Source organism: Pollachius pollachius (genome assembly GCF_949987615.1).
Source record: "Pollachius pollachius genome assembly, chromosome: 18".
NCBI classification, from domain to species: domain Eukaryota; kingdom Metazoa; phylum Chordata; class Actinopteri; order Gadiformes; family Gadidae; genus Pollachius; species Pollachius pollachius.
The window spans coordinates 4,121,337-4,249,696 of record NC_136951.1 but is presented as its reverse complement, the minus strand read 5'-3'; the positions used below and the strand labels follow the sequence as shown (position 1 = coordinate 4,249,696).

General features: G+C 48.1%; 3 protein-coding genes across 5 annotated transcripts in view; 1 reads left to right on the top strand and 2 right to left on the bottom strand.

Annotated features, from left to right (window-relative positions):
* Positions 1–6,904: 6,904 nt before the first annotated feature.
* Positions 6,905–78,428, bottom strand: wdr7 (WD repeat domain 7). Of its 2 annotated transcripts, XM_079756006.1 has the most exons (31): positions 78,287–78,428; positions 75,947–76,118; positions 75,531–75,637; positions 75,202–75,280; positions 74,801–74,975; positions 74,130–74,206; positions 72,748–72,867; positions 72,425–72,570; positions 66,784–66,886; positions 65,267–65,365; positions 62,707–62,848; positions 62,353–62,468; positions 61,740–61,872; positions 61,257–61,477; positions 57,730–57,925; positions 55,389–55,603; positions 51,448–51,681; positions 50,913–51,206; positions 49,311–49,507; positions 46,834–46,928; positions 41,674–41,786; positions 41,198–41,321; positions 33,827–33,940; positions 20,922–21,149; positions 15,443–15,629; positions 14,025–14,142; positions 13,282–13,431; positions 12,979–13,061; positions 12,748–12,847; positions 11,600–11,704; positions 6,905–8,789 (listed from the first exon to the last, which is right to left on the bottom strand). In XM_079756006.1, the coding sequence occupies exons 2-31, from the start codon at positions 76,103–76,105 to the stop codon at positions 8,586–8,588; spliced, it is 4,434 nt and encodes a 1,477-aa protein (XP_079612132.1). In that variant the 5' UTR covers positions 76,106–76,118; positions 78,287–78,428; the 3' UTR covers positions 6,905–8,585. The 2 variants fall into 2 exon arrangements, with proteins under 2 accessions (XP_079612132.1, XP_079612133.1); XM_079756007.1 differs by lacking the exon at positions 65,267–65,365.
* Positions 78,429–78,854: 426 nt separating this feature from the next.
* Positions 78,855–105,857, bottom strand: atp8b1 (ATPase phospholipid transporting 8B1). Of its 2 annotated transcripts, none has more exons than XM_079756031.1 (30): positions 105,591–105,857; positions 100,862–101,044; positions 99,876–99,973; positions 98,139–98,252; positions 97,392–97,490; positions 95,880–95,941; positions 95,605–95,677; positions 95,094–95,164; positions 94,181–94,263; positions 93,248–93,406; positions 91,434–91,522; positions 89,844–90,034; positions 89,632–89,716; positions 89,211–89,334; positions 88,804–88,847; positions 88,419–88,575; positions 88,016–88,204; positions 87,765–87,877; positions 87,057–87,221; positions 85,928–86,039; positions 84,943–85,018; positions 84,635–84,764; positions 84,268–84,396; positions 83,554–83,710; positions 82,887–83,110; positions 82,286–82,369; positions 81,699–81,944; positions 80,945–81,083; positions 80,268–80,398; positions 78,855–80,140 (listed from the first exon to the last, which is right to left on the bottom strand). In XM_079756031.1, the coding sequence occupies exons 2-30, from the start codon at positions 101,022–101,024 to the stop codon at positions 79,916–79,918; spliced, it is 3,732 nt and encodes a 1,243-aa protein (XP_079612157.1). In that variant the 5' UTR covers positions 101,025–101,044; positions 105,591–105,857; the 3' UTR covers positions 78,855–79,915. The 2 variants fall into 2 exon arrangements, with proteins under 2 accessions (XP_079612157.1, XP_079612158.1); XM_079756032.1 differs by having other exon boundaries at positions 100,862–101,041.
* Positions 105,858–128,354: 22,497 nt separating this feature from the next.
* txnl1 (thioredoxin-like 1) overlaps positions 128,355–128,360 on the top strand; it is a 9,202-nt gene continuing 9,196 nt past the window's right edge. Inside the window, exon 1 of the mRNA XM_079755807.1 lies at positions 128,355–128,360. This exon is cut by the window's right edge and continues 246 nt beyond it. The gene's annotated coding sequence lies outside the window, so the exon portion shown is untranslated.

Genomic DNA, 128,360 nt, shown 5'->3' with positions numbered 1-128,360 from the left:
GTGAGTGAGAGGTTGTGGGCGCACAGCTCAGGCTGTCGGACGGCGCTGCAAGAAACTTTTATAAACGCAATATTGTTATCCCGCAGTAATCAGCCCCATAGCCCCGAAACGTTAACGGCCCACCCCAGCTCTCCCGATTACCACTCCGCCGTGTGTGTGTGTGTAGGTGTTATTCGATAGCCTGGTAATGTGTATAGGCCTTCGTACGGTAGGAATATTCATGCTGGTTTAAATAATAAATGTTATAGTATTTCCCACCTTTAATGAGCAAGAGTTTTGTTCGAAAGTTCAGTGATTGAAACAAATAAAAGCCTGGGCTATTGAAGTTTTACGGTAGGCCTACCACTGTCATGCACCTCCCTGATGTCGCGTGGACCGGGTTGAATTCACTGCGGGTCTCTTCTTATATCCATCTTACCAAATATATTTTATTACTGTCCTTCTCAACACTCTGATCTCATTAAAAGGCTAGCAGCACGAAATCAAGGGATATTTAGTATATAAAGAAATGTGCAATTAATCGCGATTAATCGCGAGTTAACTATGACATTGATGCGATTAATCGCGATTAAATATTTTAATCGCTTGACAGCACTAATATATATATATATATATATATATATATATATATATATATATATATATGTGTGTGTGTGTGTGTGTGTGTGTGTGTGTGTGTGTGAGCAGGCCTCCCATCCCTGCTGTATTATTGATCCATCAGCCTCACCAATCTCAGCCTTAACTGGCCCATACACCAACAGGTCACACCTCCGCCTACAGCCACCATATAGCCACTCTCAAGGCCCCATCCCACCACCACCCCACCGTCCATCCACCATATCACCCCACCATTTACCCACCCTCCGCCCACCATCCGCCTGACATCCAGTCACCATCACCCAACTCCACCCCACCACGCCACCCCCCAAGCCCATGCCTGCAGACCATTTCCTTCCTCCAGATAGAGACATCGTATTTCTCCACGGCGAGCCCAGGTGAGCTGTGCGGCCGATTGTTTGTTGTCTTTGGAGGTGAGTGTGGCGAGGGCGGATTGGTTCCTGGATGAGCTGGACGGCCGCAGCATTTCATTCTCTCCTTAGTGGTCATTACCACCGCTGGAAATGGGACCGCCGGGCCCCGCCACGCAATCAGGACTGAGCCCAGGACGGGGCCTCTCAGACTGGACGGACAGACAGGGGGAGATTGAATACTGGGGTGGGGGGGGGGGGAGTGGTGGGCAGGGTGATCCACTCCTGGACAACAAGATACTTAGTTTGATCCCCAATGTCCCCATGTCCACCTGTAGGCAGCAGAGAGGGGGGGGGGGGGTCTCTGTGGCCAATCAGCCCCTCTCCTCCAGCAGGCCTCCCAACACACCACGGCCTGCGACCGGTCATGAGCACCGTCTGAACGCCGATGCCAGTGTCTGCTGTGTGTCAGTCTGTGGTATCTGTCTAATAATGAGTTTATTTCATGACGAACGGCTCCCGGGCAAACTTGATGAGGCTGTGAGGGTTCAACATTTGGACAGCCGCTCAAGCAGAGGAAACAAAGATTCTGAATCAGAATCAGAATTACTTTTATTACATCTTATTGTACAAGTACACAAGAGCACTCTTAGTATTCTTAGGCTTGGATCCTCAACAGCCACACACCTCAAAATAGCAGCAACAATACAAAATAAAGTCAATAAGATATACAGGGTGTTGCTAGGAAACTCCTGGCACACCAAACAAAGAGCACACACATTGCAGTTACTGTGGCTCCCTGTAGAAATCGCCGTATTTCACGGCAGTTTGACCGCATTTTCCGTATATTTCAGTGGTATACGGGGGCCCCTGGTTCGAAGCACCAGGGAACACGGCCGGCCTGCTCTCACATCAATCAGGGGCACGGTGAGGGCCAATCAGCAGCAACATGATTTAAAGGAACACGGCGCACACACAGACAGGATGTTTTGATGTCCAATTCATCTCCCATCACCGTTTCATAAGCAGACCATCGATATCCGCGCGGACACGCATCCACGCAGATCTGTGAGTAAAGTGTGTTCTCCTTTGTTGCTGTATCTGATTTAGTTCAACGACGTATTAAGGAGTTATTTATTGACGTGTGCAGATGTAAAATATTTATCAAGTAGCTCTTTATTTTGAAATGTAATCAATCGTTCTGCCCTCCGGTGTACGAAACGGAGCGGTTAAGTGTGAGATGATGAAACCCAAGCAGTGTGAGACTCTGGTGTTACGGTTCCTCTAATGTATTGATCTCTTCAAATGGACCGTGAGGCTACAGCTGACTTAAAGGCTGCACCCGCCTTCCTGCTCCAGTGGGCTGCCAGCATGGAGCTACCTGATAGCATATAGCTACCTGATAGCATATAGCTAACGATAGCATCAGAGAACCTATAGCTTTTAATTAGCTGATGGCATTTAGCTAGCTAATAGAATTCAGCTAAAAGGCATGCACATAGTTGTATGGACAGATATATATCTATAATGCAGCTAGATAGATGGAAAGATAGGTAAGTATGCAGGGGGAGCTGCATTAGTATTCAACTGACATGGCTAACATCTAAATGCACTCTGCATGTACTTTTACTTTAGTGAACAAGAGAAAGTAAAACAGCACACAGGGAATAGAGATTTGATCCCGCTTTCTCTCCAACTTTAGCGTGGCCTACTTTAGACGCCTTTATCCTGACAAACTGTTTTAAATGCTCCACTTAACTTGAGCTTTCCAACAGAACATACCATAACTAAATTCTCCTAATCCCGCACCAGTTTCCACGCATACTTAAACGTGGGACAAAAGCTCCCAGCGTCTCCGTCTAAAGAGACGGTCGATGCAGATGACAAGAGCAGGCAGATGAAGAGGAGATCAGAACACTACGGCGATGTGTGCTTAAAGCCCCCCGGACCCCTTCTTAAAGATAGATGGAGAGGGAGGGGGGTTAGGGTAGAGAGAGGTAGAATTAGAGAGGTGGAGATATGTTCGGGAGATGGAGAGAGAGGGGGGAGAAAGGGGTATTTTGATTGGTTAAGAACACAGAGCCTGTGATTCAGCACAGCTGGAGTCAGAGAGAATATCGATGTGGGGAGAAGCTTCTCTATATCTCCTCTTTCTCCCTCTCTATTGCCCTTCTCAACTCTCCATCTCTCCTCCTGTTTTCCTCTTCTCTCCTCCTCTCCTCCTCTCTCTCCTCTCTTCTGTTTTCCCCTCTCCTCTCTTCTGTTTTCCCCTCTCCTCTCCTCTTCCCTCTCAGGTAGAACCAGAGCCCCAGACTGAGACAGGATCCCTCTGGATGAAAACGTCTGCTAAATGACTCAATTGTATTTTTAGTTTGACGGTAATGAATGAACATTGTAGTACATTCTCTAATGTTCATCACAGTCTTGGCAATCGTTATAATATCAATAACTAATATACTTTATAATTAACATCCTGTTTGACTCTGTCAACAGAAAAAAGACGCCCCTGCCTGCCCCTAAACACGGACCTCAGTTCACCACGAGTCACTGTGATGACAGCGTCTCCATAATGACTCATGTTCTACTGAACTGAGACCGACTGAATCACACCTCTGCCCCCTCGTCCCAGGCCCTCGGGAGTCGGGACTAGCACGTTTTCATACTTGTAGCACCCTCTCATACTTTTCAACAGCTTCCCTTGGGATTAAAGTGCCACTTTGGAATGGCCCCTGAAAGTGAGGACGCCAGAGGCAGGCGTTCTGTAGCGGGCCGCGGTGGATCATGGAGGGCCCCTCATGGAGAGCGTTTCACCTCCACCTCCCACCGCCTGGTGGAACGAGAGGCAGAGGTTCAGACTGCATATGGATAATAATGAGTTTGTTAACTACAGATAACTCTGTGGGAGCCGAGAGGGAGAGGAGAGGTTCACGCTAAGTCGGTCCCTCCTGGGACACCACACTCTGCTAATCCCCGCCGGCGGTATTAAAGCACAGGGCTGTCAGAAGGAACGGCGGCGATCTCCTTAATGATCCAGCGTGTTCCAGCGTCGGGGCTTAGCAAGGCTTAAGGTTACTAACGGCTGTAAACGCGCTGATCTGGGGCTCACACTCAATGTGTTGGTGTTTTAACGGGTTAAGAGATAACCACAGATGGTAAATACACATAAATACTCCATGGTGTCATTTTGGTGACTCTCTGAAACCAAAGTGTGAGTTTTGTTGCAGAGTTTCATACTTATTGGATCAAATCAACAAACTGCACATACCCCAGCCTCATTAGTGGTGGGCTGGTCGTGTTCAATCAATCCAGAATGTAAATGTTTGAATTATGAATGATTAATTAAAAGAGCGAGCGGCCCAGCAGCCTGGGTTCTGCAGTTCTTTCCAGTGTTTTGAGGAACTCCTCTCCCTAACGTTACGTATTGATCGCTCATCACTTATGCAGCAAATCCACCCTAGGATCTGCTTCTCTTAACTCCTTTCATCATCGGCTTGGAGAGACTTTGGAATCGAACAGAGAGCCCCCTGCAACCCCTAATGACCCCCACCCAGACCCAAAGACCCCCACCCAGACCCGAAGACCCCCACCCAGACCCAAAGACCACCACCACCCCTGTGGGGGAAAAGACCCGTACATTACAACGTTGGCAGCTTCAAACTTACAAATCGAAGTTAAAGAAGTACCACTTCATGTTTATATAACTTTGTATAGACCACATGAGAGAGGGCGAGGGAGAGGGAGAGAGACCACCAACAAATGAAAAAAATCTTTCATAATTTAAAATCTGACCTCTGAGGTGTGATCATTGAACACACATCTGATTAAAAACACAACACAAGAACTGAGAAATACAGAGAGGAGTTCGGTGTGAACAGTGTTTCTGTTCCCAGAGGTAACACTGGAGGTGGGGTGGGTGGGGGTGTAGGGAGGGAGAGGTGGGGATGTAGGGAGGTCGAGGTGTAGGGAGGTGGTGTAGGGAGGTGGTGGTGTAGCAGATGTTTAACGTCAAGGCAGACATTGGAACACAGGCAGGGGGTCTCTCCACATTCCACATCTGGATCAATACGATCAATATGTTGACCAACAAAAACCAGTGTATTAAAGACACACACAGGGAGGGGGAGAGGGGGGGGGGCAGAGCGACCAGGAGGGGAGGAGAGATGGAGGGGGGGAGAGGAGGAACACAGTGAACAGGAGGGGAGGAGAGAGACAGAGACAGAGGGGAGAGGGGGGAACACAGCGAACAGGAGGGGAGGAGAGAGACAGAGGGGGGAGGAGAGGAGGAGAGAGACAGAGAGGAGAGGGGAGAGGGGGGAACACAGCGAACAGGAGGGGAGGAGAGGGGGGGAGACAGAGGGGGGAGGAGGAGAGGAGGAACACAGCGAACAGGAGGGGAGGAGAGAGACAGAGGGGGGAGGAGGAGAGGAGGAACACAGCGAACAGGAGGGGAGGAGAGAGACAGAGACAGAGGGGAGAGGGGGGAACACAGCGAACAGGAGGGGAGGAGAGAGACAGAGGGGGGAGGAGGAGAGGAGGAACACAGCGAACAGGAGGGGAGGAGAGAGACAGAGGGGGGAGGAGAGGAGGAACACAGCGAACAGGAGGGGAGGAGAGACAGAGAGGAGAGGGGAGAGGGGGGAACACAGCGAACAGGAGGGGAGGAGAGGGGGGGGGAGACAGAGGGGGGAGGAGGAGAGGAGGAACACAGTGAACAGGAGGGGAGGAGAGAGACAGAGGGGGGAGGAGAGGAGGAACACAGCGAACAGGAGGGGAGGAGAGAGAGAGAGGAGAGGGGAGAGGGGGGAACACAGCGAACAGGAGGGGAGGAGGGGGGGGAGACAGAGAGGGGAGGAGAGGAGGAACACAGCGAACAGGAGGGGAGGAGAGAGACAGAGGGGGAGGAGGAGAGGAGGAACACAGCGAACAGGAGGGGAGGAGAGAGACAGAGACAGAGGGGAGAGGGGGGAACAGAGCGAACAGGAGGGGAGGAGAGAGACAGAGGGGAGAGGAGGAGAGGAGGAACACAGCGAACAGGAGGGGAGGAGAGAGACAGAGGGGGGAGGAGGAGAGGAGGAACACAGCGAACAGGAGGGGAGGAGAGACAGAGACAGAGGGGAGAGGGGGGAACACAGCGAACAGGAGGGGAGGAGAGAGACAGGGGGGAGGAGGAGAGGAGGAACACAGCGAACAGGAGGGGAGGAGAGAGACAGAGGGGGGAGGAGAGGAGGAACACAGCGAACAGGAGGGGAGGATAGAGACAAGAGAGGAGAGGGGAGAGGGGGGAACACAGCGAACAGGAGGAGAGGAGAGGGGGGGGAGACAGAGGGGGAGGAGGAGAGGAGGAACACAGTGAACAGGAGGGGAGGAGAGAGACAGAGGGGGGAGAGGAGGAACACAGCGAACAGGAGGGGAGGAGAGAGACAGAGGGGGGAGGAGAGGAGGAACACAGCGAACAGGAGGGGAGGAGAGAGACAGAGAGGAGAGGGGAGAGGGGGGAACACAGCGAACAGGAGGGGAGGGGGGGGAGACAGAGGGGGGAGGAGAGGAGGAACACAGCGAACAGGAGGGGAGGAGAGAGACAGGGGGGAGGGGATCAGGGAGAAGTCAAAGGGAGGTAATAACAGAAGGAAGGACGAGAAGGAAGAGAGAACGAGGGAGAGGTGAAGTGGGAGAGACAGCTTTAATAAAGAGGCAACACAACAATTGCATGAAGAACTAATGAAAATAAATGCTGTGGTCTGGGAGACAGAGGGGGAGGGGGCCGGTCATTAGGACAAAGACTGCTTCTAGCCTCACCACAGCTCATGTCATACAGGGTTGATAAGGCCTGTACACACACTGTTTAATATATGTACATTTTCATACAACAAGCCACAGCAGAAGGAAAGGACATAAATCATGTTTGTTTTCACATTTCTTTATTGACAGTCAACAAGTTTCAACACGAGAGAATTAATCACAGCACATGATCTATATAGTATAGTTCTATATATTCTTCATAGTATATATATATATCTTTTTTGGTCACAGGGTCATATTTACATGCAACAAATCATTCTGTGGATAAACACATAATCACACACACACTCTTCTTCCTGTCTGTCTGTCTGGCTGCCCAATCTCTGATCCTTTCATCTCCCTCTCTTTAGTTGAGAAGGTAAACAAGATGTTATGATCTCCACTCTCATCCATTCAGACCGGTTTGTGTGTGTGTGTGTGTGTGTGTGTCTGCACAAGTCTAAATCCCAGCTGTCAACCTGGTAAATAAAATGGAGGTGTGAAAAGCTTCGACACGCTTGAGTTTTACAGGTGTGTAGCGTGTGAGAGGCTCAGAGGAGAGGAGACAGGAAGGAGGAGATAGGGGAGGAGATAGAGTGAGGAGGAGACAGGAGAGATTGGGGAGGAGGAGCAGGAGAGATGAGAGCAGGGAGGCAGCGAAGGACAAGAGGCAGGAGGAGAATTGAAGGTCGGAAACAGAAAAGAGTGAAGAGAATAGAGGAAGAGGCCGATTGATAGCCATCTTCATTAGCAGGCTAAGGTATGTACCCCTCCTGGTTCCCATAACGACGGACCAGCGCCTGAATCTCCCGTCAAGGCATCACACGATGTTGTGAAGTTTACACCACACATTAGCCTACCATTATGTGTGTATATACAAACACACACACAGACACATACATCTTATTATACGTTTTATATAAGGGAAATGTGTAATATACAAGAGAATTGGAAAGTAGGGCACATTAACTTTTGGGATTTGCAAACACACACTCACACACACATACACTGTTGCACAAACGCTGGGGAAACCCTAGGAAGGGGAACGTTGATACCATCAACCACAACAGCAATACACAACGACAACACACATCACACAGCGCCCCACCAGGGCTGGGCCCAGGTGGGGCCGCGCCCTATTGGTGGGTTCAGATCACATGACCTCCTGGCTCCACCTCCGCGGGCTGAGGCCAGGGCGGTGAAACCAACCACCCTTAAACAGGAAAGCATGAAACAACACAACAACAACAACAATGTAAACAGGTGTGTTTGGGTCCACCGCCACGGTAACAGAGCAACAAGAAACATATCTACAGCCAATCCAGAAGCACGAAGAACAAACTATCAGATTCAAACAGTAGAAGAGGCCTAACCAGCTCAGTGTAGCGGGTTGTTGGTTCAAATCCAGACTGCCTTGGAGCAAATATTTTCCAAAATGATCTAATATTGGTGATAATAAAGTAAACTAAATGTTTAGTCGTCAAACATAACCCTTCAAAGGTTTACATTTTACGACTAAACGTTTGAGAGTTGAAAGGTTTGTATAGTTCACAACTATCTGGTGTTTCTACTAAATAATACATACATTTTATCTTGATCTTTATCTTACCACTAAAGCGTAGCATTCTAGTATGTACATACATTATATCTTCAGATTCACTTTAACACTAAACTCTTCAGACTAAAGACCCTTCACGGCCCCCCAGTACGTTAGAACCCCAATAGACCTCCCTCAAACCCCGCCAGCTCAGGGCCAGACGGGGAGCGGCCAGAGCAGGAAGTTGCGCGGGCAGGAAGTTGTGCGGGCAGGAAGTGGCGCGGGCAGGACGCGGGAGGCGGTCAGACCATGAAGCGGTGCTCCTTGCCGTCGTGGGCCATGAGGATGACGTTGCGGTTGGAGGTCCAGATGAGGCGGGCCAGCTTGAGGTGGTTCTGGGAGCCGGGCGAGGCGGGCTGCACAGGGGGAACCTGGTAGGTCTTGATGCAGCGCAGCTGGGGGGCCGAGTTCAGCATGCCAATGCTGCCCAGCAGACTGGTGTTCATCTGGAGCAGGGGGGATACTGGTTAGACTGGGTGTACTGGTGTTCATCTGGAGCAGGGGGGATACTGGTTAGACTGGGTGTACTGGTGTTCATCTGGAGCAGGGGGGATACTGGTTAGACTGGGTGTACTGGTGTTCATCTGGAGCAGGGGGGATACTGGTTAGACTGGGTGTACTGGTGTTCATCTGGAGCAGGGGGGATACTGGTTAGACTGGGTGTACTGGTGTTCATCTGGAGCAGGGGGGATACTGGTTAGACTGGGTGTACTGGTGTTCATCTGGAGCAGGGGGGATACTGGTTAGACTGGGTGTACTGGTGTTCATCTGGAGCAGGGGGGATACTGGTTAGACTGGGTGTACTGGTGTTCATCTGGAGCAGGGGGCATACTGGTTAGACTGGGTGTACTGGTGTTCATCTGGAGCAGGGGGGATACTGGTTAGACTGGGTGTACTGGTGTTCATGTGGAGCAGGTGGGATACTGGTTAGACTGGGTGTACTGGTGTTCATCTGGAGCAGGGGGGATACTGGTTAGACTGGGTGTACTGGTGTTCATCTGGAGCAGGTGGGATACTGGTTAGACTGGGTGTACTGGTGTTCATCTGGAGCAGGGGGCATACTGGTTAGACTGGGTGTACTGGTGTTCATCTGGAGCAGGGGGGATACTGGTTAGACTGGGTGTACTGGTGTTCATCTGGAGCAGGGGGGATACTGGTTAGACTGGGTGTACTGGTGTTCATCTGGAGCAAGGGGGATACTGGTTAGACTGGGTGTACTGGTGTTCATGTGGAGCAGGTGGGATACTGGTTAGACTGGGTGTACTGGTGTTCATCTGGAGCAGGGGGGATACTGGTTAGACTGGGTGTACTGGTGTTCATCTGGAGCAGGGGGGATACTGGTTAGACTGGGTGTACTGGTGTTCATCTGGAGCAGGGGGGATACTGGTTAGACTGGGTGTACTGGTGTTCATCTGGAGCAGGGGGGATACTGGTTAGACTGGGTGTCCTGGTGTTCATCTGGAGCAGGGGGGATACTGGTTAGACTGGGTGTACTGGTGTTCATCTGGAGCAGGGGGGATACTGGTTAGACTGGGTGTACTGGTGTTCATCTGGAGCAGGGGGGATACTGGTTAGACTGGGTGTACTGGTGTTCATCTGGAGCAGGGGGGATACTGGTTAGACTGGGTGTACTGGTGTTCATCTGGAGCAGGGGGGATACTGGTTAGACTGGGTGTACTGGTGTTCATCTGGAGCAAGGGGGATACTGGTTAGACTGGGTGTACTGGTGTTCATCTGGAGCAAGGGGGATACTGGTTAGACTGGGTGTACTGGTGTTCATCTGGAGCAGGGGGGATACTGGTTAGACTGGGTGTACTGGTGTTCATCTGGAGCAGGGGGCATACTGGTTAGACTGGGTGTACTGGTGTTCATCTGGAGCAGGGGGGATACTGGTTAGACTGGGTGTACTGGTGTTCATCTGGAGCAAGGGGGATACTGGTTAGACTGGGTGTACTGGTGTTCATCTGGAGCAGGGGGGATACTGGTTAGACTGGGTGTACTGGTGTTCATCTGGAGCAGGGGGCATACTGGTTAGACTGGGTGTACTGGTGTTCATCTGGAGCAGGGGGGATACTGGTTAGACTGGGGATACTGGTGTTCATCGGGACCAGGGAGTATACTGGTTATACTGGGTGTAACGGTGTTCATCTGGAGCATGGGGGATACTGGTTGTACTGGGTGTACTGGTGTTCGTCTGAGGGGGGTATACTGGTTAGACTGGCTATACTGGTGTTCATCTGGAGATCAGGGATTATACTGGGTAATAATGTGGATTGATGTTCATTTTGAGATTAAATATTATACTGGGATAACCTTTATTAATACTGGACTAAAACCTTTATTATAAGTACTGATTTAGAAGTTCGGAATACTACATTGGAAAATGACTTGTTGTTTTATTTTTGTTCTTTTTTAAATGATTTATATTACTATACCACTGATCCAGCCTATGAAGCAGTGTGTGTGTGTGAGTGAAGATAGACACTGACTGACTGCGTGTGTGCATGCGTGTGTGTGTACATGAGTGTGTGCGACAGACTCAGTGTCTGCCAGCTTGTTACCACTGCAGCCGTCCAGCCGGCGGTGGTTTATGCTTACAGTAAATACCATTAGTGTGTGTGTGTGTCTGTGTGTGGGTGTGTGTGTGTATCTATGCGTGTGTGTGTTTCTTTTCGGTCTGTGTGAGTGATGGATGTAACAGGGATAGACAGAGATAAACTGATTGAGGAAGTGTGAGTGCGTGTCTATGTGGGTGTGAGTGTGTGTCTGTGTGTGTGTGTGTGTGTGTTTACCATTAACCAGTTTACCAGTAGGTAGACCATTATTAAATCTAGTCTCCTGACAGAGTGGTTCACTAGCCTTATTATTGACATATCAGCCTGTGATTGGTGGAGTGTTCTGACGTCCTACAGTAGGCTCCCCTGCTCAGTGGGAGGAGTTACTGTACGTTCACACCAAAAGCTATAAAGTGCTTCGAGCGATAAACGCCCATTCTCTTTCTATTAGACATGCGCCATAAAGCGATAGGAGCGATAGCTTTAAAGCTGTAAAGCTGTAAATAAGAGTTGCAAACCGCTCAACTCTATGCAAATGAGCTAGTAGCCATTGGCTGTAAATGACCGCCAGCCAATCGGAATGTAGATATCTCTCGTGTGTGTATGTGTCTACATTACGTGTTTGTGTGTGTGTGTTTGTCTACATTATGTGTGTGTGCGTGTGTTTGTGTGTCTACATTGTGTTTGTGTGCGTTGGTTACCTGCCAGAAGGAGATATGGCTTTCTAGGTTGGAGTAGGTTGCTAGGTAACGGCCGTCAGGAGCGAATGACACTGCAGTGATTGGACCCTTATGAGCATGGATGTTCTAGAAAGAGGAGACACACACACACACACACACAGTTAGGCATCATATTTATCAAGGCTTTTATGTGCTGGTATGGGTGGAAACACACCTACCAACCTACACACACACCAGCACACACACACACACACACACAGTGAGGGTAATTCCATCAGACGTGGTCCTGACAGATGTTTCTGCACCTTGCTCCGTGTGTAACGCAATAACACCTCGCACAAGATGGGGAATAGAGGACCCCCCTCACCACACACATCCTCTCCTCTGGATGATGTAAGAATGACGTTCCTGGATGATTTAAGAATGTTTATGTACGTACAACCTCATAACAACATTTATAAAACATAGAATAGAATTAATCAGACTTTCTATTTCACTGACTGACTGTCTGTGTCTGTCTGTCTGTCTGTCTGTCTGTCTGTCTGCGTCTCTGTCTGTGTGTGTGTGTGTGTGTGTGTGTGTGTGTGTGTGTGTGTGTGTGCGTGTGTTGGTGCGTGCGTGCGCGTGTCTCCTGGTGATAGACTAGTGATCATCAGCCCGTTGTAGCTCTCATTACATGTTCTAACAGCGGGAATGAGATCACGGCTCCGGCCTGTTTGGCCCTCGGTCCACTCTGACTGGATGGCCCTCAGAGTCCTTGAGCAGGGTGACCCCCAGACAGACCTGCCTGCTCCCCTCGACCCCACCCCTCCACACTAGCCTGGGTTATACCCTCCTGGTCACTAGGGCGACCAGCGGGGCTGGAGTTCTGCAGCAGACAGCAGAGAGGGGCGGCAGGTTGGCTCGGGAGTTTGACTCCCAGCTGATGGGTTCTGGGTTCAATCCCCGGGGTCGGCAGTCTAGCTTTAGGCATGCTAGAGCCCCCCTGCTCCCTAATGGCTCCTTCCTGATTCAGAAGTCCCTGAGAGTCCCTTTGGATGAAGGTTCGGCTAATGTCTACAGAAATATTAAACGGATAGATGTTAAAAGGTGTTTGAAGAGGCTTTATAAGTGCCTCATCATCCCAGGGCCCTCACTGGACCCCGGGGCCTCAGGTGTGGGGAGGGTACCTGGCACTTCCCGGTCCTGACGTCGTAGAGAGCAACGGAGCCCTGGCGTGCCCCCACTGCGATGCGGTGGCTTCGGTCACAGTAGCCCACCATGTAGAACCTACGAACACACACACACTCTTTTGAATACATCATATATATATACACAACATCATCATGAATAGAACACAACCAGAGGAGACAGACAGAGATAGAGCGACAGTAAGACAGAGAGAGAGGCAGATATCTTACTTGCAGATAGCAGGGAAGCATTCCTGCAGTCCTTTCTTCTTGACCAGCGAACCCTCAATGCAATACATGATGATGTCCATCACCTAGAGAGGAGAGGGGGAGGAAGAGGGGAGGAGGAGGAGGAGGAGGAGGAGAGAAGGAGGAGAGATGGGGAGAGAGGACAGCAGGAGAGGATAGAGGAGGAGAAGGAGGCGGAGGAGAGAAGGAGGGAGGAGACGACAGAACTTGGTATGATATCAGATATGAGTCTATAAGTATACAATACAGAATGATATATCATATAGAATAACATATACTCTTTACCTCCACCAGTAGATCCACTACGTCTCCAGGCATCTTCTCTATGAGTATGTCTATCACCCTGAGGATCTCGGTCTTGGCCCGGGCCAGGGTGCTGGTGTGGACGTTCTGCTGGGACTGGGAGTTGGCCTGGGCAGCATTGAACCTGTGGACCTGAGACACACAGCGGTTAGAGTGAACCACACACCACCGGACAGCGCCAGAAGGACCTCATCACCTCACAGCCGTCTGGCTGCTAAACGCTGGAGGAGTGTGGGGGGAACGAGGGGGAATTCTGCCTTCAGCTCCCCCACACTCCTCTAGGGTTTAGTACCAAGGTGGCTCATAGTTAATACACAACATACACACAAGATCAGAACACATAGAAACACTGTGGGTTCTTCATATGCAGTGTGTTGGTATGAGTGAAGCAGGGGCTGGTGGAGACAGGTGACGTAGATAGAGACAGGTGATGGAGATAGACAGGTGATGAGGTAGAGACAGGTGATGAGCTAGAGACAGGTGATGTAGATAGACAGGGGATGGAGATAGAGACAGGGGATGTAGATAGACAGGGGATGGAGATAGAGACAGGTGATGGAGATAGACAGGGGATGGAGATAGACAGGGGATGGAGATAGAGACAGATGATGGAGATAGACAGGGGATGGAGATAGAGACAGGTGATGGAGGTAGAGACAGGTGATGGAGGTAGAGACAGGGGATGGAGATAGACAGGTGATGAGGTAGAGACAGGTGGTTCTTACCTCTCTAGCGATGGTGGTGATGAAGGCAGGTGGCCGAGCCGTAGCGATGAGAGAGAGAGCGTGGCGGGACGAGCGAGCAGAGTCCGCTGGAGGGTTGAGAGGAAGACCCATGGTGACGCTGGAGAGAGAGAGAGAGAGAGAGAGAGAGAGAGAGAGAGAGAGAGAGAGAGAGAGAGAGAGAGAGAGAGAGAGAGAGAGAGAGAGGGTTCATCCACCACTAGCCACCATGCATGGATGCTGTCATTATTGTAAATGTGTATATAACACACGGCAGTCTGGCGGGGAGAGCTCAGCGGCAGTCCGGCAGCTCAGCTCCTGGAGTACAATCCCTTTCTCCTCCATGTCTCCTCCTCCGGCGGTGCCGCCGGCAGAGAAAGGGATTGTTCTCCTGGAGCTTAGCTGCAGGGCTGGCGCCGAGTCCCCCCCGCCGGAGCTGCTGAGTGGAGGGGAGTGGAAAAGTGGCAGGTAATATTCAACTGTGCCCCCTTCCTACTTAGGAGGGGGCGAAGAAACTGACTTGCTCGTTCGGTAACTGTAGGCGGGGTACTTTCAGAAATTAATATCTCACTCAAAAAATCATGTACGGACTTCTTTCAAAGTTTGCATGCGTGTGGGAGCACCAGAGACCCAAAACAACGCCCCAAATCCCAGGGAAAGTGTTGTTTTCATAATATGTCCCCTTTAAGAAGAACAATAGTTGAGCACCGCATGCAGCACTCACCTAACTAACTACACAGAAAGACAGACAGATGTGCAGACAAACAGCCAACCTCTCTCTGTCTGTCTTTTAGCTTCCATGCAGCACACTGTGGCTGAATCGGGCAGCACGACTGCATTCACAACATCACACACGCACGCACACACACACACGCAGACACACCCACAACCGCACACAGACACACAGGATTTGGAGTATTGATTTTGGTGGGAGTCAAGGCTAGAAAATCTATTAGTTCATTCACATGGTGAGACGCAACAACATATAGTATTATTTAGTGTGGTGTGTGTGTGTGTGTGTGTGTGTGTGTGTGTGTGTGGTGGGGGAGGACATCAGGGTTTAGATGATGTTCAATGGGTGAGCAACAGTGAAGAGCTAAACACACGCATGCAGACACACACACACACACACACACACACACACACACACACACACACACACACACACACACACACACACACACACACACACACACACACACACACACACACACACACCATAACACCACTACTACAAACACAGTGATCATGACTTGTGATTATCAAACCCTTTTATAAGCTAAACCTAAGTCCTTGGTTGTAGCAGGACACAGCGTCTGTGCCTGTCGGCGTGAGCCGCACATGGTGACATCACTGTGATACCGTCCAATCAGATCAGAGAAGGGCTCAGTATAACCCCACGTGTGTGCACTGTTTCCTACTTGGCCAGTTGCTTCTCAGCATCGGCGCACAGCTCCAGCAGGCCCATGAGCACCGCCGACACGTCCATATATGGCTCCCACACGGTGAAGCCTCGGCCAATCAGATCGATGGCTGTGCGGCGGATGGTGCTGTGGGGAGGCAGCTTGGGGCTGGGGGGCTGGAGCAGGAGGAAGGTCAACGCCTTACCTGGTGGACAGGAGAACCACAGTAGAACCTTATCCATTACTGGTATTGTACTGGAATATAGAACCACAGTAGAACATTATCTATTACTGGTATTGTACTGGACTATAGAACCACAGTAGAACATTATCTATTACTGGTATTGTACTGGACTATAGAACCACAGTAGAACATTATCTATTACTGGTATTGTACTGGACTATAGAACCACAGTAGAACATTATCTATTACTGGTATTGTACTGGACTATAGAACCACAGTAGAACATTATCTATTACTGGTATTGTACTGGACTATCTGACCTGGTGGACAATAGAATCACAGTAGAAACATGATCTATTACTGGTATTATTATTCTCGTGGACTATCTTAGCTGGGATAACACTAGGAATTCAATATAAACAATATCTATAATTGCTCTTCTGATATTTATGTTCCACTGGCTGATAGTCTCAACATCTGACCATCCATGATTAATATTCTACTTCTAGGGACGAGTCACTTGGATACCAAAGACGATTATGGGATGCTTTCTATTAAACACGGGTTTTACACACGTAGAATCTCCCTTCAAATGGTGAATTGAAAATGGTTGAGAGAGAGAGATACAGTAAGAGAGAGGGGCAGAGAGAGGTGGAGAGAGAGATGCATTTGTCATAGACCGTTTCAGTCCCCAACGCTAACCATGTAACATACTAATCTAGGATAAGCCTGCCATAACGCTACGATAACAACATCTTTTATCAACAACTCTCATTGTCTGGCTCTTTAGCGACGGCCCTAATGCAGCAGCTAATGACATTAGCACTGATGTCCATCTCTCAGTCTTGATCGCCTACAACGACCTAGCATGACAATGCTAACGTGGTTAGCTCTCTATCTGTCACAGCCTGTACATTACAACGGTCTGACCCCATGATGCTAACGCAGTTAGCATTCCTGCTGTAGCCATATCTCTCTCCCTTCGTAGTCCCTTCTTTAGGTAGTGTGTGTATATGTCTGTGTGTGTGTGTGTGTGTGTGTGTGTGTGTGTGTGTGTGTGTGTGTGTGTAAACCAATAAGAGATGATGTTTTGCCATTTAAGGCGGGCTGATGATAAAATGCCGGCAGACTCTGCTGATGAGATTAGCGCAGTGTGTCTGGAGCTGGCGGGACCTTGCGGAGGACCTAAAGGAGGACTACATGACCACAGATGAACTATGAATAGGAGAACTAGCTGGGATTAGGAGTCTGGGACAGAAACAACATTACAGACCATCGGGCCATTAGCGATCTCCCTACAGGAAGAAGAAAGGTCACCACTGACCAATGCACTGAGCACCTAAACAAAGGTTTACCAGACGATGATAACGCCAGGCTGGGAGAGACTCAGGCTACGGCTGCTATTCCCATTACACCACATCCACGTCACATTACTACATTGTTATTGTGACTATATGTTTGGATATAGATAGATTGATTAATAAGGCTGAGATGGTGAGGTGTGTGTGCGTGTTTGGTTAGTCATGTTTCTAAATGGCATAAGTCAGGATCATTTAGTTTCCCAGGGTTTTGCCAATATCCTTTATTGAACACACATTGGATACGTGTGTGTGCGCGCACGTGCATGTGTGAGGCTGTCAGGTTGATGAATGCCGGAGGGCTCTAGCTCATCGCTCATAAATTCCTGGTACATGTTCACACTCGCTACGCTCTCTTGTTTGTTTGGTGTGTTTAATGTGACACAATCTAACAGGTTGACCCCTGAGCCCAGAGGGTATTATACTACAACAGAGCCACGTCTCAGACTATAATATATATATATAAAATTACATATCTCTATAGGAGAGAGACAGAGAGTGAGAGAGCGAGAGAGAGCAGAGAGAGAGCGAGAGAGAGCGTGAGAGAGAGAGGAGTGATAGAGTGAGAGGCAGATCAATACAAATTCCTATCTGACCACACTCGCTAAGGGTTAGGGGCGTCAGAGGGTTTGAGTCCTATCACCCCCAGCGACCATAAGGGTTCCATTGTCAAACTTCCAAGCATCAAACACTGCACTAGCCACGCTGAGGACGATGTTAGTATAGCCAGCTGAAGATTGACAGTCTCTTCTCTTGCTGTTTTTCCCAGACTGGCCCGTGATTGGCTGGGTCTAGCCGTTCCTCCTGCAGGAAGCTCTATATCTCAGTGCTGACATGTTTGTTTAAAGGCCGGTTCCTAATGAACACATTACTATTGACTAGGCATCAGTCGCCCCTAATGACTCTGTAGTTAAGGCACTGAACACTCAACACACTCACCCAGAGAGACACTGGGGCAGCTGAGACCGGGAGGAAGGAGGGAAGGAGGGAAGGGGGGAAGACAGGAAGGAAGGAAGAGAGGAAGGAAGGAAGGAAGGGAGGAAGGAAGGAAGGAAGGAAGGAAGGAGGGAAGGAAGGAAGGAAGGAGGAAAGGAGGGGAGGGAGGGAGGGAGGGAGGGAGGAAGAAAGGAAGCAAGGAAGGAAGGACATACGGAAGGGCGGACGGAAGGAAGAAAGAAAGGATAAAAGAAGGAAAGGAGGAAGCTGAGGAGGAGGTGGATGTAGGTGTGTCATTGATGTGTGATGTGTTTTTGTGTATGTTGTGTGTTTTGTGGGTGGCGTGTATAGTGTGCAAAGTGCGACATAGTGTTTTCTGTGCATTTGAAATGTGTGCTTGCTTTGTGTAAGTTGTGTGCATAGTGAGTGCATTGTGTGCACTAAGTTGAATGCCTCCCATCACTGAAGCCACCACTTCTCCACCTTCCAGTTCGTCATCAGTCCATCACTCCCTCTTTCTTTCAGCAATCTGCCATGAAAACAATTATATTATACACTACAATACTCTCTCGCTCTTGGTCTCTCTCTCTTGCTCTCTCTCTCTAGGTCTATCTCTCTCTCTCTCTCTCTCTCTCAGTCTGGGTCTATCTCTCTCTCTGTCTCTCTCTCTTTTTCTCTCTCTCTCAGTCTGGGTCTATCTCTCTCTCTCAGTCTGGGTCTATCTCTCTCTCTCTCTCTCTCTCTCTCAGTCTGGGTCTATCTCTCTCTCTCTCTAGGTCTATCTCTCTCTCTCAGTCTGGGTCTATCTCTCTCTCTCAGTCTGGGTCTATCTCTCTCTCTCTGTCTGGGTCTATCTCTCTCTCTCTCTCTCAGTCTGGGTCTATCTCTCTCTCTCAGTCTGGGTCTATATCTCTCTGTCTCTCTCTCTCTCTCTCTCTCTCTCTCTCTCTCTCTCTCTCTCTCAGTCTGGGTCTATCTCTCTCTCTCTCTCTCTCTCTCAGTCTGGGTCTATCTCTCTCTCAGTCTGGGTCGACCCCGCTCTCTCTGATATGGTACTGACAGCTCTCATTTATCACACACACATGCTCACACACTCATGAAAGCACACACACAATAGCTATCCATCTCTCAATATCATAACAGGAGAGAGCGAGAGAAATAAATTGAGAAACAGAAAACCCCCAGAGTGTGTGTGAACGTGCACGGCTAGAAGAAGCACCTCAACGGTTTTCCCGCCATTATTACTTAGAAAGCATTGTCACTGCCACCAGGAGCTGACGTGGTTGTGTTACATGGTGTGTTGTGCGTCCCATTAGGAGCGGACGTGGTTGTGTTACAGGGTGACACGTGTGTTGTGCGTTCCATTAGGAGCGGACGTGGTTGTGTTACAGGGTGACACGTGTGTTGTGCGTCCCACCAGGAGCGGACGTGGTTGTGTTACATGGTGACGCGTGTGTTGTGCGTCCCACTAGGAGCTGACCTGGTTGTGTTAACGCCTCTGACTCCATAACACATAATGCTGTGTCTCTCACACCTCGCCGCAATATGGAGGGTGTCGTGTGTGCGTGTGTGTGTGTGTGTGTGTGTAAAACAAAATCTAGATACATTAATAATGATATTACATTTTTTATTCCTTTGTTTTAAGATGAGGCAGCAGGCTGACCCAGTGATGCTAACCCAGTGATGCTAACCCCGTCATGCTAACCCAGTGATGCTAACCCCCGTGATGCTAACCCAGTGATGCTAACCCCGTGATGCTAACCCAGTGATGCTAACCCCGTGACGCTAACCCAGTGACGCTAACCCTGTGACGCTAACACCGTGACGCTAACCCAGTGACGCTAACCCAGTGACGCTAACCCAGTGACGCTAACCCAGTGACGCTAACCCAGTGATGCTAACCCAGTGACGCTAACCCAGTGATGCTACTGGTCCTCATCAGAAGACAGCCAACCGTCTTGTAATGTTAACAAAAGTTTCATAGTTTTACATAAGGTATTGGCTAATATGTAATTATTTAAAGTCTTATGCAAACAAAAAGTTACTAATGACAGTGCAGATACGGTGCACCTGACAACAGAGGTAGGAGCCAATCACGCTCCACAGCCGTCGCTGTATCCACAGGCCTTGTCGCCGGGCGGATTCCCCCAGACCCGGCCAATCAGGAGAGAGGGGTGGTGGGCCGGAAGAAAGGCTTTGCTTAGTGCAGGTCTGATGCCCTTTGATCTCACCGTGTGTGTGTGCATGTACGTGTGTGTGTAGGTGTGTGTGTGCCTGTCTCTCAGGTAGAAATCAATGCAATCCCTGGCAAAAGCTGAAATCCATGACAAAAGTTTGTAGTGTTAGAGAGTTCAGTAGTTCTGCTGCTGGCTCTGGACCCCTGCTGTGACCACACAGGGCTTAGTGAGGGTCCAACGTGTGTTTAAACCAATCACACCAGAGGAGCTATTGCTTCTACGTATTTATAAAATATGAATATGTATTTTAGTTTCCGTAGTAACTCTAGCCACAAGGTGTGTTTAGCAGTAATTACAGGTGTGTTTTTAAAGGGGGCTTCACTTACCAGTTTTTAGAGGTGTATTTAGTGGTTCCTACATGTGTATGCTACAGGTGTATCAGTAGGTGTTCTGGTACTTACAGGTGTGTGTAACAGGTGTATCAGTAGGTGTTCTGGTACTTACAGGTGTGTGTGTTACAGGTGTATCAGTAGGTACTCTGGTACCTACAGGTGTGTGTGTTAAAGGTGTATCAGTAGGTGGTCCTTACAGGTGTGTGTTACAGGTGTATTACCAGGTGTGCTAGTACTTACAGGTGTGTGTTACAGGTGTATCAGTAGGTGGTCCTTACAGGTGTGTATTACAGGTGTATTACCGGGTGTTCTGGTCCTTACAGGTGTGTGTAACAGGTGTATTACCAGGTGTTCCGGTACTTACAGGTGTGTGTTACAGGTGTATTACCAGGTGCTCTGGTACTTACAGGTGTGTGTTACAGGTGTATTACCAGGTGTTGTGGTACTTACAGGTGTGTCTGGCCAGAGAGTAGTTGGAGGAGCCTCCGCTGGCCGGTCCAAAGCCCTCGGGTGCTTGTCCTCCCATCCTCGCCCTGCCGGCGCCCTTCGGTGGCTCAATCTCCGCGCCAAACTCTGCCCCTATCACCCCTAGCAACACGATGGCGGTGGCCTGCTTCCGCCGCTCCTCGTAGGAGTTGGAGATCTTCTTGGCGTTGGGAGGCAGGTTTGACAGACAGCCTGCAACATGCACACAAGGCTTTGGCTTAGTGGGGCGGGATCATGAGCATTTACCAGGCGTGTTCAGAGAAACAATGGCTGATCAGGAAACATGGTCGGCTCAAGCATTCAGAGGCATTCAGGGGTGAGATGCAGTCAATTAGCAGTACAGCAGTTCATTAGAAAATGAGAAAGGGGGTAGTGATGTCTGGAGAAGGCCAGTTGTTTACACTGTAAAGTAATGAGGGGGCGGATTCACGTTGGAAAGGAAAGGCATATGGCATCACTACCGAACAGATGTACGTGGGGCAGCAATGATGCTAAACGACATAACCTCCTTCTGTGAGGGAGAGAAGAGAGACGGCTTTGGGTTCAAACATGACTTACACAAAGCATGTTCAGTTAACTAACAATAAAGAGTAGATCATTTTTGTTACTGTTTTCATTCAATCCATGACAGACTGATGGGAGACACCACTGTGAAAACAGCCAATCCCTGTCCTTGTACTGCACGTGCCGTGCGTCCTGTCGAGGGGGGGGCGGGGAACAGGTTTATTTGGAGCTGTGTGTTTCCAGGGTTGCTTTATTGGCGGGGGGGTAAGCCGTGCTCCTAAGGAGGGCGAAGGACGGCCCGCCTCTCCTTTCTTCCCTGGTTTTCAAGGCTGCAGAACAGCAGGCTGCCTCACTTTACTCTCTTCAACAGCCTGGAGAGAATACACACGCGCCTATTGTACCAGCATTAACCATTAGTTACACCGCCAGCACAAACACACACACGCGCACACACAGACACACACAGGCACACACGCACAATGTCACAGTCAACAAAATCGTATAGGCGCACGCGTGAATAGGCACACTTCATATTGTGCAGGTGAAAGCCATTAGTCACAGTACACACACACACACACACACACACACACACACACACACACACGGTCAGGGTCATGTTCATGGACCTTTTGAAGCGGTCAGCTATTTGCAACTAGGCTGTGTGTGTGTGTGTGTGTGTGTGTGTGTGTGTGTGTGTGTGTGTGTGTGTGTGTGTGTGTGTGTGTGTGTGTGTCTGTGTCTGTGTGTGTGTGTGTGTGTGTCTTAAGTGATGGGAGTGCTTGTCTATTGTCCAACAGGGGAACCCCGAAACGCCCCTTTGTGTGTGTGCGTGCGTGTATGAGAGCAGGACAAAAAACGGCATTAGTGAACTACACATGATGCACAGTTGGGAACGGTTCCTCTGTAAAAGTGTGTGTGTGTGTGTGTGTGTGTCACAGTAGGGGACAAGGGGTCCTTACACACCTTGGATAAAGAACCATTGAAAACATCACGTGTGTGTGTGTGCCGGACTACCTCTCCCCATCTAATTCCCTCTCTTTACCTTCTGTGTCTGCCTTTCCTTCGGTCATTCTTGGTGCAATTCGCTATTTTGAGTGTGAAGCATTTAGCCAAAGTGTTGGTGGTTAACCAGCATTGCAGCAGGGGGATGTATGCATGTAGCTAGGCTATATCCAGTGTGATGGACCCAACCCTACAACAGGGTGTGCAGCATGTAGCTAGTGCGTGTATGTTCCAGCCCAGTGCAGCTCCAGGTGAATAATGGGATTGCTAAGGGCCAGCTGTCATGTGGGAGAAGGCCTGAAGGCGAAGGCTGATAAATGGATTACAGATGGCATCCATCCCTCAGGCTGGACTGGCCCAGTAGATAACAGAATTACAGATGGACTCCACCAGCAGAATCCCTAAAAAGTTCACATTTACACAAGTAAGAGAGGCGGAGGGATGGAAGGGGAATATATATAAATCAGTGTATGTGTGTGTGTGTGTGTGTGTCTCTCTCTCTCTCTTCAGGTGTCTTTCGGTGAAAGACCAGAGGACACAAAAGCTCTTTCTGTAACTGACCACAGCAGAGCGTGTGTGTGTGTGTGTGTGTGTGTGTTAACTAACCGGGTCACAGCACAGAACCTTGAACCAATAACAACACAATAAATTCCCCTTCAGACCACATCCACCTGAAGTTCATCCAATGACATCTTTCCCAGCGTTGGTCCCGCCCACACCAGGGGTTGTGTATGGAGACAGGTGTATTGCCAACCACAACCTCCTGAGCTGCCCACCACATATACTGATCAATCACCTATTTAATACAATTTTCATAAAAAGCTATGACCATTGGATGACGTTTGTTCAATGAAGCTCAGTCCACCATGTCTCCCCCCTGTAGGACGTAGAGACCCATGATATAGGAGGTTATCCGTTTCCTACGCCCAGCATTGGACAGGATACTGGTCTACTGGTTTCTACTGGTATCCATGTTTCTATTGATAATCAGGTGTCTACTGTATCCCCGTTCCTGTTGGTGTCTGGCTTCCCACTACAGGCGAGCCGACTTCCCAGTAGGCTCGACCGCAAGTCCACCATCTTCCTTTCCTCCTGTCCTGCTACCCTCCCCCTCCTCCCCCTCTCCTCTTCCTCCTCTTCTCCTCTCCTGCTCCCCTCCTAGCCTCCCCCTCCTCCCCTCTCCTCTCTCTCCTCTTCTCCTCTCCTGCTCCCCTCCTAGCCTCCCCCTCCTCCCCTCTCTCTCCTCTTCTCCTCTCCTGTTTCCCTCCTAGCCTCCTCTCCTCCCTCTCCTCTTGGGGACCGTATGGGTTCTGAAGCCCATCGATCTGCCAGCCTCATCACTAGCGGATCCATTTTAATGCCATTGTAACTAAATCGTGTTTAGTCCCAGCCCCCTTCCAAACTTAATCCAATCAGGTTAGGACGAGACAAAGGGCCCGCCTGCCTCACATACATTTTTATTTTAAAAGAAAAGGATGGATAGAGGGAAAAAATGTGAAATGTGATTATCTAGGAAGGAAAGACTAAATTAAAAGGGCACAGTGCCTTAATGCAACCTGTAGAGTCGCTGTAATCCCAGTAAAACATCACTGGACAACATCCCAGTAAACACTGGGGACACAAACTAAAGCTGTATTATTCAGCAGATGGAGGAATGGTTGGTTTTTTAAATAAAACTTAAAGGCAGATGTAGCATCAGATATGTTATTCAGACCCCCCTCTATAGTATAGAGGATTATTGAGATCTGTGGTACTTGTACAGATTGTATAGAGTCTATGCTATCCGTCATTGGTCAGGCGACAATGTAAGTTGACAACAAGAAAGAGATCGACAAATAGAAGAAAATAGACATAAATAGTTGGACAGTGGCCTAGTGTTTTGCGTGAAATGTCTATCGATACTCCACTCCTTTTACTAACACACACACACACACACACACACACACACACACACACACACAATTTAATTAGACAGACTTTGGATTCAACACATTTAGAGGTGAACTGACTCTGATTTGGACCAATTAGAGAATATAAGGTGATGAAGAGGAGAACAAACTGCATGGACATCGTTGAAGAATTCTTCATTAACCCCTTCAGACTTTGGGTAGATCTTCACTAAGCCCTAGAGCCATTGGCTAGATCTTCAATAAACCCTTCAGACATTGGGTAGATCTTCACTAAGCCCTACAGCCATTGGCTAGATCTTCAATAAACCCTTCAGACATTGGGTAGATCTTCACCAAGCCTTACAGCCATTGCCTAGATCTTCAATAAACCCTTCAGACATTGGGTAGATCTTCAATAATCCCTACAGTTAATGGTAGATCTTCAATACGTCCTAAAGTCATTGGGTAGATCTTCACTATACCCTACAGTCATTGGTAGATCTTCAATAAGCCCTACATACATTGGTAGATCTTCACCTCAGCCCTAAAGTCATTCGGTAGATCTTCAATAAGTCCTACATTGGGTAGATCTGTATTTCCCAGCATACACCTCTTTCCCACTATGAGCTCTGCCCCCATTGTTAATCACTATACTAGAAACTGATCACCAGGGAGGGAGGGGTAGGGATCAATAACAGAAAGATGGAAGAGAGACAAATAAAATAAGAAAGGAAAGAAGGTAAGCATAAAAACATGAAAGAAAGACAACTGTAAATGGACTCCTCCGAAAAACTCCAAGAACAGACAAAGACATTCTGAAACCATGACTAATGAAATAAGAAATAAAACTGATTAAAGTTTCATGAAACAAAGTACTAGGATTGGTGCTGTGTGTGTGTGTGTGTGTGTGTGTGTGTGTGTGTGTGTTTGTGGTGGAGGTGGTGGTGGGGGGGGTCAGTTAAACGGATCAGGAACAGGTTTGGAGGGACTGCTGGAGTCCATGAAGGTTAAACATATTTCACCTACTGTATGCACACACACACAGACACACACACACACACACACACACACACACGCCCGCAAGTCACATCCATTATTAATTCTGTTGCTGCTGCTGCTGCTAATGTAGGATAAATATTGATAGTGATTTCACTGATGTGAATTCGCCAGGGCTGAGACTGGGTTTATTAAATGTGTGTGTGTGTGTTTTAAACGCTCTGGGATGCTGATATTATAGGGTGGTGTGGCTCACTGAGATATAGGACTAGGAGCCAATGTTCTTAACTCTAACACGCGACAGCCCATCACACACTTCTTAATAAAGCACATATTAGTTTGTTTTTTATTACCGCGGTGTGCGCCGTGTCACAATGACCCAACTCCTCCGGCCAAATATTAGCCAATCCCACAGGAGGGTGAGGTGGAGACTAACACATCGACCCGCGGACTAAATGTCCACACACAGAGACGTTGTTCTTCAACACTGCAGGGTGCTCACATTGAACGCTAGAGTTTAAAAGGTAAAGGAAGAGGAGTAGAAGTTTGAGTGTTTTTTGTGCACTCAGAATGAACAAATCAGTGATCTGATTGTGAATGAATGGAAAAAAACGAGTGAGGAAGGTGAGACGGAGAATAAGGAAATAAAGAGATGGACGTCTGTCTGTCTGTTTTTCTGTCTGTCTGAGTGAGGGAAAGTGGAAGTGAGTGGAAAACTTTGTAGAAACCGGACCGGTAGACTGGATTCTGAAACCCACCCCTTCCTCCAGGTTTCCCTCCAAAGCCTGTCCCCCCAAACATATGCCGATCTCTCTGGCTTTAGCATCAGGTCTGCCTTGTGGACACTGCGGTCATGTGCAGTGAGAGCATGGGCAGAGTGAGCACAGGTAGACAGGTAGGTAGGCAGGCAGACAGGTAGGTAGGCAGGCAGACAGGTAGGCTGACCACTCATTTCATTCAGGCCGAATAAAACAGACTGGACAGGCTAATGACAGGCCTGCAAAAGCCACTGATACCGGATTTATTTCGGATTTTTGTCAGAGCATTTGACATATTGATTCCTGCTGTCGGGACGTCAAGAGAATTTCAACAAATATGAAAAAGAAAAGCTTCTAAAAATAGACCCTACCCTAGCTCTAATAGAGGAGTGAGGATGAGCCATGCAGAGAACCACCCCCTTCAGGCCCCCATCACCCACCCATGTATAATATTAGTAATATATGCACTGATACATTATCTACACATTACTGTGCATCTTTATTTCCATGTCTTTGCAACACTTTTTTCATTTAAATTTCATATCAATGAAGCCTTATTGCATTTATTTTAAGCCTTATTATTTATTTGCATTGAGTGAGAGTGAGATATAGTGAGAGAGGTAGAGAGACCCTTTCGAGATCAACTGTTTGCACATGGCTTGCGCGCGTGCACACACACACACACACACACACACACACACACACACACACACACACACACACACACACACAAACAAATAAGTGAGCTGATTGTGAATGAATGGAAGAAAGGAATGTGAAAGAAGAAAGAGTTACGAAGGTGAGACAGAGAATAAGGAGAAAAGAGACGGACAATAATCTGTGTGTGCATGTGTGTGTGTACTTAGTGGCTACTAGTTACACAAGTTCAATAATGCAACCATCCACCCTACATTAGTGCTAATAGTAAAATACTTTGTTATTCATAATCTCTATTGTTGACCCTCCAAAGTCCCTGAAACCATCTTCACATTCAGCATGTTTACTCTCTCTCTCTCTCTCTCTTCCTTCATTGCTCCAAAAATTCATTTTCAATGTCCCTTTCTTCAGATGGATTTTAAATTCAGTTCCTGCTTCCTGGCCAAGCATGTCAGGGTGTGTGTGTGCGTTAGGGTATGTGTGCGTGTTACTGTGTGTGTTACTGTGTGTGTGACTGCGTGTGTGACTGCGTGTGTGTGTGCGTTACTGCATGTGCGTGCGTGTGTTTGTGTGTGTGTGTGTGTGTGTGTGACTGCACGTGCCTGCATGCGTGCGTGCGTGCGTGTGTGCATGTGGCAGGTGCAGACCCATTGGTGTTGTCCTTCTCAGCTCTGTGTGAAAGACACCTGGAGAGGAGCCTGCCTTTGTTTCACTTTCTTTCTCTCTTTCTTAGACTTTCATTCTCTCCGTCTTTCTCACCGTGCTTTCCTTTCCTTCTGTCAGTCACCTCATGTTACTCTGACGTTATCAACAGTAAACACAGGATTCATCTTTAAGTCCAGCCGGCACACAGACAATGCATGCTTTCCATAATGCGTCAGATAGAGGGTGATGGCTTAGTCTCAGGTCAGTGAGACAATGGTGCAGCCTCCTGGGGGAGACCGCCCAGCGCCCGGCTCCCTCCACTAAGCACCAGGCCCCCATTCTGGCTCCCTTTTGGTTACGGCTGTATTCTTCTGAAGATAAAACTCATTTGCGAGTGCAAGACGGAGGTTCCAGAAGACGATGTCAACCGATGTGTTTCTAAAGTGGCCAGCCCGCTACACAGGTCTGATTAAACCTTCACAGACACTGTGTCTGAGGACGGTGGCTGAAACTGCTCTTCCCACCTGCCGGGAAAGGTTTGAGTTTAGCGTTGCTGGCCGATGGTTCCCTGTTGGCCGAGGACGGAGAGCCGTGATGCTTCAGACATCGGCCCTCTACTTATCCAGGATTTACGGTCAGCCTTATCCCGTCGGCTGTGGTTCCTCCGGTGGTTTCCATTAGAGAGGCAGCCCATGGAGCGTCTACAGACGCCGGCCCCAGCAACATGATCCGGAAACACATCTAAAGAAAGACAACGTAGCGCCCCACTCACCCAGATACCAGCTAGCCTTCAGACCTTAATATAAAGTCTGATGAATGATGGCTGGAAGGGAAGAGCCAAATCAGTACACTAGTGGTCTGTCTATAGGGCTCTATAGTGGTCTGTCTATAGGGCTCTATAGTGGTCTGTCTATAGGCCTCTATAGTGGTCTGTCTATAGGGCTCTATAGTGGTCTGTCTATAGGGTTCTAGTGGTCTGTCTATAGGGCTCTATAGTGGTCTGTCTATAGGGCTCTAGTGGTCTGTCTATATGGCTCTATAGTGGTCTGTCTATAGGGCTCTATAGTGGTCTGTCTATAGGGTTCTAGTGGTCTGTCTATAGGGCTCTATAGTGGTCTAGCTGTATGGCTCTATAGTGGTCTGTCTATAGGGCTCTATAGTGGTCTGTCTATAGGGCTCTATAGTGGTCTGTCTATAGGGCTCTAGTGGTCTGTCTATAGGGCTCTATAGTGGTCTAGCTGTATGGCTCTATAGTGGTCTGTCTATAGGGCTCCAGTGGTCTGTCTATATGGCTCTATAGTGGTCTGTCTATAGGGCTCTATAGTGGTCTGTCTATAGGGCTCTATAGTGGTCTGTCTATAGGGCTCTAGTGGTCTGTCTATAGGGCTCTATAGTGGTCTAGCTGTATGGCTCTATAGTGGTCTGTCTATAGGGCTCTATAGTGGTCTGTCTATAGGGCTCTAGTGGTCTGTCTATAGGGCTCTATAGTGGTCTGTCTATAGGGCTCTAGTGGTCTAGCTGTATGGCTCTATAGTGGTCTGTCTATAGGGCTCTAGTGGTCTGTCTATAGGGCTCTATAGTGGTCTAGCTGTATGGCTCTATAGTGGTCTGTCTATAGGGCTCTAGTGGTCTGTCTATATGGCTCTATAGTGGTCTGTCTATAGGGCTCTATAGTGGTCTGTCTATAGGGCTCTAGCGGTCTGTCTATAGGGCTCTATAGTGGTCTGTCTATAGGGCTCTATAGTGGTCTGTCTATAGGGCTCTATAGTGGTCTGTCTATAGGGCTCTATAGTGGTCTGTCTATAGGGCTCTAGTGGTCTGTCTATAGGGCTCTAGTGGTCTGTCTATAGGGCTCTATAGTGGTCTAGCTGTATGGCTCTATAGTGGTCTGTCTATAGGGCTCTAGTGGTCTGTCTATATGGCTCTATAGTGGAGTAGTGGTCTGTCTATATGACTTTATAGTGGTTTGTCTATATGGCTCTATAGTTTTCTGTCTATATGGCCCTATAGTTGTATAGAGTTTTGACTATGTGGCTCTATAGTTTTCTGTCAATATGGCTCTATAGTTGTATAGAGGTTTGACTATGTGGCTCTATGGGTAGGACTATTATTTAACAGCAATGTGAGCCTGTCATAAGCTACTCTATGAAGCATCTCCTGGGCTGCTGAATAAACACATTCACATCTCAGTGGACCTGCACAACAATAGGCAGCCTGCACGTACACACACACATGATCACAAACATGCACATACACACACAGACACAATAAAAAAAACACACACATGCATATACACACACATGTATGCCCAAGGCCAGTGCTTTGTCTTTGTGACACATTCATAAATCCTGACACAAGCGTGCGTACAAAAAACACATGTGTGCGTAAAAAAAACACACACAAACACACACACCCACAATATCAATGCCCCCAGAATTCCTACATGTGTGTGATTGTATGCATGCGGGTGTGTGTGCGTATGCAGGTGTAGTGCTGTCAGGTCCACTGAGAGGAGGAGGACAGGAGGGGAGCAGGGAGTAGAGAGAAGATAAAATATGATATCAAACCTCTTGACCACGTAAAGGCCTTGATTTAAATATCAACCACTAGTCCTGAGAGCAAAGTACAGTGTGCCGAGTAGTTCCCACTCTGAGCTGAGGCTCTATGTTATTACTCTGGTACTTGTGTGTCTGTCTATAGGTATGATAATCGTCTTGATACTCTCCAATGTCTCCAATAATCATTTCTCTAAACTAATTATACTTACCATTCAAAGAAAACATAATTGTATATTATAAGAATATAAATATATGTCAATCAATTACCAATAAAGCAGAAATACCAGGAGAAGCAATCAGGCAATATTGCTAAAGGCAATATTGTAATATTGCCCCACGCGAGGGAAGTCTGTTCTAAAGAGAAACGTGATCCAAGCCGAATGTGATCCAAGCAGCGGCCTCATGCCCAATGACCTCTCCAGGCTTCTATATTCGATTAGCACAAGAGGCTAGCATTTCAGCTAACCCAATCAGGACAGGCTAATGACACTGAGAGGTGAGGGTCAGCTTGACCTGTGACCTTTGACCTCTATCTCTGCGGCTCCTGGACAGGGGCCAGTGGGGAGAGAAAGGGCCGGAGAGAAGAAAACAGAGAAGGAGATAACTCCTCTCACCCCTCCATCATTACAACCATTCCAATCCAAATGAACACAGGACCAGTATTTTATGTGATGCAATGCTATTTTGGTCAGTTTGATTGATTCATATAATATCTACCATTTACATAACAATAATAGTCTAACATTAGAATGAATAGCATGGCATCAGCAAACTACCTGTGAGGCGTCACCCCCACCCTTAAGAGGACGACCTCAGATCCAGTACCCCACTCCCTAGTACAAATGCCACTCGGCCCCTCCCTCAGCCCATCACATGTTGATAACCACAGTGAGAAGGCATGTCTTAAGCTCTAGATCTGAGTCCCCCGCCGGAGGAGGGAGAGCACGCCTCCTACGTGAGGATTCCTCTTCACACACTCTCCTGGAGTGAGGAGCATCATGACCTCTGACCGTCCCACTAACGCCAGATGCACTTCCACCTGACACTGCACAGAAAGGCCTTGCAGAACCGACAGAATCACATCAACTACAGAGGGCGGTGGGGGGCACCCCGCTGGCTCACGGGGTAGAGCGCATACCGTGAAGGCTTAGTCCTGATCTCAGCGACCCGGGTTTGATTCCCGCCCGCGGCCCTTTGCTGCATGTCCTCCCCTATCTCATCCATACCTTCCTGTCTATCGCACTCTAATAACGCATAAAGATAATAATGTAAATCTAATAAAAACAACAACAACAGCTACAAAGCATCAGGCCAATCAGGGGCATTCAGAACAACCTTCACATTTTAAATGGCCCGAGTGGCAGAAGGGATACGAGTTATCCATCCCTCCTCTGGTTATGTCTGGTTAACTTCTTCTAGCTAATACACCTGGTCACAAACCCGGTGATGTAAAACAGAAATATTAATAACAAGTTATTAAGGAGACATCCCCCCTCCTGCTGTGATGTAACAAACTAAAAGATGAAGACAACACCGCTCCAGAGAGAAGACGGAGAGCAGGAAGATAGATGGGGAGCTGTGTGTGTGTGTGTGTGTGTGTGTGTGTGTGTGTGTGTGTGTGTGTGTGTGTGTGTGTGTGTGTGTGTGTGTGTGTGTGTGTGTGTGTGTGTGTGTGTGTGTGTGTGTGTGTGTGTGTGTGTGTGCAAGAGAACAAGGCTTCTGGAAGAAAAGGCCTAATGACCTCCCCTGACACCACTATGGACATCATTACGCCATCACACACACACACACGCACACATACACACACACACTCAGAGTAGTTTCCTGTGGCAAAAGTGTGTGACTGGGAGATGGTTCTGAGACGAGGTGATAGGTCTATCACCGTGGCAACAAAACAACTGGCAGTAAAGTGTTCACCTTGACTACTGACTGATAAGACTGTCAACATCCTCCCCCCTCCCCCATCCTCTCTTACCCTCCGCCCACTCTAACCCCCATTCTCCTCTATGAGTCTGTACCTTTCTCTATAGCTAGTAGTCAGTACCTTTCTCTATAAATAGGAGTCTGTACCATTCTCTATAGATAGGAGTCTGAACCGTTCTCTACAGCTATGAGTCTGTAGCTTTATCTATAGATAGGAGTCTGCACTGTTCTCTATAGCTAGAAGTCTGTACCTTTCTCTATAGCTAGAAGTCTGTACCTTTCTCTATAAATAGGAGTCTGTACCATTCTCTATAGATAGGAGTCTGTACCGTTCTCTACAGCTATGAGTCTGTAGCTTTATCTATAGATAGGAGTCTGCACTGTTCTCTATAGCTAGAAGTCTGTACCTTTCTCTATAGCTAGTAGTCTGTACCTTTCTCTATAAATAGGAGTCTGTACCATTCTCTATAGATAGGAGTCTGTACCGTTCTCTACAGCTATGAGTCTGTAGCTTTATCTATAGATAGGAGTCTGCACTGTTCTCTATAGCTAGAAGTCTGTACCTTTCTCTATAGCTAGAAGTCTGTACCTTTCTCTATAAATAGGAGTCTGTACCATTCTCTATAGATAGGAGTCTGTACCGTTCTCTACAGCTATGAGTCTGTAGCTTTATCTATAGATAGGAGCCTGCACTGTTCTCTATAGCTAGAAGTCTGTACCTTTCTCTATAGCTATAAATCTGTACCATTCTCGATAGCCAGGCTATGAATATATGCATGGATAATGGTTATCTTATTAACTATTCAATATTGGCCTAAGATTAGAGATATAAGATGGTATTGTATTAGTCCCAGACAGCAACTTCTGTTATAATTCTGCTCTGTGAAATGTTATGGGAAGAAAGCAAAAAAAAACAAAAGAACGAAAAAGACAGACAAGAACAAAGGAAGGAAAGAATGAGAACAGAAACCAACTTTGTCAATATTTGAAGAATGAGTAGAGAGGAATGATGGACTGCCATGACAGAGAAACAGGGAGGGAGGGGGTAGAGTGAGGGAGAGAAATAGAGTCTACATAGAGAACCATGAGGCTGTCTGTGAACATCAGCCAGGGAGATATGACACAATAGATAAATGGAGTGGAAGAGAGAGTGTGTGTGTGTGTGTGTGTGTGTGTGTGTGTGTGTGTGTGTGTGTGTGTGTGTGTGTGTGTGTGTGTGTGTGTGTGTGTGTGTGTGTGTGTGTGTGTGTGTGTGTGTGTGATCTGCTTTTAACACCATGCAGGCTACAGTTCACACACGGCAGATATGTGCTAGGTCTCACAACACACACACACACACACACACACACACACACCCACACACACACACACTCTCTCTAGAGGTGGCTTTCTCTGTGCAGAGGTTAAGAGGCTCTTGAGCCAGACATTAGACCCTGTACTGTTGGAGTGGAACTTGTCTGAATTGTCTCTGACCAGAACCTGCCTTTCAACCTAGCACCATTGATCATAGCGACAGTGAGAGACGAAATGGGCATCCAGCCCGACAACATGATTACATAATACATGGTTCAACGCAATCACCAACGCAAACAATTAGACAATGAAATATTTTTATCCAAATACATGCCTGAAAAAAATAAGGACTTATACTTATTATATGTCAGGCTTTATAATATCTTAAAATGACTTCTATTTCATATTTGTCAATGGCATCATCTAAAACATTAAAAGGGACACCCTTTTATCACCAAGTGTTATGTTGATTATCCATGATGAAACAGTTACAATCTACCAGTTAGTGACATCACAAGTAGGAGGTGGTAATCCCCCTCGTACCTGGTGGTGAAACGGGGGCCCTTTGAAATCCATCAGTTATTACCGTTCGTCACATTGAGAGAACCATCCAACCAATCACAAACAATGAACCATCCACCCACCTGCTGTGATGTCATCGTCAGTCACATCCAGCTCCTCCTCGGAAGCCTTGGTTTCGATTGGCTGAGAGTCGACTGGGGGCGGGGCCGGAGGGGGGGGCTCGGTGGTTGTTCCAGCTGAGGGAAGGAGCGAGAGAGACGATGAATAATAGTTTTAATATGACACATGTGGGGGAGTGGTTACATGAAGAGGGAGAGAGAGAGAGTAAATGGAGTTCAATAAAGATTGCATTCAAATTTGGGTGTGGTTATATCAAGAACAGCAATATTAGCAACATGGAAATTGAAACTTCAGTAAAGAGCCAATAATATAAAAAATATAGACTTCAGACTATCCAATTAGTTTAAAGCTAAAATTGGTCATTTATTGTGTGTGTCTGTGTGTGCGCATGTGCACGCGTGTGTGTGTGTCTCTGTGTGTTTGTGTATACTATATGAGACAACTTTAACTAGCTAATCAAGGTTTGTTGAATATCCCCCTCTGTTATCTAGAGAATTAAAATATACACACACACACATCAATCTTTATTCAGTGTTTTCATTTAGTTCTTATCCATCCATTGGCTATTAACTGTGGCTTTTCATTAGTGGTGGCTGTAATGAATGGCGCTAGGCTAATGCTCTGCCTAATGAGAGCACCGCTAACCTAGCAGGGCTGGGCTAATGAATTAAGCACCAAAATGTGAGAGCGTACGCTTGGCTAATCTCTTCAAACACATCCTAATGAATGAATTACACACACATGCCCCCCCCTATACATTTCTCCTCTTCCTTCCCATCTTCACTTGCACACGCGTACACAGGCTTGCAGACTTACCCACAACACAAAGACACACGCTACACAAAAGGTACACATAACCTCTCACACACAGTACACAACCACACAAACGTGTCTGTATCATGTATGAGTGTGTTTAATGTACGTGTGTGTGTGTATAATATATATGGGTGTGTGTAATTACACGTGTGTGTTATGTATGTGCGGAAAATGTAGGAAATGGGGATGAAATGAGGGGTAGGGACATGCGCTAGTTGGGGGTTTGGGGGAGAAGTAATTAAATTGATGAATCCCAGCTAACACTGAGCTGCATGTTCCAATTAACCTGCTCACCCGGCACTGGCAGTTACACCTAATACCAAACACACACACACACACGATAATCAAGGGAAATAAATAAAGATAGAATTATCACATCGACACACACACACACACACAGACAGACAGATCATCATCACACACACCCACCCACCCAATATCATTGCAGGTTAGGGATTGCATGGCTTAATCATTACCTTGATGAAAAGAAGGTGATTAAAGTTAATTAAAACAGAATTGATACAGGGCTGTAATTGCAGTGAAGGCCTGGCGTTATATTTCACCATAACTGTCCCACCAACGGCCTAGAGTCCAGGGTTAAGACCCATGTCTCCTAGCAACATGGGGTGCCATGTTCAGGTCAAAGCCTGGGATGTTAGGGATTAGAATTGAGAATGGAAGACACATAGAGACCTCTACCCGAGACATTGGCCGAGGAGATAAATCCACAAGTTGCATTAGGCTCGGTGGTAAAGGTCTGGAGACGATTGCCATTCATTATCTTTTAATATCTCCACCTTCACTTCCCCCCTGATAGGGGCCGCTTCGCTCTTCATGCCTTCCACACTGTTTCAACGTCAATGCATCCTTAGATAAGCAACTTATCCTCATACTCACTACAAGTTAGGCACCTAATTGTGTTTGTATTGAAATATATTGTCATGTAAAGGTTTTTTCCAAGTAAAAATAGTTTAATGCTATTTCAAAAAAAAATGTCAGACAAGGATGGTTTCATGAATGGAAAATAGATTGTACTCATAACTTCATACTAAAAACAATTTAATTACATGGTATTTCCACAAATAATTATAATAACACAATTACTGCTACTGCTACTACTATTGTACATATAATTATACTGCTCACACTTCTAATACTAAATTAAATCAATCGTTTCCCAAACGGAAACGATTGATAAAACTAAAAAGGATGGGCAGAAGGAGATACGTAGACACAAAAAGACAGAAAAGGAGATTGTGGGCAATAGATGGGAAACACTGGTACATAGTGTGATGAGAATAGAATGATGGGGAACTCAGAGAGAGAGTTAAGGAGAGACTGAAGAGATGGAGAGAAAAGAGGAGAAGGAGCATACAGAGGGAGTTAAGGGAATGAAAGAAGGGCCGATGGAGAGAGAGAGAGAGATGAGAGTGAGAAAGATGGGGAGAAAGAGTCAAAATCAAGGAAGGGTGACAGGGAGGTGGGTGAGAAGAGCAGGAGGGAAGAGAGGAGGGAGGAGAGGGGGGATGAGAGGCGGGAGGAGGTGCTGGCCCCTCTGGAGGCTCAAGGTCAACCCTGTCATATAAGTGATGACACATGGCTGACTCCCTGTCTAGTTAAGACCCCTGGACATGCTGCTGCTCCTGCTGCCGGCTCCTCCACCCCTCTCCTTCTCTTCCATCCCTCCCTGTGCCTGATCCTCCTTCTCCTCCAACCCCCCTCCTCCCGCCTGCACCTCCCCCTCCTCCTCCTGCCTGCTCCTCCCCCCTCCTCCTCCTGCCTGCTCCTCCTCCCCCTCCTCCTCCTGCCTGCTCCTCCTCCCCCTCCTCCCCCTCCTCCTGCCTGCTCCTCCTCCCCCCTCCTCCTCCTCCCGCCTGCTCCTCCTCCCCCCTCCTCCACCCCCCTCCTCCTCCTCCTGCCTGCTCCTCCTCCCCCTCCTCCTGCCTGCTCCTCCTCCCCCTCCTCCTGCCTGCTCCTCCTCCCCCCTCCTCCTCCTGCCTGCTCCTCCTCCCCCTCCTCCTGCCTGCTCCTCCTCCCCCCTCCTCCTCCTGCCTGCTCCTCCTCCCCCTCCTCCTCCTGCCTGCTCCTCCTCCCCCTCCTCCTGCCTGCTCCTCCTCCCCCTCCTCCTGCCTGCTCCTCCTCCCCCTCCTCCTCCTGCCTGCTCCTCCCCCCCCCCCCCCCCCCCCGAGGAAGAGACAGGGGATGTTATGAATGGGACCAGGGTTGAAGGTGAGATACCACCCCCTCCCCCACCACCGTCCCAAGGCTAATTCTGATAACATGACCATTCAGCTAGAGATGGAGTATTATTATACACATCAATCACACCACTCATATCAATGTTAATGTCCGTGTTCAGTTCACTGCGAGCCTCTAAGTGAGTACCGGTGTGCGTGTGTGCGTGCGTGCGTGTGTGTGTGTGTGTGTATGACGACCTCTTTCATGTTTAAAACACACCAGCACGGTCTAAAAAGAAAAAAAGAATTTGGAAAATGCTCATGCACGCAAACACTATGTCGTATGAAAACACAGGGTAACAAAGTAACAACATAAACTGCGTGAACAACATTTGAATCCATCATTTGTTATTAGTTTCCGTTAAATAACCAATAGACCACGGCTGAACCAAACAGAGTAGTGACCTCTACCCATCGATCCATATATCTCTTCCTTCATCCACCCCGGTATATATCTATCCCTGCAACCACCTCTTCCTCCATCCACCCAGCCCAGCTTGTCCCCGTGCCTCCCTCCACCCAGCCAGCCGTCCCTGCCTGCTGCCGGCGGGCTCCCAGCCGTGGTGCAGTCCTGGGGCGGACAGCTCCCTCTAATCCCCTGCTGATAGCCCCGCGCCGGAGGACAGGCTCACACAGCAACAGGGGGGGGGAGACGTGAAGAGGGGGGAGGGAGGGAAAGATTGATAGAAAGAAAGAAAGAAAAAATGAAAGAAACAAAGAAGAAATTATAAAAGAAAGAAGAAAAGAAAGAAAGAAAGAAAGAAAGAAAGAAAGAAGAAAAGAAAGAAAGAAAGAAAGAAAGAAAGAAAGAAAGAAAGAGGAAAAAAGGTGAGATGGAGTACCTGCTCTGAGACAGTTAGACAGAGAAACAATAAGTGAACAGAAAAAAAAAAGGATGTGAGGAAAAGAAGAGAGAGAGACAGACAGTCATACAGTCAGACAGACAGACAGACAGACAGACAGACAGACAGAGAGAGGTGATGAGTGGGTGACAGAAAGGTAAACCTGTTCTGTGTTTTGTCATTCAACACCAATACACTGCTGTGGTGAATCCCCCAGGATAAGACAATACATCACAAGGTGTCACACACACATCAACACACACACAGACCAGGTAATATGTTGTCTGCGTGCCTGAGGAGAGCTCTTCAACCCCACCAGAGAGAGAAGGTGACGTGTGTGACAATGTATTCATAGATAATAACAACGATCAACGCTAAAATAACCCCGATCACCACCAACGGACCACGGGCCAGTACTGAAAAACACACACACACACACACACACAGACACACACACACACACACAGACACACACACACACACACACACACACACACCATAACAAACACCTCTCATGTCCACAGCTGGCTTCCTGTAGTCAAGATAACAAGCACACACACACCTCTCTCTCTCCATCCCCTCTCTCTCTCCTCCTCTCTTTTTAATCCCCTTCAACCCCACCCCCCCACCCCCTCTTTCTCTCCTGGTTTCTCTCTCTCTCTGATAGACAGAGCGCGGGTCGGCCATTAAATCACCCTGGCCCATGCTCATCGATCCACACACAGCTACCCATACAATTACATCACACACACACACACACACACACACACAAACACACACACACACACACACACTTCCCTGCGGTGTGTTGTGAGGGAGACCGGCACAGAATGTGAAAGAAAAAAATAAAGAGAAAAGAAAACAGAAGGAGAAGAGGGGAAAAAGAAAAAAGAAAAATAGGAAATGAAATAACAAAAGTTAAATGAAAGAAGGAAAGAAATAAGAAAAAGGAGAGCAGGACTAATCATATGGGCGGGGCGTCCGGGGCAGAGAGAGAATTGAGAAGTCGTGGAGAGAGAGGAAATAGTTACTGCTGATGACTTGCTGTGATCAAAGAGCCAACAGCTGCTACATATGGTTACAAACACACAGCTGGGAGTGTGTGAGGGCGTGCACGCGTCTTAATGAACTCCCTCTGTAGGCGTGTGTGTGTGTGTGTGTGTGTGTGTGTGTGTGTGTGTGTGTGTGCACGAGTTCACGTGTGCGTGTGTGTGTGTGTGAATGAAGAGTGTGTTTGAATAGAAGCTGTGAAGCATGTGAGGACCACCAGTAGGAGGAACCCTGGCCTGGCTTTCTCCCTGCCCACTCACGCATGCTGCTGATGGAGGGTCTCTTTACAGCGCCTCCACCACAGAGCTCCCTGCACCACCCCACCCCACCACACAGCTCTAAGCTCCACCTTACAGCTCACAGCTCCACCACACAGCTCGAAGCTCCACCACACAGCTCACAGCTCCACCACAGGGCTCACAGCTCCACAACACAGCTCACAGCTCCACCACACAGCTCCACCACAGAGCTCACAGCTCCACCACACAGCTCTAAGCTCCACCACAGGGCTCACTGCTCCACCACAGTGCTCTAAGCTCCACCACAGAGCTCACAGCTCCATCACAGAGCTCACAGCTCCACCACAGAGCTCACAGCTACTGTAGTTCTTTAAAAGCAGACCTGGTGCAGAAGGGTGTAGGATGTAGGTGCTGTTGAAATGTCACCAACTCACTATCTAAGTGTAACTCTCTCGCTCACACACAACAGGGTGACCTTTAAGAAGCTCAGTAGAAGTGCTGGAGAAGGCAGAGTGACAGGTATCCTGACACCCCTGCTCAAGTTCAACCACACACACACACACACACACACATACACCCCCCCCCCCCCCCCCCCCCCCCCCCCCCCTCACACACACACACACACACACACAAAGGGAGAGGAGAGGGAGTAACATGTTAAACAGTCAGACAGATCGAGGCACAACAGTCATAAACCGACAGACTGACAGTCAGTCATAAAAACATGGACAGATAGAGGTAGCACCAGACAGACAGACAGATAGAGGTAGCACCAGACAGACAGATAGAGGTAGCACCAGACAGACAGACAGATAGAGGTAGGACCAGACAAACAGACAGACAGAGGTAGCACCAGACAGACAGATAGAGGTAGCACCAGACAGACAGATAGAGGTAGCACCAGACAGACAGACAGACAGAGGTAGCACCAGACAGACAGATAGAGGTAGCACCAGACAGACAGATAGAGGTAGCACCAGACAGACAGATAGAGGTAGCACCAAACAGACAGATAGAGGTAGCACCAGACAGACAGATAGAGGTAGCTACAGACAGACAGATAGAGGTAGCTACAGACAGACAGATAGAGGTAGCTACAGACAGACAGACAGAGGTAGTAACAGACAGACAGACAGATATAGGTAACTACAGACAGACAGACAGACAGACAGAGTTAGCTACAGACAGACAGAGTTAGCTACAGACAGTGTGTTCCATGCTGTGCTATTTTCTGCTGCCGCTGCACAGACAAAGAGAAGATCAGATTCAGTGACCCCTCTCACCTTCCTTCCTGCCCCCCTCCCTCCCCCCTCCCCTGAGGTCACAGCCATCCCCTCCCCCTCCCATTCCCCATCCCCCCAACCGTCCCTGCCCGCAGCGATACCGTGGTAACACTACACTGACCAGCACCCGTTGCCATGACAACCGCTCCCCAGAGGGGCCGACTCCGCCAGCATCCACAGGGCAACCACTGCAGATGTGACAGGAGGCAAGCACACGAGCGCTACAGCACACACACGCACAAACAACCGTCTGCACAGACCAAAACAAAGTCCAGAAATGCCGCCAAGACAGGAGACGCTCGCACACACAGTCCCTGGAAGAGCTCACGGTCACAAGTGTCCTCTCAAAAACATTGCTTATTCATCTACCTTTTTACTGCAGTTATTTAACAGTCTCTCGTCTTTCTCACTTTCACCCGTCTCTAGACTGAGAGCATCCCTTCCATCTCTCCATCCCTTGACACCCCTCTCTTTGTCCCTCGTTCTCTGCATCCTTCTTTCCCTCAGTGTCTCTCCCTCTTTTACCTCACATCCTTCTTTCCATCTCCCTCCTTCTCCCATTTCAAATATATCCCTCTCTCTGTCCCTTTCCCTCTCAGTCTCTCCCTACCTCTGTCTCTCTCCATCTCGCTGTCTCTCTCATCCATTTTCCCCTCCCCATCCCTCTTTCCTTCTCCGTTTCTCCTCCTCCATCCTTTCCTCTCTCTGTCTGTCCCAGTCCCTCTTTCTCTCTCTGTTCCTGTACCCATCCCTCTCCCTACGAATTTTATGTTAATATTCTCTTCTGTCTACCACCTCCCACCAACTAAGTGTCAGTATTTGCACTCCATCAGTACTTACATATCTAGTACCAGTACTTGTACAGAGTGATTCACAGTACGTCAATAACTGGTCTGCAGTACTTACGGGAGCTGACGCTGTCCACATACTGAGGCAGGTAGGGGGCCCACAGGTCAATGGTATCCTTGCGTCCTGATTGACCGATCCTCCTGAGCTCAGCCAATAGCAGTGCTTGGGCTGCTTCTCGGACCTGAAACCAGAAGGTGTCAGAGAGTGAAGCCAACCTGGCACAGAGCAGGAACACATCATCAGGTAACTACACATGTCACTGATGACAGACTATGATTTTGTGGAAGTTACCGATTTAGACTCATGCATACAGTATACACATTAGGGGGTGGGAAAATATATGTTATGCAAGAATAATGCAAGAACCGGGTTCTTGGCTTCCACAGTACTTTTACAGAATAGCAATGTGAACAGAATTGCAATACATGGGCACACCAAACTTTTTGTAATATGGTATGCTGAGGCCTCAGTCGAGTCCCATCCATCATACACAGGGCATGTACAGAGGTGTGTGTGTGTCTGTGTGTGTGTACCTCCAGACAGCGGTCCTGCCACCGCCGAGCCAACATCTCCAGGAGAGGAGGTCTGAACTTCCCTAACAGGTCAGGGAGCATCACACAGTGCATCGCAGCCAGCTGGCTCCACCCTGCACACACACACACACACACACACACACACACACACACACACACACACACACACACACACACACACACACACACACACACACACACACACACACACACACAAATAGGGAGAATATCAGAGAATTTATAATATATACCAAGAGATATCAACATACACACACGTGCATATACAAACTAAAAAGACATACCTTTGAAGTGAGGATGCAGCTAGGGGCTAAACTAAGGGGTTGTGGTTAATTATCTAAAGCTATTCAGCTCTCAGCGTAAGTACATATGTGTTTGTAGGGTTAAGAAATAGCACTGTAAGATAATACAGTCTGGTGTAATGTGTGCAATGTTTAAATTACAATATCTTTAATTTCGGCTCTACTGTAGGGCACATATTACGAGACTCGTTGTTTAATGAGAGTCCCCTGGAAGGGGATTAAAACATGTCAGAATTAGTATCAAGCATCTCTACAGTCTGGCATTAGCTTGAGGACAGCCACCGTTAACCAGCCCCCCGTTACCTCAGTCAGGTGATGCTCCAGATAACTGAGGCTTCTTATTTTAAATACATATGCATTTACACACATCCATCACTCAAACACACAAGAAAAACAAAATTACGTACATCCAGAATATTCAGAGGGATTTTTAAAATCAACCAGCTCTGTGGTGGATCAATGAAACAATATTTTGTCTGAAGGATTCATTTAAATGAAATCCTCCGGGCCGACAGAAGACAAGACTCAAAAAGAAGACGGCTTGATCCACAATATCCTGGCAACAATATTGTCAACAATATCATGACGTTCACTCTTTTCAGGTCCACGCACCATCACACTGACATGGAATGCTCCCCACACTAGTAAGTACAATAATAGCTAATAGTAGCTAAAATGATTAGCATTGATAGCATTACTCAGCGAGCAAACCGAAGTTTGGCCATCATTCTGTGGTAGCAGCTAGGCTAACTCAACCACTAGTCTTAGGTAGCTGGTTTGTTCATTCTCAAGCTTAGCATTAACTTAGCATTGGTCGAATGGAGCTTCCACATTAACATGACATGTGCTATGTAGAAAAACAACAAAACACTGAAATGTCACAATATTGTGTTGAGTTTCACCTCCTATTTAATTCCTGAGAGTTAAATACATTTGAAACACTGATATTGTCGACCAAACAGACAGGAGAACAACCACCTCTTACATTTGAGAGAAACACATTCTGAAATGTTGATGTATGGAGATTAAAAAATAAACCAGATGTTGGAAGAACATATATCAGATCAATATATGTAAACTGGGATAACCGCACTGGGTCTATGTAATGGACCATGAATGGTTAAATAGTAGGCAGGAAGAGAAATCATGAAATTTCTTTGCCAGACCGCAATAAACTTACCTCCATCTTTGAAATACAAGAAGACAGGAATTTGTTACAGAATTTTAAAAACATTCATTATCAAGTTATAATACACAACTAGAAGTCGAGCAATCCTTCAAGCCAATTATTCGAAATCGGCATACATTGGATTAAAACCAATCAAATTCATCAATCAGTGGCGTGCAGTAATAGATGGTTGATCATTCTCTTAAAAGCCGCACTCCGGTGTTAGAAGGTTGAAAGTTGATGGACCTCTAGTTCCACAGCACCCGACAGTGGACAGTTCTTCTACCGAGGACTAGCCTCTAGCTTAAGTTCTGGACAGGCTGGGGGTTTGCGAGCAGGCTTGCTTTTTCAACAGATGTAAATAAAGATTGCAGTGATCAAAACAAGTGATTCAGTCATTCACCAAAAGATGAACATCCTGTTGAACAAAGAGATATATTTCGAGAATATCATGTCAAACCTACAAATAATTAAAAAAATGACAGAAATATTGCATTTCTAAATTCAAATTTCTTACGCCGTCTAACTTGAAATTTGAACATCAAAAATATAAGATTTCCCCTGTGATCATTTGATGGATCTCTGAAAAGGTTGAGAGGAATATGAGGTTAATGAATCTAGAACAAGGACTCATGGAGTCAACCAGCTCAATGAGGACTTGTAGGGGTTCAGCCAATCAGGAGTTAGTATTGTAATATAACAGCCTTTCCTCATGTGAAAAGAGCAAGCATGCACACACCGAGAACGCGATGGACAGACAAAAACGGCACACAACACGAGGGCAGACAGACAGACGGAGCTGGAGACAAAACCAGGATAAAGACACTGCGAGGGACACCTGAGATGAGGACCTGGCTGGACCAGAGAGAGGTCGATAGTGACAGAGACATGGAGCGAGGGGTGGAGGAACTACACACAAAGACACTCATCAAAGGAGGAACAGCGGAGAGAGAAGAGGAACAGGATGGAGAGGCAGGAAGCAGCATGAAGGCGTGTGTGTGGTCCCTAGCGCTACCCGTCCCTACTGTGTACCTTCGTTGACTGAGGGGATGCTATGAGAGGCAGGGCCTTGGCTAGGGGCACCAGAGGGGCCCCGAGGTGGCCGTACTGGGGCCCCTAGAGAAGCAGGAGTGGTGGCAGCTTGCAAAGGAAGAGAGGAGACACGGTCACAATGTTAGGACGAGGAGCAAAGGAGCGCAAGACACCAAAAGAAAAAGGACAACAGACAATGTCAGGAGCGATTAGAGAGAGTCTATGTAGAACATACTTTACAGGCAGGGAAGAAATGGTTAGCAGAAGATCATAAACAACATGAAAGTTTCAAGAGGACATTGGAAAAGGAATTTGATGAGGAAAGAGCAGAGAAAAGCGTAAGAAGCACAAATAAATGATACAAGTATTTATCAAAGTAAACAGTTTGGTCTCCAATCTACCTCATGTAAATTTATACTAGGAGGATTCCTATAATGCAAAAACAAAAGTGTTGCAGTTCCTTAATAGTAAAATATCTATGTCGTTCAAAAGAAAGTTTGAAGCAACTAATACCGATGTAATAAGCTTACAAGCATAATTATATAACATATAAACACAGGTACACACATCAGACCAGAGACAGAGAGAGAGAGAGACCGATAGAGAGACAGACAGAGAGAGACAGACAGAGAGAGAAAGATAGACGCGAGAGCGCGAGAGAGAGCGAGATCGAGAGAGAGCGAGAGCGAGAGAGAGAGAGTGCGAGATCAAGAGGCAGGTGTTAACAGATAAACCGTGAATGAAAGGAAGAAAGACAGAAAGAAAGAAGGATGGCTAGGAAGAAAGAAAAGAAGACAAAGGAACAGAACAGACAGGAAGACAGAAAGAATAGACAGGAAGGATGAAAGAAAAGAGAAAGAAAAAGAAAGAAAGGAAGATGAGAGCAATGTGGAAGATAGATTGATGCGACCAGCAGTGGATTGCTACCAGCTAGCCTCCAACATGGTGGTCTTAGGGTGGGCTCCATATGGTGGGGCTCCACCAAGAGGTCTCATCATACTGTCATCCAATACCACTAAAACGTTGTTCATGTTGTAAACTGGATTGACACCGTGCATTGCAGACTATATAAAATAGGGTTATTTTATGACTGGAATAGTCCGAACTAATTAGACACATTTCATTTCAAACACACACGCAGGAACACCATGCAGTGATGGTGTGTGTGCAACAGAGAAGAGTATAGAACTGTTGTTTAAGGAACTATTATCATTCAGCATATCCCCCAAGCTGGCTCTAGCGTTGGGGTTGGGTGGACAACAGAAACACCGTTCTTTGGACGTTCCTTCGTTAAATTAAAAGACAAAGTAAGCTACCTACTAACTTACTAAGTATGTAAGTAAGGAAGTACGTACATGAGCAAATCGATAAGCTACTTACCTACCTAGTAAGCAAGTGAATTAGTAAATAAGTAAGTTCTGTTACTTGCCTAATAAGAAGCAAAGTAGGTTAGTAGGTAGGCAAGTTTAGTAAATAAGTCAAATACTAGGTAAGTAGGTTAGTAAATAGGTGGTTTAGTAGGCAAGTAGGTTAGTAAGTAGGTAAGTAAGTAAATGAGTCAATTACTAGGTAAGTAGGTTAGTAACTAGGTGGTTTAGTAGGTAAGTAGGTAGAGTAGGGGAGTAGCTTAGTAAGTAGGCCAGTGTGCTGGTAAGTTTGATGTTAAAAGAGCTCCAGCCCTTTGTTCTGTCACACTTAACCCTCTCTCCCAGCAGCCCGGCAGAGCTCGCTCAGGCTGGGCTTCTGCAGCCACGGGCCCCTCTCCTCATTTCCATGACAATGGTCCCGGGGCCCGCTCTGCCCCCCTGGCCTCCCGACACACTGGGCTAATGCTAACTGCTCTGTCCAACCGACCTATCAGAGCGCCGCAGGGGGGTGGCGGGGACGCGTGCTGCTAGTGTGTCAGGTCGTGAGGGGCGGTGAATGGGCGTGTGGTGTGAATGAGAGGGCACGCTTGGCCCCCATTATGGCGTGACAAAAGCCTGGGGCCCCTAACACGCGTGGAGCGCTGCCTCCCTCTGGCACATGTGGCTGTGTGTGTGTGTTTACCTAAATGTGTGTGTGTGTGTGTGCGCACGCGTGTGTACGTGTGCAGGCGCGTGTGTGAGCGTGCGTGCCTGTGTGTGTGTGTGTGTGTGTGTGTGTGTGTGTGTGTGTGTGTGTGTGTGTGTGTGTGTGTGTCGGAGGGTTTGTCTGATGGTGTGGAACACAGCCCATCAGGTTTGAGAGGGAAGTGATTGTGATATTTATGCCTCGGTGCTCACGCTGGTGTCACAGTTTGTCCCCGTGTACCAATGGGTGGGAGCTCCGCCGTACCCGTTTGACAACAGCTGTGTGTGTGTGTGTGTGTGTGTGTGTGTGTGTGTGTGTGTGTGTGTGTGTGTGTGTGTGTGTGTGTGTGTGTGTATGTGTGTCCTTTTCTCCACACACTACCATTGAGAGAAAGAGGCAGTCTTTGGTACTTCCTTTCCACTAAAGGAAACAGTAATAATACATAATCAATAATAACCCCTACTTTAGGTTCTTGCACGCCGCCCCAACAAACCCGGACACCCAACCTCCCCCGGGCCCCGACAGGTCTGGCCGGCCGGCCCCCGGGTTGTGTCGGGGGCCCTCCGAGCTGTGTTATGGGGCCCTTACCTTGTTTGATCTGGGCCTGCATGGCGGGGCTGGAGGGCGGGGGTCCGCTGGAGGCGGTCCTGCGGGGGCTCTCAGGGGTCCCGGGTCTGGGAGGTCTGGACAGGAACACAGAGAGGACGACGTGAGGAGGAGGAGCAGGGAGGAGAAGGAGGAGGGAGGAGGACGTGAGGAGGAGGAGGGAGGAGGAGGAGGAGGAGGTAGGAGGACGTGAGGAGGCGCAGGGAGGAGGAGCAGGGAGGAGGAGGAGGAGGCGGGAGGAGGACGTGAGAAGGAGCAGGGAGGAGGAGGAAGGAGGAGGAGCAGGGAGGAGGAGGTGAGGAGGTGCAGGGAGGAGGAGGTGGAGGAGGATGTGAGGAGGAGCAGGGAGGAGGAGCAGGGAGGAGGAGGAGGGAGGAGGAGGACGTGAGGAGGAGGAGGGAGAAGGAGGAGCAGGGAGGAGGGAGGAGGAGGAGGGAGGAGGAGGAGCAGGGAGGAGGAGGAGGGAGGAGGAGCAGGAGGGAGGAGGACGGGAGGAGGAGCAGGGAGGAGGAGGAGGAGGGGGAGGAGCGAGGAGGAGGAGGAGGAGCAAAATGAGAAGGAGGGAGGAGGAGGAGGAAGGAGGAGGAGGGGGAGGAGGGAGGAGGAGGGGCAGGGAGGAGGGAGGAGGAGGAGCAGGGAGGAGGCCATGAGAGGAGCAGGGAGGGAGGAGGAGGAGCAGGGAGGAGGAGGAGGGAGGAGCAGGGAGGAGGAGCAGGAGGGGGGGAGGAGGAGGAGCAGGGAGGAGGAGGAGAGAGGAGGAGGAGGACGTGAGGAGAAGCAGGGAGGAGGAGGACGTGAGGAGGAGGAGGGAGGAGCCGGAGGGAGGAAGAGGAGCAGGGAGGAGGGAGGAGAGAGGAGGAGGAGGAGCAGGGAGGAGGAGGAGGGAGGAGGAGGATGTGAGGAGGAGGAGGGAGAAGGAGGAGCAGGGAGGAGGGAGGAGGAGGAGCAGGGAGGAGGAGGAGGAGCAAAAGGAGAAGGAGGGAGGGGGAAGGAGGGAGGAGGAGGAGCAGGGAGGAGTCCATGAGAGGAGCAGGGAGGGAGGAGGGAGGAGGAGGAGGAGGGAGGAGCAGGGAGGAGGAGGAGGAGGGGGGGAGGAGGAGGAACAGGGAGGAGGAGGAGAGAGGAGGAGGATGTGAGGAGGAGCAGGGAGGAGGAGGAGGGAGGAGGAGGAGCAGGGAGGAGGCCATGAGAGGAGCAGGGAGGGAGGAGGAGGAGGGAGGAGGAGGAGCAGGGAGGAGGAGGAGGAGGGAGGAGCAGGGAGGAGGAGCAGGGAGGAGGCCATGAGAGGAGCAGGGAGGAGGAGGAGCAGGGAGGAGGCGAAGGAGCAGGGAGGAGGAGAGGACAGAGAAGGATCGCAGTGGAGAGGAAGGGGAGCAGAGAGGAGGAGCAGGCACAGGGAAACGACAGTAGAGTTAAAGCCATAACCTCGCACTCTTCAACTCGCACAACTACTTCCATTCTGTACAATCTGCCACTCAGAAGACAAAGGCAGAGAGTAAAGAGAGCACTGTGTGTGTTTTACTCCAGAGACAGAAACACAGGATTTCGGAAGAACATTGATACACTGAGATTTGGTAGTCTCTAAACCACACACACACACACACACACACACACACACACACACACACACACACACACACACACACACACACCTCTTAAATATAATATAAGGACATTAAAAAGCAAAAGAGGCAGCAGTGAAATATTCACCAGTCCAGAGCCGACAGCAGAGGCGGAAGGAAAGTTTCAGTGTTTTTCTTTCACACAGAATAGAAACAAGCCACGTCCTTTTTCCTGTACATCAAACACAGAGCCCCAGCTCCCGTCTCTCCCTCTCTATTAAAAATACACCCCTCCAGTGTTTCCCCTCACATTATTCCAGCCGCGTCGCTGAGATGTGTGTTTATTGATGTGTGCGTGCACGGGGCTGATGCGCGTGGGACCCTTAATGGCAGAAAGGTATTATTGTGATCAGTGATTTCAGGAGGGCATTCCCACATCAATGGAGTAATATCATAATAAAAAGCTCGCTGTGGGTGCCAGCCCCATTAGCTTGGCGTGAATGTGCAAATCCAGTTTCCAGGCTGCAGTACGATGAGCCGCGCTACAGCCTGGGGTCCTGTCACTCCGTCAAACTTCGACTGTCGGTCGGTTCCACAGTCAGACGTTGACGTTCTATTATTGGGCCTCACTTATTATCTGTCTTTACTGTTTATCTTTATGCTTCGTATATTTCATCCGAAGCCATCGTTCAGCCGAAGCCTCCTCCAGCCTCATCCTACCTTTAACCCTTCGATAGCACAACCTTATTCTGCTTACTTTCCACATTAGTTTTCTAATGACAAGAACGACCATGCGACAGTGGGGGGGGGGCGATGGCGGATTACAGTGGACCTCACAGGTGATCTCCTATGAAGGAGGCGTGGCTCTACATGTAGACATATCTATATGATGTGTACCTGACGGGAGCCTTCTTCATGTGCTCCCCTATGAAGGAGGCGTGGGTCATGCCCATCAGGGTGTTGGCCAGGGAGATGACCGACAGCAGGTGCTGGGTGCTGACGGCCCGGGACACCCCGTACGTCCCGTTACCCACGATGTCCGCCGGGGCCAGAGTCCGGCCGGCAGCCTGGGACAGCTGACGGAGCAAGGCCTCCTGGGAAGGGAGAGGGAGAGAGAGAGAGAGACGTGGAGGGGGAGGGAGAGAGAGAGAGAAGGCGAGAGAGAGAGAGAGAGAGAGAGTGAGAGAAAGAGAGAGAGAGAAAGAGAAAGAGAAAGAGAGAGCGAAAGAGAAAGAGAGAGAGAGGGAGAGGGAGAGGGAGAGAGAAAGAGAGAGAGAGGGGGAGACAGACAGACAGACAGACAGAAAGAGAAAGAGAGAGGGAGACAGACAGAGAGAGACAGAGCGAGACAGAGGGAGAGACAGGGGTTCATTTATTGATTCACGATCAATATTTTAAGGTACAGGCGGTAAGAAAAGATGTAGTTTGCATGCTACAAGGTTGTATTACAGTAACGTAAAACTGTTTTGTTTTATTGTCATATTAGATGAGACTGCAGTTTCTTTGGTATTTTATACCTAAGAGTGCAGTCATGTTTATGTCTAATAACAGACTGTACCAAAATAAAAGCCCTGAAGAAAAGCTGATAAAAGGGGCAGTGTGTAGAACTGAACGGCATCTAGCGGGACGGTTTTAGCGGGAATATAATATTCATAAGTATGTTTTAGTTAGTGTATTATCCCATAAAAATAAGAATCCTGTTTCCTCTACTTTACAATGAGGCCTTTAAATCAACATAGTGGGCGGGTCCTCTCCCAGCGGGGCCGCCATGTTGCACCGCCATGTTCCAACATTAGCCCAGAACGGACAAACAGCGCTGGAGACAACACGCTTTTAGTTCAATCCAAAATATGGGCTTCAAGTTGTAGGCAGGAGGGGGTTATGATATCCCCATGGACAGACCCATTTGTGATTCCTATGTTGTATCTTTACCCTCAAAGAGAACCTTGCCGTCAACACCAAGCGCTGGTGAGGGGTCATGATAGCTATGATAAGTGGGTCTAAATTATTGAATGCATCCACGATTTGGAGAGGTTCATTTTGAGGTAGTTTCCCTGTTCTACTAAAAGAGAGTGAGTTGGTATCCAATACAAAACAGTTGATAACATGACCGCAAACCGCACTGCCAGTATTCACAAACCGCACTGCCAGTAAACACTGGCTTGTAGCACTGACTGCTATCCAGATGAATGATCAATACATGTAACAGAAAGCAGTAATTATAGGTCTATCAATGCAGTTCACCGCTATGAATTCAATAAGAGGACTGTGCGTGCGATAGACCGTTACCTCCGCCCCGTCCTACGACATATACAAGGGGGTGGGGAGGGATGGGACATGCAGTTGGTTCGCAATCTGCAACCTCACCACGCGGTGCCACAGAGTCATACCCACTGGGGCTTAAACAAAGCCTGCCCAGAAAGGGCCAATGCCTTCAGCCCAACAGACGGCTGTGAGGAAGCGGCAGGCCTGTTGAACCACGGCGAAAGGCCTGGTTACCTTGAAGGTGGGCAGCATGAGGGACATGTGTCCTCCCCTGGAGATAAGGCCGAAGGAGATGGGGCAGTGGGGCTTCAGCATGCCCAGGCGCTCCAGGCAGACGGCGTCCAGGCCGCAGTCCAGGCCCCAGGCGTGGAGGCAGGACATGAACAGCTTGGCCGTGTCCATGGTCAGGTTGTACTCCAGCAGGCTCAGGGACTTGGACTTCTCCTCGCGCCTCCTCATCTCCTCCTCCTCCTCCTCGTCTTCATCCATGAGGTGCTCCTTGATGGTCTCCTTCATGGTCTCTTTGACCTGGTGGTGGGGAAGTGTTTAGTTGGTTTGTTATTCAGAGAGCCCCCATTTGACCTACAGGGTTTACTGGGCCGACCTGGTGGGGTGACCCACCATCCCACATCTGGGTGGACACGCCCCCTAATGAGATCAGCAATGGGTGGATTGGGAGGCGTTTGGACATGACATCTGAAGTGGCTCTCTGGACCGCGACACAGAGTCCCTCTGAGCCAGTGGGCTCAGCCAGCCCCCACACCGGTACCTGTTTGAAGATCTTGTTGGCCAGGAAGGAGCCTCCCTTGTCGGGGCCGGCCTGGCTCTTCTGCAGGCTCTCCGGGGACACCATGGTGGGGCTGGGCCGCTGCGCCTCCTCCGTCAGGAGCTGGATGATCACCGCCTCCACGTCGAAGAACAGCACATGCATGTCCGGGTCCGTCACGTTGGTCTTCATGGACTGTACCACCAGGGAGTTGTGGGAGTACTTTGGTAGGTTGCCCTGGTAACGAGGGTGGAAGGGACACACGCGAAGCAGCTATGAGGCCGGTCAGACGTTGAATACGTAGCGCATACTTCAGTATGTGACATAGGCCCTCGTAGTCTCAGGTTATTGTGATGTTGTATTGGACCCCGTATGTATTGTGGAGCCCGAACCACTATCAATGCTGGGACGAATGGGAAACAGAGTTACTATAATGGTTAAATCAATAGATATAAAGACATTCTGCGGTGGGTTTGACTCTTTCCTGTCTGAAATACGCTCACTCAAACCCCAGCTACTCCATTCTGCTTTGTTTATAATAAGCTGCCATCATTCATGACACGATATCTCTAGGATAACATTCATCTGACCTGACCAATATATATCACAGGTTTAACATCTGAAATACAATGGTATATATCGCGGAAAAGTGCATGTTTATGTAAACACACTTTAAATAGACTACCACTACACATCACACACACACATCCCCACCAACCCACCCACTTACTGGTTAGCATGTAAACAAACAGCCTGCTGTACACACTGGCCCATTCAGGTGTCTGCTAATACAATTAACATTGACTCTCATATTAGCACGTTGACCATTGGCAGTCGTGTGTGTGTGTGTGTGTGTGTGTGTGTGTGTGTGTGTGTGTGTGTGTGTGTGTGTGTGTGTGTGTGTGTGTGTGTGTGTGTGTGTGTGTGTAGACAAGAGGAACAGACAGACGGAGACAGACACAGACGGACACAGTGTCTGTTAGATACAGTTTCTAGTCATAGGGGAAAAAAATCCATGGCGACAGAACGAGGGAGAGAGACACAGAGACGGACTGGAAGAGAGAGAGGGTGAAAGATGGAGGCAGACTGGAGACTGGGAGGGAGAGGAGAGGGAGAGAGAAAGAGGAGAGGGAGAGAGACGGACGACTAGAAGAGAGAGAGGGGTGAAGGAGAGATACAGACTAAAAGAGACAGAAGAAAGGGAGGGTGAGAAGAAAGGAGAAGGGTGGGAGCTGGGAAGGACAGGAGAGAATAAAGGAAGGGAACAGAGGAGGAGAGATGCCAGCACAATCATTAGACCTACACACGCAGACACACACACACAGACACACACACACACACACACACACACACACACACACACACACACACACACACACACACACACACACACACACGCACACACACACACACACGCACACAAGCGCACACACACACCTCTTCTGGCTGTTCCCGAGGTCTAATATAAAGGCTGTTAGAGTGGGGGCTGTTGTGAGTGAAAACATGTTGACATGATCATGTGAAGATCATGTGGGGGAGACGAAGGCCAAGATTAAAAACCATTCTGTGATCGTCGAGTGGTGAGGGCGTTTGTCTCCCAGCTGAAAGGTTCTGGGTTCAATCCCCAATCTCCTCAGTCACCTGTAGACAAGCTAGTGCAGGATGTCCTAACCCCTACCACAATGTTACTCTATAATATTAAAGCGTCTGCTAATTGAATATGATTATTTCAGAATATGCTGCTTTTCAATGGTTTAGGATTTAATTTTAGGACGTTGGCGTGCGTTTACGTTAGAATACACACGCAGAGGGGATACGTTGTTATTTAATGTCTAGGAACCAAGGTGTTTCCCCAGCCATGATCCTTTGTGTGTTTCTGAGGATCGTTTGTGTTGGCCTACTGATGGTTGAACACTTCCACCTAGAGATAGAGGAGAGCAACTACAGGAGCGAATGCCCTGCTGCAAATGGTATTATTATTTGCTTTATTTGGCACTATGGGATTTCCACTGTAAAGAAAATCAATTAGTCAGTTAATGTACATGAGGGAATTTTATGAGTAAATATTAAATGTAAACTAAATGTGTCTTTTCGCAGTTTTGGTATTAATGACCACTCAGAACGCTGTCCTCTCCTTCTTTTGATTTTCACACTACCAAAATGAAGAAAACAACAGTTTGAAAACCATTTGATGGAGACCACTCCCCTGCTCCCATTTAGCCCATTTTATCTATCTCCCGCTCTCGCTCTCTCTATCTCTCTCTGCCTCTCTCTACCTCTCTCTGCCTCTAGCTCCTTCGCTCTGCCTTTCAGTAGCCCTCTCTCGCTGCAATCAAACAAAGCAACAGCCATCACGACAGATACTGACACCACAACAAGAGCAAGTTGCAAAACACACACACACACACACACACAAAGTGGTTTGGGACAATAGCCAGGTCGTTTTGAGGACATTTCGCCATCATTATCTGCAATCACACACAGCATGGTGCACACACACACACACACACACACACACACACACACACACACACACACACACACACACAAGCTAAGTGACTTGTAGGTGTCAGTGGGGGTGTGTGGAATCATTATGTGAGTTTATATCGGAGAGGAATGATGGAGAGAAATATATATATATATATATATAGAGATATATATATATATAGAGAGAGAGAGAGATAGCAATAGACAAAGACTCAGGGGGGGATGGCAGTGTGTGTGTGAGTCTTTTGACGACCAAATAACGGTGATTACACAGCTTTATGACGGCCAATCCACACAGATACTAGATCGTATAAATCTTTTGCCTTTACTATCCAACACCCACACCTGAATCAGAAGCAGCTCAATAAAACTACTCACCACTACACCACTGGTTATTCCACAATAAAAGCCCTATTTCATTATGAATGACCGGTTACATATTATAATACCTATGATGAAAGACTGAATAGCAGCCTGCTGGTCCTGGCAGGGCAGACGAGGATGGGGTCGGACCTCAGTCCTTTGGAAGGCCTTCCCAGTGACAGAGAATGTGGAGGTGTGACTGAGACGGACTATGATGACAGCATGATGTGACTCCCCCCCCACCTGTCCAACCTGGGGACGTATCAAGTCAGACTTCCACTACATGTAAACACAGGTCTGTGTTTATATATAGGGTACGGTATGTATATATGCCAAGCTGATGGGTTGACCCCTGACCTTTGAGCCATAGGACAGGGTCATGGTGGGGTCTAGTCACGTGCTCTCTATGGAGCCCCGGAGAGGACAATCCTCACACTGGCTTTCATTATTGCACACTCTCATGTTGACATTTAAGATGACCACCAACCCTGAGAGACAAGACCACTCTGCTCCATACACACACACACACACACACACACACACACACACACACACACACACACACACACACACACACAAAAAGAGACAGAATAGCAGGAGCTTTGACCTTTGCTTCAACCCCAGGAAGTTTTAATTGGTCTGAGACTGTGGCCAACTGGCTGACCCAGATGACCAGCATGTGCGTGTCTATCCATCTGTATATCGGGGGCACCCGAACATTTGTAATACCGCCAGCGCCAACACATCTCTTTCCTCAAGAGCCATCTCCTCCTGCTCCTCCTCCTCTATCCAAAGCTCTGCTTTCTAACAAGACCGGGCCGCTAAGTAGGTTACATACTCCAGTCACCATTACAGCATGGTGCTCGTCTGGTGTACGATCCGCATTGAAGCCCTGTGTAACCCAGTCAGACTCAGACCTATATATATATATATATATATATATATAAGGTGGATGCGGTGTATGATGTGTGTGTATATAAGGTGTAGGAGGTGTGTATGATGCATGTGTGTATAACGTGTATGATGTGTGTGTGTATAGAGTGTAGGAGGTGTGTGTCCGGTGGTATATAAGGGGTATAAGGTGTCGGAGGTACCTTGTCCTGGCTGTCGGCAGCCAGCAGGTTGGAGGCCAGCGTGTGCAGCTTGTGCGTGGCCATGTTCTTGAGCGCGGCCAGGCTGCGGCGGCTCATGGCCTGCTTCAGGTTGACGGCCGGGTGGCTGAGGGCGTCCACCGTGGCTGGAGCCAGCTCGTCACACGCATTCAGGATCTCCACCGCCGTGATGCCCATCACACAGCGGTCCAGAGCCCCTAATGTAGCACAACACAACGTTAGGGTCTCTACCGCCTGATGCCCATCACACAGCGGTCTAGAGCCCCTAGAGACACAACGTAACACAACGTCACTCAATGGTCCAGAGCCCCTAGAGACACAACACAACGTAACACAACATTACAAAGCAGTCCAGAGACCCTAGAGACACAACATTAGACAGCAGTCCAGAGCCCCTAATGTTACACAACACAATGTAACACAACGTCACAAAGCAGTCCAGAGCTCCTAGAGACACAACACAACGTAACACAACATTACAAAGCAGTCCAGAGCCCCTAGAGACAGAACATCACACTTAAGATACCTTAACAATACAACTATCAAAACATCGCAATACAACCATCATAACAATAACACTATCATAACATAACAATACAACCATCATAACAATACAACTATCATAACATAACAATACAACCATCATAAGATACCATAACAATACAACTATCATAACAATACAACAATCATAACATAACAATACAACTATCAAAACAATACAACTATCATAACATAACAATACAACTATCATAACAATACAACTATCATAAGATACCCTAACAATACAACTATCATAACAATACAACTATCATAACATAACAATACAACTATCATAACAAAACAACTACCATAAGATACCATAACAATTCAACTATCATAACAATGATACTAGCCCTGAGCTCGCTCTACCTGCTCCTTATTTTATAGAATATTTGCGGGTGTTTCTTACTTTTGGCTAAAAACACAGAGACAAAGAGAAAGAGGCGGTGAGAGAGAGAAGAAATGGAGAGGGGTAGGAAGTAAGGTAAGGGGCGGTAAGAAAGACAGCACTTTGAACTGAGCTGAGGACTATAGAGAGCCGAGCTAGGCAGAGACTCCCAGTACACCACCAAGGACACCTCTCACAGCGCACGTCTGTGTGTACCAGAGATGGAGGACTGTGAGAAATCGCCCAATTACATGTCCAACGCCTGAGCACACACACACTCTTCTTAATTTCACACTTAGCTACCCTGCAATCTCCGAGCTCTGCAGTGCGCACGCACGCTCCGACGCACACTCACACACCATTCCCAGCGGCCCCACACAGCCATACATTATTATTATTATTAGAGATTAGCAAAAGGCTTTAGTGGCTTTAGACGCCACACTAGTGTGCAAGCTGCAGTACATAATTCCAGGGCATCAGCTAACAGATGCTAGTTGGCTCAACCGCGGACAAGCCATAATACATTACACCAGCACTGGCAGACATTAATTAGCCACACTGCTATGAAGCATCACTACCTTACACCAGGGTATGTGCTAACAGATTCTAATTGGCCAAAGGAATCTCTCCTACAACGTCCTGCTGCAGCAATAGAAGGGTTTCTGGTCCAATTCCCTGCCTCATCCTGACAGCTGAGATGCCCTTGAGCTGAGCACGGCACTTCAACCTTAACTAGCCCCTTGGTGGGACGCTTGTAGCCAGGGGGGGAGGGGAGAGAGGAGAGGTGGTGTGTAGAGGAGAGGAGAGGGGAGAGGAGGTGAGTAGAGGAGAGGGGAGGGGAGAGGAGAGGTGGTGTGTAGAGGAGAGGAGCGGGGAGAGGAGGTGAGTAGAGGAGAGGGGAGGGGAGAGGAGAGGTGGTGTGTAGAGGAGAGGAGAGGGGAGAGGAGGTGAGTAGAGGAGAGGGGAGGGGAGAGGAGAGGTGGTGTGTAGAGGAGAGGAGAGGGGAGAGGAGGTGAGTAGAGGAGAGGGGAGGGGAGAGGAGGTGAGTAGAGGAGAGGGGAGGGGAGAGAGGAGAGGAGAGGTGGTGTGAAGAGGAGAGGAGAGGGGAGAGGAGGTGAGTAGAGGAGAGGGGAGAGAGGAGAGAGGAGAGAGGAGAGAGGAGAGGAGAGGTGGTGTGTAGAGGAGAGGAGAGGGGAGAGGAGGTGAGTAGAGGAGAGGGGAGAGAGGAGAGGAGAGGTGGTGTGTAGAGGAGAGGAGAGGGGAGAGGAGGTGAGTAGAGGATAGGGGAGAGAAGAGGCGAGAGGAGAGGAGAGAGGGGAGAAGAGTCAGTATGAACCCAGGGCCTTGCGGCTGGGGGTCCGACACCCTAACCCCTGGACCGCCCTGCGCCCTCACCCGTGTCCATCTGCCAGACGTAGACGGAGCCGTCTGAGCAGCCCACCACCAGGTAGTCGTCGGCGGGCCGCCACTTGATGACCTGGATGGGGAAGAGGTGTCTGGACGCCAGCATGATGCACTTCCTCTCCCTCAGACTGAGCAGCCCCACTGAGTGGTCGCTGGCCACCGAACACACGCAGTGCTGCACCCGCGTCTGTAGGGGGCGACGGAGAGGGGGGAGGAAGAGGTTAAAGACCCAAGATCATGCTTTCTTAGGGTCCATAATATCACTTTGGGGTACTACTAGAATATGGTTACAGGACTGTGTGTTAATTAACAAATACCTTATTATTGTGACACTGTTCATTTCTGTAAAACTGTCAGCGTCTTTCAACGTTAGATTTGTATCATGTTGCTTTTCCCGAGTAGCCCAGTCTGCTGTGATTGGTCAGCACACCCACTTTGCGATTGGTAAAATGCTTTTTGCATGTTTCCGCAAATCGTCACCCCCCAAAAGTTGTGAACATTGCGGGTAGCCAACTGCACAGTCTGACGTCAGATTGTTACGTAAGTAAAGTTCGACCTGCCTCCTACCAGTATAGCAGACGTAAAAACATGTATACAAACGTCGTATAACAGTCTAAAGCAAAGGGCAAAGTCGAGAAAGCTTTATATCCCCCCTTTAAGGGATGGGAATAAGGAGCCAACGGGGGGGGGGGATAGAAATATACAGTGTGTTGACGGCTGTAAGACAGCTTCCATAATGAAGTCTGACTTTGGTAGGTCAATCTTTGTTCTCTTTACCTGACGACGTCACAAATTATAGATTCCTGCTTCAATGGTATCAACAATGGAATCACAAAGAAAACAAAAGTCCTACCAATGCTTGCATTTAATGAATAGGACTGTGGTGTGTGTGTGTGTGTGTGTGTGTGTGTGTGTGTCTGTTTGTTTGTAAACAACTGACTTTAATGATATCGTTATTAATGCCATCTCCATAGATACAAGAAGACATAACCTTTGATGATTGTTTCCCGCACAAAGACCATCAGCAGACTTCTGCCAAACTGGGAGTGCTCCTAGATGATGTCATCGTCTATGACAGCATCCAGTACAAAAGTGTCCAGAGATGAGGTTTCTTATAGATTTATGAATTGTATTTATATAGAAAGTCTGCATGTGTAAAACTATATCCTGTTACATTGAAAGTGCCCCCCCCCCGTCAACAACAAAAGTACAAACCATGGCACTCAATTGGACTTTACACATATGCTATGATTTCTATTTAGCGAAAAAGCAGAAAAAATTGTAATCACACAAAGGTCAGTGTTGGTGAAAAAACTGGTTAAGCCGTCACCATCAGGTATCTTTGTCCTGTGTGTGTGTGTGTGTGTGTGTGTGTGTGTGTGTGTGTGTGTGTCTGTGTCTGTGTGTGTGTGTGTCACCATGGACATTTGACATGTTGCAGGACAAGGCGGAGCTTACAGCCTATTCATGTTCCTCAACACAGTGTTCTTACTGCAGCCACAGTGGTAAACTACAATCATAGCCCTATACTTAGTTCAATCTGTTATATGTATTGATCATCCACAGTGGTAAATTACAATCATAGCCCTATACTTATCTCAATCTGTTATATGTATTGATCATCCACAGTGGTAAACTACAATCATAGCCCTATACTTATCTCAATCTGTTATATGTAATGATCATCCACAGTGGTAAACTACAATCATAGCCCTATACTTATCTCAATCTGTTATATGTATTGATCATCCACAGTGGTAAACTACAATCATAGCCCTATACTTATCTCAATCTGTTATATGTATTGGTCATCCACAATGGTAAACTACAATCATAGCCCTATATTTATCTCAATCGGTTATATGTATTGATCTTCCACAGTGATAAACTACAATCATAGCCCTATACTTATCTCAATCTGTTATATGTATTGATCATCCACAGTGGTAAACTAAAATCATAGCCCTATACTTATCTCAATCTGTTATATGTATTGATCATCCACAGTGGTAAACTACAATCATAGCCCTATACTTATCTCAATCTGTTATATGTATTGATCATCCACAGTGGTAAACTACAATCATAGCCCTATACTTATCTCAATCTGTTATATGTATTGATCATCCACAGTGGTAAACTACAATCATAGCCCTATACTTATCTCGAAGTCTGATACTGAGACCAATCGAGTGACTTCTATTCTGTGTAGATTATTTAAACTGTCTTGCAGCCTTGCTTACAGACATATCCACTTCACCAATAGTGTATTGCAGTTTAAAGGTGACATATTATACCACCAGGTGTGAGTGTGATTAGCCGTCACAAGCCGTTTAGAGAATCTGCCTCTTCTGACATCACAAGTGGGCGTGTGCACCTAGATGTGTGCTGGATAGATCAGTCTACCAGCCCACCTAGTGGACTGTAGCAAACGTTGCTCATCAATCCGTCATACATCTCGGTGGACACCCCCACTTGTGATGTCAGAAGAGGCCGATTTTCAAAACGGCTGGTAACGGCACCTTAACTTGGCCTCTACCACCAATCCTAAACTCTCTGGTCACTCCAACTCATCTTTGTTTCCTTTGTATAACTACCCACAATGCAATGTCAATTTCATTTTCAATTTGGCAGTTTCCCAATAAGAATCTTGGTCGCCCATTCTCATTGTATGTATGCTTTAGGGCTGTCCCCTGAAAGTCGATGATTCGAATCATCAGTCGGGAAACCCTGCAGTCGACTCAGAGAATCTGAGTCGACTGCAGGGTTTCCCGCCGTCTTCCTTAATTTTTTTATTTATTTTTTATTTTATTTAGTTTTTTCGTCAGTGAGTGGTGTGCATTAATAAAACTAAAAATAGAAAACATTTAAATGCACAGGAATAAGGCCATATGGCGATTGATTCATTGTAACTTTGTTTGCTAGACAGAATCCCACAGAGGGAAGCGGCTATCTCCCCTTACATTATTGCTACATTATCTCTAGGAGCGCAGTCAGTATGGCGACACAGCGCTGTGTATTCTTTCGGCCTCAATAAATGCAATCAGATCGTGAACACGGGGCTCATATAGTGGATTATCCACTAGCCTATACATGAGCCCCGTGTTCATTATCGGACCGCATCATGGGCATAACGCGTAATTAAAGCCTAATTAAGCCTAATTAAAACCCGACAGGAATAAGTTGGCTACAATTCCGACGAGTTTGATTGACAGAAAACTGTTCAGGTGAGAACGTAATGAGCGCAACGCCTAAGCATATATGAGTGTTAATAGAAAGAAAACTCGTTTTTTAAACCTCCAAAAGACCTGCACCGCACGCCCGCCGAATAGTCGAATCTCTGGACTGAAAAGGCAGATCTGATTCGACTCAGAAAATTCCGAGTCGGGGACAGCCCTAGTATGCTTGGCAACTTTGCTGCCTGTACATTCCCATGCTCATGCTCTAAAACTAAGTCTAATATTTAGCTGGGCGACGTGCTCTAAAAAGACGAACTTCCTCATGGGCGTGGCTCTTACGCTGCAGTTCTCCGGGGGGACGATGAGCTGGCTGATCTCGCCGCCGTGGACACAGAAGATGTGCTTCATCTCCCCGGTGAAGATGTCCCACACGATGACGGAGAAGTCCACGCCGCCCGAGACCAGGGCGCGCTGGTCGTAGCGGGGCGACACCTGGTGGGGGTACAGCACGCATGTCACCTTGTTGCCGTGGCCACGCAGGGTGCGATGGGGGGGCCAGCCTGGAGCGGGGAGAGGCAGAGAGGGGGGGGGGGTCAACCTTGAGGAAGGTGGGCCGTGGTGGAGTGTCTTTATAGATAGATAGATAGATAACTACTTTATTAATCCTTTGATACCAAGTACCAATGAAAACAAAAAAAATAATAACAGAACAAACAGGGCAAACGAGACAGATGGTATAAACATCCTAAATAAGTGTAAAGGGTAAACTATTTAGTGGCTAAGTACCAGTACTTCACAGTATATTAAAGTGTGCATACACACCCCTCCTGAGCATGTGCTCCCCCTGTAGCAGCTGCACGATGGCCGTCTGCGTTGCGGGGACCAGGATGATGGCGCCGTCCTCCCGCCCGCAGACCAGACGGCCCTGGGACGGGATGTACACGCTGGCCGTCACCTGCAGGGCGCGCCCCGGGGGAGGGGTTATTAAGGTCTGTTACAGCAAGGAGCAGGGTTTGTTAGGGTCTACTGTGGGAAAGAACAGGGCTCCTCGGGTTCTATTAAAGAACAGGGCTCCTCGGGTTCTATTAAAGAACAGGGCTCCTCAGGTTCTATTAAAGAGCAGGGCTCCTCAGGTTCTATTAGAGAACAGGGTTCCTCAGGTTCTATAAAAGAACAGGGTTCCTCAGGTTCTATTAAAGAACAGGGTTCCTCAGGTTCTATGGGTTCTATTAAAGAACAGGGTTCCTCAGGTTCTATTAAAGAACAGGGTTCCTCAGGTTCTATTAAAGAACAGGGTTCCTCGGGTTCTATTAAAGAACAGGGTTCCTCGGGTTCTATTAAAGAACAGGGTTCCTCAGGTTCTATTAAAGAACTTGGTTCCTCAGGTTCTATGGGTTCTATTAAAGAACAGGGCTCCTAGGGTTATAGGGTGGACCTTGATGGGTTCCTCTCCCCCCGGCGGGACGCTGAGCTGGTCGATGATGCCGGCAGACAGAGGAGTCAGCTTATCAAAGGCCTCCTGCAGGCTGACGGTGGAGGACACCTGCAGCTCTGGTCACAGGGGACAGGATAGTTGAGGTACAGGTCAGTTACCAGTTGCGGATGTGGATAATCAGTAAGTACAGGGTTATAACTCATGGTGGCGGTGGGTTGAGTTATGGTTGAGGTAGGAGGTTATAACTTGTAGTGAAAGGTGGTTTAGGGAAAGTAACTGTTCGATTATATGGATAAAGGAACAGGTATAGTTACCTACCCCTAGAATAGGACTGCCTGGGGCAGGTGTAGTTACCTGTAGCAGAGGACCCCGGGGGGCAGGTATCAGGGACGCTCCACAGGGACAGGCGTCCAGCAGAGTCTCCCTGGACCAGCAGCTTGTGGAAGGGCTCTCTCCTCCCGTAGAAGAAACGAGTGACCGGGGGGCAGATGAGGAGCTGAGAGGAGGAGGGGACTTACATCAGCACCAAGGCACAACGGATCAGTTCACTAACTAAAGCGAACCTTTACACCCCAGCTGGTGGAAATCACAACCCAAAGCCAGCTAGAGAACCATCGCTAATGTTGGCGGTACTATTGTGTTCCTGCAACTCTTTAAACTACCCAGACCTGATTCAATTATGTGGCCTAATCCCCCGTCCCTTATAGCACAGGGCATTACTGTGAATGTGTGAATTATGAGGATTAAAAAGATCTATTCTCTGTCGTATCCATAAGGATGATCAGATGTTTAGTTTGGCTGTGTGGTAGTAGTCGGCCATTTGACAGCCTGTAATGTTATTCCTCTGCCAGGGGGAAATTGGCAGTAAACTATGATATGATCATTGAACAGATATGACTCATGTTTAATGTCAGTGCTCCCCTCTGAGTTTCAGAAGGGCAACCCTATACATGCACCCAGGGTGATGCTAACTGCTAGCAGCTGTTAGCAGCAGGAAGTTGCGAGCATAGGGTTCACGTTCCCTTCCTTTCCTCAACTGCCGTTCACTTATTCTAGCTTGTGGCTCCCTTGGCTGATTATGTAGTGATATAAATGTAAGATGGAATAGTAACTAGTGGGCTATGGTGCTTATTATGGTCTGTGTGATGGTCTGGAAGGAAGTTGAAGAGATGTGGTGAAGCAGAGAATGGCTGGAGTCCTCGCTGTGTAGAAATCACCTGGACGTTACCTGGTGATCCATAGGACAGCCAGGGGAGTAATGCAAAGTTCCACCAGAAAACAAACCACCCGCCACACACACCAACAACTTAAACACGCCGTCCAGAGGTGGGAGTACCCATGAAGCATTGAATCGTTTTTGAAGCTAGAACACCCCTAGGTTTCGAAAAGGTACCAACAAGCACACCGCCGTACAGAGCTGGACCATATGTCCGGGGATCCAGATGGGTGGGGTTAGAGATATAATGAAGCTTGACACGGCACCCTCAGCACAGCAAACCACCCCAGGCAGAGCTCCACCCAGCTGGTTCCCCCTGGAGCATACACTAACCTACACCATAGTACTCCACATGGAAGAAATTAACTCTACATTGTTTTACACGCCTAAGAATGTCTTATCTGCACAAAGGTGTTTTAGACTGTAGCAAATCATTAGACCAAGGTATCATAATAAACCAAACTGCGTCCAGAGGGCCCATCTATCTCTTGCCTTGCTGTTGTTTCGCAACCTGAGCGTACGTCTCCCACTCTGGGGAGATCCACCACAATGGTTTTGGGTTAAGTTAAATGATAGAGAAGCAGTTAGGGGACTTTGCATGCATCTTCATCTCGTTATGAAGATAGATGAGGAGGGTGATGGCAGAGTTGTCTTTAGTGGGGATAGAGCATGGAGCCAGGCAGGCCAGTGAGGTTCAGGGGCAAGGTCTGGCAGGTCACTCAGTCAGTCAACAAGCCAGTCAGTCTGTCTGTCTGTGTCTGCCTGTCAATCTGTCATTGGTCTTCTAGCCAGCCAGTGAGGCTGTCAGTCAGTTATAGAGCAGTCAGTCAGTCAGTCAGTCAGCCAGCCAGTCATGGGCGGTCAGACAGTCCGTCAGGAAGAGGGGAAGGAAGCACAAGGACCACTCCCAGCAGGCTGACAGCTATCAGGGTCAAGAACTGGACTAGAAGGTCAATATACATTACTGGAATCTAGGATCAACTGCTCTGTTCTAGGATAATGTCAACCTACTTATTACTGTTCTAGGATAATCTCAACCTACTCAAGGCTGTTCTAGGATAATGTAAACCTACTAAATGCATTTCCAAGATAATGCAAACTGAATTAACGACACTGTTCTAGGGTAAATTAAACCAAATAATAGTGTTCTAGGATATTGTAAACCTCCTTGTTGCTTTACTGTGATAACTTAAACCTAGAATTAACCCTGTAGAATAAATACACCTACTCAATACTGTTCTATTATAATCTGACTTTATTTAATACTGTTTTATGATAACGTATAACTACTTAATACTGCAGGATAATGTAAGCCTGCATGCTTGCTGTTCTATTTAATGTAACATTTCTGATTAATTTTCACGTATATCGTTGTCTGATATCAAGAAAGTATTACCTTATCTTATTCTATGAAAGCACATCTATATAGTGGTACTGCTGAACTGAAACTATCTGTTCATGATAAAGAGCTCCCCCTGCTGAGAGAGAATGATCCTCATTGGGCTCCACTTTCTGAGCAAACTGTAGAACCAGAAAGCCTTATTTTACAATTCTAAAAATGTTTACCCGCCAGACCTCCATTTTGAACCCTTTTTGTCCTTTCCAAAAATGGCTGCTGTTGGTTTTACAGTTTGGCTCAGAAACTTCCCTTCTTCCTGCTTTGGTTCCAATAGTTTTTCTTTTTCTTTTGGGGCTTACTGGCGCCTCTAGAGGCCGGTGGTAGAATAGCTGCACTGGGGTGTAGAGCTCCATGTTGCACCCATGGGCCTCTTCCTCCTCGCCTCCTCCCTCCTCTCTCTGAGAGGAGCCGGGAGGGAGGGAGGGAGGGAGCGACAGCCGGAACAACAAAAACCATAAGTCAAAAGAATTGTAAAGAAATAACATAAACAAAAAGGGCACAGACAAATTTACAAACACATAATGTCAGCAACCACAAGGATTCTAAATCAAATCGGAGGAACAACAAAGAGACAAAGAGATTGAGGCTCAGAAGCATGGATTAGGCCTGGTCCTAACCCGATTAACTCAATACCAGCGTTTGGCCCCTGGGGATTAATAAAGGAATATAAGATATCTTATCATACTAAAACCTAACATTAGCCAGAAACGTTACTGATGCTCTTCATTGTTGAAGGACTGAGCCTATGTGTGTCCACGGTAATGGTCGACATCCGCTTGAGAACTACCATATGTTCAATCCACTCATGTCTCCAATAACCGTGGAAAACCAAGCCTTATATCATCGTTGTTTTTGCCCTGGAATTTTTTTAGGAATAAGTCAAAACATGTTTGGTCGAAGTTGTCGATATAAATCATGGATTTGTACTTGAGGAATGGTGACTTTATCTCAAGCATGACCCTTACACGGTAAAACAGAACGTGAACAACCCTATGTATTCAATTAAAAAACATCACCACAATAATAATCTATGTAGTGTCATTCTTTCTTATGTCAACTGCAAAAACATCTGAGAATATATACATATAGATGGAACTAGAACTAGATGTTAAGATGCCTTTAGTAAGTTTAAGTGGTGAAAGGTTTAAATGCACAAAAATGTGTTACATTTTTTTTTTACTTTTAATTTTTAGAAGAAGCAGGCCTAATCCATGTATGTGAGCATCCTAACTTAAATCTAGAACACAACACAAATAAAGTTAGAACATAAAGTAGGCATAAGTTATACACATGAAAAGCTTATGAGGCCAATTAAACACATATTTCTACAAGAAGAGTCATTTTAAAACCGCTCTAGCCTCCCAGGAAGATGTTTGTGGAGTTAATTTAGTATTGCACCATTTTTTTATAACTTTTTCTTGTAGAATTGAGCATACAGTTTTCCATCTGGAAAATGTCCTGAAATACCGGCACCATGTTACAAAATAACAAACATTATATAACTGACATAATCCTTCTCTGGAAAACAATTCAGTCATTTCAGTTCGAAGAATATAACAATTGGAAAATATGTATTTTCTTATTTTCAAAAAGAAGAGAACAAAAATTAGTGTAGCCCAGAACAAAAATATTGTGATCGAAGCAAGAAATAGTTAAATATATTATTTTGTGTGTCACGTTGGGATTGTGTGTGTGTGTCACGTTGGGATTGTGTGTGTATGTCATGTTGGGATTGCGTGTGTGTCATGTTGGGATTGTGTGTGTGTGTGTGTGTGTGTGTGTGTGTGTGTGTGTGTGTGTGTGTGTGTGTTTGTACCTGTTTGTCGGTGCGCTCTGTGATGCTGTAGATAAGGGGAGGGATGGACGCCTCCTTGGTTTTCCCCACATCGCTGCGGAAATGTTCACTAGCAGGAAGGCAGCTGGAACACACACAGTATACACAAACAATAACACCAACACATTTATATACACACACACACACACGCATACAGTATATTGTGGCATCCCGACCCCCACCGGGAGGGTCCGGGGGTTCGTGGTGGAGGGCGTATACCACCGCCATCCACCAGCCGACGACAGAGAGCAGCACAACCCCCCACCCAATCAGCCGGATGAGGGACACCTGGCCAGTGGGAGGACACGTGGACAGAGACCCCAAAAAGGGGAGCGGGGGACCGACACGAGGAGAACGGAGACAAGGACGACACGAGTACGCCAGAGACTACGAGGCTCGCGGAGACCCTAGCTCAGCCATATTTGCTCTTAGAGTGTCGCACGTCCTCAGAATAAACGCCGACTGCGGCTGTAAACCTCGACTCCTGTGTGGTTCCTACCGGGCATTGACATTCGGGGCACAGGGGTGCCACGTATGGTGGAGAACGCAGGCAACCTGACGACCCCCGCTACAACCCCCCTCAGCCGACATGCAGCACCCGGAGGAGAGTGCGGCGACGTTCGCCCAGCAGCAGCAGCGGGAGACCGCGGAGAGCCTAGCCCTGCTCCGCGAGGCCGTACTACGGCTCACCCAGCAGTCCGCCGCGACCGCCGATGCAACCGCGGCCGCGGCCGCCGCCGCGACCGCCACCTCGACCGCCGCCCCGACCAGCCGGCTCTCGAGGCTGGGCCCCGACGACGACGTGGAGGCCTACCTCGAGATGTTCGAGCGGACCGCCCAGAGGGAAAGCTGGCCGGAGGAGCAGTGGGCCCATATCTTGGCCCCGTTCCTCACCGGGCCCGCCCAGCAGGCGAGCCAGGACCTACCGGCGGAGGCCGCCCGGCAGTATTCGACCCTCAAACAGGCGATCTTGGCCTACTACGGCCACAACCTCGCGGCCCGCGCACAACGTGTCGCCGACTGGCGGCTCGACGACCGGGGCGCCGTCCGAACACAGATCGCCCAGCTCACTCGGCTGGTGAAGCGGTGGCTGACGGCGGGGGAAGGGCCCAGCCCCATCGATCGGGTGATCATAGACCGCCGACTCCCGCCGGACGCGCGACAGATGATGGCCCACCACCACCCCGACACCGTCGACGACCTGGTCCGGCGACTGGAGAACTGGCAGGTGGCCCAACAGAGCGCCCGAACCTGGACCACCCCACGACGCGCCGAGACCCGCCGGGACCCGCGAGGACCCGCGGCTGGGGCCGCGAGACACATCCCCGACCCGCCGAGCTGGAGACAGGAGAGGAGCGAGTGGAGGCGCTGCTACGGGTGCGGCCAACCCGGCCACCTCGCTCGCGACTGCCCGGGGAACCGAGATGTGTCGATGCCGTCGGCCGACGCGGATCCGGGGGCGAACCGGCCCTGCATGCTGGCGACCTGTTGGGCGCAGGGGACGACAGGGAGCCCGACCATACCGGCGCGGGTGATGAACCGGGACACGCAGGCCCTCGTGGACACCGGGAGCGTGGTCACTCTCCTCCGCCCCGACTTGGCGGGCGGGAAGGAAGGGGCCCCCATGGAGGTGGCCTGCGTGCACGGGGACACCCGGACGTACGAGACCTGCCACGTCGTCATACGGACCCCGCACGGGACGTTCACGACGCGGGCCGGGATCGTACCCCACCTCCCGGTACCGCTGCTGATCGGGAGGGACTGCCCGATCTTCCACCGGCTATGGGACCCCGCGCGAGAACGCCGGAGCCGGAGAGAACCACCACGCAGAGGGCTGAAGGGGGCGCGACAGGCCTACGGGGCTACCAGGCTCCCGTCCTCCCACGGAGGGCGAACGGAGGAAGACCAGGACTCGGCGGGGAACGGGCCCTCCCCACCGGGGTCCCCGATCCGAGCGGCGGGAGGACCCACCGGCGCTGGGACGCCGGACCCCGCCGGCCCCCCGGAAACCCTCCCGGCCCCCTCCCGAACGGACCCCCCGGAGGCGCCGGAGAGTTCCCCCCTCACCGAGTTCTCGGACTTCCTGCCGGAAGGGGGGGAAGGCTCGACCCGCCCCGGCCAGTTCGCCACGGCCCAGCTCCGAGACGAGGCGCTGAAACACGCCTGGAGCCACGTCTTGGCCCACGACGGACAGGCGCGGGACTCGGTGAGTCAACCACCACACCCACACTTCAGAACCAGGGGGGGACTGCTATACAGAGTAGTGGCGGGAGAGGGCGGGGTGAGGGAACAACTAGTGGTCCCGCGACCGTATGTCAGCAAGGTGCTCTTTATGGCCCACACACACCTCCTGGGAGCCCACTTGGGCATGGACAAAACCCGGGACCGGGTTTTAGCGAGGTTCTACTGGCCAGGGGTAAAAAGGGATGTAGAGCAGCACTGCCAGGCGTGTCCCGAGTGTCAGCGGGCAGCCCCTCGAGCCACGGCCAGAAACCCCCTGATTCCCATGCCCCTTATAGAAACCCCGTTCGACCGGATAGCCCTCGACATCGTGGGGCCCCTCCCCAAAACCAGCCGGGGACACCGGTACATCCTAGTGCTGGTGGACTACGCCACCAGGTACCCCGAAGCCCTACCCCTTCGCGCGGCCACAGCCAAGGCGGTAGCCAAGGAGCTCATGCTTCTGTTTAGCCGGGTGGGGATAGCCAGGGAGGTCCTGACCGACCAGGGATCGTGCTTTATGTCCCGGGTGTTTAAGGAACTGCTTAGCCTACTCCAGGTCAAGCAGCTCCGGACCTCCGTGTACCACCCACAGACGGACGGCCTCGTGGAGCGTTTCAACAAAACGCTGAAACAGATGCTGAGAAAGGCCATGGATGCCGACGGGAAGAACTGGGACCAGCTGCTGCCCCATGTCCTGTTCGCCGTACGGGAGGTACCCCAGGCCTCCACCGGTTTCTCCCCGTTCGAGCTGCTGTACGGGAGGAGACCCCGGGGAATCCTGGACCTGGCCAAGGAGGCCTGGGAGAGCCAGCCGTCCCCCCACCGCACCACGCTGGACCACGTAGAGCAGGTGAGGGACCGCATGGCCAGAGTGTGGCCCATCGTGCGGGACCACCTACGGCGAGCACAGCAGGCCCAGGCGAGGGTCTACAACAGGGGGGCCCAGCTGCGGACCTTCCGCCCCGGAGACCTGGTGCTGGTCCTGGTCCCCACGGCGGAATGCAAATTCCTGGCCAAATGGCAGGGGCCATACGAGGTGGTCGAACGAGTGGGGGAGGTGAACTACCGGGTACGACAGCCCGGGAGACGCAAGCCCACCCAGCTGTACCACATCAACATCCTGAAGCAGTGGAGGGGGGGAGTGGATCCGCCAGACCCGGCACCCCCGGCGCTGGCGGCCCGAGGCCAATTCCCGGTGGTTCCGGTAGGAGAGGACCTCAGCCCGGCCCAGAAGCAGGACCTCGAGGAGATAGTGTTGCAGCACCAGGACGTGTTCTCGGAGGTCCCAGGGAGAACAACGGTCACCCACCACGATATCCGAACGGCACCAGGGGTAACGGTGAGAGTTCCCCCCTACAGGATCCCAGAAGCCCGGCGGGAGGCCATCCAGGAGGAGGTGGGACGAATGCTCCAGCTCCGAGTCATCGAGGAGTCACGCAGCGCCTGGTCCAGCCCAGTCATCCTCGTGCCCAAACCTGACGGGACGGTCAGGTTCTGCAACAACTTCCGGAGGCTGAACGAGGCCTCAGAGTTCGACGCCTATCCCATGCCCAGGGTGGACGAGCTAATCGAGCGCCTCGGGCCCGCCAGATACCTCACGACCCTGGACCTAACCAAGGGGTACTGGCAGGTGCCGCTGACCCGGACCGCCCGGGAGAAGACGGCGTTCGCGACCCCGGGGGGCCTGTACCAGTACACCGTCCTCCCCTTCGGCGTCCACGGGGCCCCGGCCACGTTCCAGAGGATGATGGACCAGCTCCTACGGCCTCACCGGGCCTACGCCGCCGCATACATTGATGACATAATCATCCACAGCGACAGCTGGGACATCCACCTCCGGCAGCTGCGGGCCGTGTTGGGGGAGCTACGGAGGGCCGGTCTAACCGCCAACCCGGCCAAGTGCCGCCTCGGGCTGGAGGAGACGGCCTACCTGGGGTACCGGGTAGGGCGGGGAAACGTACGGCCGCAGGAGAGCAAGGTGGCCGCCATCCGGGACTGGCCCCGCCCCACCTCGAAAAAACAGGTGAAGTCGTTCCTCGGGCTGGTAGGGTATTACCAGCGATTCATACCCGGCTTCGCCACGCTGGCCAGCCCCCTCAATGACCTGACCCGGAAGGCCTTGCCCGACCGAGTCCGGTGGTCCGAGGCGGCCGAGAAGGCCTTCGGAACCCTCCGCGAAGCCCTATGCTCGGAGCCGGTGCTCATAACCCCTGACTTTTCTCTCCCCCTCATTGTGCACACAGACGCTTCGGAAGTAGGGCTGGGGGGAGTGCTGTCCCAGGTCCGGGCCGGAGACGAGCACCCAATCACCTACATCAGCCGGAAACTCCTGCCCAACGAGAGGAACTACTCCACGGTGGAGAAAGAGGCCCTGGCCATCAAGTGGACCGTGGGTAAGTTCCGGTACTACCTGATAGGTCGGGAGTTTACCCTGGTCACCGACCACGCCCCCCTGAAATGGATGGCCAGCGCCAAGGACACCAATGCCCGGGTAACGAGGTGGTTCTTGGCCCTCCAGGACTTCCACTTCAAGGTGGACCACCGACCGGGCAAGGAGCACACCAACGCCGATGCCCGGTCACGCCGGGATGCCTGCCTGGGTTGGGACCCAGCCGACCGGGGGCTTCATCAAGCGGTGAAGGAGTGTGGCATCCCGACCCCCACCGGGAGGGTCCGGGGGTTCGTGGTGGAGGGCGTATACCACCGCCATCCACCAGCCGGCGACAGAGAGCAGCACAACCCCCCACCCAATCAGCCGGATGAGGGACACCTGGCCAGTGGGAGGACACGTGGACAGAGACCCCAAAAAGGGGAGCGGGGGACCGACACGAGGAGAACGGAGACAAGGACGACACGAGTACGCCAGAGACTACGAGGCTCGCGGAGACCCTAGCTCAGCCATATTTGCTCTTAGAGTGTCGCACGTCCTCAGAATAAACGCCGACTGCGGCTGTAAACCTCGACTCCTGTGTGGTTCCTACCGGGCATTGACATTCGGGGCACAGGGGTGCCACAATATACACACACAATAACACCAATGGCATTTATATACACACACACGCATACATACAGTATACACACACACACATTAACACCAACACATTTATATACACACACGTAGTAGCTGGTAGACAGCTGTAACACACTGAGTATGTACTGTAGTGACATTAATATTAAAATGCACTAACACACACACACACACACACAAGCTGTTCAAGCTGTCTGAGTAGCAGGCAGACAGCTTGAACGAATACCGTCCAGTATACACAAACATTAACATACATACATACATACATACACACACACACATATATAGTCACACACTTTAACGCACACACATTAACACATCCGCGCGATGGAGAGCGAGGGATTGGCTGAGCTGGAGGGGGGCAGGGCTTACCTAGCAGGCAGAGTATATATGCAGCTGCAGCCGTCCTCAGTCCAGATGATGACCTTATCAGCGGCGATGAACTCCCCCCCGGTCCAGGCCTGGTCCGCCTCACTGGGCACCGAGCAGAGCAGGGAGTAGTCCCCAGCGTCAAACACCTGCACCCCAAACCAGTGTTAACAGGTAGTAACCCTGGTGGTAACCCTCAGGTCCTCGGAGCACACCACCTGCTCTGTAGGATGACTGGGGTATTACTGTAGTATTACCCTCCAGTACTTGGAGCAGACCAGCAGCAGGCTGCTCTGTGTTGTACTGTAGTATTACTGTAGTATTACCCTCCAGTACTTGGAGCAGACCAGCAGGAGGCTGCTCTGGGTGAAGGAGCAGAAGGAGATGCTATGGCAGCCCTGGCAGTAGATGGGCTTGGACTCCTCCTCAAACACTGGGTCCAGGTCCTGGAGGGAGAACACAGTGTGGGTAATGTACACATTACCTTTACCACCTGGGTAATGTACACGTTACCACCTGGGTGATGTACATGTTACCACCTGGGTGATGTACACATTACCTTTACCACCTGGGTGATGTACACGTTACCACTTGGGTGATGTACACATTACCTTTACCACCTGGGTGATGTACACGTTACCACCTAGGTGATGTACACATTACCTTTACCACCTGGGTGATGTACACGTTACCACTTGGGTGATGTACGCATTACCACCTGGGTGATGTAAACATTACCACCTGGGTAATGTAAACATTACCTTTACCACCTGGGTAATGTACACATTACCACCTGGGAACGAGGTATTGACAACTGAAGGGATGATCGACAATTAGTTTTTCCTCCTATTTGATCTAACTTACTATCAGAAGTGACTCTATAAACAAGGTGAGGGCACGTAGACTCTTCAATTATCGCTCTAAGATGTGCTTGACAGCAGAACACCGGATATAGTTTCCATCTCTCCCGGTGATCTGACGCCCACTCCTCTGTTCTCCACACGCCTGCTGCTCACCAGAACATTGCTCTGCTCTCCATCAGAGCTGCTAACGCTGTGGCTATGATTTGGTTTTTGCTATTGAAGATAAGATAATAATGTTAAAGGGGACATATTATACACCAGGTGTGACTGTGATTAGCCTTACAAGCCATTTCAAAAACCTGCCCCATATGACATCACTAGTGGTTGTGTCCACCTAGATCTGTTCTGGATAGAAGAGCAACGTTTACTTCAGTCCACTGGGTAGGCTGGTAGACTGATCTATCCAGCCCAGATCTAGGTGGACACACCCACTAGTGATGTCATATGGGGCAGATTTTAAAAACGGCTTGTAAGACTAATCACACTCACACCTGGTGCATAATAGGTCCCCTTTAAAGGTAAGGTTATGGTAAATGATGCTGTGATATTGTCGCACCGAGAACAGACACACAGACTTTTAAAAAGGGAGCCGCTGTTTGATATAGACATTGCTCTCAAATATTTTCTGTTAAAGGTATAAATGTCTATTCTCTTAACTTTTAGTGGATTGCCTGAAAACGATGAAAGACCCCCCCCACCCCGTCCTCCTGTCGCCCCCTGGCATTCAGATCACGTTGATGATCTAAAACAACCCTGATTGGACAATATGAAACAGAAAAGATGGCCAGCCCTGGACTACAGAGTAACCTGTGGGCAGCCTGGGGCCGAGCGGGTTTGGAGGGTACCTGCATTCTGCTGACCTCAGCAGTGATGATCCAGACCTTCAGTATGCCCGTCACTGACACCGCCACCACCGTGTCCTCTGATGGGCAGAGACACACACACACATATATGAGTGGAGTGAGAATACAGACATATGCAGTCTGTATCTAGAGTAATGTATGCATATATGGTGATATATATATAACCTTGGTGGTCTATGAGTCTATACATTATGTATATACACTATGTAGACTATATATGAATATATATTTTAGGAATGTCAACTAGCACAAAACATCTAATTTGATATTTTATTCCAAAAAAGAGCAGATTTGAATGTATTTGAAAATTAATTGAGAAGACATCGTCTTATCATCAATGATTCTTCTTCAAACACACACACACACACACACACACACACACACACACACACACACACACACACAGACAGACAGACAGACAGACAGACAGACAGACAGACAGACAGACAGACAGACAGACAGACAGACAGACAGACAGACAGACAGACAGACAGACAGACAGACAGACAGACACAGACACACACACACACACACACACACACACACACACACACACACACACACACACACACACACACAGACAGACAGACAGACAGACAGACAGACAAACAGACAGAGACAGACACACACACACACACGTGTGTAAGTCTCACCCTGAGTGCGGTGGGAGCGGATGATGCTCATAGAGCCGATCCAGTCAGGAGAGATCTTGGACACCAGGGAGTAGAGGACCTCCAGGCTGGTGCCGTCCACCACTAGGATCTCAGGGTAATGGCCATGGCACAGCAGACGGCCCTCCCTCTCTGCTCCGAAGGAGAACTGGTAGAACTGCACACACAATCATAATAAGGAATGTGTGTTTATGAACCTTCATGTATAAAAACACTTTGTTATGACATCATGAAGCCGGACTGCACTGTCTCAAGCATAGTTCAAATTTAAGATTTGATATGCTACCTCCTGTACATCATTCATTGTACTTCAATAAACATTTCAAGATAAGGTCAGATGTGTGGGTGAGTGAGTGAGTGAGTGTGTGTGTGTGTCCCCTTACCTGTATGCCAGTGTGTGCACAAGCCAGTTTAGTGAACTCAATACAGCGACCATCATTCACATCCCATAAACACATCTCCCTGGAAACACACAGGTGGCATCATCAGTCATGAAGAAGGGTTCTCAGTGAGTTGTTCTAAGGGGATAGTACTGCACCATATATAAGCATATCAATCAACAGTTACTAGAGAAGTTTTATGTATGTGGTTGATCGTACAACAAACCAAACATCACCCATTGTGGTTCTCTTAGGGTTAGGGTCGGGGCTAACCCTTACTAAAAAATAAAATAGAGGGTTGCAGTGAGGGTAACTGCATCTTCTGAACTCACCCACTCTCTGAAGCGCTGACGATGTACTGTTTGTCAGTACAGGCGCTTGCCTTTGCCAAACAGGTGATTGCGGCCGTGTGACCAAACAGCATTGCCCTTGGGCAGATCTGGAGAGAGACAGAGGGTGAAAGAGAGGAATGAAAGATCAAGCTTTCACCATTCTTCGCATCCAAACACATTATCATTGCCATCATCACGATTCTCACTCAAACATGAATCCCTATTTGTGGTTCACGTGGCAGGATATTACTTTGAATGTAATCAACATATTGAACTGCATTTCAGTGTTTACCTGTAGCTAAGGTGTTTTTAAGGAATGTACCTGTAGCTCAGGTGTAATTAATATATTTATTTACCTGTAGCTCAGGTGTAATTAACATATTTACCTGTAGCTCAGGTGTAATTAACATATTTACCTGTAGCTCAGGTGTCATGTCCCAGAAACAGATCTGTCCATCATGGCAGCCAGTGACGATGGTACTGAAGTCATCCATCACCAGCAGACTGCTGATGCAATGAGTTGGAGCTGTGCGGCCCCATAGCACTATGGGTAAAACTAGGTTGTTCCCCGACATAATGATGACTTCTCTGAAGGAGGACAGAGGGAGACATTCATTTGTATCAAACATGTCAGATAAGAAGCAACAGGCAAACATGATGAAGAGAGTCTGAAGAGGAGTAAGAGGATGCTAAACACTGGGTCGCCCCCCCTCTTTACTTAAATCGTATCAATGTAAACATTTTACCACAATTTAGTTTTACCCACTACATAAATAAATAAATAAATGTAAATAAATGTAGATGTATAATCAATAAAGTGGAAAAATGAATGGAACAACTTAAACAAAACCTTTGCAATGCAATTCAAATTGCATTTATCAAGAGGCAGCCATGTGTTATAAACAGAGGTGGGATGGCATATGAAATCCATTTGGATTTGCTGTGTTATTGATCAACAAAATATGGATGAATATCCATTTTTCATTATACATACATACACTATTCATTAGCTCCTTCCCAGTTTACACAGTTTGAAAAGTATAAAACTACACTATGTAACTTGTTTAGACAGAAATTCTGTCAACCGTGCCTTGCTCAAAAACAGCTCGACAAATGTTGCCATTGCCTCTCCCTGTCTATGTTGTTGGTCAAAAGGCTGAATTTAACTTAAGATACCAAGTGCGCATCTTGTCCTTTAAGTAATACAATAACGTTACCTATCTAAACAAGTCTTTAGCTCTGGTCAAACAATTGATTAAGCTTAGATTTTCTTGTGAGCAATGTTGGTCCCTCTGAAACAATAAAGATACTATTCATCCAGTATAAAGGAAACAATCAAACTATCTCAAATAGCTGATGGCAATCTGTTATTGCTGAAACTTTAAATAAGTTGTTTTTAGGCCTTCCCCTGCAAACAGTCAGCCAGCCAGCTACCAGTCATCATGACGCAGCCACCAAGAGACAAAAAGTACTGTCCTTCTGATCTGAACACCATAGAACCAACAAGCCTCCTCAATAACTAGAACTACTGTCCTCAGATCAATAACTAGAGGAACTGCCTTCTGATCAACACCTCAGAACCAAAAATTCTCCTCAATAACTAGAGGTACTGTCCTTCTGATCAATAACTACAGGTACTATCCTTCTGATCAATAACTAAAGGTACTATCCTTCTGATCAATAACTAGAGGTACTATCCTTCTGATCAACACTACAGAACCAACAAGCCTCCTCAATAACTAGAGGTACTGTCCTCTGATCAATAACTAGAGGAACTGCCTTCTGATCAACACTACAGAACCAACACGCCTCCTCAATAACTATAGGTACTACTACTGACCTTCTGATAAACACCGGAGAACCAACAAGCCTCCTCAATAACTATAGGTACCGTCCTTCGAACCAACACCACAGAACCGACAAGCATCCTCAATAACTATAGTCTGTCTTTCCGATCAATAACTATAGGCACTGTCCTTCTGATCAACACTACAGAACCAACACGCCTCCTCAATAACTATAGGTACTACTACTGACCTTCTGATAAACACCGGAGAACCAACAAGCCTCCTCAATAACTATAGGTACCGTCCTTCTAACCAACACCACAGAACCGACAAGCATCCTCAATAACTATAGTCTGTCTTTCCGATCAATAACTATAGGCACTGTCCTTCTGATCAACACCACAGAACCAACATGCCTCCTCGATCATTTAAATGGAGATAATTGTGTTTAAGTTATATCATTATACGAGTTATACATTATTATATCAGTTATATATTAGAAGAACATTAAGTGATGTGGCGCAGCTGCAATGAAACGCTTCAATGACTGATGATGGGGACTTGTGAAAGGATGGTTCTGGTCTGGTCTAGTCAATAAGAATCTATAAAGAAATACCACACAGGTTTGTGTGCACCAGAGGAAAACATTTGACAGCTGGTGTTCAGATCAGATCCTTAGTGATGCGACTGTTCACATAACTCATTCACTACCCGCATACAATGCACATGAATGCAAATATAAGGGGACAAAAAAAAAGCAACAAAAGGTAAAATACGGTGTATTCATGTGTATTCGTGCGGGTAGACGTCAACACCATGACGGACAGCAGGATGGCTTAGAGAAGATCATAGACGGAGGTTAAGGATACACCTGCAGTGTCGATGCTTCCGGGTTAGCACCACGGCTAAAGGAGACAGATGCTACCATTAGTAATAATAATAAATACTCGCGCCGAGCTCACTGCTTACCAGACTTGTTGCCTATAGAAACATATCCTGCAGAAGTTATAAATCCAACAAGCTCCTGTCCTTATCCCGATCACTACCACCGGGTTTTAATCGAATGACAGCAGAACCCTTAACGATGTCGGTCCGCTGCAGTCAGCTGATCACCCGACGTCTGCGACGCACTTCCGGTGAAGCGATGTCAAAGTAAAAGCTCGCGTTGGATTTCGTTTATGGAGGTAAATACGAGCAATGATCGAATGAACTAAACATGTTTAAAGAGTCAAGACATAAAAAGGCGCATTGCAGTTCACGGTTTTTAACAAATATATAGATATCTATGTATATAAATATCTATATAGTAAGTATAAGTACCACACATAGATAAACATACATACCAATATACCTATAGATGATATATATTTATATAGATGTATAAATGTCTACCAATATAAATATATTTTATCACCATGAGATTCATGGGTATACGCGCCAGTGAAGAGCAGTGACTTCTTGTATATAGAATATGTTTGTAACTAGAAATTGAATGTTTGACCATAATTGAATTGGTCGATACCAATGCAAGTCTAGGTTGAGATTGTTAAACAGGCCTTTATTAACAACCACAGGATAAAACAGTGATGGACGTCCAAGCATCCTAGACACGTCGACTGCAATAATAAGATAATGTAACAGAACAGATATATTTTAAAATGAAGTTTTCGGGAGTGCTGTAACAAGATTTCAAATAAAAACATTGACAGAGAAAAAAGAAAACCTCTTTGGTTTCATCAAGTTCAGCTACTCAGAAGTAGTAAGTCATCATGGTTGGTGCATTAAAAAGCTAAAATATAAGAATGTAAGGGTGGATTGTTTCTTAATTTCTCTTTAGAGACACAGTTCTTGTAGAGAGAAAGGTGTGGGAGCAGAAAGACGGAGACAACCACCCATTACATTCAGCATGACATCATTCAGGCTCACACACCTGCCGTACTAAATACATCAGCCGTAAGGCGGTTCAAACCACACGGACACAGCACTACATTTAAAAAGACAAAGGGGCATTTCACCTCTGATTGGTCGAAGCTCTTCGTCTCTGGACACTTGTTGCCAAGTAGAAAACCTCGTCACATATAAAAACAAACCTAAGCTTCTTTCTTAAAGTGTTGGATGGAGAATCACTAATTAAATATATATATTTATATTAAGTATATATATATTAAAGGCTAGACTATGACCAAGTCTCCCATCTTAAAATCCTGAGTATCATAACATTACGTCACACATTTCCTGCGTGAAAGGAAGCCCTGGAATCCTTGGCGTTGGCGTCGGTGGGGTGTGCTGGGGGGTCCAGGTCCAGTTCAGGGTCCAGGGACCAGGGTCCGGAGGACCGCTGGTGATCTTCAGACATCTCCAAAATGTTCTCCAATCCTAATCGAATGTTTTCATAATTTATTACTGAATATGGCCCAGTAAGCGGGGGGCCGGTTTCACGTATAAAGTCTTGGCGCAAGTAAAGCGCAGACGGGATTCCCGTCCAGTTGGACCCTCCCTTTTCCCGCCCACCTGTACCTAGCACTAAGCTAACACCATGTTAGCATGGACGGCTACCACAATATGTACAGGCCCCCCATCCTGGAGCAGGCCCCCCGGTCAGATGTTCTCCCCCTCCCGGCTGGCCTCCTGGATGCTGTTCTGGGCCCCGCCCGCCACGGTGGGCCGGCGCCGGATGCTGCGACCCGACGAGATGAGGTCGGCGTAGCCGCGGGAGTGGGAGAAGGCGTAGCCCGAGCGACGGGAGCGCCCGCCCCTCTGGAACGTCGGCGGCCTCTTCTCCTCCTCCGCCTCCATCTCGTACTTCTTCCTGTTCCTCTGGACCTGTTGCCACGGACACCAGTGTACCAATCAGTTAAGGTGTATTGGTAGGTGTTCGCACAGTTGGGGCCACACCGTCACATGAGAGGAGGAAACAGCGTCGGGGGTCGGGGGGGGGGGGGGGTCGTACCTTGTCTCCTACGGAGGGCCAGATGGTCTTTGATAGGAACTGGATGCAGATGACGGGCAGCAGGCTGATGCCCACCGTCAGGATGATGGTCAGCCACAGGTAGGGCTGCCGCAGGGCGTTGGAGGCCGTGCCTGCACACACGTTAGGGACCGTTTCAACGCGTTAGGGACCGCTTCAACACGTTAGGGACCGCTTCAACGCATTAAGGGACCGCTTCAACACGTTAAGGGACCGCTTCAACACGTTAGGGACCGCTTCAACGCGTTAAGGGACCGCTTCAACACGTTAGGGACCGTTTCAATGCGTTAGGGACCGCTTAAACGCGTTAAGGGACCGCTTCAACACGTTAGGGACCGCTTCAACACGTTAGGGACCGCTTAAACGCGTTAAGGGGCCGCTTCAACACATTAGGGACCCCTTCAACACGCTCAGGGATCGTTTCAGTTTCAACACGTCTAAGGACTGTTTTTACAGAATTAGAGACAGCTTAAAACACATCTAGAGACACCTCAAAACACTATGAAAACATTTAGAGAGCGTTTAAACACATTTAGAGACAGTTCAAACAGAGTGGAGGCGTTGTCAAAAGAGACAGAATGTATCTGGCAGTAAATATGATCTGTAGTTAGAGATAGAGACAGGTAGAGAGACAGACAGGGAGAGAGACAGGCACTGACCAGTAAAGGTGAAGTAGGAGGGGAAGATGACGTGGATGCCGGCACTGTGAATGTCAAACATGATGCCGAAATAGATGGCCATGCTGCACAGCACCGCAAAGCAGTTCACAAAGGTCCAGTAGGAGGTCTCCAGCGAGATCTACAACACGTTAAGAAATACACATATGAATACACACACAGTTAAAACACGTATATAAAATAAAAATACAATTCCCAACAATAGAGATATACTTAGTGTTCTCTAAAGCTTAAATTAATCCCTCATGTCCTGCACGTATGAGAAGATCAACGTCGTTACACACAGACTTGTACACGGCACTAACTCTAACCCTAAACGCACACGCGCACGCACGCACGCACGCACGCACACGCACACGCACACACACACGCAGAGGTTCGTACAAAGTAATTACTGATTGGTCGATCAGGGAACAGTCTAGTGTTGTTGGTTTTCAACAGACAGACATTAATTCACCAGCCAAAATCAAAACACTATTTCTAACTGGTTGTGATACACCAACCACTTCACCCAACATATTTGCAATGAAAAGACTCTCCGTTTCCGAATGTGCTTGTAGGTCGGTCTCCATCTGGGCTCGGACACTGCCCTGCCCTCTTGTGTAAGGGTTAACAATGTGTAAAGATAAGGCAGGCTGCTCTACGACCCTCTAACGCTGCATCATGTCTCCGAGTGGATCTTCACCAGCGCGCTGTACCCAGGACTGTAAACCCGGCTTAAACCGGTGGTACTGACCTGCAGGTTGACGGTGATGATGAGGGAGGAGGCAGTCACCACGGCGAAGGACTGGTAGTCGGACGGCGCCTCCCCGTCCTGCCCCATGGTCTGGAGGAAGGCTCCGTACGGGATGAAGAAGATGATCAGCGACACGAAGATCCCGTGGAACAGACTGATGAAGAACTTCTTGAAGTTGAACAGCGCCCCCTTCTGGCCCGGAAGGTACAGCTTGGGGAACTTCAGACTCAGCTTGTCGTTCACGTCCTGCAGGGAGGAGGGAGAAGCTTTAGTTAGGAGTGCAAACGAATGTTCAGGTTCAATAAAAAATGATCTTTTATTTGGATCGATTAGATAGTCAGATAACTTAATGTGCACATCATTAAAAAAAGAATATGGTTCAAAAACTAGAAAGACCATAATACTGTTACTTAAACCAGAACCTTCCCTTAGTCACTTCAATACTTAGTCATGTTCGATACTGAACATATTTTTCTGCAACTAGAAATGATGTTAAAGTGCCTTTAACTTCTCTTCTATGGCAAGAGTGTGTTAATGATGGTTTAGTTGAAAGTGGATGTGATCCGGATGGTAAGGGGTTTCATTACCTGATCCATTAGTCCCACTAGTAGCACGGGCAAGCTGCTGTAGCACACGTTGTAGAGGGTGATGAACCAGTCTTCATACGCCACCTAGAGGACAGAGTCAGCATTACAGTTACCATACTGCTCAATCCAGCACACACACACACACACACACACACACACACACACACACACACACACACACACACACACACACCTTAGTACACCACTAACTAAATACAGCTCAATAAACCCCAAAATAGTGACTCAATACATGTTAATATAATGAAATACAGTTAGATACAGTAACACACCTTAATACAACAATGATAAACCTAAATACACCTAATTATGCAAACCAAATACGGCTTAATAATTACTACATAAAGCTTGGTATAGTAGCTAAACACACTTTAATGTGGTACCCAAGTACACTTTGATACCTATACCTATATCGTTATTAAACCGGAAAATAGCCCTCCTAACTTAACCAGAATACTCCCCAAGTACCCCTTGTAGTTAAAGCATGACTAGCATAATTCCTAGTCATGTTTCAACATGTACCCTCCCATCCAATCACAGTCACCCGCTGGCGTCACGTGACCAAGCAGGAGGCGGGGCTAACCTGGGCGGAGAAACCGTTGAAGAAGGAGAACCAGAAGTGGACGAGCGTGAAGGCAAAGTTCTTGAAGAAGAAGTAGCGCAGGAACTTGCACATGCGGATGTAGGACCAGCGGCCGTGCACCAGCAGGAGGCGCTCCAGGTAGCGGAACTGGGCGAAGGCGTAGTCGCTGGACATCACCGCCTGCATGCCCTCCTGGCCGGAGATCCCCACCCCGATGTCCGCGGCTGGGGAGCGGGACAGGAATGAGGCGTTAGCATGTAGAGGGAGAGACATCAGCATGACAAGAGGCAACCCTCTCTTACCATCGGGAAGGGGCTTGTGGTGGCTAACAAAGGAAAGGGCATTCGACAACACAGTACATGAATGTGGGCAGGGCCATTGTTCAACACACTAGTGCGCTAACAACATAGCTTTCAACCATCGTTACCGTCTATCTTTAGTGTCATGTCCATAAAGACATGAAAACACATAACGACCTAAACATGTTTACCATATTATAGTCCCATATCCATGGGACTTCGGGAGCAAACTGCCATTTGATTAGACAAGCCCTAGCCAGAGGAAACCCAATGCTAGCCAAAGCGCTGCCCAATGCCTTAGCAAACACACTAGTCCATGCGCTAGCCGCACTGTAGCAACAAACAGCATTTGAGCATGAGCCACTCACTCTTGATCATGTTGACGTCGTTGGCCCCGTCTCCGATGGACAGAGTCACAGCCTTCTTGTACTTCTTCACCAGCGTCACCACGTTGGCTTTCTGCTTTGGGGTGACCCGGCAACAGATCACCGCCTCACACTCACACGCCATGTCCACAAAGTCCACCTGCCATGCATTCACATCAAACCCAGTATTACTTATAGATTTAGGAACACTTTTATCTAAAGCAATTTGCAAGTGGGGCTGAGAACACTCAAAGCATACATTGGAATTGGAGGAGCAATAAAAAAAGTGATTTGGTTTGAAAAATCCAACGGCAAATTTTATTTTGAAGGAATAGCGAGTAGTAAAGTTTTGTCAGGGTATGGTCAAGGTTGTGGTCTAGGTGTATTAAGTGTACATAAGTGTGTGGTAAGGGTGTGGTTAGTGTGCATGAGGGTGTGGTAAAGGTGTAGTTAGAGTGCATGAGGGTATGGAAAAGGGGTAGTTAGTATACATGAGGGTATGGAAAATGTGTAGCACGTGTGCATGAGGATAGGGTGAAGGTATAGCATGTGTACTTAAAGGTTGATAAACTTATAGTAAGCGTACATTAGGATGTGGTAAACATGTAGTAAGCGTGCATAAGGGTAGTTGGCTCATATCAAAAGGTACAGTAGGGGTATATAAAAAAGGTATGGTTAGTGTGCAGCGAGGGAAAAGTAAAGCATGGTCTGTCTCACCTGTCTCATTTCCTTTTCGAAGTCGTTGATTGGCTGTCCGTCCGTGGGGCTGGCGGGGAGAGGGCGGCGCCCGAGACGACGGAGACGCAGACGGCGCCGCTTCTTCTTCTTCTCATACAGGATCTCGTTCTGGAAACATGACACACCACCACGCTCAGAAGTACACTTACACCATATAAGGCGTGGCCAATCATCAAGAGGGGCGTGGCCTATCATCAATAGGGGTGTGACACATCATCAAGAGGAGCTTGACCCATCAATCAAAAGGGGCATGACTCATCGTCTAAAAAGGAGTTTGGCATATCACTCAGGGGGGCGTGTTCTATCATCAATGGGGCGTGGCCTATCTAGAGGGTGTGAGACTGACCAGCCACCCTCCGGTGATCACCAGAGCGTTTTTCCCCGGCTCGGGGAAGAACGGCTCGGCTGGTTTCTTCTTGTTCCCAAACGTGGGAGCAACGTTCCTCCTGAGGGCCTGGCGCACCCGCAGCTTCTCACTGGGAACACACACAAACACACACGTTATCTATCTATCTATAGACACAAACACACACGTTATCTATCTATAGACACAAACACATACATTATCTATCTATAGACACAAGCATGTTGGATGAGGACACCTACCAACACACGCCATCTATTTATATTAGACACACAAACACAAACACTTACTTGACGTCTTCTCCGTAGTGGATCTTCATGTTGTCCGTCAGCAGCTGGCAGGAGAAGCCGATGTTCTCTGCAGTTTCTGGAACCACAAGACAACAAGTCAGTTTGGCTAAGGTGGAGGATTATATTAAGGTGTGGGTTATGTTAAGGTGGAGGATTATATTAAGGTGTGGGGTTATCTTAAGGTGGGGGTTATGTTAAGGTGGAGGGTTATGGTCACAGTGGGGGGTTATCTTAAGGTGGGGGTTATGTTAAGGTGGAGGGGTTATGGTACGTTAGGGTGGGGTGGGGGGTTATGTTAAGGTGGGGGTTATGTTAAGGTGGGGGGTTATGTTAAGTTGGGGGTTATGTTAAGGTGGGGGTTATGTTAAGGTGGGGGTTATGTTAAGGTGGAGGGTTATGTTAAGGTGGGGGTTATGTTAAGGTGGGGGTTATGTTAAGGTGGAGGGTTATGTTAAGGTGGGGGTTATGTTAAGGTGGAGGGTTATGTTAAGGTGGAGGGTTATGTTAAGGTGGAGGGTTATGTTAAGGTGGAGGGTTATGTTAAGGTGGAGGGTTATGTTAAGGTGGAGGGTTATGTTAAGGTGGAGGGTTATGTTAAGGTGGGGGTTATGTTAAGGTGGAGGGTTATGTTAAGGTGGAGGGTTATGTTAAGGTGGAGGATTATGTTAAGGTGGGGGTTATGTTAAGGTGGAGGGTTATGTTAAGGTGGAGGGTTATGTTAAGGTGGAGGGTTATGTTAAGGTGGAGGGTTATGTTAAGGTGGAGGGTTATGTTAAGGTGGGGGTTAGGGTCACAGTGGGGGGTTATGTTAAGGTGGAGGGTTATGTTAAGGTGGGGGTTATGTTAAGGTGGAGGGTTATGTTAAGGTGGAGGGTTATGTTAAGGTTGGGGTTATGTGAAGGTGGGGGTTATGTGAAGGTGGGGGTTATGTTAAGGTGGGGGTTATGTTAAGGTGGGGTTAGGGTCACAGTGGGGGGTTAAGTACCCTTCTTGTCTCCAGTCAGGACCCAGATCTTGATGTCGGCTTTGGCCAGGTTTGCAATGGTCTCTGGAACTCCGTCCTGAAGCTTGTCCTCGATGGCCGAGGCTCCAATCATCTGAAACAGGACATAACCGTCAGCCAATCAGATGAATCACATGTAATAAACTGGAGGTCAATGTACCAGAGCATGGTTTAAACAGGGCAGTTAAAGGAGCAGGTTGGCCCACAGAGTAAGTGCTTCAAGTGTGAACACATGTCTGCCATATAGTTCCTAAGGGAGACGCCAGCCTATCTCTGGAGAAAACCCATCTCGCCCCATAAACTTGTGTCTGTGCAAATTTTTACCCACTTTGTAAATAACAAATAATTGATTCTGAAATCGACAAATACTTCGATGTGCCTCCGGCCCCATTGAGGGGCCGGAGACACAGCATGATTACACAGGTTTCACCCATTCAGACCGGATCACGCATCTGTGCGTGTTTACCTTTAATGGTAAACACGCATTGATGCGCAATCCGGTCTTAACCCATTTGTACCGGCTGCGCGGACCAACATTGTATCTACTAGATACAATGTTGCGCCGCACAGCAGCCGGTACAAATGGGTTAAATAAGCATTTCAATAAGATAAAATAAAAGAGTAAGGGAAATTATAAATGTATAAGATAGACCTTTAAAAACCTGCATTTAAAAAAATGCTTTTCGATTTGACAAAACTATAATAGGCTATGAACAACAATGATAATGTGATTTAAATTTGAAAACAGTAATGTTCATAGCCTAGCCTACTTAAGACCAATACAACTATAATAATAACCTTACCATTGGTTGACAACAATGGTTTACAAAGCTTGAGCCTCACTTGAGATTCAGAAACATAAGGATGTAGCAGTATGCAATTTTTTTAAATCTATTCTAGATCAACCAAAAATTGTCTAGCTGGCTTAATTTATCCCAGTAGGTCAACCTTTCAAACTACAATTACAGTTAGAAGGCTTTGGTAGATCTACACAGACAGTTTTGTCCCCTATGACTTTCCTTCTTAGAGCACCATACCCCTACCTGCTCCTTAATGACAGCGTGTGCTAAATGTAATCAGGGTATGATAACTGATAATGATGTGGACGGACCAGTAAGTTGTTCTCGATCTGCTCGTAGACCATGTCCAGGGCAGCGTCTCGGTCTCTGGTGGCTAAGCTGGCGGCCGTGTGCTTTCTGGACCACTCATCCCACTCGGCCTGGCTGATGTCCTTGTAGCACAGACACAGGGTCCGCAGGGTCTCGTTGGCGAAGATCTGGAGAGAATGAATGTAGACACAGACACACTCTTAACTCATGGTGATAAACGCACCCTTAACTCATGGTGATAAACACACCCTTAACTCATGGTGATAAACGGACCCTTAACTCATGGTGACAAACGCACCCTTAACTCATGGTGATGAACGGACCCTTAACTCATGGTGACAAACACACCCTTAACTCATGGTGATAAACGGACCCTTAACTCATGGTGACAAACACACCCTTAACTCATGGTGATAAACGGACCCTTAACTCAAGGTGATAAACGGACCCTTAACTCATGGCGATAAACGGACCCTTAACTCATGGTGATAAACGGACCCTTAACTCATGGTGATAAACGGACCCTTAACTCATGGTGATAAACGGACCCTTAACTCATGGTGTTAAACACACCCTTAACTCATAAAAGGTAAACACACTCTTAACTCATGGTGATAATTGGACCCTTAACTCATGGTGATAAACACACCCTTAACTCATCAACTCATGGATGTAAAGTGAAGTGGAGCCTTAGGGGGGTGTGGACTCACATCCAGGGAGGTCTGGGTGGTGTCCTGGTGTAGAGAGTGGGGGGAGAGGCGCTCGTAGATGACCGTGTCGGCTCCTTTACAGTACAGACGGATACGGCCGTCTGGGAACTTCACTGGAGAGACAAATGCATCACAGTATTCAGAAGGGCATACTTCTCTTGGATACCCTGGGTTTAAGAATGAGCTTTAGGTATGCCGCTTATATCTGTGTGTAAGACCTGCAGATGTGTGTAGGTGTGCAGTGTACTTACAGATGATGGACATGCGTTTGCGGTCAGAGTTGAAGTCCAGCAGGGCCAGCATCTTGTAGGTGGCCTCGTGGTCCATTTCCTTGATGGTGATGGTGTCCTGGGTACGGTTCAGGAACACAAAGCCAAAGTTCCTGGCGGCCGTCACCAGAGCGCCCTCATCAGGAGAGGCAGCCTGGTACACCAGCTCACCTGGGACACACGCACAATTTTACCTTGATCCCAGGGCGAATTACAGCGTTTCCAGATCCATGTTATTAGGAGCAGCTAGTGGTAATGGGTCATCGTGGGCTACAGGTAGACTTGGGACACTGGCAATCGAAACCAGAACCTTTCGATCACCCATTCCCCTAGCCAATGAATGAATGAATGAATGAATGAATGAATGAATGCTCCTTCTCCTCACCTTCTTTGTGCTCCACCATGACGGTGTGGCAGAGGGAGAGCAGTTTGAAGAACTCCAGCATCTCGTGATCCTGCTGGGAGCGGATGCAGGCCACCAGCGAATGGTCCATGAACTCGAACTTGGGGTCCGCGTACATGTTCCAGCTGAAGTCCACCGGCTGCAGCACCAAGTATAACTCATAAGAGACCAAGAACCTCGTCTCAACGTGCATGTTTAGGTATACACTGTACTAGTGGCGCATGGACATTACCAATAAAATGGAAAAGTGACTAACTCATTCATTTATCATTGTTAACATTGATAAGGACTTATTTGTACACAGCATGCCAGTAAATTTGAATAAACGTTGATGTTTTCATTAATTTAGTAATAACAATATCTTTACCCTTCCTCGGTCCAGTGCAACACCTTTAGCCGTCATGGGATTGCCTGTGAGATAAAGAATATAGATAAGATCACCATCATAATTGAGAATCTAGATAAGACCTTCATAGCCATCGTGTAGTTACACCAGGAAGATAGCAGGTGGCAGTCTTCTCTCATACCATCACATTTCTCCCTCTCCTTTTTTCCTATCCACTCTGGCACCACCTTTACTACCATGCCATTGGTGCTTTTTGAGGCATGTTTTCTCCCATCAGGTCTCAATGATACTCATACTGTTTATCTGAGCTATTTGAGAACTTAACTTTAGAACCACTGATTGAGGTTCTCGGAAGGTCCTAATAAATCCCCAATAGAGGTGCTGGTCGTTCTCGTCGTCCCTTAACGACCACGGAGAGAGGTTCTCACCGTAAGTCTTTCCACCGATGTTGCACTTCTTGAAGGCCATGATGTTCTGCGTGAGGGTGCCGGTCTTGTCAGAGAAGATGTACTCTATCTGGCCCAGCTGCTCGTTCAGGGTGGTGGTCCGAGCCTGGAGGAAGACAAGCGCTCAAACAACGGTACAGGAGAACCAGTCGGGAGGAAGGGGAACTAGGACTGTGGACAGGCACTGTTCTTGTATCGGTCTTTGGTTTAGTATAAACGCACTGACAACAATACCTATATAGCACATAGAGTACTACCTATACCTGATGTTATATACAGTGCTACATATAAGAGGGCATACAGCACTACGTATACAGATAGTATGTATAGTACCACATATACAGATAGTATGTACAGCAGTACACATACAGATGGTATATTCGGACGGAGGGCGTGTACATACCTTGGCGGGCGTGTCCTTCTCTGCGTAGTACATCTGCAGGTCCCAGTTTATGAATTTACTTTGACCTAGACGGATCACCTCAACACTGCACACAGGAGACGTGTATGAGACTCACACTGGACAGACCATAATAACAACGTTATGAGTTGATGGGGGGCCAACTCAAAAGCGCTTAATGACTAGACGCTAATAATCCTCATTAATATCCATACCTGACGTAGAGGGAGATGGGCACCATGGTGTTGAGGACGATGATGTAGCCCCAGAAGCTGAGGAAGCCTCTGTAGAAGGAGTCCTGGTCCTTGCCGTCGTACAGGTACCAGGCCAAGGAGCCGATCTGCTCGTACCAGAAGCCGTGGCCGATGGCCAGGCCCAGAGCCACCAGGATCAGCAGTGCGAAGATCTGACACGCCCAGGGGGAGGAGCGTTAGGAGAGGAGCGGTAGGAGAGGAGCGGTAGGAGAGACTGGGAGAGGAGCGGTAGGAGAGGAGAGGTAGGAGAGGAGCGGTAGGAGAGACTGGGAGAGGAGAGGTAGGAGAGGAGCGGTAGGAGAGGAGCGGTAGGAGAGGAGCGGTAGGAGAGGAGCGGTAGGAGAGACTGGGAGAGGAGCGGTAGGAGAGGAGCGGTAGGAGAGGAGAGGTAGGAGAGGAGCGGTAGGAGAGGAGCGGTAGGAGAGACTGGGAGAGGAGCGTTAGGAGAGGAGAGGTAGGAGAGGAGCGGTAGGAGAGGAGCGGTAGGAGAGACTGGGAGAGGAGCGGTAGGAGAGACTGGGAGAGGAGCGTTAGGAGAGGAGAGGAGCGGTAGGAGAGGAGAGGTAGGAGAGACTGGGGGAGGAGCGTTAGGAGAGGAGCGGTAGGAGAGGAGCGGTAGGAGAGACTGGGAGAGGAGCGGTAGAAGAGGAGCGGTAGGAGAGGAGCGGTAGGAGAGGAGCGGTAGGAGAGACTGGGAGAGGAGCGGTAGGAGAGGAGCGGTAGGAGAGGAGCGGTAGGAGAGGAGCGGTAGGAGAGGAGCGGTAGGAGAGACTGGGAGAGGAGCGGTAGGAGAGGAGCGGTAGGAGAGGAGAGGTAGGAGAGGAGCGGTAGGAGAGGAGCGGTAGGAGAGACTGGGAGAGGAGCGTTAGGAGAGGAGAGGTAGGAGAGGAGCGGTAGGAGAGGAGCGGTAGGAGAGGAGCGGTAGGAGAGGAGCGGTAGGAGAGGAGCGGTAGGAGAGACTGGGAGAGGAGCGGTAGGAGAGACTGGGAGAGGAGCGGTAGGAGAGACTGGGAGAGGAGCGTTAGGAGAGGAGAGGAGCGGTAGGAGAGGAGAGGTAGGAGAGACTGGGGGAGGAGAGACTGGGAGAGGAGCAGTAGGAGAGACTGGGAGAGGAGCGGTAGGAGAGGAGCGGTAGGAGAGACTGGGGGAGGAGCGACTTGGAGAGGAGAGGTAGGAGAGGAGAGGTAGGAGAGGAGAGGTAGGAGAGGAGAGGTAGGAGAGGAGAGGTAGGAGAGGAGAGGTAGGAGAGGTAGGAGAGGAGAGGTAGGAGAGACTGGGGGAGGAGAGACTGGGAGAGGAGCGGTAGGAGAGGAGCGGTAGGAGAGGAGCGGCAGGAGAGGAGAGGTAGGAGAGGAGAGGTAGGAGAGGAGCGGTAGGAGAGGAGCAGTGGGAGACACTGGGAGAGGCAGTGGGAGGCACTGGGAGAGGCAGTGTTAAAGGCCTTGTGTTAAATCGGGCTGCAGAGAGCAACAAGGGGACCGATGAACCAGTCCAGATTAGGAAGGTGGGATACTTAAAAATTGACACATTCAATAGTGTCATCACACTTACGGAATAAACCATATAGTTCATCAGGATGTCGATCTTGGTCCTCTTGAACCTGGTCTTACCGCCGTTCCTCATGATCTTGGTGTCAGCCCCTAGAGAACAGAGACACAACCTCAGTATAATCAGACCCAATAGGACCGCCAGAACCATCTCATACAACACCACTCCCTGCCTCAGAAAGAAAATACCTTTACACTTCCACTAGCATAAAACTAGCTAGCATTCATCTAGGAACCAAATAAACCGTCACAGGAATCCATCACTGAAACTAGCTTGGGCTACTGGCAGTAGCTTGGGCTACTGCCATTACTTCTGAAGCCTAAACTGCAAACTGGCGGGAGTGACAGTTGTAAAGGTTTTGGAAAAATGCATTGGGTTCTATATTAGGAGCAAGTCACATTTGCTTCAGCAGATTTGGGATGTGATGGTCACCCAACAATTAACAAATTAACCTCTTCGCTGACAAATCACTTCTGAGCCAGCTATATGGTAGCAAAAAGGTTAATTGGAAGGATTTTGGGCTTGCTCCCTTTATTATAAATGTCTGAGATGAATTTGTGTGCCTGTTTGTAACCATCCGTTTAGCTTCGAGATGGTATGGTTGTTGGTGTTTGGGGAGGACCCTAGTTGATCTACAGCTTTTTGATCGGGGAGCGATAATCCTACTTCCTTATTTCCTTACTGTCATGGCTGGTTTTATGACCATGTCCATGACAGTTCATGGAAGTGGTCTGATGAAACAGTAGTGGCACAATAGTATTTGAATTATTTGCCCATCTTTGGTATATGCAGAATATGCGTGAGGACGGCCGAGCGAGGTAGAGCTCCAGGTGCAGTTCAAGACCAGCTTGGATATGTGACCAAGACTGACACGGAGAAGAAGGTGTGCAGTAGATGGGACTAAAGGTTTTCATGGTGAGGTTGCTGCGGAGCCAATAGCAACTGACCTCCCAAACATTCTTCGGGCCCACATAGTTCAGCAGGAAACATTAGACCAGGGTGGAACAGGAGGCTGCACTCCGAAAACCAACAACAGCAGTTTTTTCTTCTACAGCTGCAAGTCAAGGCTTGCATCTCTCCAATACTAGAGTCGAACCCAAAGGAAACCAATCTAGGAGATCTTCCCGCAAAAAGGACATCCAACCCATTTTGTATCCTGATGGGTCAGTCGTTGTTACTTAAAGAATGTGGTTTAGACTGTTAACAAAGTAAGATGTTATTTTAGTATGCAAGCCTACTGTGAAGGAATATGGGTCTGCTCCAGATATACTGTAGGAGCCAATTCCTTTGTTTTCATATAGTTGTCTGTCTGTCTGTCTGTCTGTCATTAATTGATGACAAATAAATTGATTGGCCCCTGCTATGTGTGTCCTACAGGAGGTCTTTCTCAAGAGGAAAGGACCTGTGGCCTTGGCGGGGTTGTAATGATTTCAGGTATTTCTTCTCCATTATCAAATTGAATTCTTATCCAACACCACGTATTGACGACATCATTGAACATTATTATCATTTCAATGTGATGTCTTTGGGTTACACAGGTCCAAAGCGATTTTCGAGAGACGAAAGAAGGCGGTATTGAATGGCAAATCCTAATTTGCTTCTGCTTATCTCAATGGCGTAATCATTTACAGCAGCAGAACTAAAACAAAAGCATATAGAATGTTGCGCCATCTCTACAACCGTATAGGCCGTGTTACTGGTAGCACACCATCAGAAACCACAGACAGACCTCCGGTTGTAAGCCTGTGTTTGTGGGGACTGTGGCATCTGGCAGCAAACCGATTGCTGTAAGCCTGTGTTTGTTGGGACCAACGTACCTGCGAATATCACCAGGCCATGGCATACGTCTGTGTTGCGGATCGTGCAGCCTCTCAGCAGTATGTTGTCCAGGTCCACAGGGTAGCTGTGTCGGGACCATTGCATCGTCCCCGTGAATTTATCCAGACGGTTGTTGGGCTCCTCACAGTCAATCATGGCTGTGGAGAGGTGAGAGAAAGATGTCAAACTCAAACATAGACCCAATCTGTCCTCACTAGCTTAAAATGAGCAATATATGGCTAAGCTGTGAGAAGTAGCCCTGACATTTTTCTCTGCATGTAGTATGGGATCTAGTAGGCTGACGGTAGAAACACATACATCTTTATTCATGAAATAAAGCACTTTGTTAGTTATCAAAATTACTTTAATATATCAAATGGGATTTAAAAAGCACACATAGATGCGGGTTACATGGGGAGAACTACAAACGACATAATCTTAGGACAAAGAGACCTTATCAAAACTGTTATCTACTCTAGATAGACAGTGGGCTAAATGTTTGCTTATCATTGTGTGCATTGGGTAGCGTTTGTGTGCACAATGACAAAATGCCAGTTGAACACTGGCAACGCTATTTTCATGAAATCCCAAATCCATGATCCTACTTTTATGATACCCTACTTTCCCAGAGCATCCCTTCACCGGTGTCCCTGTGAGGATGCAGACTTCTGACTTCTAAAGAGAACTTTAAAAAGCTTGTTTCGTGTCGCCTCTGCATTTCCTGTCCTATCCGGAGTGTATTGTACTACTTATTTGTTTAGCGTCTCTGCCTCGGTGCCACTCAAACATGATGCGGAGAGAGGACAAAAAGGAGGAATTAACAGGATGGAAAACACAAATGAGGGTTAAAAAGCAGAGGGAAATACAGATGGACAGAGAGAGGGGTGAACAGAGATAGGACTGACGGACAGGCAGACAGACGTATTGTGTACCATTGAATTGGGCCAGCTGGTGCTCCTGCTGAAGCTTCTCGTCTGTGATTTTCAGACCCATCTTGAACTTCAGGTTGGTCTCTCTGGAGACAGACAGACCGACGGGACAGAAGACAGATGAGCAGAACAACAAGTTAGGCAGAGAAAAGCTTTTATCTAGAGATAAGGAAGTAGCTTAAAACTGTATTTTAGAATGTACCTTGTTGAATTGGGTGACCCTGAGATACAAACGAACACACAAAAGGTTGGCTGATATCAAATCAATGTTTTCTATAAATGTGACTTCTCAGAGACTTCTTAGTGTCATTAAGTGACTCTAGACATTGGGAAGCGTGGTTTTCTTTTTTCTTCAGGTCATGGAAAGTTACTGGAATGTAAACAGGTAGAGGCGTCGTGAGCGCAGCAGCTTGTTGCATCAGTGGCTCGGTACAGAGCTATGTTCCTTTGTTTTCAGCGATGGGGGAGCGGCCTCAGGCCCTTTGTTTTGGTGCGCTGGTCCTGACCCACCTCCTAGTTCAATAAACATGTCCACTATCCCACACCGAAGGCCAACACAAACACATTAGGAGAGCTTATGGAAGCCTGCTTATGTTCTCTCCTGGTTCAACATGGAGAACAACGGTCGTTATGCAGCGCGTTCCTCAGAGACGTCCACGTACTAAGAAATCCACCTCGACAAACTAGCGACAAATAATCATCAACTGTAATCCCCCTAGAAATTCTCCAGATTTCACTCCTCCCATACACGGTAAGAAACCCAAAAGTGTCAAGATGGGTTGGGGGTGAGCGGGGAGCTGGGTTGGGAGAGGTCCTGGGTTTGGGATGTCCATTGCCCCTGAGTCCAACAGACCAGCACAAGGTCTGAGAAGCACAGCGACCCGACCCTGATAATATCTGGTGGGGTGGGTCTTACCCGTCGAGCTCGGCCGTCTCCACGTAGCACAGGCTGTTGGGGTTGGAGCTGGACAGCATGAGGATGTCAGCCTGGGCACAGAGGATCACGCAGCGTCAGGAGGCTTCACACACTTACAGCACACAGACACAATTCCTTGGCTCAAGGTAGAACGAATAAAAAATAATAATGATCGATTTGATAAAAAATACATAAGACAGCAAAGCAATACAAATATGAGTTATCAGAAAATATGTGTTTATACACAAACAGTGATGTAAAACATCCAAACTATAGCCTCAGATGCTGGGATAATACTCGGTGCCAGAGGCACGTGTTTGCAAGAAAACAAAGTAAAGGATTTCCTTTGGTTCAATATCCTTATTCAAGGTCCGTCAATGTGTGTCAAGTGTGTCAAGCACCTCGACCCAGTCGAGGTGCTTGACTGGGTCGACCACGCGTCAGGCACCTCGGCTCAGATGAAAGGCAGTATAAACATTAAATGATTATTATAATGAAGAAGTTGACCTACTGGCACAAAGTCGTTCTTTTTCAGCCTCACCACGTCCCCGACCTGCATGTCCATCCACTTGGTCTCCTGAAAGCTGAGGAGAGGATAACCGCGGTTACAAGGAGGCTTTATTGACTCGTTTGTTGCCTGTAAACCCTTCATCGGTCTCATCTACATGCAGACAAGCTTTGCTCGCATTAAAGAAGTTGCTGAATGGATCGAATACTTGTTTTTACAACAAAATTTAAACTCTGAATGTACTAGTTGCAGGATTTGATCACATTATGTAGTTTTACCCTCCGTCTAGAAGCACTTCAGTCTTCCTGTTGTTGATCTCTTTGTCCAACCGGTGGCGGGCCTGTAGCACAAAGCAACAGCTCTCAAACCATGCCAACACACAGTCTCACACAGACATCAGCATGCAGTCACTTAGCCACTGAACTCTACAAACATATCCATATATTAATGAAGAATCTGTGAGCAATGGGACACGAGTTTGGCATCAGAAGTGTTCGGTTGCATGCAGGTAAACCTCCTGTTTGGAGAGCAACAATTTCTGAACCCATCAGCTATTGTCTGAATATCTTCATCGCTTGTTGTCCCATGAGGTAAATCACCATCAGACAAGACCGAGTTTTTTTGAGTTCGGGTCAGGTAAGGAGAGTAGCAGGTCGTCCACCAGGTAAGATATGGTTAAGGTGAGGTGCCCGGTCTGTTTGTTACCGTGTCAAACCAAGTCTCGCTCAATGAGAAGTCTCACTCTGAGATCTCGTTGCTCCAGGGCTTCCCTGTTCTCATTACAATCTCAACTCTGCCTCACCCAAATCTTTAGGATAACATTGAGTTAGGCTCTCTGCAGTCCAACCCAACCACCTCTCCCCTCGTCAGGTCCCACTCACGTTTCCATCGCTCTCTCCCTGCAACTCAACTCTCGTTAGGCTGTCCGTGGGCGAGACTTGGTTCAACACAACAACAAACCAGCCAGATCAAGCGAAACAAGAAAAAACAAGAACAAAATCCTTTCCATATGCAAGAAAATAATCTGAGCCAGTCAGTGGCTTGAACAAACCCTTTTAGAGATCATATATTGACTGTACGCCAGTCAATATATATATATGTTTTTACGGATTACCCCTATAGCTTTCTTCCTGAACAATGGACAAATTAGAAAGACCATTGGCTACATAAGTCCCTTAATTAGTTCAAAGATTTCTGGAAAATAATGTCAAGGTGAAAGAAGTGCCCCCAGAAATGATTAAATATCAGTTAACCCAGCAGTTAAGATAAGGTCAGGTTAAGGTGAGGTACCAGTTTGTCTACCAGGTGTGATAAGGTCAGGTTAAGAGTGAGGTACCAGTTCATCTACCAGGTGAGATAAGGTCGGGTTAAGGTGAGGTACCAGTTCATCTACCAGGTAAGATAAGGTCAGGTTAAGGGTGAGGTACCAGTTCGTCTACCATGTGAGATAAGATCAGGTTAAAGGTGAGGTACCAGGTCGTCTGCCAGGTAAGATAAGGTCAGGTTAAGGGTGAGGCACCAGTTCATCTACCAGGTGAGATAAGGTCAGGTTAAGGTGAGGTACCAGTTAGTCTACCAGGTGAGATAAGGTCAGGTTAAAGGTAAGGTATCAGTTAGTCTACCAGGTAAGATAAGGCCAGGTTAAGTGTAAGGTACCAGGTCGTCTGCCAGGTAAGACAAAGTCAGGTTAAGGGTGAGGTACCAGGTCGTCTGCCAGGTAAGATAAAGTCAGGTTAAGGGTTTAGCAGGTCACCCAGCAGCTAAGATAAGGTCAGGTTAAGGGTTTGTACCAGGTCGTCCACCAGGTCCTTGATGGCGGTGATGCTGAGTACCAGGACCAGTGGGACCAGGGTGGTGTACCATGGGAGGGTGGTGATCTCTGGGATGATCTGACAGGAAACAGGAAATGAGGACCTCACACGCAGGAAACATGACGCATTGCTTTCACCCAACTCCTTAGTAACATCAAATTAACATCTTTATCCCAATGCCTAAACATTCACTCATTATCTACTTCACCATCCCCTGGTGCGTTATTATACTTTCACCTGAGGCCGACGCATGCTCCAGTAACAACTCAGTTTCCTCATCTACTTGTCCATCCGTTCCAGCGACAAGACAAACCAAAATATATCAGTTTCCCCTCCTTTAATCCAACCACTGGTCCAAATGATTTACACACTTTGAACCCATCAATCCATCCGTCAGCCACCCACCCTCATCCCTCCAGGGGTCCAACCAGACCTCGCCCACACATAACCACCCATCCTAAAGGACGATGTGTAGAACGGAGGTCACCGCCCTCCCGTCCCATCATGTACGTTGATCACATGACTTCCATATTAAAAGCAGATGGGAAAATGCAAAGCAAAGCAATGCAAATGTTGCTCGGTATGATGTCAGAGATCTGGTCAGCTAAAGTTCAATCCAAAATGATAGAGGAATGTCGTCCGAGTTAAAAATGGAGTGTTACCATTAAGATCCGCTGTAGATAAGGCCAGGGAAAATAAATGTTAACATCAATCCCTATTGTGTACCTGCAGGATGAGCAGGGCCAGGAAGTAGAGGTTGGCAGCCCTCTTGAACTGCTCAAACAGGTTGAGGGGGATGAAGGTGAAGACGTTGTACTTGTAGGTCTTGATGCCGTTCCCCTGGTGACAGAAATAAATCAGAAACACTACATTTGACACATGACATTATGTCAAACCATCATTTTACTAACGACTAGACTATGAAGTCACTATTGAGACACTTCCACCTAAAGTGACTTACTTCATACAGGTCATCAATGTTACAAGTTATTCAGGAGCAGGTAGGGGTGTAGGCTCACACCTGTCTAAAGACAGATGAGACATCAGGGATTGAACCCAGATTGACCTCACCATGAATCCAGGCTTCCATTTAAATTCGATGACTTTCCCATTCTCTAGAAGGGTGTAGAGGAGCGGCTTTATAAGATAGACTTTAACCTGGAAGTCTGCTTAGTCACTTTTCCAAAATCCAAAACCTCGAAATAAAAGTCATATTACATAAAAATTGCGAATGTTCACGGTCCACATTCTAGCCCAAGATTCATAACCCCCATCTGCCCCTTAACAACATAACACTCATTACCCCTATCTGTCCCTTAACAAAATAAGACTCATTACCCCCATCTGCCCCTTAACAACATAAGACTCATTACCCCCATCTGCCCCTTAACAACATAAGACTCATTACCCCATCCGCCCCTTAACAACATAAGACTCATAACCCCTATCTGTCCCTTAACAACATAACACTCATTACCCCTATCTGTCCCTTAACAACATAAGACTCATTACCCCTATCTGTCCCTTAACAACATAAGACTCATTAGCCCCCATCTGCCCCTTAACAACATAAGACTCATTACCCCATCTGCACCTTAACAACATAAGACTCATTACCCCCATCTGTCCATTACCAACATAAGACTCATAACCCCCATCTGCCCCTTAACAACATAAGAATCATAACCCCCATCTGCCCCTTAACAACATAAGACTCATAACCCCCATCTGTCCCTTAACAACATAAGACACATTACCCTTATCTGTCCCTTCACAACATTAGACTCATTACCCCATCTGTCCCTTAACAACAAGCTAAATAGTACAAAGTCACCGACTGATAAACTGGGCCACGGAACAGGAAACAGTCCTGATATTCCCCAGTTAATCTTTGTCCATAAACCATGTACGTCAGACATTGTCCTAGGGAGGTTTGCTTGTATACGTTGACGACATGGAACCATTTGTCATTTAGAAAGCTCTTTCCTGCTGTTTTGTCAACATTTGGTTTTGCTGAGGTCTTGAATCTAAAACCGGTTTGACCGAAGAACCAGCTGATTGCTGGGGTGGAAAGGTGAGGGTCGGTGTACGCAGATGGCAAGAGCTTTGTCTCCAGACCTCATTGGCCAAGTTGACCTTGTGTTATTCTCTTCATTCAAGTTCTAACTTTGATCGCAAAGGAAAACTCAACTAAGAGTTTTCTATAAGATGGTTGAAGCTCACAGAAACTATCGAGTTAGAAATGGCAGGCCTGCATACCAATAAGTATACCAGTGGAACAGGATTAGCTTCAACACTAATAATAAGTTCTGTTTGATTGCCAGTCAAATCTTTAAAGATCACATCCATCCATCCATCCATCCATCTTTCATCCGCCCCCCCCAACATTGTTTGATCTGATAATCCACCAGGATATCATGTTGAATCGAATTCTAGAATAAGATTGCAGTAACATTGTCTTACAGAGTACTTGCTCTTCTTGATGCACAGGAAGACCTTCCTCTGGAACTCAGGGAGCTGGTGGTACGCACGGTCGTTGGACTTCACGCTCCAGCCCAGATCTAGAATAACAGACAACAGAAACACATACATCACGCTCCAGCCCAGATCTAGAATAACAGACAACAGATACACATACATCACGCTCCAGCCCAGATCTAGAATAACAGACAACAGATACACATACATCACGCTCCAGCCCAGATCTAGAATAACAGACAACAGATACACATACATCACGCTCCAGCCCAGATCTAGAATAACAGACAACAGATACACATGCATCACGCTCCAGCCCAGATCTAGAATAACAGACAACAGATACACATACATCACGCTCCAGCCCAGATCTAGAATAACAGACAACAGATACACATACATCACGCTCCAGCCCAGATCTAGAATAACAGACAACAGATACACATACATCACGCTCCAGCCCAGATCTAGAATAACAGACAACAGATACACATACATCACGCTCCAGCCCAGATCTAGAACAACAGACAACAGATACACATACATCACGCTCCAGCCCAGATCTAGAACAACAGACAACAGATACACATACATCACGCTCCAGCCCAGATCTAGAATAACAGACGTCACGCTGAAACACAAACACATGTGTACACACTTAGCCCTTCAGAAACTTATACTGGGGGACTCATCCCCCCCACTAGACACCACTGGGGGACTCATCCCCCCCACTAGACAGCACTGGGGGACTCATCCCCCCCACTAGACACCACTGGGGGACTCATCCCCCCCACTAGACACCACTGGGGGACTCATCCCCCCCACTAGACACCACTGGGGGACTCATCCCCCCCACTAGACACCACTGGGGGACTCATCCCCCCCACTAGACACCACTGGGGGACTCATCCCCCCCACTAGACACCACTGGGGGACTCATCCCCCCCACTAGACACCACTGGGGGACTCACCACTGGCCCTGGTGTCCACAGGGGGTTCGTGCTCCGGGGCCTCCCCCGGTTCCCCTTCAGAGCTGGCGTCCAACTCGTCGTCGGTCTCGTCGTCGCTGTAGGGCATGACCTCATCGTCGGGCCCCAGGGAGCCGGTGGAGTCGGCCCGCTGACGCTGACTCATCCTGGCGGCTCAGGGGTCTGCTGTGGACGGACGGACAGACAGAGATCGGATTGATCGTCATCGTTATCAATACCTCAGTGGTAACAAGGCAAATGTTTCACAAAGTAGCATCAATATAAACTCATAGGCCGACTAGATGTTATCCATACGCTCATACATTATCCATACTGGGGCTAGCAACTTCCAAGACTCAAAGAAGACCAGACCACTATTTTAACAGATTGACTATAATCTGTATAAAACCAATGATGAACCACATTGAGAGACAGTCTAACGGGATAATTATATTGATTGACACATTGGGAATTATTGGTTCTCCTAAAAATCACACCTTTCAAATCCTGATCGACCCCGTTTACCTTGGAGATGTGTTTGGTTTTATATTATGGAAGAAAGGAAATTTGTTCAGTAAACTGACCTTTAATAGTTAACCATTCAGCAGACATCTTCATCTAAAGGGATTAACAGTTGATTTGTCATTAGGGAGCATGGAGGGTTAGGATATTTGCTCAGGGATGCCTCCAGGTAGACTGATAATTCACATTACCTTTAGACTAGTAGTAGTATAATACCCTAACCAGTATACTAGGCTGCCAGCTTCAGCATCTAGCCCCTGAAGAGACCACACACACACACACAAAAGGGGAGTGAGCTAACGGCCACACCCGTTCTCCAGCATTGCCTGGGGCAGTTTAAGGTGAAGTGGCTCCCAAGCCTATTTATTCCACTCCTCATCAACATTTCATTCTCCACCTCAAACCTCCGTCTCCTCAAGCCAGTCCTAATTTCCCTACTGCATTGCATAAGGAAGCAAGTATAAACTGAATAAGTGTTGCTTATTTGACATTGTTCCTGCGGACTTGAGTAAACAGCCCTGTGCCGTGTCTGTAATGTGCCACGCCCATTGTGTTGAGCATTTGTACAGGTGTGGGGTGTGTGTTCTGCGGTTTTGGGATTTAGGTTTCGTGGTTGAAAAGTTGTACGTGCACATGGGCTGCACTGTGTCCCAACAGCCAAGTGACTCCAGGAGATGATTCAGTTGACACTGCTTCCATTGACCTGGGTTGTGAGTGGCAGGTCTATATTTAACATAGCAGGATCACAGAAAGATTCTTCTAGAGCTGTCAGCCTGTCCAACAGGAAACACGGAGAGCTGTGACCTGACAGCAGCATCACTGCTCACCTGGCTATTGTTACTGCAACTATGCATAGCATGCAGCTGAACAAACAATCTCACACACACACACACACTCCCAACCTCATCATTAACCCCACAAACAACCCCACCCTCGCTATTATCCCCCCCCATACAACCATTGGCCACAGGCTGACATTGTTTTTAAAGTGAGTGATAGGTTGTCTGGCACCTGAACATTTGCATAGAGTCCTTTTGCAGAAAGCTGTATTTATAGTGACGTGTGGCCCGCCACATGTACGGATGCACGGATGGTTAAGTTCCAGCTCGGAAACAAACAACCAATTTATGCATTGAACGGCCTTGCTGTGCATGCAATACAATGTAAAGTTGTGTTGTTTGTTTCCGAGCTGGTTTGCTAAAAAGGCTAATGTAGCTGACAATAACAATGACTAGCCAATGACATGACACAATCACAAAGACAAACAGGAACACTATAAGTGCTACAAGCCAGGAAATAACGTCACAAGAGCAATTTGTGTGGTTGGTGTACGAGGCATCTGGAACACACCATTATCTGCTGATAAAGCCACGCCTCCTAGCGACCCCGCTGCCTTTACTCTTTATTCTTTATTCTACTTCCCCTCCAGACTCTAGTGTGGACTTGATCAACAGGTTCTCTGATGGATCTGAGGGGCGTTCCCCTAAATGTCATGCAACCTGAGAGCCTACCTGGCCAGGTAGACAGGTACGGCTGGATGAGGGGACACAATGACACAGCATTTTGACCTCTGACCATATTGTATTCACTATTCAGGTATTAAGGCTTTGCATCATTGTAGGAATTTTAACAAATCCGGGGAATACGCTGAGATGTAAAGGCAGCGTGTCTGTCTGTCTTTGTGTAATCCGACCGCGCCATCACAGACCCACCCCCCCAAGTCCCTGTAGACTGGCCTAATCACATTCTCGTATAAATACTGTTGGGTGCCTGCTAATTCACTTTGAATGATGCCACAGAAAATATCATACAACAGCTCTCCTGCCTTCAACCTTTGAGCAAGGGTTTTCTAGCCACGAGATAAATCTTGCCATAGTTTAACAGAAGCAGACTGTAGTAGTTCGCTCTCCGATAATCTGGGGACAGAGGCAGTGTGGGTAGGTAACCCAGGGGTACGGAGCAGGAAGTTATCCGATTGGCTGCAGGGTTCAAGACCAGAATGGGGGATGGAAAGTTGGATTGTAGAGGTGGTAGAACCCACCCACACACCCACAAAATTAGTGATGTTTTAAGAACAAACACTCATATTGCCGAGTGGTCCGAATCCACATGGAAGGTACTTTTGTTTTGAAAGAGTATCCCTCTAAACACAGCCTGCTGGTGCCTGTGTCCACCTGATATGTGTATAAACATTGGCAACTTCCAGCAACAAAGGTGGACATCCGTTGGAAAGTAGAGCTGCCCAATATAGCTCATTTATATATCAAGGCCCAGGAAGCAACGGCCATGTATTAAGTAACCGCCATTTAGTTGAACAAAGCTAATGCTGTCCCCTCTCTACCACCCCAGGGAGAGGGGACAGCATTACAACAGCTCTATCCATTCTGTTAAGGACGTCAGCTGGAGTCAGATACTAAAGGAAGCTAAAACTAAAACTAAAACTAAAACAACAACTAGACCGAATAGCTAGAGGCGCACTAGTTTAGCGGTCAAGGTAATCAGACTCCCAGCCAGAAGGTTCTGATGATACGACTCTGTGCAGCAGGCAGGGAGGCGCTGCAGGGGTACATTATCGTGGTAATAATAATTAAAGTAGGTGTTCAACAGGTTGCCTCACAGCAGGGTTCCAGTCAATTAGCTGCAGCTGAGTTTCCTCTGGTTCCCCAGAGAACAGCCCTCTTCCTACCCGGCAGCCCTACCTGCTCTCTTACTCACGCCCCACTGCCCACAGATAAGTCATACGATAACCTGTGGGTCAAATGTTTCAGTTCAGATGTGGTTGTATGCATTGGTGAAAAGATATTTAAATGGATAGGAACTGCATGCACAGCTGCATGCAAAATACTGCTCCCTCCTTTTAAAGCTTCACGTTTAAGGTATGGACACCGTTTCAAGTGGGCAAGTACTTGGAGAACAGAGCTTCCAGAGTCCGGATCGATGATGGAAAGCAAATGTAATGGAAAGATAGCAGCCAATAGTTCTCAACAAGCCATGATTGTTTTAACAGTATAAATAATAAGCCAACATGGCATCTAAGCCAACTGACCCTTGTGAAACCCGTGGCATGCCCTGAGTCGTATCGCTACGTCATGCTTCTCAGAGATGAGAAGTGCTGTTTAAGGAGAACATCGATAACATTTGCCTTGGAGATCAGGATTCAAATGCTGACGGAACATTTCCCTAATCAAAAGGAGTGCACTTCCTGCCCAAGACGCCCAAACAGTCCGATTTTAAATAATGTTCATGTCCTTTCTCCAGAAACCTCCACTAAATGAGGTTAACCCGACACTGACGCCAGCAGGCATCAGGTATATCAGTTACAGTCACTGGAGCTCACCTCGTGTGAATGGAACGAAACACAGTGCATACTGGCTGTGTTCCCCTCAACATGCAGGGAAACATCTGTCTATCTCCATATACCTGTCCATCTATCTCCATATACCTATCTTGATATACAGTACCTGTCTATCTTTACCCTGAGACATCTGGCCCCTTCAGGGTGGAGGAGATACATACCGACACCGCCCTCACATGCTCAACACTTCCTGAAGTGTCCTTTTGAAAACAGCAACAAACATTTGTTGAGTATTCAAGCATTTGTTGAATACTCAAACTCAAACATTTGTTGAGAATCTATTCAAGATTCTGTCTCAGTTTATAAGTTTATCCCATATATTCAGTAATTTGTCTAACAAACCAACTCTTTGTCCCATTTTGTAGTAGCCGTTTTACTTTTACAATTTCTTCATCTCATGTTCTTATTCTGAAATGTTATTCACCCCTAAACGATTGTTTTGACACCCCAACCCCCGCCCCTGGTACAGAGGTACACATGAAAGGAGGCTTTCCTTCACTATTTCGTGTGCTACAGGGACGACTTTAGTCAGAAGTTTCACCTCCAAATCCCACATGGAATGTTAGTTGTAAGTGGATGTTCCTCCCAATCAGAAAGCCATAACCCGCTGGTGTTGGCGGACACAAGAAGCACCAACTCACACGTGTAAATATATGACAACCAAACACACACACACACACACATCCCGGCCAGAGGGGGTGGACGCGTAGAGACGTCCGTGATACTACGGCTAACTTCCCACGGAGAGAGGTGGAAAGAGAGGGAGACCGGTAGAGCCAGTCTGGGGGTGAGGTCACAGCAAGACGAGGCGGCTCCATTTTGCCACTATTAAACGCAACAACTGTAAGAACTCACCTATGCAGATTGAATTGTCGTACTCGGTGTGTTTTCCTTGAGTTTGTAGCCTCAGTCGAGCCGCGTTGTGTCACCGTGTCATCGTGTGTTATTCTTCCTCCTCGTTGAACGGTGTAGGTAGCGTCACTCCCTTCCCCGGGAACCGGTTCCACGGGTCCGCTTGTTGTTGAGGAGGACGACGAGGCGTTACGATGAGCCGTAAATTTGAGACGCTATCTTTTAGGAGACGAGCACCGCGACCAGTGAGCTGCTCGGTGATACTGTGTGGACAGGTATGCTCGATCACGTGACGCGGCCAGGTAAAGGTGTGTGTTTTAATTCCTGAGGGAGCGCACGGGTCTTTTACACAAAGATACCTGCCGCCTCCCTCCCGTCTAGTTCCTTGTTGATTTACAGGCAACAGTTTTATAAAAGCAACCACATATTTATTTGACCATTTTATGAATTATGAAAACTTTTGATTTCAACATGTAACACCATATTCATATTTTTAAAACACATATCATATTCCTTAAAATGTTGAGTTAAAACATTCAACCAGAATATAGGTGATCCGTCGCGGTGGCCCCTGGTTGTAAGGAGAGAGGACGTGTGCTGTCCTGATGTTAAACAGCTGCACACGAATCACAACACAACCCCGAAAAGCAACTCGGATGATGACAATGGAAATCCATATTTGGGATTTTGTTATTACCTTTTTTTTTATTATATATGTGTCTATATATATATATATATATATATAGAGAGAGAGTTTTATAAAAGGCCTATGAATAAGGCCTATGAATAAATAAATGAAAGAATATATTAAAAATATATCAGTTTGCACTAATATATATAAATATATATAGAGATATAGGGGCTTGTATTTATAATGTATAATATATAGATCTAGCACACATACAACGTTCTTTATTTATACATTTATTGATTTTTTTTTACTTATTTCCTTCTTTCTTACTATGATGTTGTGGCAACCAATTTTCCCCTTTGGAGATAAATAAAGTATTTACTTACTACCTCCCTACTTACTGACTTAGACATCCTAAATAAACAGATGTTTCATATGAGACTCCCTGGCCACTCCCATGGTTGCCATGTACTGTGTTCCATAGCATCCATCACTGGCTGTGTTGGGCTCTGGCGTTTTTTGGGCTGGGAAACATCTGAAGCTGAACCAAATACATCTAGGGCCAGGCTGCTCACTGCAGAGTCGATGGGTGGAGCTTCTAGTCCAGCTCCACCTTTAGGTCAGGCCGCACCCCGGCTCAGGTCCAGCCCATCCCCAACTCTTTCGTTCAATTTTGTAGCAGAAGTTCAAGCAGCATCTGCAGCCCCGGGGAAGGCCCTGGCGCATCACAGCTCCGGCATGACGGACATACTCCTGGTGTGACGGATGGGTCTTCGCACTAACCGCAACAACCTAAATCCAATCATTGATTGGAAAAACCCAATTAGCTGGACTAGGTCCAGAGAGGCTCTACACTGAGCACCACATGTCTATTTCAGTGGTGCATGAGTGTGGATGATTGATGGACTGTGGGTCTGGGCGAGGCTGCACACCTGTTGCACATTGATCAATCAGTGTGCACAGGTTAAAACAGCCATCACCACACACACTCAGTGAGAGATTTCCTGCATGGCCATGCATTTTTGGGGGTCAAATAACGTCCCCGGAACTTAATTTAGACCCTGAATCCCGTGGTGGAAACACACTTATCCGTCCAAGGAACTTCCTGGAAGATCCTGGTGGAAAGGCGGCTATATTCAACCAAGTGGCCTTTCCTCTTTGGTAGAACTGCCTGTGAACCGATTTTAATAATAATTTAACCAGGGCTGTTTGGATGTGATGTCTAAGCGCAAGTTATATCAAAAACATAATTTGTACATTTTATGTGCGTAAACCCGACTCATGCCACTCCCATTTACTGTGTATGACAAAGGTGATTTAGGACTATAACTGATATTGGTTTATGATTATTGCCTCAACCCACGCACGCTCGCACGCCAGTGCTCTCAATACGCACGCTTCAGCAGGCTACAGTTCACTTATCGGCCAAAGAGGTCAGTAATGAGGAGTTATTGATTCAGGAAGTCCATTTAAATAAAGTATAATGTTCAAGCAATTTCAGATTGAGATGCCACACCTCATACAACTTTCTTAGAAAATGAACACGGTTTCAGGTGTACTTAAATAATTACTTACATGAACACTTGCATGATTGAAGTACAAAGAGAGGCCTACCTACACAGAGTAAACCGTTTACTCTATCGGTAGCTCTCACCCTCAGTAGCTAATACTGAGGGGTGAGAGATTGTGATACTATTTTGATGATTTTGATGTAAACTAAAATCCAGTTTACTGTAAACTGGATTTTAGTTTACATCAAAATCATCAAAGTAATATCACAATCTCTCCTCCTCAGTATTATGGTGCTTATTCTTTGCGAACCGACTCGGACCTCGGATGTGACGTCACGCCCACCCTTCAATCGTTTTATTATGTTTCGCTCAGTCGCTGGAGGAAAACATTGACGCCAACCGGAAAGCTGTTGTCGCGGTAGCATTGGCAGAGTACCAGGCGCTCCAAAATAGGCCATAGGCAGAGATACGGACGCAGTAAGGTATTGCAGTAATACGAGTGATTGAAGTTGAAGTTGCCATTTAAACCACCAAAGCGGTCCAAGCACAATGAAAACAGTTCATACTTCAAGTCACACCGGGCGCAGCCATCTTGAATTCTGTCTCGGAATTTTGCTCGGCCTCCTCTGAGTTCATCCGAGCAAGCAAGTTCGCCGTCCGAGGAAAAGGGGCGTGTTCATGCGTGTCGCTAGGCAACGTCCTCGGACCTCCAAGACGGATAGATAATAAAACGCACCAACCCTCTCTTCAAGCAAAGTCCCTCTCTTTACCTTTTTCCATGACCAACCCTCGCTCTGCTTGCTGAAGCACATCATAATATCTGAGGGGGCAGAAAGGGAAGTAACTCACTTGAAAATGTAGGGACCCAAATGCATCACATTTCAAAAGTCCTGACATTCAATACTTTCACACCTTAGAGCCATCCTCAACTGTCAGACCGACCCAGATGGAAACTTAAGGGGGACTCAGGGGTCCTCTCTGATGGACTCAGCAGTCAGAGATAGGTTGTGATACATGGTTAATTTATGATATACTTTAAAAACTATTTTTGATTAGATCAATTTAATTTTGTCACCTTAACAATGATGCTGTTACTGCACTGGGCCCAAATCTAGTAGGCATGTATCCAGTGCTGTCATTGGCGGTTCTACATGGGGGCCAGTGCCCCTGTAGACATGTCCCTGTCCCCCCCTGTGGCCCACCCGTGCTGACCAAATAAAGCAATTATGATTTTACTGATTTTATGGAACTAATGCGATGCACTGTTCTACACGGTAAATTAGAGCGGCGCACCCAAACAACGCGCTGCTGCTGCTCGGTAAATGAGAGCTCAGCGACTACTCTTGGAGAATGGAGACACGATTTCTCCTGTTGCAAGAGTCGAAGCTAAGCAAAACGATTTCATGTCGGGAGTGACTTGTTGTTCTTGCGCATAACCGTGTTACTGAAGTTCCTCACACTGATGATGAAGTTAAGTTTGTAAATGTCTGGTCTCGATATATTCCAAAAAAAAAATCATCATATCTAAGCAAACTCATCGAAGCAGAAGCGAGTATCCAAATGTCAATATCCTTGCTAGGTCTAGGCTACACAATGTTGTGATGTATTTTCATCCGTTTTGGCTGCTGCATTGGGATAACATACATTTGAGTAAAGAGTAGTGGGCTATCTGTCCGTGTTAAATAGGGAGGGATGGTTATGCAACCAAATCTAATGCATTCCCCTGCATTTTTTTTCTTCTAATAGCAGCTAAAGGTCAATTATGCAGGATTGGCTATTTCTTCGCTGTTTTCTCGGTTTGCGCTTCCACTTTTCTCTACACATCTCCCCCTACAGCTTCTAAGTAGATATTTTACAACACTGTCATAAGACGACCCTTCCCCATCCACTTCTATGCTAGCCATGTACATTTGTTTTCAAAGAACCCGGTGAATGCGTCCATCCATGTCCGAGGTAGGTGTTCATAAAGAGTAGACAAGGTTCTACATTTTGAAATGGTGTATTTGTTTTACAATAAACATAAACCCATCCCTTTTTATAGTTGACGGGAGATGTTATATCCTAGATTAGAATTGTTTTATCTTTGGTTGTTAAACTGAACGATCAGTGTAAGAGGGTTGGCCAACATAATACATAACGATAGCATGAACAATTTGCGCAGCAATCGTACATTTATGTATCTGCTCACGCCACTTGTTTATAGGGTTTCATTTGTTTAGGGTTTCATTTGTTCAATAATACACACTTTTTGGTTAGAAAAATATTTATTTTGGATATTGAAAAAATGCAAGTGACAGTTCTTCATGATTTGTTTTTTGCCTTACGTCTATTGTGTAGCATCATCTTGAGGGTTCTCTGGATTAGCTCGTGACATTTGTACCCGCACAAGTTCGGATGTGGGTGGTGGCTGTACCGGGGCAGGCAGGCCGAGCCGTCTTGGGTCACCAAGCCTCAAGCCTCATAACAATGCTGTTTTCCAACGCTTGTAACTAAGAAAAAATGCAAAGCAATCTTTTCACAAACATGTTTACAAGCGGGAAACTACACCAAAGGTACAACATGGCTAAAGATATAAGAGAGGTTCACGAATCGTAATAGTTCTGTTACCGACGAATATGTGCTAACTAGCAGCTCTCGTACAGGGTACTGCATTATATAACCAGCCGGACATATCACATGATACAGGCTACACTCTTAGAAAAATCAGAGGCATTCGAATAGCGGTCTAGTGATCTAAATAAACAAGAACCTGGATTCAGGGATTTAGCCTGTATCTGGGGGACGAGACAGAGGAACAGCAAAACCACCATGGAAACAAACGTGTTTGGTAACCAGTACGCTAACACCCCAGCAAGCAGGCAAGCTAGAAGCATACAGTGCTCACAACAAAATGATCGAGCAAACACATTTTTAGACTATCAACATTGAGAAAGCCACACTACAAAGGGGACAAAGTTCATCCAAGGGTACTGACAATTTCAAGAGCAACACGGCCAAGTCGGCATCTGATTTGCAGTCTTCTTTTTCTTTCAGCTCACGCTATTCCTGAGAAGCTCGCCCAACGTTTACTTGTGTCTGGCCTCTCTGTCGGTCAGTCTCCCTTTCTCTTCTTCTGTTCCTCCGACATGGGTTTCTCTGTCTCTTTTTAGTCGGATGATCCATGATGACTTTAACAATCCCTTCGCTACTTGTGTTTATATCGAGCCGGTTCCGTGTTTGTGGGTCTATAGTGCCGTAAAGCAATCCGTTACTACGCGAGACCTGAGACTCCCGCGAGAGTGGGCGGCGGGTCGCCGGCAGAAACTTGCATATTCCCTTTCTCTGCTAAAATGCGCTAGGGGGAGTCGAAACAGCGACCAATTGACCCATAAATTGTAATAAAATCATCACAATGACTCTTAACCCTTTATATTAAGATAAATTAAGCCAAAAAAGTTGCATAGTTCCCCTTTAAATGAGTAAAGAACAGTAGAACAATGGAAATTTCCTTTGAGCTCTTTAGACTGTGCAAGATTGCTGTAACCCTTCCTGTAAGCTCAGCCTCTTGGGAACACAGTTTATAATACTGATATAATAAATAAGAAAAGGCACATTGTTTTGCACGTTGTTGTACCCTGGAGGTTTTTTTCACATTTACACACTGTATGTTGTACCGTGTACTGTATTTTTTAATTTTCATTTTTTATGGCCCTACCTCTCTTGCACGCTTGTACAAAACAAATGTTTATATGATTTGGATGATTAAGGGCATGAGCTCCGTCAATTGAAGATAGTTTGACAGAAAAATACAGACAGGTGAAGTTATAAACTCTTGTACAAATTAAATATTTGATTATTTTAAAGTAAAATAAAGTTTATAATCTTTAAATATATATTTTTGCCTTTTTGTGTTCCCTTCTGGTTAAACACTGACCCCTCCTTGGCCCCCTTATTGAAATGTGTCTAGAACCGCCACTGAGTGCTGTACAAATACACCTGATTTGTTTGCTAATAAGGATGTATGACATGTCAGTTATCAAGTATGCAAAATACAATGAAGTCAATTAGGTTTTATATTTCTCTAACTTTTGCTTCCTTGTGTATCATGCCGTCGTCAATGAAACTTGAAGAGAGATTCGCATTTACAGCATCTTGGAATCACTACACTACCTAGCTGTCTCCCTCTGCTGCTCAGAAACGGTATTGCAGAGGGTTTCCTGTTGAAATACGGTAAAAGGGACCACAATGGCTATACATTGTGGTTTTGGTCCTTTATTAGTGATAAAATAAGTGCAGTGAGCTGTGTTATATATTTTTACTATTCTGTTCTCACAATTGTGTGAGTTAGAGCTAGGCTGTGCCATATGCCTATCAAAGCAAACGTTAAAGCTTAGCCTTTATAGTAGTTCAGTACTACCTCATGATTATAATGTCTTCAGTAGGGGTGGAGCGGTTCATAAAATTCTCAGTTCGGTACATATCACAGTTTTGGGGTCACGGTGTTCGGTTCGGTACAGAGCTGGTAAACCAGGGAATGACAAGTGGCTATAATACAATTATATATATATATATATTATCAAGTCTTGCTCTGTGATGACTTTAGGCCTTGTTCTGTGTTTAATATTAGGAGTGGCAATGGCTCTGCGATGCACACCAAGGTTTTGAGCAGTGCTGGAAGTTCTAGCGCGGCTGTATGGCGTTGCTAGTGTTGGAGATCTCATTGGAAACACGACCCACGTAAGCTCAAATGAAGACACTGCTTTGAAAGTATGGGGGTACTTCAAATGATCATACAACTGGAAAGGTGGTTTGACCATTGTGCAAAGTTTCAGTTAAATGGCTTTACTTACTTATAGATTGTATAGTATGACATATGATGACTTATTATCTGTATTATAGGTTCATAGAAGAAGGAAGAGAGTCAACTAGCAACCAGCCATTCTGCTCTGCCCCATTTCACGGATGCTCAGAGGTCTTCCATGATGAGTCAGATTCAAGCTTTGCAATTTAGCCCCCAGACTGCAACAGGAGCTTTGTACTGGTAGCTCCAACCTGTGCATTGAGTCGTCGTCCTTTGTGATAAGACAACAGAGTCTTTGATAGTCCAATCTAGGCATATCCCATCCCAGATCAGCCTTGAGCGGGGGGTGTGACTTGCTATAAAACATGAGTTGGACTCCTTTATCACCTGTATGTGGAAACAGTCCACTGCATGTATATAGAAACAGCCCAGTCCACTACAGATAACATTCATTCTCTTCTTTACTCTAGAATGATTCATGTGGCACATGAAGAAGACCTCAGGGTCCAAATATTGTGAATTGTGTCATACACACTTCACTCTGTCTGTAAACATTCTGTCCTCCAACTTAAACGACAGAAGAGGTAGTTTGCATATGTTGTTGGAATAGGACCAATAGGAATGTTTTAGCCCCCTATCGAAGAAAAAGCAATACGTCATGTATGTCAGGATTCTGTCTTGCCCAAAGAAAAAAGGATGAAATTAATTTTATTCTCAGTGGAAAATGCAACATTTTAAGGTAGTAGCATTAATAAGGGGGCATTTTTAATTTTATGTATTATTATTAAATGAAACGCTTTCTATCGTCGCCATGATGATTCAAGTGGATGCTGCTACGCCTGAGGCCACTCAGCTTGCAGTTTGTTTGAATCCAATTCTTTGCGTTGTGTCGTAATCTGAGCTGTTCAAGATGTAACAAGATAAACATGACACATTAATGCCGCTATTGGATGATGTTCTTTCATTAAAAACGTATCTGTTTGACTGATCCAAAGAAGGGGCAGACAGTGGCAGAGTTGTCTAAACCTTGGCTTCTCCAACTTCTACCGTTGTTTAAGTGTTCAGTGAGCTTTAGAGACGTTTCACTTCAGCCCCGTTCCTCATCATCCCAGAGCCTTAACGTCAGTTTATGGTAGAGGTGGATGCTTAGGATTCAGGAGTTGAAGCAGTTCTGCCCCAGCCCTCCACCTCAGACCAGAAAATCCATCCATGCACCTTTTCAATCTTTATCCCCTGCTGAGCGGAACTTGGTCATTGTGGAACTGACTTTGGAAAAATGAAAGGATTGGAAAACATCCCTTCATCATCTGGAACGACCACAAGAACCTTGCCTACATTCAAACAGCTAGACGCCTCAGCTCCTGTCTAGCCCGGTGGGAGTTGCTTTTTTGTTCGCTTCAGCTTCACTCTGAACTGCCGTCCCGGTTCCAGGAATGTCAAGCGGTCACTGTCTGCCACCAGTTTGCCTCTGAGGGGTCGGTTCCAAGCCTTGACACTATTCTCCCTTCGTCCTGTGTAGTGGCCGCAGCGAAGTCGGAGATTGAGTCACTGATTCGTGAGGCCCAACTCAATGACCCAGACCCAGGCAATGGACCTACTAGCTATCTCTTTGTGCCAGTCCGCTCCCAGGTTCTCCAGTTGGTGCACACCTCCAGGTTTGCCTGCCATCCTGGACTCAGCCACGCTCTGTCTCTACTGAAGTGGCACTTCTGGTGGCCCACAGTGGAAGCTGACAACCATGGCCGCCTGCACCGTGTTTGCTTGCGGGAAGCCCGCTAATCAACCGCCCGCTGATCTGCTCCGTCCTCTGCCTAACCCCTGCCTCTCTTGGTCCCACAATGCTCTTGACTTTGTTACTGGGATTCTACCTTCTCAGGGTAACAGGGATTCTAATAATAGTGGACTGATTCTCTAAAGCGGTATATTTTGCGGCTCCCCACTGCTTTTGAAATGGCAGGCCTCTTGGTACTCAAGTGTTTCTTCTCCGATAAAAGCTGGGAAAGCCTTCTCTCAAGCCCTTGGAGCCTCGAGGAGTTTGTGTCCTGTGGTGGAAATCCTTTGAACGTTATTGACAAAGCAACTCAGAATAAACTTAAAGAGTTTATTACTATTACGGGTTAAAATGTGTGTTTTAATGATATTCAAACTAAATACCGCTAAACATTTCGAATATATTAGAAAATATCCATATATTCGCATCTCATAGCCAGACATTACTGCAAGAATGTTCCAATGAGCCCGCCCGTTGGAACAGACGATGGAAGTGGTCAGAGATCGAGCTGTGTATGTAACATGTTGCATACACACGGTTGGTGGTAGGCGGACCACCAACCGAGCGTGGTACCACCACGCTCACGGGGTGGTAGGCAGATCTATTCCTAGAAACGCGCTGATCTGTCTGATGGCTGCATTCACAAATTGTGATTCTTTGACGCTACAAACTTTTGCTGGTATGGTTTGCGGGTGTGGTTTGAATTCCACAACCAACGTTGTTAGTGGCGCAGAATACACATGCATCACAGAAAAGCTTTGGCCAAGAGTCATCTGCAAAGCCCTTTGTGTACCATTGTTGATTGATTGCTGCCTGCATTCCCCCTTTGGACACTTGGTCCCGGCCATTTGTCAACTTTTCATAGAGGGGATACAGCCTGCAGGGGAGGCACGGCCTACCGCCGGCCCCACCCATATACCCTTCTATTTTGATGCACTCAGCCTTCTTCCATTGCGCCCTCTCCTTGTCAGAGGCCTTTGTTGGAGGTCTGCCATTGGTTCTGTGGGAGTATCTGGGTCATGTTCACACAACGCATGTGGTTGGCTGACCCTAGCGGCTTCTTTTGTAACTACGTCTGCACAGGTATCGCCCCTAGACACAGGGTCGTCACTGTTTGTCTGAGCTTCACATTTGAAAATTGCTGGTTTCGCTGGGAGTAGCACCGCATCTAGCAACTCAGCAACCAAGGTGTGGTGGGCAATGGGTTTGCTTGTAGATATTAAGAAGTCGCTATCTTACAATAGGGTGCAAAAATCATGTACAAGCCAAATGCATAATGACTGTCTGTGTAACTGATAGCTGATGCCTGTTTGCAGGCCTCTGTCAAGGCTATCAGCAGCCTGAGGGCCTATGTGAGTCCTGTTTTGATTGGTCATAAATCCCACCGTGGTCAAACTCAAGCTTCCTTCTCATGAGGATTCATCCCACTTTCCATGTTTCTCAGTTTACGCCTGTTTCCACCAGTCCTCTGTCCCCCCCTATTGCAGCTCCTCAACCATCGCGCATCATCAATGATCACCCAGCCGTCAATGTCCGACGTTGGCTGGACGTGTGCCATTTGGTGGACTGGGAGGAGTGTAGCTGGGAGCCCCACAGCTACATATTTTACGTTTTCTTGGCCCGTGATCTTCACTAGGAGCACCCAGATAGACCTGGTGGGTTGGCTAAGGGCACCCATTGAGGGTAGGGTACTGTTGTGGACAATACCCAGCAGATTCTCCCCTCTGTCTCCCCCTCTTGGTGGTTGTGTGTCTGTGCAATTGGCGAGGCGTAATTTCCCCCAGCTCCCTGATTACTATGCATTCCTGTTCACCTGTCTGAAGATGAACACCTGCCATCCATCTCCGGCCCATCAGCTCTGCTGTATTTAAACCTTGGTTCTTCACCAACAGGTCACGACTTTTGGTGAATCATGAATTTAAGTATTTTTTTTCGTGTTACCTGTCTTTTGTGAGTTTAATTTCAGTTTCCTCTTCGTCCCAGAATTGCCAAGCACAAACTTGCCTGACTTCCTATCTGCTTGTTCATCTGCCTCCATGTCTACCTGCCTGTAACGCTGTCTGCCTGCCTGTAACGCTGTCTGCCTGCCTGCCTGCCTGTTTAACTGCCTCTAACGCTGCATGCCTGTCCATCTCTCTCGCCACAAACTCAGCTCAGCTCTGTCATCCGTCCTCACCTGTCCCCCTCCGTTCTTTCCTACCGTCCTCATTCCCCTTTTCCCTACAATAAATCCCTGGTTAATCATCCAACTCTCTAAATCTGTGTTTGCCTTTTGGTCCCCCCCTTCGATCGCAACAACCTGCAGAAGTCTGTAATGAGGACGACAACGTTGCGCTCAAGTACACCTCAATATATGCTTACATTTACGTTTTATTTGAAAGACAACATTGTTTATTTATATAAAGACTTAACGAACAGACGTTGCACACAGGATAAGTTCAACGTGGGCCATCATCATAATTTAACAAAATCATAGATGGTAATGTAGTTGTAGTAGTAGATATAGTGACGACACAAAATTTAACAGTTTCAACTATTTTCCCTAATATAAAATAAATATTTGACCACCATACGATCCACGAAGTAAACTTTAAACAGTAATTGAGAAAGGTTTATGATTGATGTGCTGTTTGGAAATATACTGTCTAAATTTAAATCAGTTGGATCTCTCGGTCAGAAGTTGAGGACTGGGCCGGCCTGGTCGACTGTATCTGAAACACAAAGATGACTGAAGAGAAAAGTCTGAAACACGCAGCCATACACTTGACTTATGAGGATGTCTCAAAGACACAGACAGAATGTATAACAGAGGACAGACAGACCTAAGGACTGTATGACAGCACGGACCGACCTACAGATGTAAAGACTGTACAACATGGTTTGGATGGGGCACCCATGAGGGTCATGGGTGTGAGTTCACGAAAAGTAAAGCATGTGTCTTTAAAGAAGATTGAATGATGAAACTGTCCCTGGACCGGCAAATAAAGAATGGAATACAATACAACGAGGCAGAACAGGACCGTCTCAACTTAAACAATTTGCTCAAAGAGGGACCCATATCTCTAGGGCATAAGATGAAGCTAGAGGAATTTACAACTAATCAGAACAAAATGACCACACTCACCAAGTTCGCAAAGGAAGAGTACACAATGAAGTCACTTCATACTTTCTAACTACACCTGCTACATATGGTCCAGTAGAATAGAGAATTAGAGAATATATCCTATGTGGTATCCATTCACAGGTCACATTCGGCCACATTTTCCTTGTGAGGTCTTCTTCCTGAACAGGAAGCCACACCTGTTGGCCCGGTCTGACCCTGTCTCCTCCACCTCCCCTCCAATTTTCTCCTCCACATCATTATTTTCTTCTCCTCTTCTCCCCCTTTCATAACATCCTCATCCTCCTTTCCCTGCCAAACCTTCTCATCACCCCCTCCCCTCTGACCTCCGGCTCCTCTCCAAGGCCCTCCTCCTCTTCCTCCCCCTCTCCATTGGACTGGGATTCCAGCCATGATCTCTGTGGTTCACATTATTATTTCAAATAATTACTTTTTGCTTTGAATCTGCTTCTGCAACCGTTTGACCGTCTTAGAATGCAGATAAATAATCGGCTTCAGTCATGTTACAATTATGCAGAGATGGGACAATGTCACTGTTTGGCAAGTCCCAAGCAAGTCCCAAGTCTTAGCAATCAAGTCCGAGTTGAGTCCCAAGTCAAGACAGAGAAAGGCAAGTCAAAAAAAAAAGAAGGGAAAACTGCCCAATCTGGCAACACTGCCTGAACGTCCTCAAAACGTAGGCCAATAGGTCGGTAAAAAACGCCCAATCTGGCAACACTGCTGAACGTCCTCACCCCCAGCGTCAACGTAAATCAATGAGACCAACTGAAACGAAGCCAATATGAAACTTAAACTGTGATTCGGAAGAGAGCATAAATGATATCGAAATTCAGTTTAGATATTATTGAAGATACGAGTGCGTCGATTTGTTATATTTTTTGAACGAAGGTAAATGGTTGAACAATGATTTAGTTACGATGTCTTAAGTGTCAGAGGCTGGCCAGACGGCTTCAATTGGACCACCTCAAAACGCAGCCGATATGAAACTAAAACTGTCATTCTGAATAAAGTATAAACGACATCGAAATTTCGTTTTTATATTATTGAAGTGTAGATTTGTCTTCGCTCGCTGTTTTTTTTTTCATCTCCACGGAAGTGAATGAGTCTTGGGTGTCTAGCCCTCTAGGCGGGAAATAGGTTAGATATCTAAAACATGTCGAGTCATTACAAGTGAAAGAGGCAAAGTCCGAGTCAAGTCTCAAGTCAATAGCAGTCAAGTCTAAGTCGAGTCGCAAGTCATGCGTAATTTTGTCAAGTCGAGTCTGAAGTCATCAAAATCATGACTCGAGTCTGACTCGAGTCCAAGTCATGTGACTCGAGTTCACATCTCTGCAATTATGTCACTGGACTAATGCTTCAGGACTTGTTGAGTGAAATATACATTTATTCCCAAGCGATAATTTAAAGGTGAAGGACAATGTTGAACCGTACCGTAGCTGCGACGTGCGACGTGTCAGCAGACAGTCTGCTGGAGGAGGGGAGGGAAGGAAGGTGACGCGGAAAGGTCTCTGCTGCTGCTGAGCTGTTGTGCAGGGAGAGAGGACATTATTTCAGATTCCAGTCAAGGTGTTACATTGCTGTTTTCTGAGAGGCAAAAAGCCGTTATGAAGTTAGCATTTCTCATTAGCACCCGCTACGTTGATTAGTGACAACCATACACTGACCGTTACCGTTTGCTTTAAAGGTAACAAGAAGTCTGACGAAACACATGGCTGGGAGTAGCGGCTGTAGCGTCGTTACATGTGTGGACATGTGAAGCTGAAAGTCCTGTTGGTTCATAAGATATGTTGCATGGTGAACAGAGCGATGGAGGCGTCATATATATGAGGTTAGTGATAAGAACACAAGGAACATGGTCAAGGACAGGGTAAAGAAGAATATTTATGTACCAAGATTTAAAAGCTGGGTTCCCTGACCGGGAATCGAACCCGGGCCGCGGCGGTGAGAGCGACGAATCCTAACCACTAGACCACCAGGGAGCATGAGGTGTCCGGACCAGGGAGCGTGTTCCGGACCACCAGACCACCAGGGAGGTCCTAACCACCAGACCACCAGAGGGAGGTCCTAACCACCAGACCACCAGGGAGAGGTCTTAACCACTAGACCACCAGGGGGAGGTCCTAACCACCGGACCACCAGGGAGAGGTCCTAACCATCAGACCACCAGCGAGAGGTCTTAACCACTAGACCACCAGGGGGAGGTCCTGACCACCAGACCACCAGGGAGAGGTCTTAACCACTAGACCGTTGCATGGCGAACAGAGCGATGGAGGCATCATATATATGAGGATAGTGATAAGAACAGAAGGAACATGGTCAAGGACAGGGTAAGGAAGAATATTTATCTACCAAGATTTAAAAGTTGAGTTCCCTGACCGGGAATCGAACCCGGGCCGCGAGAGTGCCGAATCCTAACCACTAGACCACCAGGGAGCATGTGGTGACTGAACCAGGGAGCATTAATCTTCACCACTAGACCACAGGGAGCCTGAGAGGTCCTAACCATTAGAACACCAGGGAGCCTGAGGGGTCCTAACCACTAGACCACCAGGGAGGTCCTGACCACTAGACCACCAGGGAGAGGTCCACTAGACCACGAGGGGGAGGTCCTGACCACTAGACCACCAGGGAGGTCTTAACTACTAGACTGATAAGAACACAAGTAACATGTTCAAGAACAGAGTGGAGAAGAATATTTAGGTACTATGATTGAAAAGTTCAGTTCCCTGACCGGGAATCGAACCCGGGCCGCGGCGGTGAGAGCGCCGAATCCTAACCACTAGACCACCAGGGAGCATTAGGTGTAGGGACCAGGGAGCGTGTTCCTGACCACCAGACCACCAGGGAGGTCCTAACCACCAGACCAACAGGGAGAGGTCTTAACCACTAGACCACCAGGGGGAGGTCCTAACCACCAGACCACCAGGGAGAGGTCTTAACCACTAGACCGTTGCATGGCGAACAGAGCGATGGAGGCGTCATATGTATGAGGTTAGTGATAAGAACACAAGGAACATGGTCAAGGACAGGGTAAGGAAGAATATTTATCTACCAAGATTTAAAATTTGAGTTCCCTGACCGGGAATCGAACCCGGGCAGCGGCGGTGAGAGCGCCGAATCCTAACCACTAGACCACCAGGGAGCATGTGGTGCCTGAACCAGGGAGCATTAATCTTCATCACTAGACCACAGGGAGCCTGAGAGGTCCTAACCATTAGAACACCAGGGAGCCTGAGGGGTCCTATCCACTAGACCACCAGGGTGGTCCTGACCACTAGACCACCAGGGAGGTCCTGACCACTAGACCACCAGGGAGAGGTCCACTAGACCACCAGGGGGAGGTCCTGACCACTAGACCACCAGGGAGGTCTTAACCACTAGACTGATAAGAACCCAAGTAACATGTTCAAGAACAGAGTGGAGAAGAATATTTAGGTACTATGATTCAAAAGTTGAGTTCCCTGACCGGGAATCGAACCCAGCCCGCGGCGCTGAGAGCGCCGAATGCTAACCACTAGACCACCAGGGAGCATGAGGTGTCAGGACCAGGGAGCGTGTTCCTGACCACCAGACCACCAGGGAGGTCCTAACCACCAGACCACCAGAGGGAGGTCCTAACCACCAGACCACCAGGGAGAGGTCTTAACCACTAGACCATCAGGGGGAGGTCCTGACCACCAGACCACCAGGGAGAGGTCCTAACCACCAGACAACCAGGGGGAGGTCCTAACTACCAGACCACCAGGGAGAGGTCCTAACCACCGGACCTCCAGGGGGAGGTCCTATCCACCAGGGGAGGTCCTATCCACCAGACCACCAGAGGGAGGTCCTAACCACCAGACCACCAGGGAGAGGTCTTAACCACTAGACCGCCAGGGGGAGGTCCTAACCACCAGACCATCAGGGGGAGGTCCTGACCATTAGACCACCAGGGGGAGGACCTGACCACCAGACCACCAGGGAGAGGTCTTAACCACTAGACGGTTGCATGGCAAACAGAGCGATGGAGGCGTCATATATATGAGGTTAGTGATAAGAACAGAAGCAACATGGTCAAGGACAGGGTAAGGAAGAGTATTTATCTACCAAGATTTTAAAATTGAGTTCCCTGACCGGGAATCGAACCCGGGCCGCGGCGGTGAGAGCGCCGAATCCTAACCACTAGACCACCAGGGAGTATGTGGTTTCTGAACCAGGGAGCATTAATGTTCAACACTAGACCACAGGGAGCCTGAGAGGTCCTAACCATTAGAACACCAGGGAGCCTGAGGGGTCCTATCCACAAGACCACCAGGGTGGTCCTAACCACTAGACCACCAGGGAGGTCCTTACCACTAGACCACCAGGAAGGTCGTGACCACTAGACCACCAGGGAGAGGTCCACTAGACCACCAGGGGGAGGTCCTGACCACTAGACCACCAGGGAGGTCTTAACCACTAGACTGAGAAGAACCCAAGTAACATGTTCAAGAACAGGGCGGGGAAGAATATTTAGGTACTATGATTCAAAAGTTGAGTTCCCTGACCAGGAATCAAACCCGGGCCACGGCGGTGAGAGCGCCAAATCCTAACCACTAGACCACTATGGAGCATGAGGTGTCAGGACCAGGGAGCGTGTTCCTGACCACCAGACCACCAGGGAGGTCCTAACCACCAGACCACCAGAGGGAGGTCCTAACCACCAGACCACCAGGGAGAGGTCTTAACCACTAGACCACCAGGGGGAGGTCCTAACCACCAGCCCACCAGGTAGTGGTCCTAACCATCAGACAACCAGGGACAGGTCTTAACCACTAGACCACCAGGGGGAGGTCCTGACCACCAGACCACTAGGGAGAGGTCTTAACCACTAGACCGTTGCATGGCGAACAGGGCGATGGAGGCGTCATATATATGAGGTTAGTGATAAGAACAGAAGGAACATGGTCAAGGACAGGGTAAGAAAGAATATTTATCTACCAAGATTTTAAAGTTGAGTTCCCTGACCGGGAATCGAACCCGGGCCGCGGCGGTGAGAGCGCCGAATCCTAACCACTAGACCACCAGGGAGCATGTGGTGCCTGAACCAGGGAGCATTAATCTTCACCACTAGACCACAGGGAGCCTGAGAGGTCCTAACCATTAGAACACCAGGGAGCCTGAGGGGTCCTATCCACTAGACCACCAGGGTGGTCCTAACCACTAGACCACCAGGGAGGTCCTGACCACTAGACCACCAGGGAGGTCCTGATCACTAGACCACCAGGGAGAGGTGCACTAGACCACCAGGGGGAGGTCCTGACCACTAGACCACCAGGGAGGTCTTAACCACTTGACTGAGAAGAACCCAAGTAACATATTCAAGAACAGGGCGGAGAAAAATATTTAGGTACTATGATTCAAAAGTTGAGTTCCCTGACCGAGAATCGACCCCGGCCCGCGGCGGTGAGAGCGCCGAATCCTAACCACTAGTCCACCAGGGAGCATGAGGTGTCTGGAGCAGGGAGCGTGTTCCTGACCACCAGACCACCAGGGAGGTCCTAACCACCAGACCACCAGAGGGAGGTTCTAACCACCAGACCACCAGGGAGAGGTCTTAACCACTAGACCACCAGGGGGAGGTCCTAACCACCAGACCACCAGGGAGAGGTTCTAACCATCAGACCACCAGGAAGAGGTCTTAACCACTAGACCACCAGGGGGAGGTCCTGACCACCAGACCACCAGGGAGAGGTCTTAACCACTAGACCGTTGCATGGCGAACAGAGCGATGGAGGTGTTATTTATATGAAGTTAGTTATAAGAACAGAAGGAACATGGTCAAGGACAGGGTAAGGAAGAATATTTATCTACCAAGATTTAAAAATTGTGTTCCCTGACCGGGAATCGAACCCGGGCCGCGGCGGTGAGAGCGCCGAATCCTAACCACTAGACCACCAGGGAGCATATGGTGCCTGAACCAGGGAGCATTAATCTTCACCACTAGACCACAGGGAGCCTGAGAGGTCCTATTCATTAGAACACCAGGGAGCCTGAGGGGTCCTATCCACAAGACCACCAGGGTGGTCCTAACCACTAGACCACCAGGGAGGTCCTGACCACTAGACCACCAGGGAGGTCCTGACCACTAGACCACCAGGGAGAGGTCCACTAGACCACCAGGGGGAGGTCCTGACCACTAGACCACCAGGGAGGTCTTAACCACTAGACTGAGAAGAACCCAAGTAACGTGTTCAAGAACAGGGCGGAGAAGAATATTTAGGTACTATGATTCAAAAGCTGAGTTCCCTGACCGGGAATCGAACCCGGCCCGCGGCGGTGAGAGCGCCGAATCCTAACCACTAGACCACCAGGGAGCATGAGGTGTCTGGAGCAGGGAGCGTGTTCCTGACCACCAGACCACCAGGGAGGTCCTAACCACCAGACCACCAGAGGGAGGTCCTAACCACCAGACCACCAGGGAGAGGTCTTAACCACTAGACCACCAGGGGGAGGTCCTAACCACCAGCCCACCAGGTAGTGGTCCTAACCATCAGACAACCAGGGACAGGTCTTAACCACTAGACCACCAGGGGGAGGTCCTGACCACCAGACCACTAGGGAGAGGTCTTAACCACTAGACCGTTGCATGGCGAACAGGGCGATGGAGGCGTCATATATATGAGGTTAGTGATAAGAACAGAAGGAACATGGTCAAGGACAGGGTAAGAAAGAATATTTATCTACCAAGATTTTAAAGTTGAGTTCCCTGACCGGGAATCGAACCCGGGCCGCGGCGGTGAGAGCGCCGAATCCTAACCACTAGACCACCAGGGAGCATGTGGTGCCTGAACCAGGGAGCATTAATCTTCACCACTAGACCACAGGGAGCCTGAGAGGTCCTAACCATTAGAACACCAGGGAGCCTGAGGGGTCCTATCCACTAGACCACCAGGGTGGTCCTAACCACTAGACCACCAGGGAGGTCCTGACCACTAGACCACCAGGGAGGTCCTGATCACTAGACCACCAGGGAGAGGTGCACTAGACCACCAGGGGGAGGTCCTGACCACTAGACCACCAGGGAGGTCTTAACCACTTGACTGAGAAGAACCCAAGTAACATATTCAAGAACAGGGCGGAGAAAAATATTTAGGTACTATGATTCAAAAGTTGAGTTCCCTGACCGAGAATCGACCCCGGCCCGCGGCGGTGAGAGCGCCGAATCCTAACCACTAGTCCACCAGGGAGCATGAGGTGTCTGGAGCAGGGAGCGTGTTCCTGACCACCAGACCACCAGGGAGGTCCTAACCACCAGACCACCAGAGGGAGGTTCTAACCACCAGACCACCAGGGAGAGGTCTTAACCACTAGACCACCAGGGGGAGGTCCTAACCACCAGACCACCAGGGAGAGGTTCTAACCATCAGACCACCAGGAAGAGGTCTTAACCACTAGACCACCAGGGGGAGGTCCTGACCACCAGACCACCAGGGAGAGGTCTTAACCACTAGACCGTTGCATGGCGAACAGAGCGATGGAGGTGTTATTTATATGAAGTTAGTTATAAGAACAGAAGGAACATGGTCAAGGACAGGGTAAGGAAGAATATTTATCTACCAAGATTTAAAAATTGTGTTCCCTGACCGGGAATCGAACCCGGGCCGCGGCGGTGAGAGCGCCGAATCCTAACCACTAGACCACCAGGGAGCATATGGTGCCTGAACCAGGGAGCATTAATCTTCACCACTAGACCACAGGGAGCCTGAGAGGTCCTATTCATTAGAACACCAGGGAGCCTGAGGGGTCCTATCCACAAGACCACCAGGGTGGTCCTAACCACTAGACCACCAGGGAGGTCCTGACCACTAGACCACCAGGGAGGTCCTGACCACTAGACCACCAGGGAGAGGTCCACTAGACCACCAGGGGGAGGTCCTGACCACTAGACCACCAGGGAGGTCTTAACCACTAGACTGAGAAGAACCCAAGTAACGTGTTCAAGAACAGGGCGGAGAAGAATATTTAGGTGCTATGATTCAAATGCTGAGTTCCCTGACCGGGAATCGAACCCGGCCAGCGGCGGTGAGAGCGCCGAATCCTAACCACTAGACCACCAGGGAGCATGAGGTGTCTGGAGCAGGGAGCGTGTTCCTGACCACCAGACCACCAAGGAGGTCCTAACCACCAGACCACCAGAGGGAGGTCCTGACCACCAGACCACCAGGGAGAGGTCTTAACCACTAGACCACCAGGGGGAGGTCCTAACCACCAGACCACCAGGGAGAGGTCCTAACCATCAGACCACCAGGGAGAGGTCTTAACCACTTGACCACCAGGGGGAGGTCCTGACCACCAGACCACCAGGGAGAGGTCTTAACCACTAGACCGTTGCATGGCGAATAGAGCGATGGAGGCGTTATATATATGAGGTTAGTGATAAGAACAGAAGGAACATGGTCAAGGACAGGGTAAGGAAGAATATTTATCCACCAAGATTTAAAATTTGAGTTCCCTGACCGGGAATCAAAGCCTGGGAGCGGAGGTGAGAGCGCCGAATCCTAACCACTAGACCGCAAGGGACCATGTGCTGCCTGAACCAGGGAGCATTAATCTTCACCACTAGACCACAGGGAGCCTGAGAGGTCCTAACCATTAGAACACCAGGGAGCCTGATGGGTCCTATCCACTAGACCACCAGGGAGGTCCTGACCACTAGACCACCAGAGAGAGGTCCACTAGACCACCAGGGGGAGGTCCTGACCACTAGACCACCAGGGACGTCTTAACCACTAGACTGAGAAGAACCCAAGTAACATGTTCAAGAACAGGGCGGAGAAGAATATTTAGGTACTATGAATCAAAAGTTGAGTAACCTGACCGGGAGTCGAACCCGGGCCGCGGAGGTGAGAGCGCCAAATACCAACCACTAGACAACCAGGGATAATGTGGTGTCAGGACCAGGGAGCGTGTTCCTGACCACCAGACCACCAGGGAGGTCCTAACCACCAGACCACCAGGGGGAGGTCCTAACCACCAGACCACCAGGGAGAGGTCTTAACCACTAGACCACCAGGGGAGGTCCTAACCACCAGACCACCAGGGGGAGGTCCTGACCATTAGACCACCAGGGGGAGGACCTGACCATCAGACCACCAGGGAGAGGTCTTAACCACTAGACCGTTGCATGGCGAACAGAGCGATGGAGGCGTCATATATATGAGGTTAGTGATAAGAACAGAAGGAACATGGTCATGGACAGGGTAAGGAAGAGTATTTATCTACCAAGATTTAAAAGTTGAGTTCCCTGACCGGGAATCGAACCCTGGCCGCCGCGGTGAGAGCGCCGAATCCTAACCACTAGACCACCAGGGAGCATGAGGTGTTGGGACCAGGGAGCGTGTTCCTGACCACCAGACCACCAGGAAGGTCCTATCCACCAGTCCACCAGAGGGAGGTCCTAACCACCAGACCACCAGGGAGAGGTCTTAACCACTAGACCACCAGGGGGAGGTCCTAACCACCAGACCACCAGGGGGAGGTCCTGACCATTAGACCACCAGGGGGAGGACCTGACCACCAGACCACCAGGGAGAGGTCTTAACCACTAGACGGTTGCATGGCGAACAGAGCGATGGAGGCGTCATATATATGAGGTTAGTGATAAGAACAGAAGGAACATGGTCAAGGACAGGGTAAGGAAGAGTATTTATCTACCAAGATTTAAAAATTGAGTTCCCTGACCGGGAATCGAACCCGGGCCGCGGCGGTGAGAGCGCCGAATCCTAACCACTAGACCACCAGGGAGCATGTGGTTTCTGAACCAGGGAGCATTAATGTTCAACACTAGTCCACAGGGAGCCTGAGAGGTCCTACCCATTAGAACACCAGGGAGCCTGAGGGGTCCTATCCACTAGACCACCAGGGTGGTCCTAACCACTAGACCACCAGGGAGGTCCTTACCACTAGACCACCAGGAAGGTCCTGAATACTAGACCACCAGGGGGAGGTCCTGACCACTAGACCACCAGGGAGGTCTTAACCACTAGACTGATAAGAACACAAGTAACATGGAGAAGAATATTTATGTACTATGATTCAAAAGTTGAGTTCCCTGACCGGGAATCGAACGCGGGCCGCGGCAGTGAGAGCGCCGAATCCTAACCACTAGACCACCAGGGAGCATGAGGTGTTGTATCCAGGGTGCGTGTTCCTGACCACCAGACCACCAGGGAGGTCCTAACCAGCAGACCACCAGGGAAAGGTCTTAACCACTAGACCACCAGGGGGAGGTCCTATCCACCAGACACCAGGGGGAGGTCCTACCCACCAGACCACCAGGGAGAGGTCTTAACCACTAGACCACCAGGGAGCATGAGGTGTTGTATCCAGGGTGCGTGTTCCTGACCACCAGACCACCAGGGAGGTCCTAACCAGCAGACCACCAGGGAAAGGTCTTAACCACTAGACCACCAGGGGGAGGTCCTATCCACCAGACACCAGGGGGAGGTCCTACCCACCAGACCACCAGGGAGAGGTCTTAACCACTAGACCACCAGGGAGTCTGAGAGGTCTGGACCAGATTTGTAAGGTAAGAAGTAGTTTTAGAACAGCCAGGCTTTGTATTCATGTGTTTCAAATACATTGAAGTACATATCTAGCCAAAATATAACTTTGACAGTATATTGATATTTAAATTATATCATATGGGTTAAACCTACACTAAAATCTGAATAATATGATAATATGGTCTGTATCTCTGGCTTTCTTCTACCGGGGAGCCAGGGAGGTTATAACATGCAGAAGGTCCTCCACCACATTTGATAGAATTTACTGCGTGTGTGTTTTTGGGAATGTTTGCGTGCTTGTGTGTGCGTGCGCGCGCGCGTGTGTGCGTGTGTTTGTGTCTGTGTGTTCTTACGTGTGTGCGTGCGAGCAAGTGACGTAGAGGACTTCAGCCCCGCTGATTGGCTGAGCCCTCCTCGCTATATTTGACGCGAC

What these genes read in the sequence shown, in the direction of transcription:
- wdr7 (XM_079756006.1), bottom strand. Translation starts at nt 76,105, where the DNA reads ATGTCGGGGAACAACCTAGTTTTACCCATAGTGCTATGGGGCCGCACA. An exon ending in GTCAGCGCTTCAGAGAGTGG is followed by an intron (nt 75,281 to 75,530) that starts GTGAGTTCAGAA and finishes GTGTGTTTCCAG; the next exon opens with GGAGATGTGTTTATGGGATG. An exon ending in CGTCTGGCAGATGGACACGG is followed by an intron (nt 55,604 to 57,729) that starts GTGAGGGCGCAG and finishes GTGCTACATTAG; the next exon opens with GGGCTCTGGACCGCTGTGTG.
- atp8b1 (XM_079756031.1), bottom strand. Translation starts at nt 101,024, where the DNA reads ATGAGTCAGCGTCAGCGGGCCGACTCCACCGGCTCCCTGGGGCCCGAC. An exon ending in TGAACTATATGGTTTATTCC is followed by an intron (nt 90,035 to 91,433) that starts GTAAGTGTGATG and finishes TGGGCGTGTCAG; the next exon opens with ATCTTCGCACTGCTGATCCT. An exon ending in GGCCCTCCGTAGGAGACAAG is followed by an intron (nt 80,141 to 80,267) that starts GTACGACCCCCC and finishes CCGTGGCAACAG; the next exon opens with GTCCAGAGGAACAGGAAGAA.